This window comes from Borostomias antarcticus (assembly GCF_949987555.1).
Source record: "Borostomias antarcticus genome assembly, chromosome: 21".
Lineage (NCBI taxonomy): Eukaryota > Metazoa > Chordata > Actinopteri > Stomiiformes > Stomiidae > Borostomias > Borostomias antarcticus.
The window spans coordinates 3,030,783-3,158,653 of record NC_140254.1 but is presented as its reverse complement, the minus strand read 5'-3'; the positions used below and the strand labels follow the sequence as shown (position 1 = coordinate 3,158,653).

Genomic DNA, 127,871 nt, shown 5'->3' with positions numbered 1-127,871 from the left:
TCTGTGACCAGGCCATGGGACACCTGAATACCAAAGTTATCAGGAGTAATAATCACAGGTTTTACTTGCACTCCCATTTTGTTGAACGTTAGGTTTGAAGTGCTAGCTTCCATTGCAGAGGAGTGACTTGGGACAAATGTTTTGATTTCTTATAGCTAAATGATTAACAAGAATGTATGGAGAGTGCATTTCCTCATGTCCCCAAGGTCAAGATAGAAAAAGACAAAAAATATGATGTGTAAAAAACAAGTATGTGTAAAAATGTGTATTGTACTGAATGTATTTAGCAGAATTTGTTAGAGAGGACCAAACCCAGATACATTGTAAAGCAATGCCACGATGTCTCCTTGCATACCTGAAATTGAAGTCTTGGTTCTTGTTAATGGTGTCTCTTTTTCATATGAAAAAGATTTCTGTTGCCATCTGTCATTGCCCCTAGATATGAAACGTGTTTATTCCTTCAGGAAACACGATGAGAGGAAGAGCAGGGGTGGGGGGGGGGGGGATTGGGGGCACCTGTATGTGCGCCAGGTGGGAAATTTCGTCTCTCACCCTCGACAGTGCTTGAGGAGATTTTCTACGTCTGCTCTTCACACTTTCAGTGCCATTCCCCTGGATTTCTCTCCGTTCTTTTGTCTTTCTGGGACACAAAGACCTATGAGCGATATGATTGGTGGAGGTCTGGTTGTGGTGGTGGGGGCCCCGGTGAGCTTGTTCCGCGTCTCCGCAGGGGCAGAGTAGAGCGAGGCGTGTGCGCTGTTGCGTGTCAATGGCTGCGAAGGAGCTGGTTGGACGGTGCTAACGATGTGGAGGGAGATGGATGGCCAACTGCACTTCTCTTTATCCCATCAGATCAGCTGTCTGCAGCCGGCAGGTGAAGCCTGTCCTCCCACCCTAAGCCCCAATAGCATTTTTGATCGGACTTCACAGGGTCTGGTGGTCCAGACAGAAAATAAATGCTTGTGGTGTGGGCTATGGTTCTCTCTTTAGAGGGTTGATAGGAAGGAAAGCCAAAGTCTTCATACAGTGCAAACACAGCGCATGGTGTAGGCAGGCACACACACACACACACATGCAAATGCATGAGTGTCCACCAATGTAATGTTTTATCTGGTTTATCTTTTGACCCATCCATGTTGTGTTTCCTTCAATGGCAGCCAGGAGCAGTAGGCAGGGCTATGATCTGAGAGTGATCTGTTCCTCAGCATGTTTTTATATCGGGGGCTCTTGGAAGGAAACCCTTGTGAAGACAGGAAGAACATACAAACTTCGCACAGAAAGGCCCGGGAGATACTCCACCTGACAACCCTGGAGAGAACACTCCCAGTGCCGACAGCGTCCCAAGCGGGAATTGAACCTGGGACCTTCTTGATGTGAGGTGACAGTGCAAAGCACCGTGCCACCGTACAGAGGGTTACAAATGGATGTTGTTTGTAGATATGGCTTCTATCTGGGAAGTGGATGTTAGGTAATACTGTAAATGTACCTGACTAAAGGTGAAATATCAAACATCTTTATTATGATGAGTAAAACTCAAAATCTCTTGCTTTTGACCATAGAACAATTATAGATGGTAAATGGTAAATGGACTGCACTTATATAGAACTTTTATCCAGAGCGCTTTACAATGGCCTCTCATTCACACACGCATTCACATGCCAATGGCGGCCAGCTGCCATGGAAGGTACTAGTTGTGCCCTTCACTGAAAATCTATTAATTTGTTAACTCCCTGTTTGCAGAAGCAGCCACCCACTCATTCTGAAATACTGCCTATGAAGTAATGACAAGACATGGATCATTCATAGAAACCTAAAAGGTCAAACGTGATCATGTCCAGCCAAACCACTGGAACACCTTTTTGGTCACTGAGGCAAATCAGTATGCCCTTTAACTGAGTGGCAGGGGCTCTGCTCGGGCTGTATTGGTGTGTGTATGTGTGTGTGTGTGTGTGTGTATGTGTGTGTGTAGAGGGTGAGGCGGTCGACCTTGGGAGCACTCCTACCGGGCGTCATTGATTTGTTTACCTGTGCTCAGCTGACAGCTTCTCATTAGGTTTCTTTTACACAACACTTCCAGGAGTGGAGACCAAGGTCCTTGCTTCATGGCCAGGGGAGGATGTCTGATCAATGCATCTGATAGATTGACGCTGGCAATATAATTCTATTGAATAGCTATTTAGCGGATGTGTGCTCGCCATTGACTAGCGGCTCCAAAGTGCCCTGATGCTCCATTGTGTTCAGGTAAATACCGAACAAAAAGCCTACTGTGAAGAGTTAATGGAGAATGTAGGAACAGGTTCAGTTCGGTGGAATGATGGACAGGGGGGAGAGATTGAGAGTTAGTTGTTCAAAATGTTAAATTCGCTGCAATCCGAACAGGGTGCCATTTTCAGTGGCTAGTTTCTGATGTTTGGAGTAGTTAGTACCTCCAGTGAATCATATTTTATATGTCATGAGTCTCATCGCTACATAACAGGGCAGATAATTATACTGTATCAAATGACCTCACTCATTTGAAGCACGTTCCTTCCAATACAACCATGGTGATCAGTCAAGCGCCAACACAATAAATTAGATTTTCGGTAAGGGACCTTACCATGAAATTGAATCCTGATACGGTTTCAGTTGATAATATTCCTTACCTTGAATCTGAAGTCAAGCTAGTGTAAATATCAACTGTCTGATTAGGGATATGTGTATCTGAAGTAGTTTAGTTGGGGCTATTATGGTCACTAGGAGGCAGTACAATCACTCAAGACAGCAGTCATTTCCACCATGGTACTGTAGGGTAATGTGTCTATTCAAGCGAAACCACTGCCACATTATGCAACTTGATTTCCAAAGTACTCCGTTGTACCTTTTTATAAGTACAATATGAGATTGAAATAAGATTGAAATACCAAACTGTGAAATCAAACCTGTGCCAAGAGCAAAACCCCCATTTATCTGCCCAAACACATCAGAGTTCAGTAATCACTCCTAAGGTGTCAAGACAAACATTCCATTTCCAATAAGCAATGGAATTTAATTAAGAGATATTGAAAACTGACAAGATCAGAGCACCTGTTTTTTCAGTGGTGCATCAAGTGTGGCATGGATCCTAGATATGTACTTTGCAATGACACGTTTTACTGTCCTCTTTGTTCTAAACTGAAGTCGAATTCTGAGTTAAATCAACCGTTTCTTTATCGTTTAACAAATAAATTCATAGTTGCAAGGCAACAAAGGAAGTTCTGTAGCCTTTTCTCTTTATTTCAATCATGCACACAAACACACACATGCTCTCTCTCTCTCTCCCTCTCTCTCTCTTCTCTCTCTCTCTTTCTTAGAATCTCTCTCTCTCTTTTAGAATACCTCTCACTTGTACTTATGTGGCTCTTCTTTCCCTCTGCAATTACTGTGGCTTGAGGCGTTTGTCAGTCAGGGATATAACTAAGTCCTAGGCAGCTGATACCAGACAGGAATTTGGTTTAAAGTGGGCCTCATCACACTGTGTTCCTCCTATATTTCTTAGCTTTTTGTTTTGACTACAAGAATGTTTCAATCCATCATTTAAATCAATTTCCAGCACCACCAGTTTGGCAGTTCTAATTCTATGAGGAGGAATATGATGCCTCAGGGTGCACGCCATCTTCAGTCACAGGCCTAATCAATGTCATATTTGTGGGGGCCTTTACTGAATGTGAGAGTACTTTGGAGCAGGTGGGTGCAGGTAGATGCTCTCTCTAATGATAAAACCAACACTATGTCAGTGTAATTGCTCCCTGTTTCACACTCCTTACATCCATATGACAGAATATTTCTCATAGCTTTGTTTACATGAATGCTGCTTGCTTGGCAACCCATACATTATGAACACGTTAGTTCTTTTCATAGCTATTGATGTATTACTGGGATCCTGTTTGAAATGCTTTGACATAAAAACCTTGTTAAATGTGTACATACTGGGTTCAGATGTCGGGGGAAATATAGGCTTCGTTTGTGAAGATGATGAGGAGCAACAGATGGCAAGCATGCGTATAAATAAGTTGGCCCTTCTGAAAAGGAGATTACTGTTTAATGGTGTATGAGTGACATTAAACTGTCAGCTGTTTCATAACACATTCTTTTTTTCTTCTTTTTTTTAACAGCAAAACATTTGTAAATAGGTGTCTGGATAGAGTCACTGGACAGGGCTTCTGTAACACTTAAAACATGAGATATGGAATAACAACCAGCTCTGTAAAATTGATTATTGATGATTTAATTTTATTTGTAAAGCATTTGTACCAGTTGATTGACTGTATTTCATTTTCAAACCTTTATTTATACTAGTTAAGCACTGAGGTTTCCCTATTTACAGTGTTGACGAGTTCACACAAATACAAAAATAACAACAGAACAAATTCAATACACAATAATATTAATAATAATTAAAAACAGTTACAAGTTGAAGTACAAATGTCAAGAGCCATGGATTAAACAGACAAACCTTTACTACCAGGCATACTGTGTGATTTCAAAATGTGATTATCAGTTGATTGAATATGATGTCAAATTAGCAAAGAATCATTAGGATCATTGTCAGACTCTGCAGTGACAGTAAACATGGAACTGCAAAAACGTTATATTATTTGTAACCTCAAACAACGGTTTCAGAGCACAACTCAAAGTTCATTGAGGATACATATTGATAAATAAACATGAACCAGTCTTTCTTGTTTCATGTCTCTGGATCAGACCTTTTCCAAGTTATTAAGATGGAAGGAAACCTTCATATATGGGTTATATAACTGCACTGATCAGCCCACGGGTCCCGCCCACTTCAGGCGTATCCTCCACCTATTGACAAGGGCCTTGTGCTGCCCACATCCTCCCACTAAAATAATGATTTTGTTTGTTTTTAGTGGCTGTTCTCCCAACCCTTAAGTAGTTCAAATTGTGCACCACTGTATACTTATTCCTTTCATACTTCTTTAAACTTCAAGCGTGATTTGTTGATGGAGTGATTCGCACCCGGTAAGCTACTTATCAAGGTTGTGTGAGGGTAATACCTGTGAAAGACAGTAAACAACTCCAGTAATGGATGCCATCATTAACAAGTGCCTCTCTTTCAACAGGAGGATAACTTCTAACAGATATAATATTTGGTCTGTGCAATAAAGGGAATAGAAGATCCATGGGCAATTTACCTGTAGAAGGCAAGCATTTCCTTAGAGCTATTGAGTGGTTGTCTTAAAAGCTAAAGGAACGTGAACATTCTTCAATCAGTTTTCTATGGTGAGAGGAGATAAACCTGCACAAAGCAAATCAGCCTTGTGTGTTGGAATGAGGATACTTTGTTTTCACAAGACTATGTAGTTTCTGCACAGTGCATTTACATTTGTCATACAGTAGCACATTAGTTTTCAAGCTTAGGTTATTGTTTGTATTGTTGTGTTGGTGTAATTATTTTTTCATGTATATGGCCTTGTTGGATCTTCTCGTAATTATCATTGTATAATAATAATAATAATGATAATAATAATAATGGTATTATTCTTGTTATGAAATGTAAGATGGGCTCCACTGAAAAAAATTGGAATTGTTCTCACTGCATGAATCAAGTTTAAAAAAACAAACAAAAAACAAACAAACAAATCATCATCATTCTTACAAGATTAGAAAACATGCAGTGGACATACATGTGTTGTATTGTATCTATCGAGGGTTTAACAAATGTCTTTCCATTAATGTCCATTATTGAAGCTTTATTTTCCCCTGCTGATTTACACAAGTTTACACAAAGAGGAGGCGGAGCCTATACTTTACAGCAGTTCAAGAACTGCTGTCCCCTGAGGCAGCACACATCAAGCTGTGGTCAAGCATTAGGGATTATAGCTCATGTTATTTTGACATATAGCCAAGATCACTCCTAAGTAGACCGACTAAGCTGCTGTCAGAAGAAAACTCTGACCCTGCTCAGATCCCTCAGGTGTCTAAATCCTAGAAGACAGACTTTCTCAATCACCCTCACTTTTCATATCATCATTCATCCCTACGAGGTGAAGGCATACACAGCTACAGTTCATACAGTAGCGTAACATAAAGCACGGGATCCTATTGTTGATTAAGGTTAGTTAGTTGGTTAGTTGCATTTAAGCACACATTTGTAACACTGACTAGATCTATCCGAATCTATTTTAATACTGTAGCATAATCTTCTGGCGATGTAGGACGCGAGCCTGACAGTTTGAGCACCCAAAACCCGCGCGGAATCAGGACCACGGACAGCTCCAGCTGTTTTACGCCCGCCCCTTTCCATGATTGACGCTTTGCGTTGCATGAATTTTGTGAGCACAGTGAAAGGCGACCAATAGAAACTGGAATGAGCCTTCGTTGCCAGTGGATACAACAGTGGGAGCTCCAAAGAGGCTGTGTACAGAGAGGAGAGAGATTCAGGTTGGCTTGGCTGTGATGCATGCAAGGGTCTGTAAGACGAACAGCACAACTCCGATGGGATAACGGAATTTCAGCACCCACAGACACATTTTGGTAGCCGTTGCAACGTAAAAAGTAGTTGTATAGCGACCACGAATGACATTGGCTTATCACGTATCGTTGTTGATGGTGTAGTAGGCCTATTTGGGATAGGACGAGTTTTTGAATTGTATCATTAGCCAACGTTTGCCAATTAACGTGGACCAAACGCACAGCACGAAATGGATAGCGAAAAGTATTTGCCGGAGCTAATTGCAGAAAAAGACACACTCGACCCAGCTTTTCTACATTCTTTACGGCTACTGGATCAAGGTAAGCAACAAAGGGGCATCTGTGCGCATTTTGAGTTGTTAAAGCTATGTTAAACTGTAATGTCGATTGGCCTACAAAAGCGTATTCGCAGCAGACGTGTTTGAAATCGAAGTTTGTGATGACGGACTGTCCGACTCCTAACTGTACCTGCCCATTGATTTACGAGTAGGTTATGCTGTTTAACCTATGACAAAATAGTTTTCTGCTCCACTTCACTTTGACTTGATAATATTATCATCCCTCTAGACATTGGAGATGTCTAAGGAACTAATAAGGATATCATAAAGTAGCTCCACCATATGTATAGCATAAACAGACATTGTGTAAACACTTATGTTAACACCGGAATAATAGCATACAGTAGGCTAGTAGGTGGTTTTATTTCCCCTTTGAAGAACTTGACTTAATTCTAATTGAATCTAATTCAATCTGGAAGGGTAGAGTAGCCTAGTAGGGTACGTATTCCACGGTGAGGATAGAGCAGTAGCCTATACGCATTCCACAGTGATTTGAAGACGCTTTAATTAATCCATCGCTTTTACTGCGCCGTGTGCACGGTTGCTTTGAAGCTTTCTGAATTTTAAAATACTTCCAGATGCACCCCCATGGATAGCCTCTTGTGGGAAGTGCACTGAAATAGCATCCAAGCACATCTTTCGAGTACCACTCATAAATGAGGTGTGAGACTGGAGTTGACGACTCGGATCACTGAACATTTTATTTGCTAAACGACTGTGTCTAAGTACACAGACATGGGATGGAAACTAAGGGAGAAATACTGCACTAATATAGTAGAATGATAGGGTTTCAATGTAGGCTACTGCTCTGGCCATTCATTTTTTGTAACTGAATTTTCTAAGCTGAGGCATTACATTTTAGACACTTTATTTCATTTAGGTCATATGTGCTGAGAAATGTGAAGATGGACAGTGCGCTTTACACAGATGGTAACCGATTTGTGTTGAGGCATACAAGTATTGAGTTAGGTAATACAGGAGCGGAGATGTTAAGAATGTGTTACTGTCAGCTCTCTCACTTAAAGTAAAATCACTTTAGTCAGGGTGAGATAAGCCTGTATTTTACTCAGCACTTTTACTTATCAGCTGGTTTCAGTCTTAGAATAAAATTGGGTTAGCCTAGGCTTTTTCTCTGAGTATAGATTTCCCTCATCAAAATAAAGAATTTGGATTTCGAGGAATTTGATTTGGTTTGCTCAGCCTATGTAATTTGACAGAATGACACTTAAACTTCCAAGGAGTCAAAAAGAGCAGAGCAGTGTTGATTTGAATTAGGCCTAAAGCAAATTTAAATTTGGGCATGTTTTGGACCTGGTAATCTAAAAGGCAGATTCACAAAAATTACAACTAAGGTGTGGAATGTGAATTAATGGCATATAACCTAATAAGAAAAATACTTGTTCTTGAAAACAATCTTGCCTAAAGTTTCATGTTCACAGTAATATCTGATACACGCTTTTTCTGGCTCGTGTACAGTTTGTTGAAGAAACCCAGGACTTTGGGATATCCCTGGCAAGGAAATCTTGTAGTTGTACACAATCATATGCAGCGCCATTAATCCATAACATTTTATGAACCGTGCAACAGTATGCCTCGACTCCCCAAACTGTAAATACTGTTATCTGTTATCTCTCTCTTACACAACAGATGGCACATGATGCAGTTTAATGATGGTTTAAAGCCATCTTGCTTATGAGCGCTGGACTTGATTATGCAATTGGCTTGGGAAGCGGTGCCTACAAGATTACTCTATGTCTGGACAGAGTCACATTCTGCCCAAGTGGAGGGACTGTTTTGTTGCACTTAAATCTGGGAGTATTGGTCCAATTGGAGACAAGCTTGCTATTCTAAGCCTGGGCTCCTTGTACCAGTTCCCCCTAGGGAAGCATGTGTCTGCCCTTACCAAGGTCTTTACACCATTACACACCTTTGCTGGCGTCACTGTCTCTCAAGGCATGGCTATATTGGCATTGGAGGCTTCATTTCCATGTTGAAATGAACAGGGACACATTTTAGAGGTAACTTTGAATATAATCAAACCTAGCCTTGTTGGTACTTCAGGTGACATTTGATAGATCCTCATAATTTAAGCAAATTACAATGCATCTATTAAACTTAAATGTGAGATAGCCTCCTGTTAAATAAATAAATATAGCAAGTGCAATCTCCAATACAGTAGCTTCTAGTAACACCAGCATCCACACTTTAAGAATTACCTTAGGTCCAGAGAGCAGAAAGAGCATTGCACTGTATATGTGAAGGCATTACACAATGTTACATTTTGTAGTCATGAGCCAGAGAAGCATGCCGCCCAGCCTGATTGTCTCAGGACCTGTGGTTCAACTCTGTGGATGGAGTTAGCCGCGATACTGCACAGAACTTTCTTTACCCAACTTACTGCATACATATAATTGGACGTTCCACAGCACAAACTCAACACAATGTTCGAATTGCAATCATGGCCTCAGCTTGCACAGGTTAGCACACAAAGGAAAGCGCCCAGAACCACATGATTCACCAGAGCTCCTGAAAATGAAGGTAGGTGTAGAGTAGTCAGCTCATGTCAGACATCCTACTGCTGTTTCGTACGGCTATGTACTCGTCTCATCAACGGACAGATAAGGTTTTTATGTGATTGTATCGGATGGGTTTGAAATGTACTCTAACTCAATGCGAACTGGGCTAGAATGCTCAGCAGTGTGCAGAAATAGACCTTGGCTCAGGATCAAAGCTAGAGTTACTGTTGTATTGGGGAAACAGTGCCTGATAGCGATAACGCCGGCACGCTGAGCTTACAGAGGGAGATAGTGGGTGTGACCTGGCAGCTGAACCTGCCAGAGGCCGTGGATCCCGGACCTCTGAGGTTTGACCTACAGATGTATTAGCGTGTTGAACTCGCAGGTGAACTGCGAGACGGAGAGAGCCCAGAAAAGCCCTCTCTGCGTTCCGACAAGTGCTGCCAGGGTGTTGAGTGGTGCTTTGGCTCAGAGGTGTTTGCAGAGTGGCGTTCCGCTCCTCGCCAGCGGATCCCGCAGGATGCATGAGCAGCACAGACAGGCCCGGCCATAAAAGCTAACGGCACACCGTTTACAGGCGTTATGAGTTAACATGCCCGCATTGATTCCACTGTTAATGTGTAATGAACGCACCTTGCTTTTTTGAAGAGTAATGAGTTGATAATGCGGTAATTTAAGCATGATCTCGCTCTGATCCCACTGCTGTGATATTCAAATTTACTGTAGTTAGAATGCTGAGCCAGGGAATAGTTGTACAGTTAAACTGAAATTCAAATTTGCATTCATACTTTAATGTTCCATCCACTGTGAAAACAAAGTGATATAAAAACACTTCTGTCTCTTCTGCTAGCATGTGGTTGTTGTTGTCTAAAGTAACTCAGAAAGACATTTTAGGAGATCAATTCTCTGTTCTTGTCTTGTCCTACTTAATGTATTTTATTCCAAATATTATTGTAACTCTAATTCTGAACTACAATTCTTTCCATCTGGCTTTTCGTCACAATGTGTGATTTCAATAAAACTCACTGGTTTGTAAAATATGCTTTGCATTTCAGTTCTAGCAGTGAGGAGAGACAGTTTTAGTTAGAGTTTCTCATTGTCAGAAGCTGCTGATGGTGGAGTTTGCTGTGAGTCTAGCGTGGGGCTGTGGTTGTAAGGAAATACACAGTAGGAGTTCAGGTTTACAAAGCAGCTCTTTGAATCCTATCATATTGAATGGAAAAGGAGCAGAAATGAATGCCTGGCAGCAAGGTTGTACAGTAGTCACTCAAACCTGACCTGCCTCATAGCAAGATAGCCCCAGGCATACTGTAACTAGCTGATAGTCATGGGTGGACAAATTACCATATAAAACATAATGGTCCTAAATAGTTTAAAGATATATTCATATTTTAGCTGCGATAAAGATGTGCATGTTCTCTGTTAAAATTGTCCTATACAAGCCTGTCTCCAGCCACTTGCTTGGACTTCTATCCGTCCGACAGGAAGGCTACTGCAGCCTCTCATCTGCACCCTCCAACACTAGCCAATGCCATCTTAAATAATGCAAACACCACTTGTTTAGAGAGGGCAGGAGTATTCAGAGAGCCCACACTCTGGATCTCCTGTAATGAGATCATTTAAACCCAGCGTGGAGCAAGGCCTGCAGCTGAATCTAAGGCCCAGACCCAGTGACTGCATTGTGTAGTCTCAGAGATGAGCAGGGCTCTCAGCCCTCTTCACCACGACCGCCACACCACAGTATGTTAACTGTACGGTACGGTGTTATTCATCCAGGGCAACTGTGTTCTCCCTCTGGCTTCTCTGCTTCAATTACAGCGCTAGACAGCACACCGCATTAGACAGCCCACTGCACAAGACAGCACACCACACTAGACAGCACACCACACTAGACAGTACACTGCACAAGACAGCACACCACACTAGACAGTACACTGCACAAGACAGCACCCCACACTAGACGGCACACCACACTAGACAGCCCACTGCACAAGACAGCACACCACACTAGACAGCTCACTGCACAAGACAGCCCACTGCAAAGACAGCACACCACACTAGACAGCACACCACACTAGACAGTACACTGCACAAGACAGCACACCACACTAGACAGCCCACTGCACAAGACAGCACACCACACTAGACAGCCCACTGCACTAGACAGCCCACTGCACAAGACAGCACACCACACTAGACAGTACACTGCACAAGACAGCACACCACACTAGACAGTACACTGCACAAGACAGCACACCACACTAGACGGCACACCGCACTAGACAGCCCACTGCACAAGACAGCACACCACACTAGACAGCCCACTGCACAAGACAGCACACTGCACAAGACAGCACACCACACTAGGCAGCACACTGCACAAGACAGCACACCACACTAGACAGTACACTGCACAAGACAGCACACTGCTTTAGACAGCAAACCGCACAAGACTGCACACCCCGCTGGAGAGCACACCGCGATATCCAGCACACCGCACTAGACAACACCACACAAGACAGCACATTGCACAAGATAGTATGAGAGGCAGGCCAGAATTATGATGGATTAGCCTGAAAGCATAAGAAAGCCTTGGTCTGTATCCATTTGTTTACTGTACTGAGAGCGAAAGGGAAGGGATCGCTCCCCCAGGGGAAAAGTTATTTGTGAAGGATTGTGCCAGTCATTTAAGAAAAGGAAATTGCAATTTGAGAGAAAAAAGAGGAGTGGAGTAAAATTGGAATAAGAACAGAAAAATTTTAAATGGGAAAATGGGTCTGTTGACATGCTAACGACAACAAAAAAGTCAGGATATAAGGAAATATAATAGAGAAACTCCAGTTAAGGTACACCCCTGCTTTTATACAATGGCTACATTCATACAATCCCATTTGCCAGGACTAAATCACATATTCAGTGGCCGAGGCTGGTTTGTGCTCTCTGGTGGTGAATAGCTGAAAAAATTGATGCATCATAAAGGAGCTGTCTAAGTGTTGTGGGTCTCTGTGTCATTTTTGTTGTGGAGAGAGACAAGCAGGATTTTCCACTCCTTAGAATGTTGTGTCACCGTTCTATTTCAAAGGCAAATATCTTCTGTTGTGTCTCCGTGTCTTCACGCTTGACAGATTCAGTTGTTAACACGAGGAAGTTTGTGAAGTATGTGAATGAAGGTGATATGTTGTGTATCTAGCGGCCTCTTTCCAATTGACAACAGTATTTTACTAGTATGATAGCTCTGGACACAATTTCATAATACTTCTGTGTTGCCTCTCAGTTTCCTTCAAGCAGGCTAATTATGATGATCTGGATTCACTGAGCACAGCCGTTTCTCACATAGTGCGCTTGACTTTGGAATTTGTGGATGTATCTGTTTGAAGGGGCCTTTTCAGTGCCCCTCATCTTCCACTAACACCCTGAGACGCCCCCCCTCCGTCTCCCTGCTCATGCCGTTTTGTGTGGCTGGCACCTCTATTGAGGGGATTGCGCTGGATTAGCTCCTCTGCCTTCCCAACTGATCCAATCCATTTTGTGTAATCCAACTCAATTTAATTATGTTTATCGTTCTACCTCGTTGGCGCCCAGGCCCAGCCGCGCACCTTCACAGATAAGCACTGGAGCCGTGTGCCTTGTTGCTGGCAGAGGATTCACCTCTGCCTGTTGCTCTATAAACAGATGGTGTAGGTCACCTAGACTCTGGGTAAACACCCCCCCCAAAATAACGGAGTGCTTTGAACTACGATATGCCTTTCAGCAAGGCTCCCTGTCCGATTATACATCATATTGGTCAAGCGATGAGGAAATCCAATGTTGAAGATATAAACCTTGATATTTCTGTGGGATGAATTTAAACAGCCTCTGATGTAACACAGGGTCAGACAGAGCTAGGAGAGGAGGAGGAGGAGGTGTAGGAGAAGTGTGCTCGCCTCACACACAATCTCCTTTATTACTTTGGTGGGTCTAATCCCCCAGCATGCAATATCAAAAGCTCACAATAGAAACCTATAAATAGTTAAGTAAGCACTCCAATGACAGCCTATGCTGTCAGTAAACACAATTCAAAGCTTCAGTCCAGTCTTAATCTGAACCAAGTTTCGGATAGAACTTACATAGCCATTGTTCCACAAACAGCATGAAAACATTATGTATTTAGACCCTTATTGCACCCAGATTCCCCCTGCTGGTGCAGGAGGTGCCTCTAATCTTTCACACCCAGCTCCAGTGTTGGCGTAATCATGTGAATTAAACACCAGATGCTACTCCTTTGGTACAGTAGAGCAAAACAGTAGAATTTCAATTGTTCTGTTTCCTGTCTTGAGGGCTCTCCTCATTCTGCTGTTCCCATGAACCTCTGGTTAAACGAAGTAATCCTTCATTTTGGCAATTTCTTTTGTGAGGCTGTATCAAGTAACACTCATGCTCTTTTACCTTCATAGAAGAGGGGAAAAACCCAGTCCTAGTCTTTGTTGGTGGGGGCTATGAATCTGTAATACCAAAAGGCAGCAGCACGGATAACAGTAAATGAAAGTTAAGTGTACTTTCTGGGTTTTTGGAGCAGGGTAAGTTATTTTGTAACAGTACTGGAAGAGGAAGAGATGGATGCTCGTTTACCTCCGCCACCGAGGGGCCTCTTCTCTGTGTCCTGCTGGGCTGCACGCTTCACTTTGTCTCCCCGTCTCTATTTTAAGAGCTGATGTTAAGCCTAATTGTATTCAGATTTTTGGGGGACCTTTCCACGCTTGTTAGCTAAGGGGCTGCTCATGCCTGCGGATCTAAACTCAATGCCCAGACAAAGTGCATTTGTATTTATTTATGAAAGTGGCGCACCTGTCAAGAGTATATGCTTTCAGTCAACTTTTTAAAATATTCATTGTCAACTGTTACAGCTTTACAGCCTATTCAGATTGCTATTGATATTCTTTAATCATTTAAAGGGATTGTGTGTGGTATTTTGGACATTTATCCCTATTTGTAGTATGTCTAACAAGAACCTGACACATATAGGCGATCATTTCACAGACTTTCAAGACACTATCTTTACAATGGAAGTGAACGGGGCATAGGAAAACTGTGTGTAGCTTTTTCTGAGATGGGAAGGTCATGGCACCATTTACCACTGTAAACATCCGCTCTGTTTACTTGAAGTTTACAGTGGTAGTGTGGTCGGCGAAATAGTTCCGTATCAAATGTAGGCTAACTGTACAACATTTATTTGCAAAGCGTGCATTTTACAGGACAGCATACTGAGACCAAGTAGGATTAAACCATTAGCTTCTCCACTCAGAAAAAAGCAACACATTTTCCTGTGCCCCGTCCACTTCCATTGTAAAGAGAGTTGTGGCAGACAAAAATGTCGATCTAGCGCAATACCTGTATTTGAGCTATCAGTGATATTGTAGTCTATGTGTCAGGTTAATGTTAGCCATACTGCAAAAAGGGCTAAATATTCAATATACCATACTATCCCTTTAACACTGACATTAAAGGAGTAGTAAAGGAACTAGAAAGTACATTTCCTGGAGAAAATGTGAGGTGGGCTAGCTGCTGCAGCTGTATCTAACAGCTACTGCTAGAACTACTACGGACCGGGCAATCTCCATGCACCCACTGGCGAAGACCGTGCGTCTCTAGCCCTCTCAGGGGCTGAATTGTGGGGTCCGTGGCCTGGTGATGAGACTCCGCCCCCTCAGGTCAGAGCTGGTCGGGGACAGTGTACCCCTCTCTGGGCCACCTACCTGCCCACACCGGTGAAGACCATGTGTCTCTAGCCCACTCAGGGGCTGAGTTGTGGGGCCTTTTACAAGCTAGCACACCTAAAAATCAAGTTTAGCCCTGTTCTAAGGTTATTTATGATCATATACAATGGTTCAGATCAAAAAGTTGACAAAACTAGCACTTTTGAGAAAGTCTGATAATTGCTCTACCACCGTTTTGGTCATACAATGGATGTGGGTGGGCACCGTGAAAAATCATTCAAAAAACATGTTAAACTCTAAATTTCAAAGACAAGAAACTCACCAAGGTGTTAGTTGGCGTTCTGACATATAATTCACCATAAAGTGAGATTCTATTCCATCTGGAAAGGCTTTTAAAAAAATATTTAGCATAGAACTATTTAGTCACAGCACATACGTGCGTAAACTTCCACTTGAACTTTGCTGTAGTTCCTCCTCACTATATTCAGGCTCGAAACGATAAGCGCTGCTGTCAAAGTCTAATTCCTCACGATCAAATTCATACTCTTCAAGATCAGCCATTTTGATAAGCGTTTTCTGAACTGTAGCCTAGGGCTTCCTCGTCTGTGAGCGAAAGAGTAGCATGAGCAGTGAGCAAACTAGCTAGCCTAGCTAACATAAACAATAACAATAGCTACCGTAAGTAGTTCCGCTTCCTGAATCCCCTCTGCGGATTGATCTACACATTTACAACGGTCGCGTATACTGTACAAGTCAATGGATTTCATAAAATGATCAATAAAACCCTACAGGATTCATACTTTGCGGCGAATTTGATGTCCGAACACCAACGGACACCAATTACCCCCTCGGTGAGCTTCTTGTCTTTGAAATCGAGAGTTTAACATGTTTTTGAATGATTTTTCAAGGTGCCCACCCACAAACATTGTATGTTTGCACTACCTAAACGGTGGTAGAGCAATTATCAGACTTTCTCAAAAGTGCTAGTTTTGTCAACTTTTTGATCTGAACCATTGTATATGATCATAAGTAACTTTAAAACAGGGATACACATGATTTTCCCTCCACTACTCCTTGAAGGGGGGCAACCAGCATGACTTCATGCATCAGTTTATTATTCTGATTGCCTATTAAATACTCATTTATTATTGTAGCGACACCACAATCCATGGGGTCAGCTCACCTCTGTTTTCCATAATGAGACCTCCCTTCCATTGCAGTTGGTGCTGTTCATTTGCTACTGAAACCTATTTGTGCTTTGACCACAGCTATTAGGCTGTGTTGCCTGGGATTGGACCAAAAGGCTTGTTAAACCCTGACCTGGGACTGGATTCGGCTGCTTGTTAAGGCCGGGCAATGCACGACAGAACCTCTCTCTCTCTCTCTCTCTCTCTCTCTCTCTCTCTTTCTCTCTCTCTGTGCCTTGAAGATCTCCAATCATTTGACTGTTGGCGGTGTTGTTGCTTCTGCCAAGCTATGGTTAGACTTTGTGGAGAGTCATAAGAAGCTGTTGTTTTGACCATCATTACAGAGCTCTTACAGCAGCCCCTGGCAGCAGCTCTTGGGATGGTCCATGCCAGAGAGCAGCTCTATACCGGACAGTGAGAATGGGAGGTTATTATTAGGAATAGACGGGAGTCATATTGTATTTCATCTCTAAGCCGTCATGTAATGTCTCCTTGAAGAGGATGACGATAATGATACTCAGCATGCAGTCCACACAATAAGGATCTCCTGTGATGAAGTGTCATCGAGAAGCTGTGTGGGGGGTGGAAGAATAGGAATCAAGCTTTTCGATCGGTGGTCCCGACGTGTTCACACATCCCGGGTTTCGGCCAGGGTTTTAATTGCTATTGGACCGTGGTTTGGCTGGTGAAGACGGGCAGTGTTGTTGGTGGGGGAGGGGGGGGTGGTGGTGGTGGTGGTGGGGGGGTTTGCTTTCTCGGTGGTTGTTGTATTGACAGCTCCTCCTCATTCTGGAGAAGATGATAAGAACACGGGAGCCAGGGAGACACAAAGAGGAGTGGATCACGTTTCAGATCCAGGAATCCGAGCCATTTCTGGGGCTTGCGGGCCATAGCAGGCCTGTCAGATGCCTGTTTCCAGCTCCCGAGGAGAAATGGAGTAATGGCTCGTTGAAATCTGACAGACCCGCGCAGCACCGCTCAGATACCACAGTTGTTGAAGGAAGAAAATTGGCAGATGGCTAACATGAGCATAGACCTGGGGCTACGAGTAACATCTGCATTATGTGAAGGCATCGTTCATGCACGTTCTCATTATTGAAAACCAATGAGCCAAAATACATAGATTTACCGGTCAGTGACTCGTATAAACCAAACATTACAAACTGTTAGTTAATTTTTTTTCCATGTTGTTCAGTCACGGCTCCAGGGACACAATGTCCACATTTTCCAAAACTTAATAACTGTGTTTCACCTGATTATCATTTATCAAATCGTAGTTTTACTTTACTGGTTAAATAATTCTTCTATAGACAGCGTATGGCAATTGTAGATCTGGGGGAGTGTTTAACTCTGTGCACTGGAGGGGACAGTTTGTAGGGGACTTCAGTTGGAGGGATTGCACAGTAGGCTATGTGTCTGCAGGCTCATGTTCAAGAGTGTATGAACATAATTTTTGTATGCCTGATTGACTCACAGGCACACACAGACACACACAAGCGCAGACACACACACACACACACACACACACACACACACACACACACACACACACACACACACACACACACACACACACACACACACACACACAAACAAATACACTCATTCAGACTCCTTCACACATGCACAGACCCCAACACAACACTTATGTGAAACATAAATCAGCATCGCTTCCACTGTGGCATTATTCAAATCCAAGTCTACAGAGACAGCCCGGTACTGCTCCCTCCCCAGAACACAAATAACCCCCCTGGCAATCGGTAGTGTCTGTCTCATTATCATATTTATTTAAAGTATCATATGACCCATTTCATTTCAACACTGGCCCCCTCTCGTCATGATTGAATGAGCCCATATTCAAGGGTAGTCCCAAGGGAGGGCCTACATTAAACACTGCAGTCTTTAATAGGAGGAATTACTGTTCAGCATAGTTCCAGGACTATCATTGTCATTAGTCGCTACGCTCTTAAACTCTCTTTTCAGCTGCGCAGTGGTTTGCTTTACTAACGACAGATGAGCCATAGGCGAATGGTCGAGATGTGCACAATGGCACATTTCAAGGGGATGTTTCAACTTCGGAATGAAGATCCTTAATGTAACATGAAATGACATGCTATCGGATATGATTTTAGCTCTGGGCAAGTGATAGAGTTTATAAAGCCATGCTGGTCGAAGAAAAGGGTCATGGCTTGCCCTTCTTGTAATCTGACCAATGCAATGGTGCACATCTGACAGATGACTTTGCCAATAACGCAGGGAGCATTGCGTCTGATGGGCCAGTTCTAAACACCAGTATAACCTTTCATGGTTAGATCTGTGACTAACTCTTAAACCCCTCTTTACATGGCCTCTGCCCCGGGTGCTTAATGGAATATGAATAACATGCAGCCGGCCTGTCTCTGATCAGAGATATTGAATGAGTTCCCTTGGATAGCTTTCCAGGGCTTGGCTACGTCTAGGTTATTGATCATCTGCTTGCAAATTTATGGTTATGTTTCTATAATTTGCACAAAGGCAAAAACATTGTTGACTTCGTTCTCATCAGTCATTGACCTCCTGCAGACTTGATGGCTGTTAGAGCTCTGTGCACTATCCTTGCCTCCTGTGGGTTTTGGGTCTTCTGTTTTTGTGACAGCCAGAGCATCTTCTGTTTGCTTCATCCATTCGATTGAACATGACATTTCCAGCGCATTTCATTTATGAATCGTTGACCGATCATTTTTAGAGACTTCTTTTTTATTGATAAAATATGATTCAGCCCCAGTTCCATCATCAGCTCCATCATCAGCTCCAGTGTCATCACCAGCTCCATCACCAGCGCCATCATCAGCCCCATCACCAGTACCATCATCAGCCCCATCACCAGCACCATCATCAGCCCCATCACCAGCGCCATCATCAGCCCCATCACCAGCTCCTTCATCAGCTCCAGATCCATCAACAGCTCCATCACCATCAACTCCATCATCAACTTCATCATAAACTCCATCATCAGCTCCATAATCAACTCCATCATGAGCTCCATCATCAACGCTATCATCATCTCCATCATCAACTCCATCATCATCTCCATCATGAGCTCCATCATCAACTCCATCATCAACTCCATCATCAGCTCCATCATCAACTCCATCATCAACTCCATCATCAGCTCCATCATCAACTCCATCATCATCTCCATCATCAACTCCATCATCAGCTCCATCATCAGCCCCTGCTCCATCAACAGCTCAATGCCACTCTAGTCATAGCCCTCTTTTCTAACTCTTGGGTCTCATTACTTTTGCCGGCTGATGCTGTGTTCACACCGGGCGCAGCGAGAAAATTTGCACCGCCCAGTTCGCCCAATCTCGCCGCGGGAACAATGGGTCGCGGCGCGAATCCGCCACAGAAAGTTCAAAAAATGAAACTTTTGCGAATGTCGCCGCGCAGCGAATCCTGGCCGCCGCGCCGCCGATTTCGGTGATTCGCGCCGCCCGTGCCGCCCGCCGCCCAGTTCGTGCGAATTGTATTGACTTTCTATGTAAACTCGCCGCGCCGCAGGAAAAATTTGCGCCCGGTGTGAACACAGCATTAGTCCAATGGCTGGGACTTGTGGCCTGATATTTCAACTGAGACATCATTATGCACCTGCCTGTTTTTCTCTCCTGCGTGCAGGCAGAGAAGGGTGTCTGTGGGGATTTGCTAAAGGAGCTAGGGCCAGGAGAAGGAGGAGCTGTTGGATATTCTGAGCCACAGAGTGGGTGGCAAAATAGAGAAATACAGCAGTGCTTCTGCTTAATACCCAACAACCGCATACAGATACACCACTTGTGTACACCACCAGCCTGCATGAACAATAGTACTATGTATGATCATTTGAAAATGACTTCACCAAAAATCTCTTGAGTCAAATGTCAGACCTGCAAACTCTGGAGAAGTGAAAAAGGTGACGACATACAAAACTAATACCCTCTAGATTCACTGAAACTACCAAGGTTAACATTAAAAATGTGACTGTAGCCAAAAGGTGACAGGTTTGCAGGTCTGAAATATGCAAAATGTCCAAATAATGTTTCTTGTTGCTTCATTATATTAAGATTTTGGTATAGCTACACTTTTAAACAATTCAGTAAGGCAATTCAGTGGGATAACACATTTCTGACTGCAACCGTTAACATTAACAGTGCATGAAGTGTGTCTGCATGCCCTTTAGCTACTAAGCCTATACTGTATGTTCCAAAGCCTCCTTTCACACCCAGCACCCACACCTGGTATTTCCTAACACTTTAGGAAATGAACGCTAATGATTTTCGGAAAACCTTAGTTTATATTTATTACACAGCACGATATCTTGTCTTGTTGTAGGAGCTGCTGCTATGCTAATGATGTGTAGTGGTGATGCGCCGGTGCACTGAGCTGATGTCTCTGCCATGGCTCGATATTCCGGCCTCACTTCTCTCCAACATTAAGGCTAAGCTACCGCGAACGAGCATTACTGAAGAGTGAATGTGCATCTCCCTCAGAGGACCCAGCCATTCTCGCTGTCTTGCGCTGTCACAAGGCCCATGCCAAGGCTCTGACACTGATCATATACTGTCAATTCATACAGTACAGTTAGACGAGTGCGTAGGCAGAGAGCATAAGGCTGGGACAGAGGCAATGGTGTTGCATGGTCTTAACCCTGACTGATGCAAGCCTATCCATAAGCCAGCCTACATACTCCTCTCATGTATATCCTAGCCTTTTGACTTTGCTTTCTCTCCCAATGTTTCCTGTTGACATTTTCCATGCTGTCTTGTTGCTTGACTAAAGTAACATGCCGTTGGATGACAACAGGATGCAAAATATGGTGTACACGTTCCAATGTGACACTTCAATTTTCTCTCTGTCAATCAGTGCACTTCCTCTCTCTCTGTAAGCGATGTTAGACTGGCAGTTAGGGATGGATCTAGTTCTGGTTGAGTTACAGAAATGCAATGACATGTTCACTCACACATGCACCCACATGCTGCACACGTGCTAGACACACACACACACACACACACACACGCACACACACCCACATACACACACCCACACACACATACCCACACACACACACATACACACACTGTACACACAAATATATATATTACTTATTTAACATAACTAAATATATAGTTTTAGCACGTGTGCAGCACCCATATGCTGCACCCGTGCTAGACACACACACACACACACACACACACACACACACACACACACACACACACACACACACACACACACACACACACACACACACAGCTCCCACATGCTGTTCTAACTTGTAACTAAATATATAGTTGCATATAACTTAGAACTAAATATATAGTTGCATATTTGTTCATTCGATATCTGTAAATTCCGCCCAATCCATTCGGGGAGGTGGTGTCTCCCATGCCCTGGTCCACTCGCAGTGCCCTCGGAGAGATTGTCATAGAAATGGCACGTTGAGAAGAGACCGCCAGTGGCGGTGCTGAGTCGACAGGCCTGCTGAGTCCATTAGCTTTACCTGCCCCTTCCCTCCCCAGGATCCCCGCAGCACTAAATGAAGCCAGGCATATTTTCATCTTCCTGACAGCCTTGCTTGGCCTGCAACCATGCGAGATGGAGGGCTGCACCAGGACTGTTCATTCTGGTACACAGGGCTGGAGGAGGGGAGGGGACAGGAGGAGAGGAGGGGAGGAGAAGGGAGGAGAGGAGAGGGGAGGGGAGGAGAAGAGAGGAGAGGGGAGAAGAAGAGACGAGGAGAGAGGAGGAGAAAAGAAGAGAGGGGAGGGAGGGGAGAGGAGAGGGGAAGGCCCAGGTGCCTATGCACAAATCACCATTAGGGCTGCAACAAACGACTATTTTAATTGTCGATTAGACACCGATTATTGAAATGATTAGTCGACTAATCTTTTCCTTTTTTTCTGTTTTAAAAAAATAACCAGGTTAATTGCATGAATATAAAATGGCTCTTATGGTATATTTAGCCATCAGCTTTTAAATCTAGCAAGACAAGAAAGAACAAACTTCATTCAAAATTGTCTCTTTTAATTATTACCCTTCTGCTTATAGTACAAATATAAAACTATAAATAAAATAAAAAAAATTGTCTGTGCAGTGTGTATAAACTATAAATACATCTTTGTCCATTGTTTTGAACAAGGACCAACATAAAGTTCTGTAAACCAAGGCACATTAAATAACATTAAATAAAGGTAAACATAAACATGAGGCCACATGTAGACAATGTCAACTAATCATTGCACCCTTAATCACCATGCCACTTATACAGGTCTCTTAGCTTAAAATGAACCTTGCGTCACCAGGATATCCACCAATGGTACTATGCAACTTATCAGATACAGTGCATAGTGAGATACCACAACTAAGACAAGCAAGTCAAGTTGTCACATCACTGTACACAAGTGTACTTGCGTGAAATTCCTTCAACCATAACATACAGTGGCATGAATTCACTCAACATACAGTATATGATTACATTGCAGTTCACCGAAGTGGAGAGAGAAATGACCTCTTTGACCACCTTCAGGTCTTTTCTTAGGAAGCGTTAAGTTAGAAAGTGAAAATACATGCCGATCAAACAGTCATGCTGGAAACCTGCCGTGCTACATTCAGAGGTGAAAGCATCACCATATACAGTATGCAGAAACTATAGCTGAAAGGATCTAGCCTTGGACTGAAGTGACCCACACACACAATGGATGGTGCTTGTGTCACCAGGGGCGGGGTGGCCATCGGGAGCACCAGGAGTTTTCTGGGTGGACTGGCGTGGTAACTGGCCTGGCCTGCATTATCCGTCAGCACTCATTCCTTTGTCTGTGTGCACACTGTGGATATTTTAAGTAGCGGATAAGTTACCCAGAGCGGATTTTGTGTTGAAAAAGCGATGCGGCTCTCGCGAAGTGTAGGCCTATTTCGTTTCCATAACAGCATTCTTGACTCTACCCAAGTTCGATACATTGTACCTTACGTTTTATCTTGTAACCAACCTTTACATTATTTACTTGCACTTCGCAACTTTTTGGCTTTTACTGTCATGTCAAAAAGTAGAAAGATTGCTCTGGCTATAGCCTATTTAGAGGCTGAAGAGGAGAGAGTTGGTCGGACTCGATTGTGGGTTCATGATATCCTCCGTCATGATACGCTCCACGTCATCCCGGATTTCTCAAAAAGTTGAACTATTTTCAACTTGAATCCTCTCTGGCCAGCACACAGCGCAAATGCGCAGCGCATTTCAATATCACCCCTGATCATTGAATAGCATAAGTTATTATATTGAAGACTGCGGATGTCAGACGATAGGCTAAGTATTAGGTGTATAGGCTCCAAATCCGGAGCTCCCATACAAAAGGAACGCAGCTTAAACAATAGGGATTGCGCAGATGAATGAATGAGGTGACTAATTATTTAAGTCTTTTTATAAATATTTTTATTTCTATCTAATTCTATTATATTTCGTTTAATCAACTATTATTTCTTAAACGACTAGCAAAAGCTGCGCCGTTTAGTCGTTTAAACGACTAGTCGCGCACATCCATACTATCCAGTAGTACTATTCTGTGGCTTCTGAGTGGCACACCATCCCATTCATATGTCATATGATTCAGTTACCTTTTTAATTTGGCCCACTGTGGTGGTGTTTGAGGTAACAGCAGTGGTAGTGTGGCGGTAACCACCAGGTGCTGCGAGTCAAGTGTCATCTCCCTGTCAGCATGGGGTCCATAATGAGATTGGGCCCCAGAACAACTCCATGAATGCTCTTTCATTTCCTTAATCTGTGCTCGTGGCTCCGGTTACACTAAGTCATTCATTTCCCACCTCGTTTTGGCCACAAGATCACATCACCTCCTTCGGGGTAAGATAAACCAAGGGAAAAATTGGTACCTGCCGATGAAATACCCTCTGTAATGCAAGACCCTAAATAAAGACGGAAGAACAAATCTCCTTGTTAGGATCTGTTAAAATGATTAACAGCAAATCCCCCTGTCCCCGAGTCCAGGCAGATACGACTGGTGACCTCAGAATATCTGAGCTGTAGAAGGACAGAGGGCTTGCAGAGACAAGTCTTCCTTCTGGCTGTGGTGTTTGGCCACCAGCACAATAAGCCTCCCTGAGGCAAATTCTTGTTGTTGCTCCTTTTTCTTTAATTTTCTCCCCGTTGATCTTGTCACCCCGCCCAGCGCCCTGACGCGGCTCCCCGCTGTATCCTCTTTCCCCAAAAATCCCAGGTTTGATGTGCTTTCCTGGGGATCCGGTAAGTGCTTGGCAGTGCACGCCGGGGTGACTCAGCCAGCACGGAATCAGCAGACTGACACTATCACTCCGGGAGCAGGGGCTCGGAGTGAATCTAAGCACTCACGATTGATTTAATCACTGTGGATGGGAGGGGTAGTGGAATACAGGAGGCCTCTGTTCAGGTTTTTGCCCTGCCTTTTAAATTTCTCACTGCCTCCCAGTCTGACCACACATGATTGCTGGAGAGTTCACACAGAGTACAACAGGGAAGACCTTAACGCTGTGGCTGTGTGCTTGTTAATGTCGTTGAAGAGTTTGTCATGACGGTGAGGCATTATGTCGCGTTTTTCCAACCTTCTACACGTGAAAATGCACTGAAATGGCAGTCAAACCTGTAACTTCCCACCCGTGAACTCGTACCAGATCGATGTACTCTCAGTTGCGCTCTCTGACGTCACACAGTCCTCTAAACAAGATGGCAGCCCACATGGGTAACTTTAGGGCAACGTAAAGTAAATTTGTACGTTGTAATCAAAATAATACAAACAATTCTGCACTACAATCTGCTATGTGTATGTAATGATGCCCAAATATGTTGACGACAAGAGATAGCTAGTGCTAGCTAGCACTAGCTAGCTAACGTTAAGGTAAACCTGAACTTGACCATGCAAACGGCAAAAAGTCAATAAATACAATTATGTAATGTAGGCATACAATGTTTAGCTTGCCAGCTCTGATAGTGTCAAATCTCAAGCTTTACGGGTTCAAAATCCTATCTGGAACGTGGCATTAGTAGAGCTGCTCGGCATAATATTACAGCAAGGAAAGTAAAAGTCAGAGAGCGCGGGTTCATTTGTACAGCTTTTCCAGCATCTATTTACTGGTAGTATGGCACCCACGCAGAATGACCTTTCAGCACGGAGCTGATCGAAACAGCTTGTGTAGTCATCGTTGTTACCCTCTCATACTCCATTCATGAGCAGAACAGTAGTCTCTCAGTGTTGTGAGTCCCAGTGCCTTCTTCCATATCTCAGCAGCTGTGGCTGGGAAGGTCCCCAATGTCATAACCTGTACAACCGCATGCTAAACCTTGACCAAGGAGTCGCTGCCCTCGCAAGCTCACTGCATATGACAATGAGAAAGGAAATATGTATGAAAACAATATGGGGCTTCTTCCCGGCAATTAGTGTTGACTGAATCGATGGACCACTGGATTGTCTGTTTCTCTGCATCACTCTCTTGGCTTGAGACAAGATTGGTATTGGTAGGCAGGTCATCTTTGCGAAAATGATATCAGATTTGATTAGAAAAGCTCTTTTAGGGTCTCTCAAATCCATGGCTTTTGCGGTGGAAACAGAGCTGCTCAGATTAAGTGGCTCAGCTGCATGTTCACCTCCATCTTTGGAGACATTTCAATGACGATACAGGCTGAGACATTGTTAGAAGGGGAGGGGTGGCGGTGTCCGTTTACCCTGGAGAGAGCCTGTGTAATCCATCAGCCTGGCTGGCCGATCAGCAGTACACTCAGGCCCTAGCTGCCTGACCATCATGCTCTCCTCCTCCCCCTCAATCCCTCTCTCTCTCCCCTCCTCCCATCTCAATCCCTCTCTCTCTCCCCTCCTCCCATCTCAATCCTTCTCTCTCTCCCCTCCTCCCATCTCAATCCTTCTCTCTCTCCCCTCCTCCTATCTCAATCCCTCTCTCTCTCCCCTCCTCCCATCTCAATCCTTCTCTCTCTCCCCTCCTCCCATCTCAATCCTTCTCTCTCTCCCCTCCTCCCATCTCAATCCCTCTCTCTCTCCCCTCCTCCCATCTCAATCCTTCTCTCTCTTCCCTCCTCCCATCTCTGTCCCTCTCTCTCTCCCCTTCTCCCATATCTATTCCTCTCTCTCCTCCCTCCCATCTCTAACTCTATTTCTTTCTATCTCCCATGCTTTCACAAAGCGTAAGTCAAGCTCAAAGGTTTTATCTGAAAAGAAGAATATATCACAACACTATTTTATTATTGATTAAATAACTGAAACATTCTTGAGATGGACTTAGTTTTTGTGTTAGTAGTACAGTTGTAGTAGTAGTTGTAGTAGTAGTAGTAGTAGTAGTAGTAGTAGTAGTAGTAGTAGTAGTAGTAGTAGTATCCACGTGGACTTGTTTAAAATAATCCCAATGTTTTAAAATAGAACAATCTTGAACATTTATGAAGAAATCTAAATTAGAGTATTCTCCCGGATTGCGCAAAATGTCCTTGGAAGTGAACACACAGCCAGAACATCTGATACACACAGGATTGTCCATAACAAATGGTCGATGGTCAGATGTTTATCATTCTGTTGTACATTAATGTAACAAATCCTTGTTTTCCTGAACACTGATGCAATCTCTTTGGTTTCCTTCCCCTGTGATAGCCCCCATGCTACCCGAGCTAAAATTAGACAGCTTGTCCCATCCTCCGACCCCCTCCCACTCGTTTCAAAGTGAAAGAGGTGTTCGGAAAAAAGTAAAAGTGAGTCATTGCCTTCGTTGGGCTCAAGCTGGAAATGAGAGAGCGAGGGTATCAGTTTCTCGCCCATTCAGGGGTATCATTTACTGGAACTCTATAGGCTGTCACAGGCCACTGAGTGGCACGTTGAAGGGCTTTTGCAGTACGGCCCAAATCATATCCAAATCTGTGTGCAGATTGGATACTGTGCATGGCATAAATGCTACATGTGATCTCAGATATTTCCATTGATATTTTTAGGCATGTAGCTGAATGCTGTGGTATGCTTCAATGGCATTCATGAGAAAGGAAGCTCTCTGTTCACATATATTGAAGAAAATGCTAATCGTATGGCTATTATCAGATAATTAATCTGCTATCTGTAATTAAATTACCTTTGTTTTTCCACTAAATTTTGTTTCTTAAAGCAAGCATTCGCTTTTTGAAAACTGGGCATGTACTGTATTAAATGTTGCACTTGGTCTTGGCTGAGGATATGACCATAGTTTTTATATGAGGTCAAGTTTCGCAGAGGACACTAGAGATGAATCTACTACATGTCTGAACCTCCTGTGTTATTAAGAAATATGAGGGGCAAGGGGAATGATCACCCTCTCCCTGTATTAATATTTTATCATTATGAAATAATTTATCTCTTTTTTAATTAAATTTGTGACAGTCTGTTAATGATGAATCTGTAAAAGAAATAAAAAAGGAAGAAGTATTTAATTGGTTCCAAGGAGTAATTAAAGAGCGTTTATATTTTAAATCAAATGATTCCTATGCTAGAATTTATGGATCATACAATAGTACTAATTTAAGATTCGAAAGGGAAATTGAGCACTAACTTTGTACTGTACAGTATGTGTTACAACTCGTTCCACACTCTCAAAAGAAGACTCTTTTTTAACCACATTAAAAGCAAAGTACACATAAATAAATGATTACTCATATGCATCAATATAAAGAGGAGCTGAGAGCAACATGCATATGCAACAGCTAGATTAATGATCTCCTTGCTACTCAGTCTTTTGCTGCTCTCCGTTGGGAACAAGCCATCAGAGGGAGAGAGAGAGACAGGTAGAGAGAGAGAGAGAAAGAGAAAGAAAGGGAGAGAGAGACAGACAGACAGACAGGCTGAGACAGAGACAGACATAGTGGCCAGGAGATGGCTTGGAACCAACATGTTTGCTATCCATGACTTTTAGATTCCAGCCAAGTTACACCACTTACACTGTAATTTATTGTGATTACTGTACCACAGCCGTCCCACCCTGCAGCCAAACTGTCTTCTTAAACTCTCCATCCAGACAGGGGGTGTCCCTCCTTTTCTAACCCAGCTGACTCCCTAGGACCTCCCTTATAAACTCCCCAAGCAGGAAGCCTGGAATCCTTTTAGTGCTCTGGCTACATTTCAAACCATCTGACCTGTGCTTAATCAAGACATCTTCCATAAGCTCTCATGTCTTGTTTTACTTCTCAGCTTACATCCCTGTTCTTCAACAGTTCCAGGTTGTTCTCTCAGCCTGAGCAGAGCTAGCCAGTCAGAGAGAGGCTATTCTGATTAAAGTGTTTGCATGTGGTGCAATAGTTTGTAACATCTAGACCCTGATGCAACCCCGATGTTCTTAGTTTATATGCTGGGAAGTACTGTATGCTAATGATGTACTGTAGACCGCAAGGACATTGAAATGAACAAAGATAATGAGCAGTAGGAAATGACTAATTATGATTATTTAAGGACATTTTCATATTCCTTAATTAACATTTCAACTGGGACAATAAGCCATCTACCATAGTTTTCATGGTCTTTGCAACATGAGAATCAGGATGACCATACTGCACTTTTAATAAGTCATGGGCTGTGTTTAGCGATGTCAGAATTTACAATGATAGAGACATTTACATCACAATGCTTACTACCACTTCATGGCTCTGTGCACACCAAAATTCAATGGGTTCTAAATTGACCCATGCTGAACCCATCCACCAAGTTTCATGAAAAGCAGTCTGGTAGTTTTAGTGTACAGTAAACCTGGTCTAAAAAACGAAAAGAGGTGAATGGCCGGCCGTGTTTGGGCAGCTCGTGGACCTGCCCCATGAGTCAGATTTGCTCCGGTAGTTTTTGTGTAATCCTGCTAAGAAACAAACCAAGAAACAGCTTGTAGACCTGCCCCGAGATTTGGATCTGCTCCAAAATTGGTAATACTTTACAATAAGGTACACAAAAATTAGTAGTTACTGAGTAACTAATGAGGATCCAATTATTAGTTAATGAGTACCGTAAATCCTCTAATAGTGGCCTGTATTCAATTATAGGCTGGGTCTCTTAAAATGGCCAGGGGCACGGTCAACACTAGGGCTGCACAATTAATCATGAATTAATCGAAATCGCGATTATGACCTCCGCGATTAACTAATCGCAAAAGGCCGCAATTAATGTGATTAATAATTTTGCTTTGTGCTAGGACTACATGGACGAATCACAGGCGCTTATGCTGTCTGACCAATCACATGCGTTCCCACTAAGTGGTTACGAAAAAGATGATGTCGCTCAAGCCCAGCAGGTCATATGCAAACTGTGCAGAGCTAAAGCTATTACTTTGAAATATTAATCGCAATTATTAATCGCAATTACCATTTTGAAGCAAATAATCACAATTATTATCTTTTGTCATAATCGTGCAGGCCTAGTCAACACAGGCAAAAAGTGAGGGGAAAAAAGCTCTGGGCTTCACGGTAGTTTTGGTTGCTAGGCACGTTGTTTGAGGTGGTAACAAACGTGGCGCCGACCAGAAGAAAGTTTGATGTGAAATTTAAAGAGAGAGCTTTGCAGTATGCTGCAGGACATTCGGGAGAGCAAGCTGCAAAGCACTTTGGCATCGACCTGAAGAGAATCAGATACTGGAGAAAGCAGAAGGATGAACTGCATTTAGCTGACAAGAAAAGAGCACGGCTAGCTGGTGGTGGGCGGAAGAAAGTTAGCTTGGAGCTAGAAGCTAAACTTTCAGACTGGATCTACTCAATGCGGGACAAACAACTGAGTCTCGAGGAAAATGATAGCATATAAGGTGGTTTTAACGCCCGCACTCGGGAGAGGAGGTCGCAACGCCCAAACGCAGTGACAAGACTGATTTCTGGGCTTGTGCTTGCGACATTTTAAACTGCAACGGAAAAGTAAACGACTCTCCTACAATAACATATCATAGACAGTCTACCTTCATATTTTCTGCTTGTTATGTGCATATTTAGTTATATAAAAACGACCACAAATCATCACTATGAATTCTGTGAAGTGTCACCCTGAAAATATTGCTTGCCGATGCCTTGTCATTGTATGAGAATTCCATATTACTGTACCAACGTTACTGTACATAGGAGTTGGTGGAATCGGAGTTAACGCAGCCCCCCTCCAGGATTCCAAATTAGCAACCCAGTTTAAAACCGACATAACGCCGCTAGATTTGAAAACCGGAATTGTTTAGAGGATACTTTGAGCTACAAAGTAAGCTAAATTGTTATCACAAAACGTCTGGTTTTATACATTTAGAGTTTTTGTGACGTTGTCGCCTCAGAGTGGGTGTTAACGTAGCCCCTTCCACTACAAAACAAAGCTAAGGAGATCTACGCTTCAGTAGTTGATGGAGTGTGTGAATGTGAATGAATGTGCTGTGAATGTGATGATGTTATATTGTTAACTCTGAGATTACTTAAAGGAGAATGCTCGTTTTTGACAACCTAGACCTTATTTACGGCATATTATAAGACGTTTGACTCACCGATGCGCGCTGTGCGCATGCGTGCTGGAGCAAGTGGGGAAGCTATTTCGTCTAAAGACGTTTCTAAAGATCATATTACAGAGGCATGTGAAAAACCACAACAAGCACTCGCTCTATGTAAGCACAACTAGCGATTCGTAAAGACTGATTGATGAAAACAACCGTTTCGTGGCAGAAAATAGATTTTTTAGAAGCTGCATTCTCAGTGCCCCATCCACCGCCATTACTTGGATATACTTGGCTCGCGCTGGATTTTAAATTTCTTCTACAGGCCTCCGAATTACACCAAAGTTATCTTGGTGAGTCAAACATCTTATAATATGCTGTAAATAAGGTCCAGGTTGTCAAAAACGAGCATTCTCCTTTAATGAGTACTTGCTGAGGAATTAGAGAACAGACTGGGGACCACTATAGTAGCTATTGAGAAACCAACGATTAGTTAATGAGTAGTTATTGATTAACTATAAATGCATTACTGTATAGTAGATACTGATGGGTTAGTAGAGAACAGACTGGGGACTACTATAGTTACTGAGGAACCAATGATTAGTAAAGCAATACATCGCGATATTTGGACCTTTACAAACATGTCTGGTGCCAATTCTCCAATTAGATTTACTAAAAGTAAGCTGAATCGTCTAAAAAGTCTACTCAGAAAGATAATACATTGACATTTCTTACCTTTTAAAACTCGCGCCCCGGGACGCAGCATTCAGTCAAATTGTGCATGCGCAACGTTTTGTTTAAACAACACATTAGTAGCTAACTATTCTGGCGTCTATGGATATCATGCGTTTTTTTGCTCAATGATATCATGGCGGAGGTGAGAAAACCGAAGCGAAACATCACGGAGGAAGCCAGAAAAAGAAAAAGACAATCTGATAACTTTACGACAGTACGACAGTGCACTTACTCGCAGAGCCTGTGGGGGCGCAGTTCCGAGAAAACCTGAGAAAACGCTATGTATTGCTTTAATGAGTAGTTACTGTTACTGTTTACAATAAGGTACACAAAATAGCAACTAATGATTAATGATGAGGTAGTGAAGGACTACATGGTAACTCTGTATCATGCATGGATCCAAACTTGTTTACTTGTTAATTATTGGTTAAAGGTGTTGTATTATGCTAATTTTCAACAATTTAATTAAGTCTTTGGGGTCCCCAAAACATGTCTTTGAGTATTGCTGAAAATACCAGTCAGAATAAGCGTTCTATCATGCCTGTATACCCCTCTGTTGACCACAAGATCAGATTGAGCGGATTGAGCTTTTTTTTTCATATGCAAATGAGGTCAGCTAAGAGCAAGTCGCAGGCTAGAGAGCAAGGGCTGTTGACGGCGCTATGCTACCTTAAATATAGCTGGCTAGCCTGGACCATCCACACTCGATGCCACTGTAACAAATTTAATTGTCCTCTCTCCCTGACTAAACATGATAGTGCCCATGTTATTATCTCCACGGTTGCATGCTGTTACCTCTAGCTACATTCGCTAGCTAGACACCACCAGGCTATATGACACCATTCGACTACAAACAATAAAAGCTAGATTCTGTAGGCCGAGGGGAATCCAATGATGTCCACTTCTTAACATTTGATCATTTTTAATGACCGCTCGATGAACTAGAAGTCTGCGCTGGGGCAAATAACAGGGACAACACAAGGGGTAATGGTGCAATAAAGTAAAGTGTATGCAAGCAAACTAGGTAAAGCGTGGCAAGCTAGTCTACCTAACTAACCCCCTCCCCAAACCCCAGTAGCTGCAGGTCCTTGACTAACTAAGCTACACTAACCAAAACTTACAAAGGTAAACCTGGTGTATTTAACAAAGAGTGTGGCTAGGTGTATAGAGGCCTCTGTCTGACCTGCCCCAAGACCTGGACCTTACCATATACCACCAACAGAAGCATGTTCATGGAAAAGTGAAAAGAGAGAGAACATCCCAAAACAGGGAGCTTTTATACTGAACTAAAAACACAGGTGGTGGTGATAAGGGGGCGGAGTCGGTGATCAGTCCCAACCAGCAGCAGGTGCAGAGGCAGGGCGGGTTTTTGTGTTAGTTAGCTAGCGTTAGTACTGTCTGCAAACAAACACACAGCATAATTACTTACAGTTTCTGCATAATTTCCGTTGGTATTGCTTGATCATTCAGAAAGAGTTTATCTGAAAATCCTCCATATACTGATCCAGGTTGGAAAAGCAATCGGGCAAAAAATGGCTAGCACACACTGCCAGTGTTTTGCCAATTTCAGCTGGAACGTTGCCATCAAAAATAAAATGTATCCACTCAGCTCTTCTGTCCTTTGAGCTTGGGAGACGATCTGTGCTGCTTAGTACATCCAAGAACAGGACATTTTCTGTGCGAAGACATTAGGCTAGCTAACGGGACCTGCAAATAATGTCAGCCTTTATAACCCTGTACTTTAAACAAATGCAGGTGATTGGATGTATTCAGATGGGGGCGGGATTATTATAATAGGTCCCCGACTGTGACATGACTGTAATTTGACACGGGAGATTTGAATGGCTTGCTGGGACTGACTTTTTTTTCTAATGTTTTCATTTAGTCTGACCACAACAAAATGACTGGGTTGTTTCACTTCATACTTTGTGTGTTAGTAAGCCCATCAGAGACTCAAATGTACATGCAAAAACAATGAAAAAGTTTGTTTTGCAAATGTGCACCCCTTTAATCTTTAGGATTAATCAGAGTTAATCAGTAACTACTTATTAACTAATCCTTGGTTTCTCAGTAGCTACTATAGTAGTCCCCAGTCTGTTCCCTAGTTCCCCAGTAACTACTATAGTAGTCCCCATCAGTAATTACTCATTAACTAACCTCAGAGTTATTCAATAACAACTCATTAACTAATCATTGGTTACTCATTAGTTACTCAGTAACTACTCATTTTTTGTGTACCTTATTGTAAAGTGTAACCCCCAAATTTAATGGGTTCTAAGATGGCCCATGCTACACCCCTCCACTGAAAATCGGTCTTGTAGTTTTTATCTAATCCTGGTCCAAAAAATGAATGACGGTGAATGGTTGCCCGTGTTTGGGCAACACGTGGACCTGCCCTGTGATTCGGATCCTCTCCAAAATGAAATGGGTTCTAAGTGGGACCGTGCTACACCCTTCCACCCCCTTTTCAATTAGTCCAGTAGTCTTTGCGTAATCCTGCTAACAAACAAATAAACAAACAAACCTCCGCCCCAGCGTCATAAACTGGACATCATCCTGTTCTCACAGGTACATGAGGTTAGTCTTTGATTGAGAGGTAGTGGAAGTATTTTGCCACTATTGGATAGGAGAGGTTGAGAAGCCAGCTGTTGTCTTCCAGAAGTGGAAGTAGCTCTTCGGCTTTCTACCAGGAAAAGATAAGGCAACAGCATACACCTTCTATGAACCACCAATTGATAATGTACTATGCCTGGATTTGATAACAGGCTACAATAATGGCCATGTAATTCACAAGATTTTCTTTTAATTCCACATATAGAACTGTTAGATAATCTTTTTGACGGTAATACAACAACAAAGATCCATGTTTTGTAAGCCTGATCTAGCGTGTCATCTCCTGATGCCAAATATGGGGATATCTTTGACTTTGAGTATAAATTAGTGTATCATCACAGGGAGAGCATTAAGTGGTTCATTTCAATTACGATATTGATTCCGTTTGTTCTTTGACGCTTACAGCCATAAAATACCCACTGTCGTCTAAAAGATAGCATCCAGGAGCATGGAGCAGAGGATGGCTGCAAGGCCTGTGGCCTAGAGGACAAACATTATTCTGTTTCAGTCTATTAGCACGGCTAATCATTCATCAAATGTGGAGAAGAAGCCTCTTATGTGTGTATGTATAATGAATGATTTCTAGATGTACTGTACTCACACTCACATTCCACTGAGGCTTTTTCTGTGTTTGAGTCATGCAGCATCTGCCTGTGTAGTTTCAAAGACCCAGGGCAAAGTCATTTTACATACACTCTGGCATTTGTCTGCGGGTTTAATTGACATCTGATGACTAATTGAAATAAAAAAAAGGCGCTCTGGTCATTTTAATTCATGATGATTCAGTGCATTTTGATATTGCAACCTGAGATGGGTTCCAGATAATGGCATATGCTGCAGTTTTAATTTTCACCCCCCACCCCCTTTTTTCATAGCCTAATGACAATTTTATGTGCAACTTCATTAGGCTAAGTGATGTTGAACCGATAAACATCAGCTTAAGTTAATTATACTGTATATCAAGGGTTCAAATAGTGTTTGCTGTGGTCCTTCTCTATAGAAATGACTTATCATGGAGGTCGGGGCGAGGTCAGAGCAATGAATTATAGTTAAAAAGACACATATTGGGATGACTTATTTGGGGTGCTGCGTGGCTCACAGCCTTGCTGTTAACTCTATGTGAGCTTCCTTTCTGTTAAATCCATTCAGCTACTTTATATCCACAGCACATCGACTGTCTTCTTCTACCGGCGAATCGGCGCTCTCCGCTTTGTTTAGCCTACTCACTGCTGCCGCCCATGTCGGGGATGATGCATTACATCTTCAATGGTGTTGAGAGAGAGCGGAGAGCGCCGATTCGCCGGTAGAAGAAGACAGTCGATGCGCTGTGGATATAAAACATTTAAGTGTACAAATTTGCCCTTTATTTGAAAGGTGGGGGACTACAAACTGTAGCGCCTTAGGAGAAAAGACTTTCATCTTTCCAACGATGTGTTTACTTTGGTGAGTAATGTAATGGATTTTAACTGATCTAGTCAAAAAAGGATTTACCAAGATTCGCTCAAAAGGTTAAGTCTGGTTTATTGAGGAAACATACGAGCGCAGGGACTTTCTGGACAACGCAACAAGAGTGGTTTATCCAGAGAAGTGAAGCCTCCTGATCTTGGGCTGACTTTTATTCAAGCAAAACACAGGTATGGCGCTTCCAGGGTGTGATTGGCTAATCCATTGTACGTCATATGAAAATGGCAGGTGTGGCCAAGAGTACAGACATGTGACATGAGAAAAAGGCGGCAATTTCTTGGGGACAAAGGGGACAAAGGATGGTTATTCTGGTGTAGACAGATTCTAGGTGTGTGGACCTCCTGGAGGCCACCCTGTCTATGTGAACGGTTGAGGGAGGTGGTGAATTACAAAAGGAGAGAGAGAACAAAAGGTTTAAGGTGTTTGGATGTAAATTCTATAACAGTAACGAAACGGTTTTGTCTGTAGACTCGGACGACCGGGCCGATGAAGCTTTTTCATAGGCAAATTGCATTGAGAGTAACAGGGCGTTATATGTAGGATATCGCCCTGGACCAGGTCTAGGAGTGGAGCTACTCGGAAGGTGCTTAGTGGGCGTGCTCCGCATATCGCAATACCCCTGCGCGGGCACACATGCCTGGAGGCGTGCGGGCGCGCAGGGGAATTGCTCAATGCCTGCTGCCCGAGCGCCTCCACGCATATACGTTGTTTTCATCATTTGTATGATGCCGTCTATGACTTTTGGAGTTGTATGATGCCGTCTAGAATTGACGTTTGGAGGCGATGGACAAATGTCGAATTCTGAAGTCTGCCGAGTGAGACCAGGTTGCAGTCACTTCAGCAGGCCTCCAAACTGCATCTTTAACCAGATACCTTTAGACTGCAGGTACCGTAGGTCCAGGGTTCTGACAGGCATCAGGCTGGCAAGACAGGTATGAGGGGTGGGAGACGTGCTCCAGCGTGTCCCAGGGGACTGGGGGACCACACCAGCCTTCTCTGCGGGAGATTTGTCCTTCACACAGACTATATGTTTAACTCTGCTACATTATCTGATCTGATAGTCATTTCAATATGGGGCTGTGTTTTATCCCAGTGGTTTGTTGACTCTCTGTTCCCAGCAACCTCTTTCTGCTGATATATTGCTTTGTGGGAAACACGAATATTTAATGAAGAGAATATATCTGAATAATGTATGGAGAATACTATTAACCCATATAACCGTCTCACTGCATTGTCAGAGAACCTTTGTATTTTCTTATGAAATTTAGCATTCATGTACAGTTGCCGCTAGAACAGTACTTTATGGTGACACCCTTAGGAGATTACACATTAATTACACATGAAAAGTGTCCTGTTTGGAATATTTTGAACGTGTCAGGTATTTCTGAAAATAGTCTGTTGTACATGTATATGTAAGATAAATATAAATATCTTGGGAAATATCTTTACAGCTGCTGTATTTTCATTTATTTTTGGTTTGTTTTTATAGCTTTGTTGAGTGAGTTGATTCTTTATTTTAGTAAAATGAGAGGAGTGTGACAGCTATGCACTGGCAAGGTCACATGTGTTGTAATTTTTAAGTTGTTTTAAAAATGCTGTTTGGCCTAGCAAGCTGTGAAGCCAAGTGTCCTTGAACAATACAGTACGTTATTACAGTTAATACAGGATCAGTGGGTTGTTATTTGACTTATAAAATAAGATGACATGTTAGCCTGGGGGACTAGGGATAGAAATGGCACAATTTTTTTTAGTTACCAAGCAACCAAAGAGAATATTCTTGCTTGTGCATTTGTGCAAATGCTTGTGTTTTTTTATTGTCAAGTATTGGATAATTTTCAAGACTAAGAACACATTGAAACCAACTTGGATTCATATGACTATAGGTTACTTTTCTGTCTTATTTATACAGTAGTTAACTTGTGTCAACTGAGGAGTTGAAGATGAGAATATCAACCTTCAGTTTGGTTTCAGAAGCGAAACAATGTCCACACAAGCCTATTCATATCCTCGGATGTTCCTGACTCTCCTCTGAACCTCAGCTTAGTAACAGTCTCTGTGGATCGTTGTATGGGAATGCAAGATATGCAAATGCTGCTCAAAACAAAACAAACTACTCTCTGTATTGTTGGAATATCAATGACACGACTTAAAGCAATGTGCACGTTCAGACTTGACTGCTGTGCAGCCATTCTAAGCCAGAACAATACACTCAATCAAGTGTTCATAACTGATTCATGATCTATCCATGAACTAATGATTACTAACATCAATCCTTTATGAACACTGTATTGCAAAGTGTTATCATCATGAAGCCTTCCATATTATACTGAGGGCTGAGGGCAAGCTGGGACCAGATAACACCATCTCTAGTCATCCCTCCCTGTGAGAACAGATAGAGAGTCAGAAGTCAGAGTACAGAGGCCCTCCTCAGTAGCTGGGCGTATCTATGATGCTGCTGGGCCGGATGCTGAAATGGAAGAGGCCCCACTCGAGGGGCTCTCAGTCTTAATCCTGGACATTATCTCCACGCTGTAAGTGGGTCTTGGCTCGTTACCTCACAGTAGAGAGCATGGCTGCCTGGAGAGGGAGAGAGAGAGAGAAAGAGAGGGGGAGGGAATACTAGGAAGAGAGAGAGAGAGAGAGAGAGGGGGGGGGGGAGTACTGGAAAGAGAGAAAGAGAGGGGGAGGGAGTACTGGGAAGAGAGAGAGAGAGAGAGAGAAAGAGAGGGGGAGGGAGTACTGGAAAGAGAGAGAGAGAAAGAGAGGGGAGGGAGTACTGGAAAGAGAGAGAGAGAGAAAGGGAGAGGGGAATGGAGAGTGAAAAAAAGAGAGAAAGGGAGAGGGATGAGGGGGAGGGAGGTAGAAGCAGAGGGATAAAGGGAGAGGGGGAGAGAGAGGGAGGGCCTTGGCCGGGCGCGGAGAATGTAATCTCCAGATTAAAGGGCGAGACCGATTCCTGCCGCCAGGCTGACCTTGTCAAGGCGATGGAGGAGCCAGAGTGAAATTGAGATTTCAAGATGGACACAAAGGTTTGGAGCGCTAGCATTTCTGTTTCGAGGGTCACAGTCTAACCATGAGTCACACTAAATGTGTGCATGGCAGCAGGCATGAACCATGCCTGGGCCAAACTCTGGTTGACACCATGTCCAGTGTTTCCCCTAGGACTTTTTCAACTACTAGTGTTGTCGTGGGGTGGGCATGTCACTGATACATAATGTCGACAGTGTCGTCATTGAAGTGCGCAGTAAGGCATTTATTTATGTCTGTTAATTTCTCTACACTGAGCTGAAATGAAACGAGTGCACACAACTTAGCTAAATAAATATTAGCAATATATTTACACATAAAACACATAAAAACACTTCTAGAATGGGAAAATTGTGAACCAACTTGCAACACCATTTAGTCCACAACACATAGCCTAGCTAATGTTAGCTAATGTAGGGGAAACACTGATGTCTGAGGGTGTGTGTCCACTGGCAAGCTGTATGAACAGCGCCAACTTTACAGCTGCTTAGAGCGCACTAGAGCTGGAGTTTAGAGCTGGCTAGGCTACTGATGTTTTACACCTACATTATCAACGTGTGTCGTGTTTTTGCAGACTGCAGATTAAGTAGCCAAGTTACGATAGATAGCTAATGCTAACATTCGCTGTCTCTGCAGTTTTGCCCAAAACCGACGGTCCTAGTCATCAGAACAGCCTTTAAGCCCAAAAAGTTCAACTTTTTTCAACTGCAAAAAAAGCCTAGAGCTCATGGCGCTATAGCGCTAAAAAGCGTTTGGGACACATTTCTCGTCTCTAGAGCGCTTTACAGCTCATTACCCATAGTAAACAACGAGAAAATAGCGCCAGCTCTAAAAAAGCTTGTCGGTGGACACGCACCCATAGCCCTCCCATGACCCCCCCCTTCCCATAGTTTGTCAACAGGATGCAAGATTGTAATCAGAACTAGAAAGGGTGCTCACAGGGTTCCACCCATTAATGCATTTTGTTGGTGTAATCGAGTTGAAATTGTTAAACTCACTCTTCAGTATAAATATATCAATCAATCAATCAATCAAAGCTTTATTTGTATAGTGCATTTCATACCCAGAGGCAACACAATGCGCTTTACAGAGAACAAGGGAGGTGGGCATACGACCCACCTCTACATAGTCCAGAGGGAAGCAAAAAAACTGTAATCACCCGGGGGCCAGATAAGTGAGCTGTAAAAATTCTTCCCTGACCCCTCTCAACAAGGCGATCGAGCAAGCTCCTGGAGTATGTTTGTCTACCGGCTAAGAACATTTATAAAGCAATACATTACATTAAATTACATTTCAGAGTAAGAGAGGCTAAAAAAGCATCATAGGAGAGATATGGCAAATAATGGTGTGTGTTTGCTATGGCCCAGGCCTAAAGCCGGAAGTGGGCTGGTGTATGTCTGTGTGTACGTGTGTGTGTGTGAACTAAATGCTACGACAAATATATACTTACTATCATTGAAGAGTAAGCTTTTTGATTGTGGTGTTTATGAGAGGTGGTCATGTATGAACACAACTGAACATACTTGTGTACTTGTGTAATTTTTTCAATCAGCCATTATAGACAATAGCAGAAGACATAAGTTACAAAACTATATACAGAAATTAAGTCCAGTGTTCATTCCTCTGGGGGGTAAAAAGGACGCGCACTCGCCCAGTGTCCATGCCTCTGGGAGGGATAGAGAGGCAGTGTCCATCCTCAGATATTATTTTGTTTTGCATGCATAGAAACATAAGATAATATTGGTTGCTTAAACAGCAAATAAATAAAGTTGATATCGAAGATATCTAAAGCTGACTTGATTACTCATTGTAACAAAAAGCCAAGGTTCTCTAAAGAAAAAAAATCAACACCTCGAACCCGCGACGAATATCATTAGACTAACGCCTTAACCGCTCAGCCACCAGGAACTGCGCAAGCCTAGCAGAAGAAGTAAAGACTATAAAGGGTTCTCAGAGCACACAGGTTTCCGCGCATGAATGTCTAAGTTGATGAAAATGTATAGATAAGAAAGCAGCACGGTTTGACTGGCCCTGTCTTTTTTCATATGATATCAGAGTACATTTAGTAGAAAATAGTTCCAATGTCCAATGATGTTCCAATCGCTCTGGTAGTTTTTGTATAATGCTGCTATGTGAAGGATAATATTGTTTTTTTCCGTTTGTCTCAACACTTAAATTAAAAATAACAAACGAGTGAAAAACATTTTCACATATGGGGAATATGACACAGAGATTGTATATTAAATAGAAGCATTGGTGTATATTAGTCAAGCATTATCAATATCACAAACCAATGGAGATGGTGGAGGTGGAAGGAGGAGTGACGTTTCAAATGCAAATTTCAAGAATCAATCGCATTTCATTTAGCTAATAAACTCAGAAGAGGAGCTATAGCACCCCCCTGTTGTTTTTGATTGCAACGCGGAATGATGCAGTTCATTAGGGCTCTGTATTTGAATTCTGAATACAATGTGATTTTCCTGTTCTAGCATTTCTCTCATTTGCCCTGTAATTGCACTAAAAAGTCTAACTATAGGCTGTATATTAGTCTGTATAGTCTCCAGAAAAGGGAATGTCACACCAAAGGAAACTTTTACTGTAAGTGGATGACAAACACCTGGCATTCACCAAAGAACATTGTCAGAACATTTGCACGCCAATCCATACAGTCTGTCATGAGAGTGATTCATTTATCCCCCAGTGTCTATGTGAAATGGTCGCTGGTGCACAATGTCGCCTCAAGGTAGCAAATGAAACCCAGCACAACATTTAGTCATCAATGTCAGTCAGTTCTGGGGTAATTTGAGGGAAAATACAGTCTAAATCAAACCTACTGTAGGCATGGTGACATTAAAGTGACAGCGGGTCGCCCCTGCTGCTATTGATGAGTTGTGTTAGATTTGGCTATGCTTTCAGAGCACCTGATGCTACTCCATGGCAACCTTGCTGTTTCTTGTGTTTGACGAATAGGTTAAAGACGGCATCATTAAATGTTGTAACATAAAACGATTCTCATGCATAGTTAAGTCCAAAGCTCCTGGCTGTTCCAGTCAATTGAATTAAGATATGAAGGGTTCTACAACATTACTTACAGTATTCTTCTTAAACTGTGTGTTTGGAAAAGCATATGGGGATATAATGTTGCAGCATCAGAAACGCCTTAATACCCTTATAATACTTGAATCTAGTCCTCTTGCTTATGCATTTTAGAAAATATCTAGTGCATGTGTGGGCATGTGTAATTTGTCTGTCAGTCTCTTCAACATGAAATAGGAGGACTTAATTGCTTACCTGTTCCCCCCAACTGTCCACATGTCAAAGTGTCCTTGGGAAAGACACTGGACCCTGCATTGCTCCCAATGAGCAGGCTAGCATCTTGCATGGCAGCTGCCGCCATTGGTGTGTGAATGTGAATAAGAGGCCATTGTAAAGTGCTTTGGATAAAAGTGCTATATAAGTGCAGTCCATTTAACATGTACTCTCCAACACTGGCTGGCACGGAGGTCATGCATAATCCCAACTAAATCCGCCCAGTTTATGAATTTTAATGATGGGGCCTACAAATCACGGGCCACTCTTAAGTGATTCCATTTCTGATAGAGAAGGAGACAGCTGGGATGACCCCCAGTGAAGCACTGCCTTCAGGGTAAACCAAGATTTCATGTGTATCAGCCATGTGGGGAAGACATACTGTAACTTCTCGCTGTAAAAAGAACTCCAACCCTCAAACAAGATCTCCATTCAGATCAAGAGTTTTCTAGGGCCTGTTGAAATCCATCCACCACTTGAGTCAAGGCGAGTGGGGGTTGCTTTTGTTGTACACACTGTAATCTCTGTACGTTCTGCTAAGCCCTGGGAATGTATTCCGGATGGCAGATGATCTGCAATGTGGAGAGGAGATTTTTCTCAAGTCTGTAAGCCTAATGGCAATGACGCCGCGGGTGTTTCTGTTGTCATGAACTGTTGTACCAACACTGAGGTGCTCAGTGAACTGTTGAATGCTGAGTACAACCCAGAGGACAGCCGAAGAGTGGAGGAAGGAAGTGGCTCCTTCTCGGCATGTTAGGCCACGCATTAATATTAATCTGGGGCTTTTCTCCGAAAATGAGACAGAAGCCCTGCCGGAGTTTCAGCTTAAAGACATCCCCAGCTGACAGATACATCTGTTATCCTCGTTAAGAGCAATATCAAAGCTTTTTTTTCCCATTACATTCCTGGAATCTAATGCAGTGTAGCTGCACAGAGCTCAAACAGCTAGTGTTTTATTATCTAGATAGTTTCAGCAAGTCTTATCCCATGTAATTGAAGAACTAAGGACTCAAGATACAACGATAATGATCTTTTTTAATCAGACGATTGAACAAAGAGGCAGCTTTATGTTTTTACAGACTGAATACAATGCTTGTCTTAACCAGCCGCGATCAGCATGGCTACCTTACTGTATCCTGACACTAGCCCTGTGCCCTGACATTTTCATTGTGACTAAAATGTAAATAAACTCTGTTAATGTTGAATGTTTTAGGATATTGATATTTTATAGCCTTATTCTGATGGCTATTATCCTGTTTGACAGCATTAAAAACTCATATTTCAGCTGTCCTTGTTTCCCATCATTCTTTCATCAACTGGAAATGGCAGATCTGCATCCGTAACCTCACAACATAACCGAGGACGTAAAAGTGCATTCGATATTTCTTGGCTTCCTCTGGGAATGGCGTTCAGTCGTGTAAGAATTAGTATAGAACGGGAGGAGATGCAGACAAAGCATTAATGATAAAACAACACTGTCTAACTGTGAGCCATCTTTTAACTTCAGCCATCAATACCTGAATTTGTTACGAATAAGTGCATGTCTGCTGAAGTTGTATTCTTCACCTAATGTCTAAGTTTCCCGTAGGCGGTTTGAGCCTTAAGGTTTGGGTTGTGGCCTTCTACACTTCCCTCCTGGTACTGAAACACAGATGTTCTCCATCTCACTGAACCTTCAATGTGACATCTCAAAATACATCAAACACTACCTTTTAAAGCAGAGGAACTATGACGGACAATATTTTCTCTCCCCTCGAGCTGTACAGTTCTGAGCATTCCAGTGTCCTCATTATAATTTATCTTCATAGAGCACATGAAAGCTATTCGACAAAGCTATTGGCAAAAGTAAATTGGGATCTACTCTAAAAACTGTAAAATATCACATCTAGAAAGAATCATGCGTTGGGTTCAGTGAATGGCCCTGATATAAATATAACCCTATCCAATTAAATTACAGCATTGCCAAAAGACGCTATTTCACGGATGGCTGAGCAGACAAAGGTGTGAGCATGAGTGACAACCAGCAAACTTAAATGGCATTATTTCAGTTCATCAGACACTTATGAAAGAGGAAAAACACCTTTGATCCTTTGATCACTTGAGTGTTTTCCTGATTGCTTCTAGACATTGACTCTTTCTTTTTTCTCTCTTCCTCTCTAGAGATCGATAAAATTCAGAAAGATGAAGGGAAAGAAGACGACAAGTTCATTGACGTAGTCATCAACAAAAACATGAAACTGGGACAGAAGGTGTTAATACCCGTCAAACAGTTTCCCAAAGTAAGTACTAAAGATATGGAGCTGAGCTTTCTCTGATGACAGTTGCATACAGATACTTGTGTGTGTGTGTGTGTGTGTGAGTGCGTGCATTTGTGTGTGTGTGTGTGTGTGTGCCTGCATTTGTGTGTGTGTGTGTGTGTGTGTGTGTGTGCGCACGTGCATTTGTGTGTGTTGGAATTCCTGAAAGCAAATGTGACAGTTTGTGTTAGTTGTTTCATAATGAAAAGTAGTATGAGTGTAACACAGTAAAGGTCAGATAAACCTGACACATATAAACGGGTTGACAGAACTGTGACATGAGAACATGTGAATTAAAAATCTTACTTGGTTTAGTTTAGATTTCAAAGAACATGCTGAGTGGTCGGTCAAGCTGGTTTCAAACAAAGACAATAAGTTTATTCTATGTTACGATTTGCAAGTCGGACTCAATGCACAGGAAGTGAATCCAGGCAAGAGTGAGTGACTGGGGAACGAAAGCGATAGTTTATAACGTGAAAAAGGAAGTGACACAGTTTCAGGATGAAGAGGACAGGGAAGTGATGTCACACAGGAACAATTTGTAGTTTTAACAGACTGATTCTAGAGGAACGAACTACAAAGTTAGAACAACAGTCAAGTAGGAAAACAAAACACAGTGGTGAGACTTGAATTTCATTCACAAACATCAGAAGCCTTTTTGCGAACATCCAGTTAAGGCTTTTAGCTTTTTTGAGAGCTTTTTAAAATACAGTATATATATATTATACTATTATCAGTTCTATTCTGCATTCACAAAGCAATTAAACATCAACATACATTAGTGATACCAGGCTGGTATTCAATTAATTTGTGAAATGTTGTGCATTTATGGTTTTGTAAATTTGGGACTAAAAGGGTACCTTTTTTTTTTTTGATTTGCGCTATAGGCAAATCATGAGTAAATAGTGACAGTACAGCCATACAAAAAGAATACACCTAGATAGACAGACACCTACCAGGTAAAATTCTCTGCAGTGACACAAAACTAGAACAGCCAAATGAGCCATGTGCACACAGAGAGCAGGGACACACACAGGTTCACCATGACCTCCAGGAGAGAATGAAAAGCCACATGCTGCGTGAGTGATAATGCTGTTGCCTTGTGATGAGAGTACTTGAGCCCCGCTGAGACACAGAGCCTCCTAAGAAGCGGCGGCGTTTAATGGCGCCTCGTGCTCGGCGCATGGCGTGGGCCGTCCCGTGGGGTGCACGGCGTGGAGGCCAGTGTAAAAGCGAGAGGCCTTTATCTCAGATGGTGACATCACTCAAGTTTTCACCTTAGTCCTCTGGAGAGGGTCTGTCAGTCTATGGAAGTCCTGGCTTGGAGGGCAGCAGCTGCAGGAGACATGCACCGTCCTCTTTGCGCTTTGTTACATTTTTATTACGATCTTTGTCTGAGGAGCTGTTGCTACTGTACGTATTTATTGATAAAGCATATCAGAATCATGTTTTACTGGTTCTTTTCCTTCACAGTGGTCTAATGGTGTTACCAGCATGTGATTTGCTAATTATTTTAGTCCCACAATACAGCCTGCCCAAATAGGGGTTCATACAATATTAAGATCTTGTTAAGCCCAATTATACACAAGAGCCTCTCCTCACACGTAAGAGTGTAAAACAATGACTGTCATTTTGTAGTGTGGAGCATGTAATGTCATCTGGAGACCTGTGTGTGTCTCCTAGGATCGCAGCTAAACAGATTTGCTTTGACAGCTCTGATAAGTGGAGCCTCTAATACGCTGTTTAGAGCTTCAACAGGCCACTGAAGGAAGACAAATTGAATTTGTTCTGTCTGACAGGTGGCAACGTTGAGAGTGATCGGTCTGACTTGAAAGGTTTTTCCCCTGAACCGCAAACATCACCTTTTTGGCTTTCGGCACAGCCATTTTCCAAATGGCCACATAGGCTCAATGTTCAGAGGAGTTCAATCCATCGTAAACGCTTCGGCTTATATTGACGAGAAGAGAACCGGCAAGGACACTTATGGGTCAGTTTTCAGACACGTCTATTTCTAGAACGGATTACCGCTGCTTTTAAAAGTTAAGCACCTTCCAATGGGGACACATTTGGAAAACACCCCCAAATTAGAGATGTGACATTTTGATATGCTCTTGGTATCGGCAGACCTACAGTAATCTTAACTAACCTAATTTTAATCCTAAAAGAAGTTGAACATTATTTGAATTTTGCTCACTTCCTTCATCCTTGTATTTTTATTGCACAGTGGATTTGATCCTGGGTATCCCGCAGTGCAAACACTGTTCTAACTAGCTACACCACCGAAAACAGTGACGATAATAGTGGAATGAGTTTACACAATACAACTGGGTTACACAATACCTGAAGTATCATTCTAATGCGAATTACTGTAGAAACTCTGGGTACACTTGTCCCATCTACAATATCTATCTATGGAATGGTGACTTTTCATGACCATGCTCTCTTTCCAAGTCTTAATACTGTACCTGTTCTTCCCTCACAAACACAGTGCCCTTGTCCCTGAGCGGTATGGAATAGTGGTGCGTGAAACAGGAATCCCTGGTTTCAATCACAGCTGGCCATTCACCGACATTCATTCTTTGGACTTAGGCTCAGGAGCAAAAAATTCCCGCCATTGTCAGTATTAATAAGTTTTTATAAAACATCTCACTAACCATTAGTGTATGACTAAATCATTATAGATAGATGCATTGATATAGTTTGTCAATCATTAACTTACACTTTCTGAATGGTTTCTAATGAACCATTAACAACTGCAGTACTGCATTAACAACCCAAATAACTCTTTTGTAATTGATATAATGATTAATTTACAAATGGTGAATCCATTATTTATAAAGTCATTAGATACATAAATGTTCTTTTCAACGAAGAATACATGTATAACTGTTTATGAATTGCTTACTAATGTGTATTGATGTATGAACAATGCTTTATAAATGATGAATTAAGTGATAATACAACTTTGTGTATATTAGCATTTAGTAATACTTAAATAATGCTTCATAGCATGCACTTATTATAACGTGTTACCCAACATTTTAATGCCTTAATGTTTGTGCTCTCAAAAAACCCTTGCTTTCTTTGTGAAAGGCTCCACAGGCCACTTTATTTCATTTCATTTCAAACCTTTATTTATACTCGTAAAGCACTGAGGTTTCCCTCATTTACAGTGTTGACAAGTTCACACAAATACATAAATAACAAGAAAAAATGCAATACACAATAATAAACACCTTCGGAGATGTAAGGAGTCCTACTGGTTCAGTTCCAGTATAGACTACTTCCCCTCTCGCTGGTTGCGATAGTGATTTATCCCCCGACTGTCGGCTATGTCCTGCTGTCCTCAGCAGAATAGCTGCGTGCTGGCTTTTCTCTGAACACACCTCTTGCCAGGCTCGCCGTAATGCATTCAGGAAATGATGAAAAGATGTTAGATGTGCATCCCCAACCCCCTTCGGTTAAGCGTGATTAATCATAGATCCCTTTCCTTTCTTGTGCCGGCTGACTTTTTAATCATCTCAAAACCCCTATCCTATCTTCTCCTCAACTGCCTGATAGAGCTATGGTGGGAAAGGCAGTTTTTAGCTGTAGATGTTCTATTGGCTCCTGTGGTCTGTGGCTCCTCAACTATGGCTGAGACTGCAGGGGAACTACAACTAAAACAAAGAGGAAGGAGAACGTCTATGATTAAACATTAGGTGTTCGTCGATTCATGCTCTGAAGCCAGGGACAAGCGTTCAAATTATTCGTATTCTGGATATGTGTTTTGTACTAAATACTGAAAGACAAAGGTGCATGAGTTCACATATCAGTGCAGTGAGATGAGGATTAGGGATGAAAAGCTTTGCATCAGGAAACATATCGACATGGCTATATTTAATGTCCAGATTAAGATCATAACTGCCATTTAGAAGCATCACGCTGGTCAGATCTGAGGAAAAAAAGTAATCTCTCTGTAAATAATGATACCTTAGCACTAAAACTAATACCACTCACACTGCACCAATACAGGGATATAGTATGCTCTCATCCTTTGGCACAAACACAAATTGGACCCTATTCTAACAACTCCAGTTCCAGGGCTTTTCTGGGGTAAGGCAACCGGGAGTGCATTTGAATTGATTAAATGGCAACTGCTTTGTTTTGGTTCAAATGGCAGAGTAATCAAATCCTCCACATTTCCAGACATTAAACATTTTCCCAGGTGCAGTCAAAATGAATGGGAGGAATTGCGATCTGTCAGTGTAGCCAACATTACCTGAGTATCTAGTATCTGGATACCGGAAAGAAAAGGACTACAGAGGCACAACAGCTAAAGTTCACCTGAGTTCACTGACCAAGGCTGCAGTTACCCAGTTGCTGTGTCGTGAACGATCACTGTAAAACTTGGCACTGTGATCCATAGCACAGGAATTGGCAGGAGGCTACTAATAAGCACTTGGTGAGAGAACAAAAGGCAGGACAGGAGACATAGGTGAGGTGTAGAACAAAAATGGGGGTGTTTTTTTCCCCTCCTCTCTGCTAATTAATGACCCAGAGAGTTGTGGGAGACAGCTGTATAACTCACTGTTAAAGGGATAGGGACTGTGAGCAGGAGAGAGCAGCCTCTCTCTCTCTCCTTCTCTCTCTCTCCATCTCTGTCTCTCTCTCTCTCTCCATCTCTCTCTCTCTCTCTCCATCTCTCTCTCTCTCATCTCTCTCTCCATCTCTCTCTCTCTCTCTCCATCTCTCTCTCTCTCCATCTCTCTCTCTCTCTCCATCTCTCTCTCTCTCTCCATCTCTAGCTGCAGTATTGTTCTCCCTATTCTCTTTTGGACTTGCATGACCTTAATAGTGGTCTCCCAACGCCAGTCATTTGCCAAATGAAAATAGCACAGAGTGTCTGTTGCAACTCATCAACGCAATTTAACAGTGGTGACAGGGGTAACGTCAGGAAGTGTAGTATGACCTGTAGAGGTAGATTATTAGAATTCAGACAAGATAATGGTAAATATCAAATTTGTAAGGAGTTGTGACAAACGTATGTGTGGTGGATAGACTCCTGTATGGCATCCTAAAACATTGCTTTCATCAGTCCATTGACAGGGTTTGTCAAAATAGTTTTTCCCTCACATGCAAAGAACCTATGGTATCCATCCCCTGTTTAATTTAAATCAGGAGCACAGTTTCAGCCATATCTAGCTGACAGAAGAAGGGTTTTTCCTCTTTATCTCAAAGACACAGATTTTCATTGAGCCATGCTTGTTCTTTTTTCTAGTTTAACTTTGTCGGCAAACTCCTGGGGCCACGTGGGAACTCGTTAAAGAGACTACAGGAGGACACTCTCACAAAGATGTCAATTCTTGGAAAAGGATCCATGAGAGACAAAGAAAAGGTAAATTTCTAGTCCATTCTCTTGCTCTTTCTCTGTTTCGATCTCCTGTCTCTCTCTCTCTCTCTCTCTCTCTCTCTCTCCCCCCGTCTATCTCTCTTCATCATTCTTGTCAAAGTACGTTCTGGACAACTCTGTTGGTGGAAAGGTATCAATAATAAACCAACAAGTCAAGGTGTGCTGTAGATATGGCTGGTCTCTCGCTCTACTCTCCCCCTGGTTGTCATTCTGTGATGTGTGGCATTAGGGATTCTCTGTATCATCGTGCACCACATCCCCTTTGATTGCTGTGATCAATACTCTCTGATGGCTGGTTCCTCTTGGACCCTCTTGGTGAAAGGACCTGTCATAGAAGACATGCTGACCAAAGTGGTCTTTCACATCAATGCAAAGCCACTGGAGGTTTTTTGATGGACAGTTTTTTTTCAGGGAAGAGCACACCAGGTTTGTTGTTTTGGAAAAGTACTATTTCCATTACATTTTCTATTCCATTAAATTGACTATTTCCATTAACTTTCCTATCATTTTCTCTCTCCAATACATGCCATGTGAAAGTGTGGAGCTTTAGACAGTATCCCATTGTGTTTTTATCAATGCCTAGAGCTACCACACACACAGGTCACATGGCAGTGTCACTGGAAGAGAGGGAGAGAGGTCTCTTTCTCTTATTTTTGCCTTTTTTCTTTTGTGTGCGGACTAAACCAGGAGAGAGGTTCTCTAGTGCCCAGAGGGCCCTTCAGAATGAGCTGAGGCACAGACACCGCCGCCCAGACTCCGGAAGAACGCAGGGGTTATGAAGGACTGGCTGCTTTATATACCTGCAAGACTCCTCTGAGTGTGTAATTGCTTCATGTGCAGCGGAGGGTGGGGGTGGGGGGTGTACTTCAGAGACCACGCAGAGAACATTCAGCCATTCAGGGGGGGTAAGGGAAGTTGGATGATGACATTTGTGTATAGCTCTACAAACCCAATTTGCTCCATTGTTCGGTAAATCTTCTACACGACGGCTCAGTAGACGTAGAACTCCCATGTTCCCTCAAATATTTGCATCTCAGGACTCTCATCTTGTGTTGACAAGATGGCACAGAGGAAAGCTCCGTCGCTGACTGAGTCTGTCTCCCTCTCTTCTCTGGTTTCTAAGATGTGGAGATGGCTCCCTGGTTGTCCTGACACTGTCATCATAACATAGCAGAGACCCTCAGAGTTCTCACTTCTCTACGTAGTGGCATAATTAACTCATCTGTTCTCAACTGTGGGAGTTAATTCCCCTGGTAGACCAAACAAATGTGGTGTGCTTTGTCTCAGTTACTTACTAATACATTGATTTAATCACTGAGCTGTCAGATAGAAATACCTCCAGTTCTTAGAAAAAAAGTGATTGATTCTTTTGACATAATGGGCACAAATGGTTCTATTAACATGGTATTTGGTAATCGATTGTTTTCCGTTGTATATTTCCTGTACTGTGGGCTGGGTTAAGCTTAAAGAAATGTAATACTTGTTCTTTCAGGGCTGCTGTTATGAAAACAAATACTAGTGGATGAAAGAACGTCTTGGTTACCCATGTCATCTGTGACTCACAACAACTGTTTATGCTTCCTCGTTAGCTATAGATCAGTGGCGTGCATATTCTGTTGCTCTCCTACACACAAAATAAGATCTGCAAAAGTTACTCGTTTTCACATATTTGCATGGCTGTATACTGTATGCTGCGAGCTGAATGTCATATTTTTTTTTATTCCTCTCTGTCTGTTATTTTGTGCTTCTCAGTGTCCGGGGCTGAGTGCCGTTTGATACACAGACTGGCTGAGAGAAATATAAATCCGGGGAAGATTCTGACAATAGATAAAGGGAACAGACAGATGTTTTCTCTTGCCGTGGGTTGCTTAGTCTCTATAGGACGACTGCGTATTGTTGATGCTTATCAGTGCTGCACAAGAGGCCATAAGTGCAGATCAGCGTCACACACACACACACACACACACACACACACACACACACACACACACGGCTCACACACTGCTCCTGATGGTGGCGGCAGCTCTAACAACGGCGGTGCTATACACAGAGGAGCCCTCTTCTCGTAAAGCACAGATTTATGGGGGAAATTACCATATCATTAACATACCACGGGCACTCTTAAAAGAAGGTTATTTATAATTACGTGACATCAGAGTCACCGCCTCGCAATGGTGCTGGAGAGGGGCGAGAAGTAGCGAGCTGCCACCGGAATGCCCTGGAGAGAACTGGGCTTTTTTGTTAAAAAGAGGAAACTGGGGCGCTGAACCTCCTGTTGTTTCCTGGATGGTAGTAGTTGACATAAGGTTCCTAGCTGTCCTATTTCCACCCATCAATAACATAAGCTACTGGCCTGATTCTGTCCAGACATGATGGCCCATTATGGCTTTCACTGGCCCAAGATCACCAACAGTTTCCACACTATAACACCGGCCATGTAAATAAGTTTTTGGTGTGAGCGGTCGTGTGGTAGGACACGCAGTTTGTTTGAGGAATTGTGTCAATGTTGTTTTGAGTAAAGCATGATGTTTCTTGGTGAATAATAATAATAATATTATTATTATAATATATTATAATAATAATATTATAATACCTGCTGTAAATTGTCTTCCCTGTTTCGAGGTGACCATGTGCTGATTCCAGCTGGCTCCTTACTGTTTTTTTTTTTCCAGCTGGTTTCTTCTGTGGATTTGTAATGAAGACAGCTGCAGGGAGATCCTCGTGATTGATTAGTTGGGTCTAACAACAGAGCAGATACATCGGGAGCTCCGAGCTGATGGATTGGTGATGGGGGGAGGGTGCGTCGTTTACAGAAATGACTGAATATACTTCAGGAGAGATAGATGGCGTTTTTTGTGTGCTGTGGATAGCTGTCAAATGGCAGATTCAAATTTCATTTGTCAAGTCGAACACTCCCACCAGTACACTGAGTAGAACAGGACGGTTGAAGAGTGAACTTTCTCGGTTATCAAAACTACTGACCCCACACCCACTCTCACTCGTCATAGTGGCCTCCCGCCCACTCTCCACACGGGAAGAAGCCTGATTCAACGGCCTTTTTATACCAACAGGAGGAAGAACTCCGTAAGAGCGGCGAGGCCAAATACCATCACCTGAACGAAGACCTGCACGTCCTCATCGAGGTGTTCGCGCCTCCCGCCGAGGCCTACGCCAGGATGGGCCACGCTCTTGAGGAGATCAAGAAGTTCCTCATACCGGTATGTTCCTCTCCCTCTCTCTCTCTCTTGCTCTCTCTGCAGACTTCCGTCAGCTTCTGCTCCTCAGAGAGCACTGGCGTGTACAGAAATAGCAATGCACGTAGTCAGACTCAGCACCTCTGCTGTAGACAGATAACTAGTCGGCAGATAAGGGAGGGTGGGGGGGTGTCTGGATCAGTAATACAAGAACAAAAAATCACTGTGCGTGAGACAGATCTCTCCCGGACAACCATACCATATCGAGAGTTTATTTACTCTTAGCCCATCTATTATGTAGGACCTCATCCATGGCTCCTAGCCATGATGATTTATATCCCATCATTAATTATGCCTGGTAATTCCCTCCACAAATATAAGTATTGATATGGAGAAGACACATGACAATCAGCTCCATGATTAAAAGACTTATTTGCATATTAATTGCTGCGTTGCATTCAGCTGGGCGAAAACAACTGTGTGTGTGAGAGGATAAAGCCAAGCGGAGTCTGGGGGCTTATCAGCGGGAGGATCGGGAGTGTCTCACTGCCTCGTGAGCAGCGGTCACGGCAGTCCTGTAATGTACATTCATTAGATATTCCCCGGGCTGCAACCCTGAAGATAAAGGACATCATTTAATATGGTGTAATTGAAAGGGTGTCTATGTGGGTGTGCGGGTGTATGTGCTGTTCCTCTGTCTGCAGGACTACAATGATGAGATCAGACAGGCCCAGCTACAGGAGCTCACGTACCTGAATGGCGGCTCGGAGGACGCCAAGGTGCCAGCAGTGCGTGGAAAGCCAGCCGCCCGTGGGAGAGGGACACCTGCTCCCGGGCCGCCTAGGTACCCTACTGCTAAGGAGTGTGTGTGTGTGAGTGTGAGTGTGTGTGTGTGTGTGTGTGTGTGTGTGTGTGTGTGTGTGTGTATGCACGCGCCAGTGCGTGCATGTATGTGTGTGCGCATTTGTGTGTGCCTTTGTCTGTGACTGTGTGTCTGTACTGTATGTGCTTTTGTTGGTGTGTGTGTTGGTGTGTGACCTTGTGTGTTTGTGGTGAGGGGATGGGGATTGGCTGAGAGGACGTATTGTGATTTGGTGGACACATGCCTGATCGTTCTTATGTTATATAAAATGGACATGCCAGAGATCATAGTTTACGTACCAAATGTCACATTACTGTAGCAAGATTATGTTAAAAAAGATTATGTTGAAATGCTTTCTGAACATACAGTACACACAATTATGTTGATGTTGTAGTCAGGCAATCATGGTTTTATGATTACCATATCTAGGAAGGAAATACATTTTTCAAGAGAATATCTGAAAAAATATCTGGTTTGATGCAACGATTGAACAACACAACTCCAAAGTGCATAAGAACTTTGATATTCAAATTATTTTTTACTTTTACTGTCTACTGCATTCACTCTAGCTGTTGTACCATAGAGAGCTCAAAAGAGAAAAACAAAAAACTCTCTTTGCCTTTACAATTTTTGTCACCATAAGCATGTTTTTCTTAAGTCCTCCACAGCATCAATATCATTAAAGAAAAATGCTTAAACATATATTTCCATCAGTTTTGAAGATAAACAAGGTCTTAGAGAAGGAGTGTTTTATTGCTGCTGAGATAGAATATATAATTGTCTCTGTTTTGAATTGCACTGTAATTAGCATTTAGCATGGCTAATTTGGTGCGATACGCGAGGCCTCCCACAGGCAGGTTAACAGTTATGTATACCGCTCTGCACAGACACATGTGAGTGCTGTTTATAGAACACACAACAATTGGAATTCAGACTAATGGAAAATAAATGTCTTTGTTTTACAAATTATTACTTGCTTTACAAATTATTTATACTGTATATATGACACAGAAACACATCTCAGAGAGGAGTTTACCTACTACGGTTGCTTTTTACAGTATGTCAATTTGATTAAATTGATACATAATCAGATTGCTTGCATTCATCGATCACGCTGTCTGAACCCCGGTGGCCCTGTTTGTCCGGTGCTGTAGGAGTCGAGGAGGAGTGCCCCCTCCACATGCAGCAGTGCCCCGGGGAGCAGCGCCCAGAGGGGCGCCCCCCAGCCGGGCACCGTCCACCAGAGGGAGAGGGGTGCCTGCACAGAGAGCCCGAGGGGCGCTGCCTCCAGCAGGCTACAGGCCACCACCCCCTGTAGTTCAGGACTCATATGGGGAATATGTAAGTGTTCTTGCTGAGAGCTCTCACACATGCTCACACGGCCACATGCAAGTTCAGCAGCCTACCGCGCACGCACACACACAAGCACACACACTTGAACATTTGAATATGAATTACGTGCATCACTCAAACCACTGAACTCTATTAAGCACAGATATGAAGGGTGTGAATATCATAAAAACGCATCAGTGCCTTACCTGACCTGTCTTAAGGGAGCCATGCTAAAATATTAATGGCTGCTAAATAAGTTATATATTAGTCTGAGAGTCTTTGTGCATTTGCCAAGAAGGACTCCTGCTGCTCTGTCAAGGCAGGCTCCCCAAAGGCTTTGGCATCGGCGTGGCATATTTAGCAGAAAGAGACTGAGAGGAGGTGGCCTCACTTGGAAGATTGCCCCGCTGGTCCGTACCTAACAACATCTGACAGGTTTATTCAGAGGTTGCAATTCAAATGTGTGGAGGTCATAGAGAACGACTCCTGGACCAGCTGTTTCCCATCATTGTCACTGTTGTAAACCACATCCCCTGGCTCCAGCACCTGTGTGTCTGCTAGGGGGGAAAAAACCAGCAACATCTGGCCGATGATAAATCTCACCACATCGCTGCAAATTAGAGTGTGAATGAGCTCTCCTCCGTCCGAGTATGTGGGCTTCCAGGGCTGCTGTTATTTCAGTGCTACCAAATAGCTAGGCCCATACGGTATATCCATCTATGCAATGAGAGAGAATGATATTTTCCGGTCATGCATGCCTAAATTTGTAGTGTTGCTGTGTTGCTCTCTGATTTGGCCTGAGGCCAAACAATTACTTTAGTTCATACAGTAGTTTGCTTAAAGGCATCATGTTTTAGAGAAGACATCCATATCACCTGCAGACAACTTTGTTATACTCTTTATTTCGGTGATCCAGTTTGCATGATTCACTTTCATCAGAGAGATTTGATTTGTACAGTGAGTAGTGGTATCAACTGATTTGTAATCCAATTGTTACCAAACAAAATCATGGAAATGTGATTATTTGGTGGATCTGGGAGTCTCAATCTGATTGCATGGCACAGTAATCACATCTAAATCTCATTTCATGTATTTCACCAGGCACTAAGGGACCCCTTCTTTACCTGCCACTCATCCTATTCGGAAGGAATTAGACATAATGTAATCCCCATTATTCTGCATTGTATCCATGTCTTACCATTCACAACAAAGCAAGAGCTCTCGTCACTTGAATTTGGACCGATAATTAGAAGATTCAGAAATGTGTTCATGCTGAACTTGGAGAGACAGAAGAGGGCTCTCTTGTTTAAACATTCACATTCTACACAGTCATGGCAGTTGACATAACTGGACGACAGTATCTACAATATATTTCATTGACGTAAACATGAACTGTCTCACAAGCTTCTGTAAACAAACAACCATTGGCAGACAATTTTCTAGCAGATGCTGTTAGCCCGCTTCTGTATATAAACATAGTATGATGCTGCCAACCCATGTTCTGAAAATATATCTATATAAAAATGTCTCATCTGGAGTAGTTGAAGGGTGTCGTGTGGTGGTGAGGCCAGAGCTGTGGCGGCTCTTTACCGTAAATCATCTGTTTCAGTTCATAGCAGATGAGAACCATTATCCCTTTTGGTTTAGGGGGGCAGAGCACTGTGTGATCCAAGTGGGTCAGCTTTGTTTGCGCTACTGTAAGTCCCCCAGAGTGCTCTCGTCGGGGCGTTAGGAGCAACACTGGCCCTTCTCGCTGACCCTGTCAGGACTAGAGGAGTGTTAATTCTCGCTGGCAACATTGTAATGCTCCTGAACGCACCCTGATGAATGTCTCCATGTGGAGTATCACAGGCAGCTGTGCTGTATGTAAAACAGGATTGTTGCTTTAGATAAGCATAACAAGTGTATAAACTGATTAGGTACAGTATTATTGTGTTGAATATCTCGTACTGTAGGTCTGGCAGCTGGGGCTTCACATATTTTTGTATTTTTGGCTCTGTACGATATGTCAATAATTTACTGAGATGTGTAGTAGATGAAGTGTGAGGAGATAATTCTGTGGACAAGCCGTGTTCAGTGTCAATCCCCTTCACGCGTCTATTGTAGAGCACAGTGTAGCGGCTGTGATACTGCTTTTCAAACATGCGGTTCCAGGCCCTCTGTAAGTCTTCACTGGCCTCAGAGGGCAGCTCTTATCTTTTAACAACATGCCTCTCAGCCATCCACTGGCATACAAATGAAAAACTCACTTAGGGGCTGCTGCTGTCTTCTCCCTCCCCCCTCCCTCCCTCCCTGCCTATCTCCCTCCTGCTCTCTCTCTCTCTCTCCCTCCCTCCCTCTCTCTCTCCCCCTATATCTCCCTTGCTCTCCCTCCTCTCTCTCTTTCTCTCTTCCCTGTCCCTCTCTCCCTGACATGCTAATCCTATTCAAATCTGGAAATGGAGCTAGCTAGATTGTATTAGCTCTGCGCGTGCCCTCATTTCTCACCAGCATGTTTCATTGAAACAACTGGTTACTGACATCGCTGCAGTTGGTGGGATTCGCCAGAGACTAAACAGAGATATGGATAATTCTTTAGAATAACCCTTGTTAATAAACAATGTATTAAAGCATCGGGTCATAGTCTGTTCAACATTTAACATTTTAAAATTCTTAGAACATTTATAAACATTAAGCTATTTATAAATTAGTAGTTATGTATTTATAAACATGTTTCAAATGATTTTCTAATGGTAAGATAATTTATAATGTACAGTATGTGATAGTGGTCTGCTCAAATGTAGTAAATCATTTTTAAATGACTAATCAACCAGTTTTAGATGATGTGTTGAGGATTTATATAAAATATGTGATAATGGTCTACTCACCATTCATGGGTCATGAATAACCTCAATGCATTGTGAATTCATAAATCTTACCAGCACATGTAGTAATACCCCAATTTATGCTTAAAACAGAACTTTAGAAACCACTTATCAATCATTAGTAAAGTGTTGATGATCTAAAGGACTGATCTAAAACAGACACTACACTGTACTGTACTTTATAGACATTTATAAATGAGCAGTAACTCAGGGACATACTATAGAAACCATTTACTAATCATTAATAGCATTTTTCAAGTGCTTGATCCAAAGCAGGTGTGACCGGTTTGAACTTGTTTGCATTGTGTATTGTTTTTGCCAAGGGGTAAATTTGAACCCTAGTCTCCTGCGTGACAGACCTTGTTCTAACCAGCTACGCCACTGGAAAGCAAGCTAATTAGTGACCCGCTTTAGATCAAGCACTGGCAACTGGCAATTCCCAATGCATTAAGGTTATTCAAAATGGCCCATAAATGGTGAGCAGACCATTCTCACATATGTTATACAAATCTTTAGTAAATCATTTAAAACTGGTTGATTAGTTATTTATAAATGATTAATAAAATGTGAGAAGACCAATATCACATACCTTATAAAGGATCTTATAAACCGTTAGAAAATCATTTGACTATGAACAGATGCTTTATAAATGGTTTGTTAACAAGGGTTATTCTAAAGCGTTACCATGATATGTTTAGCCTGACAGTCTGTCTCTGTTCTAAAAACCTTTTGGATTTGTCAACAGCTCAGTGTGCACTAAATTAAAGTATAAAGTAAAAAGAAAAAAAGAAGATATATATATATATATCACTGAAAGCTATTGCAAATGTGAAAGCATGGTTAGCAAAACTTATTTTTTCTTCTTGATTTCCACTTAACTCATTTAGAGTGTGTCTGGTCAAATAATTGGCAATAGCATGGTATCGTTAAGCTTAAATGTGACACTTAACCCCATGCAACACTGTCCAATGGGACTGATCAGGAACTAGATTTACTTAACAAGACTGAGAGGCAGGGGAACACACACTTGGAACAATGGAACAATTGCCCTGTAATTACTGTATGCTACATATGATGAGCGAGTGATTATGGAGAGGAAAATGGAGAGGTTAGCTTTGAGGTCTTCTATGCAGCCATACTCATTACATTAGTATTTACAGATCACCTCCAAGGCTATGGTCAGTAGCATTTTTTCCCATGGAAGAAAGATGATATTTAGGCATCCTCAGCAAAGTCGCTAGTCTGACACTCAGACTGAATTCCCATTTCGTTTCACTTCAATATTCAATCTGAACAGGCTTCCATTGCAGCCGTTTTCCGCGATGTCCTGAGTGATTAGTTCATCCCCTAACCAATTACATCCCCTAACCCAGGGGTGTCAAACTCAAATACACAGTGGGCCAAAATTTAAAACTTGAACAAAGTCGCGGGCCAACATTGAACAAATGAAAATTTTAATATGGACCCAAACAAGTTTTGCTTTAACATTGAATATGCACATCACTTTCGCTTTTGGTGCGCATCTAACATATGTCACATAGGTGTGCACTAACATATGTGAATACGCCCTCAGACACAAGTGTTGGTGCTCCATCTGCTCAGTAGAGAAGCTTGTAAAACCCTGACTGTCCTACAGCCAGGCAGACAAACAGACAGCCGGCATGCAGACAGACAGCCAGGCAGACAGGCCGGCAGGATTGAATGAACAGGAACAGAGCAAACACAGCGGCTGGCTAGGTCAACACAGGTGTCTCTATCACAGTGAGACGTTACATAACGTAAAGCTTCTGTTTTCTGCCTTTCTTTTCGGCATTTTTAAGAAGGGGTAACACGGTTACAGTTGTAGTATGAGATTGCTATGACTACTGTCACAGAAGAGAGGGCGTTTCTGTGTCCTGTCTTGATTGACAAAACAACAGCAGAGCATTATGGGATTTGTAGTATTAGCGGTGAATGCGCTGTATAATACTGGCGGGCCAGCTCTAGTAGTCATTTGGTATTGCCTCGCGGGCCAAATATAATTACACTGCGGGCCAAATTTGGCCCGCGGGCCAGAGTTTGACACCCCTGCCCTAACCAATCACAAAGGACGCATTCAAAGGATACTGATTGGCCTGGCTGGAATTCCAACTAAAAGATCACTCTGGAGGACAGCCTTTCCAGACTCTGAATTTTTCGAAAATTCTGATTCAGGGGCTGGAGCCAGGCTACAAAGTTGCTTCATGCATCACATTCTTCCTTGCGGCACCTGTCTAAGAAAAATGTTTCTTTATAGTGTTATTCATTCATTCTTATCTGCCTCTATGTGCAAGTTTCAGAGTGCTGGTAATCTGGATCATACCAAAGAGACACAATAGAAATGAGAAAAAAGCGTAGACAAATAATTTTTTCATGTCATTTTCATGTACTGTAGACGTTTCTCGTCTCAGACACTCAAATTGAACAGAGAGAGAAGATTTTCAGCATCTCCTACTTCACTATGGACAAATTGTACATTGGTCACTGAAAATCAGTGACTGTCTCTCTCAGTACTGTAGCATTACAATACATTTCAACTTCCACTGTACGGCACAGTATGTATTCTTCTATGCTTTCAGACTCAAGGAGACTATTACAGTATGTGTGATAAGTGCAGCCCTATGCATACTGAACTGCCACAGGGTTTTACTTTTTATATAATTTTGCTGGGATTTTCTGTCATTCAATATTCATATAGACTATCCCTTTTATTTTTAATTGAGCTTTGTACACTTTAGGTCTAAGAATCAGGTGTTAACTGCCGTTTATCCTAAAAAAAAACAGCGTCACTAGTCAGGAATCGGTAACTTTATTATAAATGTCGGTTTATTCATTTGATGTTGATATTGTGGTCTACTACTGTATGAATTCTAAACAGAGAACCAATGAGAAGTATCCATAATCCTCGTTATTTTAATGAACTTCACACTTCTTCATACAGGCCTAGTTTTTCTTGTGATTTAAAGATAAAAGACCAAATTCAAATTGTGTCATTTGGAAAAGCATGTTGCTAATCAGGCATTAGGGCCCCTTAATAATAATATGGGTATGATTTTTCTCTGTCGCTAAATCTCACAGCCATTAATTTCATGCGTGCAAATTAAGAGCAGATGGAATTACCGTGGAAGTGGGTGCGGGGATGAGAGCAAGGGGTCGATGTCTTTTGTGGAACATAAGTCCCATTTATCCTGAATTAGGATGGGTGTGCCACTGCTTCCCTTTGATGTTCTAGCTGCTTGACGGCAGTGATGAGGTGGGGGTGGGTTATCGCTGGAGCACAAACAGATGTTCAAGGCTCATGTTCAGAGATGTGGATGAGCCAGAGTCTGTGCTTGCGTTGATACATCTTGCTGTCACACAGTCAAAATTGAGATGAGGACAGAGCTGAGGTTGTCACGTTGATACATCAGCCAATAGAGTCTTACTAGTTCTCCTGCGACAATACAATAACACAGGACCACTGGTGGTTAGTACAGTAGCATCCATATCAGATGGACATGCAATTGGTACGAAGCTTTGACACACGTTTTAGGTTTTGGTCTTAATTGGGCCAACAAAGAAAATTGTTCATTTCAATATGAATACAGATTGTTGTCCAGCAATAAGGTCTGCTCAGTTTTGATTCAAATGACACACATGTATGCATCAAGCACATACCCTTGGAATGGTTAGATTTGAACGATTATGCTCAATCACAATCATGTGAAGTGATGTGTTATCTCTTTCCAGGACTACGACGATGGATTTGGAACTGCTTACGATGACCAGGGATATGAATCCTATGAAAACAACTACAGCAATCAAGGACAAAAGTAAGCAGCCATCTCCTGTTTCTCAGAGCTCTGAAACATTTTCTCCAGAACTCCCCTACATTTCAGTCAGAGAATTACAATATCTACTGTGTTGGCCAGTAGAGAATTGCTAAAAGGTAGAAGCTAAGTAGGAAGACCAAAACAAAGCAATTGTTACAGACAACAACTAACAAAGCATTTGGGCATGTTTCACATGGACCTTTACATGACTTTTCTAAAGAGAGCTGTTATCTATTGCGGATAATGTTTTCAAGGTTTGATGAAGGCTTTAAGCTGGATTTGCAGGTGTGGCCAGTCAAATTGCTGCAGGCAAACCGCAAAACAGGTTGATACAGCAATTAGCTACAGTAGCCTACCCACAGGGGTGTAATCTTGTCACCTTTTGCCGAAATTCGCCGTTTTGAATCCATAATAGGTTTTTGAAATGGGGGGTGGGAGGGGGTTGGGTGAGAACAGAGTCACGCGGAATAAAATAAGAAGACCTGTTGACTGACTGACTGACTGAGTTGTCAAAAGAAAGGCTTCTGTGCTTGGAGCCTGTACTCTCATCTAGCTATGCTTGCCATAGCTGTTTTGCAACAGTAGCCAGCACTTGTAGCTAGCTAGCCTACGACGCTAGCTAGTGGCCCGTTAAGCTAGACATGGCATGGTTAATGTTAACTCCATCGTAAAAAGACAGCAGGTTTTTATAAGGTAGGCTAGTGCAGTTTAGCTTGTGTACGGTTTGTAGGGGGCTGTAACAATGCAACTCAAACTTACTTTCACTTTCAAATATGTGCTCTACATCCATGTATTTTGTAACACGATTAACTATAGGGCTGATAGTAGCCTACCAAAATCAACCCAACTCAAAATGGCTTAAAAAAAACTATTTTGGCTGTTACCAAATAGCCTACAGTAGTACACAATATGTGAGAATCAGAGTTTGTTTATTTCTATTGTGGTTTTTCAACATTCTAGGAATTTAGCCTTTAAAGGAGTAGTAAAGGGAAAATGCATGTTTAGTCCTATTTTAAGGTTACTTATGATCATATACAATGATTCAGATCAAAATGTTGACAATAGTATTTTCGAGAAAGTTGATAATTGCTCTACCACCGTTTTGGTCATACAATGGATGTGGATGGGCATCTTGAAAAATCATTCAAAAACATGTTAAACTCTGCCTAGACCTCTGCCCCGAATGCATTCCGTGGCCCTATGCACGCCATAGGTTCTTAATTGGCCCATGCTACATCCCTCCACCGAGTTTCCTGAAAAGCAGTCTGGTTTTCAGTTTTTGTGTAATTCTTGTCCAAAAAATGAATGGAGGTGAATGGCCGTCCGGGCTGTGTCTGGGGGGCTCGTGATTCACTGGGGCGGAGGTAAAAATGACTGGAGGTGAATGGGTGGCTGCCCCCCTCAGACACGCACTCCACCGAGTCGCTGTCGCTGGGGCAGAGGTAACTAAACCAATTCAGTCTGCTTGAATTGTGAGTCTAGCTATTAGTGTGCTACAGGTTTCAGTAAGTGAAACCAACAGCAGGAGGAAAAGAAACACCAGGACCTGAAAAGATGCAGAGAAAATAAAAATGCCAGTGCTTCCCATTGACTGTGACAAATTGCTATATCCTCATGCTAACATCCACTGTATGAAAATCCTTTCATTTTAAACCTGATATTTAAAAAATAATCCTGGTGGGGCATGCCCCCGGGTGCACATCTTTGTCACCTTTTTCACCCCTGATGATTCTGCACCTTTGCACCCAATTACAGCAACTTTCTTTCCCCTTTTCTAAAATGTTTATTTTCCCTTTTATAACACCTAACGTTTACATTAACCCTTCGGTTCACCTGCCTAAACCTAACCTAACATGCCTAAAGTAAAGCATTTTGCCTCTGCATTTTTCTTGACAACCAAGCGTGAACACAAAGCTTATTTGAACCAGCCAGATATAAAATAGAACTGTTTAAAAATTCAGATCGGTGTGACTGTGTCTCCATTAACAGGGGCTGATGTGTAGGCGAGTTCTACAGTACTGGCGGATGGTGTGAAATGGTAGTAAATAACGAGAATTAAATAACAATGTGCACTCAAAGGAGATCATTAGAGTCATTTACAAAAGAGCATTACAAAAGAACATTTCAAAAGGCAGTGAGTCAAGCAAGTACAATGTATGTCTTACGACCAGAGGATTCATAATAAGATAGAGAGAAAAAAAGATCTATGAAAAAACATGCCACACTGAATTCCAAATAATGACTAATTGTAATTTAGGCTTTGTTTATAATTAAGTCAGGCTGAACAATTATCTTTGTCTTAAACCCAATTGTTATCAACAAGACACACTTGCAAATATTATTTTGTTGTTCAAAAGTATACTGTTTTTTTTTCCATTACTCTTTTCATAAACCATCTCCTCTGTGAGATTTAATCATTTAATCCCAAATTAACATACATCTGCCCATTGTGCCTTTTGTCAATGGAGCACACAATCTCTTGTTGGTATAATTGCTATGTCACAGAGGAGCCAGCACGCTTAATGCATTAGTATTGATTTTCCCAATATCAAGGGGACCTCAACCTCGCCATGTCACATAAGGTCAAAGGCTCTGCTTTGGGTTGCTGGCGCGTTTGCTCGTCTCTTTGTTTTTCTCAATCATGCATCTGTGTGACATGATGTTCCGCCTTCATTTTTTGCCCAGTGGAGCAGTTTCAAAAAGGGCGTGATTGTTACTGCACTTAAGATGTCAAAAAATTGCATTAGATACTCGCTGTAAACGGAAAAAAAAGAGAGAGAGAAAAACATATTAGCCTGTCCGCTGCTTTTGTAGGCTGGATGTTTGATGTTTTCTTTTGTGCTGGTGTCAGGATGTATGGCGACCAAGCCTCTTCCATCTCTCCCACTGTCTCTTTCTGCTGGGCTGTGCTCACAGACTGAGCGGCCGTTAGATCTGCACATCCTCACTGGGGTGAAGCCAGCCAGCCCAGAGTATCCACAGCTATTTGTTTTAAGAGCAGCCTTGTGAATAATTGCAGAGGCTTAGGGGCAGAAGAAAAATGGAGGCCATCATGTAAAAGCCAGCGCCCAGAGGCCTCGTAGACTCAAAGAGATTCTCAGATCTGTTGGCATGCTATGATTTCAAATATAATTTTGATGTGTGCTTTGACAGTTCTGTAATAGCTATGAGTTTGGTCCCGATTCTGAGGATGTCAATACATAAATATAGTATTTACTCTAGACTCTTTATTGTGTACCAGGATTTTTAGCTGCGACCAGCACCTCTATAGCTCACTCTGTCGGTTGGTTGGTTAGTCGGTCGGTCAGTTGGTTGGTTGGTCGGTCCACAAAGCTTTTTCTGGATAACTCAAAAAGTATTTGACCAAAAATGCTCTAAATGTGCATGATGCCACTACAGATCATGAGTAACTATGCCAGAGAGAATTACCATGATTCATCCATAGGTGGCACCAATAGTAATCGATTCAAAGTGCAAATTTCAAAATGCTGGCATTTCCACAGCGTTTGAGGAAAATGTACTGTATGAAACTCAGTATACTTATGTCTTTCTGTGTGGGGAACAAATTTGCCTCAAGAATCCACAAGGTCCGCCATGATGCATTTTTCTGCCGGTCACATTTGGCAAAACCAATCAAAAGTAACTCCTCATAAACCGAATTGTCCGATTGGTCATGTACATGTATGGTGGAGGTATCCCTATAAGGTGTTAACAGCTAAGAGATCAAATACAAGATGGCAGATCAATTGGCATAAAAAAAAACTGTTGGAAATTTTTACAACAATAATCTAGGGACTTGAAATTGACTGGGCATGGGTAGGCTACTACCATGTTGTATCGTGTCAAAGCATTTGCAGGCATTTAAAATTAGACCATTTTGGCCATAAACTCTCTCTCACTCTTGTTTTTAGCTGTGACTAGCAGCTCTATAGCTCGCTCTGTCAGTTGATTGGCTAGTTGGTCGATTGGTCCACAAAAAATGGGTCTGGCTGCGGATGCGCACTGCACATGCACATACTGTATGTGATCGCAGCGATTTGCAAATTTGCGCTTGTTTTTTTACATTTTATTTGCTTGTTTATCTTCGTTTGGATAATTTAGCATTATAAGACAGTCAATTAGTTTATCACAGCAGGATTGCAGTTTTTTTTAGATATATATTTTCATTTGCCATACTAGACAGAATGATTTCCCCTCCCACTGGTGCATGCATGCAACCTAATGATACTGCAGCTAAATCTACTGTATTCACTATATCTTACTTCTGTTTGATATGGCTGGGAACTATAATGTAAAGCACAGCTGCGGTGCTTGCAAACATACTGTATGAAACCAAAATTATGTTTGCAAACTGATCTCAAATGGGAATCGCAGATACACAGTCCTGCATGGCCCCCTTCTTAAGGCTAATCTAATGTAGTCATCAGATGGTCGAAGGTGCATCCTTTTCTGCCCAGAGCCTAGAGAAAGCCTTAGCATGTCACAGCTGGAGCAGGACCTTGAGGAGTGTGAGGCCGGTACCATGGACAAGGCAGGCCATCTACTAACGATGCCTCTCACCGCCTCAGGAGCTCCCAGTCGCTGGATCTGAGCTCTGGCCACGTGGCAGGACTTCAGTAGCTGGAGGATGACAAGAAGAGCAATTTACTGCTCTCCTAGTGATATGATATCACCCCCCTGTCTGTGGGGAACAGAAGGCGATTTAGTTCTGGAAATTATACTGTAGGATGTGGATGTACTTTCAACTCGCTCCTCCATGCTGTTGATACAGTGCTGAGCATGTCTTTATGTGGAATTTGGAGTCATAGTATGATGGAATGGAATGCACACTTAAAGCATCTACTGGAATATGAGATAGAAATATCGTCCACATTACATACTCAGAAAAAAACGGTCTGTTTCTTCACAAGCTGTTTTCATAAGTGTTTAATTGTATAATCTCTGATATCTTTAATTCTAGTGTTGTTTGCATGATGGATGGATGATGTTGAGTTTCTACCTACGCAGGGTTACCTAGTCACAGTGTAAAGACACCTGCCGTGGTTACTTGAACCATCTTAATAGGCCCACAGAAGACACACCACACTAATCAGCGTCACTCTGAGAATAAATGAATTATGAAAACAAAGTAGGCTGTTGTAATTTTACACATCACTGTGACAAGAGGAAACTGGTGTGTGTGACAAAAATCAAATTCTCAACATGTGACTTTGCTACAGTAGTTTGCAGATGATGAAGTTGATTCATAGTGTATACGAAGTTCAAAGGAGAAAAGGAGACAGCCTTCAACACATTAGACTTTCGCTCAGTGAAACTTTTCAGATGCCAGGAGACGCTTGGCAACATTAACATGCTTTAGAAGAGAGGAGCAGCCTAGGAGAGCATAACAGCCATGGCAGTTTGAGCAAGAGTCAAGAAGAGCAGTCGATCTACCCAAGCGCTGTCAAACGCCGGCTTCTCATGCAAGTGTTAATACAGTACAGCGCTGCGGCACACAATTTCCATCCACTTATTAAAAGGAGCAGAGAGCTCAATCTCTGGAGAGCGAAGTGAGGGTGCAGTGGGGGGGGGGGTGGGGGGGTATTAATCAGGTGTAAGGTCGCGAGAGATGGAAGGAGGTGGTGTGCAGAGTCTCTTTAATCTTATTAGTGTAGCTGTGGTCTCACCTCCCCGTGGTGAGCGAGGAGGGTGACGGGTGTGGCTGGACAGCGGGAGAGACCGTCTCCGGGTTGGCCCACTCACAGCTCTGTTTTGATCAGAGTATTATTTCATTCCTGTCACCTGTGAGATTGAGACAGGAGTGTGCATGGGGAGAGGGGGGCTGCTGACGCCTCGCGCCTCTCTCCCGTCCCCTCAGCCCCGGTTCTCCAGCGTCACCTCGTCGTCTGGCTGGCTCCCATAGGGCCACAGTTACCGGGCCGGCTGTGACAATGCTGCAAAGGGCAGACGCGTCCCACTGGAGCAGCTGTAAAACTCAATATGGGAGGCCAGGTGAGGAGGAGTATTAGAGGAGAGAACAGCTCTGCGTGTGTGTATGGCAAACGGTAGTCTTAGCCTGGACCATCAGTGCTATTGCTCTCTGTTGTGGAAAGTACCGTACCTCAGCTGTAATGGCACTTGGCAGAATGAGGTTCATACTAGAGGATAGAGACTGGGCAATGAAGGAGCTCTGCTTTGAGGTGTTGAGAAAAGATGTTCTTCACAGTGATGCTTCATAAGATCTGTTGTACAAACTGCTACAGAATGAATACTCTATCCAGAATAATTGGTTGACAGGTATGTGTTGAATAGACAACATTCTCATGCGATTCTCACTAACCCTGTTGATATTTTAAGCTGGCTAAACATGCACATTTGTGATAATTGGCTCAAGATGATACAGAACATTTAACTTTACATAACAAGAATTCGAAGGCTCCTTAGTCTCCTCAAAAATCTTGCTACAATTACTGCTATGTCGCCTCTTTTTAATTAAGTTTAAGCTTTCTGTGATGTTTTCCATAAACATGTGGCCTTTGTCCTAGTTTGTGGAAGTTCTCAGAACCAGAAACATTTCATATTTGGTAAATGAGTGAGAGTGCTTCTATGTTGTAGTCTCTCTCAGTCTATCTAACTAACTAGACATTGCAGGTACTGTACTGTCAGGAGCAGGCCAATTACACTTTATTGTGCACCAAAAGGATCTTCATAAAAAATCTCCATCCTTTGATTGATATGCCGCTTTGCATCGGTCTTCACCAGACACAGGTCATTCATTTGGAACATTCACTTTCCCCTCTGATTACACTTCTTTTTTTTTTTAGGAAAAAGTAATTGGAAAGGGACCATATTCAGACAAAGAAGAAGATTTGACTCTTTTGTACATCTATTGTACGATGCTTACCATTGATCAGTCATTGTAACATTTCAGCGGTGGTCTAACAGTGGAGATTGCCTTGCAATCAGTCCCTGCGCCCAGAAATCAACAGTGTCCTGAGGAAGCTTGCGAATCAATCAGTTTTGTGAGCGTCATTTCGGACAATAAGCAGGCATTATTCTTTTTTTCATCATTTTGTAAATTCAGTCTATTGTATACACTAATCAGTCCTCCGTGACACATCATTTTTCCTCCATCACGGTCTCTTTGTTCACCACCTGGTCTGAAAATGCTAGGGTACGTCCTAACCTCGTGACAAACAGACATCACTATCTCTGAGACTAGTCAATATCAAGATGATTTTGACATTTGTCTATATCAAAATACTCCCTCTACCAGTATTAGATATATGAGAAAAGCTGTTGAACATCCTTAACGTATGAAATATGAAGAGTGTCCCGTCTCTGCATGGTGACTGAGTGTGGAGGGCCTGTCCTACCGTCCTACTAGATTTCCTCAGATTTATCACAGAAGAACAGAAGAGTAATGGTGGTGTAGCAAAACAAAATCCACCAGGGACGTGTACTACATCATTCAGATTTAACACCACCATCTGTCTAATGGCGTCAGGGAACAGCACCATCAGTGCCTGAGATCGCCCATTCATGGAGATGACTGATGCCTTTGAGAGGCAGGAGTATACCTGTGGAAAACTAGGTCTGGAATCAGATTCCTGATCACCCGACAGGGTTACCTAATGGGCGCCGTGTTTATTTCTCAAGGTCCAGGCTAGCGGTGGAGACAGATTGCTGTTCTCCGTGTCCCAGTCGTCTCAGAGGCGGGGAGAGCGCAGAGCGCTGGACTCATCCCTACTAATGAATGTCAAATCAAAGGCTGACCTATTTAGAGAGCTTTCACACCTATATGACAGGGCAATTTCTCCACTGAGGTCTTAAATGACCCGGACATCTAATCTGATGCTTGACCACACGTTGCCCGCTGTGCTATGTGCACTACACCTAGCTGTAAAGCTGTAATGTACTGGGCAGTGCGTCGTACAGCACAGCCAGTCGTTTCATCAGAACATTTCTGCAAGTTATTATATTACGTTTCAGTATCACCTGCCGAAACCATTCTCATAAACCCGCTTTCTTTGCCTTTGTTTGGGTGAACCAGCAGGAACCTAAAAAGCATGACAACTCTATCCTTTCAAGTGGTGTTTATAAATACACAGCGCATTGGTCTCGGAGCTCCATCGTTAGCGCTTAAGGAATGGAGTTTCCCTGTGATTTAAAAAACAAAATGAATTAACTGTGTACCTAGGGGTTGTTTCAGTCCCAGGTGCATACAGAACATAATGTTGACTCCATTAGTTTAGTTTTAGATATCCTGAAGTTTACTGATGAATCCACCCTCACTGGGATCATCTCTGATGGGGGATGAGAGTGCCTACAGGTAGGAGATTGACCATCTGTTGTGGTGCGGCCAAAACAACCTGGAGCTTAACACTCTGAAGACAGTGGAGATGGTTGTGTGTGTGACTTCAGAAAGAACCCAGCCTTACCCCATCCCATCACCCTGGGTGACTCCCCAATCAACTCTGTGGAGTCTTTCCCCTTCCTGGGCACCATCATCTCCCAGGACCTTAAGTGGGAGCTGAACATTATTATTATTATTATTATTATTATTATTATTATTATTATTATTATTATTATTATTATTATTATTATCATTATTATGTAGTGTCTTGCACCCACAGAACAAGGCAAATTAATTGTAGGTGCAAGCCTACTTGGCTAAATAAGAATCTGACAAAAATGTTTGAATGTGCTATGGTGCATTTGACGGCCTTAGACTTAAAGTCGCACTGAAATGAAAAAAGGATTCTGTCCCATTTTGGTTCACATACTTGGTCATAGTGTTCACCTATTCAACGTTGTATGCCAAAAAAATTACAAAATTCTACTTTTGTTGTAATCTTATATCAAAGTATATAATTTCTTACTTCCTGAAAAACGGTAGGTCACTTGCAATGACGACAACAGGTAACTTAGATTTTAGGCCAATAATCTCACGACATCCACCCGTCAATCAACGCTATCCTTCTATCAAATCTGTCTAAAGTTCTTAAAACCCGTCCACTTGTCAATGTTCCAATCAAATTTCTCTAAACATATGTCCCACCCTCATAGCTTGTTTGCGTCGGAAATACGTCAAACTACGGAAGTTAGATGATCTCAAACGTCCGTTTCAGTGTGACTTTAAGGATATGCAATATGTGTTAGTTATTTCCTGCAGTGTTTTGACCTTCAGGATGTTCCTGAGGACTTACCGTTCAGGGTAGTTGAGTATAAGGACATTGGTGGAGAGAGGCAGCGTGGGGATATTGACAAAATGTCACCCCAGGAAGTTCCTAACAGCTTTTGGAGTTCTCTCTTTACCTGTCAAAGGGAAAGGGGTTTGACTTGGCAGCTTTCTGACGGCCCTTCTAACTATTGGTCCTAGTAGCCTTTAGCAGGGCATGAAACGCTTATCAACCCAACAACAAGAGAAAGCATGCATTATCTCTCTCTCTCTCTCTCTCTCTTTCTTCTCTCTCTCTCCCTCTCTCTCTCTCTCTCTCTCTCGATGCAAGCTTCAGGGATATTAGTGACCGGTGGCAGACACACAGTGACACCTCTGCTGGGAGGTTTGATTGGAAGCCTCACCTCTCTCTGAAAAACAACATCTGCTCTCTTCTTGTCAGGACATACCGTACATCAGAACCATTCATCCTATAGCACCCGCAGGTTAGATACCAGGACATGAGACGCAGCCACACCACAGACCTTTTCCTATCCTGTCCTAACGTAGCTTTCAGTTGCCTAGGTTATTTGATATCATGTCGCTTCATAAACCAAGCAATTTCATTGTCAAATCAAGGACTGAACGGCAGCATCATCAAAGTCGACCTCAGAAGTCCCTATGTGTTGAGCCTGCTGCGTCCCGAGCCCTATGGTGGCACCTGCAGCCCCCGCCCACGTGATCCAGAGAGGAGAGAGGTGCTGCTGTCACCGACCAGACTGACAAGCGTGGGGGAGGGGGGGGATCAGCTGTGACAGCTGAATGGCAGCCTTATGATGAATTACCTCTCTGGGCCTGAACGATAGCACTGATACTGAATGATGCCAGAGCAGGATTGTACTGTCAGCAACTCATCAGGGAGCACAGATAAATAAGGAAGGAGAGAAAGCAAGCAATGAAGCCCGATGCAAGATGGCCTCCTTTTATTTTTCATTAAAGTTGCCATCTCTCATAGATCTCCATATGCGCTGATATGGAACTGTAAGGTTATGGGAAAATATGGGTCAGGAAATTGCCATGTGAAGGCACAGATGTAGCAAACCCTTTGAGTGATTGTTGTCTGTCTGTTCCTCTTTTTGTCAAGGAGAGAGTGTACAGTATGAAATATACCTTCCGTGAGCTCCTTTGGGGAGCGTCTGTTCCTAAAACGTATTATACTGCATCCTTAATCTTTTTTTCACTACGTTCTGCAGATTCTATATGTTCAAAAGGTGATTTGATAAACAAAATAAGTAACATTTAATAAATAAAATTGGAATTATGTATACAGTACCATACAGCACTTCAGTGTTATTTTCATTCACAATGTACTATAAAGCATTAATGGCATTCATGTATTACAAGTTATCATTTGGTTAGGGTCTAATAAGTATAATATAGTCCATGTTATCCTTTCTGTTTCCTTTGCATTTCATAAGGAAGTAGAGGTCATATGTTCCCGTTTTCTTTTTGATAATGGATTCTGTCTGATAGAAGTCCTCTTTTTCTCACTTCACAGCTCAGATGACTATTATGAATATGGACACGGTGTAGGCGAGGAATCCTATGAGTCGTATGGTGAGTTACAGCTTAATGAAACAGTGAAAAGTGTTCAGATGAAATCCTCTCCAGATTCAAGCTCTGGGTGGATCTGTTATTCAGAATGGCGACAGTTGGAAACATTTTGAACACTGTGTGAGCCCTATTTCAGGAGCAGATTGTTTAATGGGATATCATTAAGGAAGTCTCCTTGTGCTTCTGCAGATGTCATTTCTTAGAATGTTTTATTGGTATGCGCCTCGCTGTAAATGATGGCAAACTGAGGCACAATCTGTAGATATTGTTGTGGTGGATAATATATGCATTTTGAGTCAATGATTATGCTCTTAATTGACAGAAATGAAGAGAGAATCTGATTAATATTCATTTACCGATACTGATTAACATATAGACACAAACAATGTTCCTAGACCCTCTGGCTGATGGATGCTAAACAAAGCTGAAAACAAAACACTGTTTACCTAAGAGCATTCATGCACGCAACACACACCTGAGTGAAGTACAGGTCAAAAGAAAAGGAACACCTGACAGTTCAAAGGAATCCTCCACATAAACAGACTTGATGTACAGGCGTTTTCTCAAAACGCAGGTTACCTTGGTCACTTTCTCCAAATTGACTGTCAGTTAAAGGTTGACAGGTTTAATTAAAGAGTATTGGTTATGGGCTTCTAACAGAGAGCCTGTCACCGGGAGAAAAAAAAACAGTCCTTTGTGAGACTCAGCTCCGGGGAAGAATCTTGGCTGGCTGGAGATCAGACAAAGGCTGCCATCGACGCAGGCACTTGCACATTGACAGCGATGGGGGTGAATGAGGGCTGATTTGGGATAATGGTAATTGTGACCTTTTGCCAGAAGACACTAAACAGTCTCTTTTCAAGTAGCCATTTGATCTTCTGATTCAATTATTGAGAATGGATCCTTCCAGGTGTAAGACAAAGCCACTTGCTTCAGCTTCTGTTTGAACTTGGAGCCGATGATGATGCTTTGGTTGTTTGACTAGCCACGTCAACGCCACAACACCTAAAATACTCTGGAACATACTTGCTTATGAACTTGCTTTTTCAATTTGATTAGGCAGACCGATGCTATATGATACAGTACAGTAGATTCCTTTCAGACTATTTTCAGATAAAAGTTTTTTTTTCCACACAGGTAACAATACAAAACCATCCAGAGTTACACAAACACATCTCAGGTTAATATTTCACCCTATTAGCCTTTGTTTGTCCCTTACCACTCCCTGTTGTTTTCTTCTGAATCAGGTCAGGAGGAATGGAGTAATAATCGCAACAAGGCACCGGCGGCACGGACGACTAAAGGAGTGTACAGAGAGCAGCCATACTCCAGATATTGAACTGTTTATACAACCTGCAGTCCCCCATGGCTGTGTCATCCCAAGTAATGGATTTTTTATGGACGCTCCCTCATTTTTAGAATATATAACACACAAAAACAACCAGTAAACAGGAGACAGTAAGACCTTGAATCAATGGGAAAAGTTGTTTTTCAAATTGAAGACCCGTAGTAACATGACAAAACAAGCCTGAAGGGAAAAAGTTCATAATATAGGTGATCTCCTCAGCCCCGTTTGTTTATACCTAAGTTTCTCTTTTGGCTGTATAGTAATGTTAAGGTTACTCTACAAAGATGTTGTAGTAACATGTTGTACACACTTCTTGTAATTACTGAATGACCATGTATGTAGTGTACAACAACATGTTAATACAATACAGAGTAACACAAGTTGCTACACAGACATAAGAGAAACTTGATTGGTAGTGTGGCCCGTTCTCGGAGCCTGCTGTGATCGATCACTTTAGGATGTTGGTTCTTTAGCTCTAGAAAGGTGAAGTACTGTAGATATTTTTTTTTCTGAGGGGTACTTGGTTGTTTCCCTTGTAAAATATACCTTTACAATAAGAACCCAGACATATCGATACTGTATACATTGTTGTTTTTTCCCCTTTGTAATAATTGTAGTTATTTAGTGTTAAAGGGCTTATAGAAGCATGGTGTGGAATCATTGTGGATAGGTGTCAACTGTGTTTTATTCTAATCTTAAAACATGTAGGTGTGTTAATTTGCATTTCATTTCCACCTCTAATCAATCTTAAATCATAGGTAATATTTTATGTAAGATATCCTCAGTCCACAAATGTTCATGAGCTTTAGAATTTTTGAGTGACACTCTTCGTGATCTTAAAAACTATCAATCTATCTTTTCATCCGAAACTTGATATGATTTCAATGTAATTATCAGGTTATATTCAAACATTAAACCATTGCAAACTTGGTAAAGGTTCCCATCTGGTAACAGAAGTAGTGACTAAGTACAGTATTGTATATTAACCTTTTGAGCTTATGTAAGCCCTTTAATATTTTCTTCTTGGTTGATGCTAAATAAACATTTTGAAAGAAAGACATTTGTGTTCCAGAGAATAATTCTGTATTTACAAAATGATAATAACAATAATCTAAACTAATAAAATAACAATAATTTTGAAATGAAGTATTTTTTAGAACATGATTTTAAAGGAACTTGATTGAAGAGTTTAAATAATAAGATGTATAACAGCACAAAACGGAACATTATGCAACAGTCGCATCATTCCACATACTTAAATGTGAGAAATCAAGTTGAAAACTGAATGCAAACTTCAAATCAACACAGTTTATGACAGTTTTACAAAGACTGTGTTGTCTGATATATTTGTACAATACATGTGATGCATTTTGTAATCCAAGCTTTTGATATAATGTCAACCTTACCTCTAAGGATTTAATATTGTGTATTTCTCTGATATCTCAAAATAAAACTGACAACAATGTGTCAAGTTTACAGTGTAACAAAATCAACACCATCACATCTGTATCTTCCTGCTTGTCCATACGACCGTGACGTGAGCATCATATGAAAGTCAGTATTATATTTTCAATGCATATTATTGGTTTGAATCATGAAAGCGAGCTGAGTGATACCTTCAGAAACTCACAGGAGTGGTCTAACTGTTTGTAAACAATGGCTATTCTATTTTATAGAAGTTGTACAGGGGATTTCTTTTTCTGTTGTTGTTCTGCTCTTCCTGCTCTCCTCTGGTCGTGTGGCCCTCTCCCAGTCTATTAAAGAACCTGCCCTTGCCCTGTCCGTTAAAGAGACTTAATCACCCCCAGCTGACCTCCGCAGAGAGAGGATGGCAGTAGCTGGTTAAAAAGACCTCCATTCCACAAGGTAATCAAACTGAACCAATTTAACCTCACCCCTAATGTAGCTAGACATAAACAATTTCTAAAACTAAAAGGAACATTAATATGTTTTTCCTGTCTTTCTGTAATATTGAGGGGGTTTACAGACAAAGCTGGGGATAATTAGTTTTCGTTAAAATTGCACCAAAAAAGTATCATAAATAGCAGTAATACTTTATCAACTTCTATAAATAATTGTATCATAAGACTTTGATAAAATGTCCAATTATGAGTAAAATGAATTAACCGCACAACATTGTTTATTAGACAGTATCAGATTCTGGCATCATTGCAGGTGATTAATTTGTGTAGGTCTGTAGCGTTATCTGTTTCAGATTGACTCATTCTCCTGTCTTTATTCTAGGTTGATGTCAGTACATGCCCCCGACAATCCTTCTCCTGGTTATCTCAGCACTGAGGGAACGTGAGTATCTTTGTTCTATTGATGGCTTTGATATACATATATATATATACAGGTTATATTATTTATTATATGTGTGATATATATATATATCTATACACACACACACACACACACACACACATATATATATATATATATTAAATATATCATTAATATAACCAATGATAAGTATAAGAGATTCTATGGGATTCTATGGTTACTTGTCATGAGCACACGGCCATTGCTGAATTGGTTGTTTCTTGCATGGGGCTTAACGTGGAACATCCACCTCGAGGGCTGGGTTAAGCCTTGGGGATCCTCTGGCCGTCTCCATAGAGCGCAACCCTAATCCTTCCTGTTTTACCAACCTACAATCCCTCTGGTGCCTGCTGCCAGCAGCAGCCCCTGCCATCCCGTGTGCCTTTGCGTGATTAGGGCATCAGAACACTTTGTGGAGATATGCCATCTCTGTGTTGTGGCTCTGTGCCATCTGAGCCCCAAAGGGGGCACTTCCAGCTGGAGTCATAAGAAAATTATACCATGACTTCTGTCTCTAACAGAGAAATATAATGACTTATTGATTGTTTACTTCAAAGAGCATCTGACAAAATATTTGCCACAGGAATATACCCATTTGCGATTGAGGGACATTGGTGTCATAGTGTTGTTGTTTTTCTTTCTTTTCTTCAGACTTCTCAGTCTTGTCTTGTATTGTTTCAGGGTGGAACCAAACGTAGCTGGTATCGTTATCCTTCATTAGTTTCCAGAAAACTCCAAAGAAATGTCCCCTACAGCATGAAGAAGCAGACAGAATACAGTATATCCACCAGCAAAAATAAATCTCTCCCCGACAAAATGGTGGACATTCAATTTCCCTGACGGAGCTGATGTGAATTCTGCTGGGGTCATTGGAAATGGAGCCACCTGAGGAGGATCACCACGGGGAAGATGCTAACATGTGTATCACACTCCCGCCAGTCTCCAAAAAGAGAGAGAGAGGAGACCAAATGGGCAAGAGTTCCTCCTCCTCTGGGATACTCTTGTCTGTGAACATTTCTTTCACAGAGGCACAAACTGCATATACATTTTACATACAGTACATTCTAAAGTAGGGTGAACTGACTGTGAACCCGCACTCAGAGTTTGTGTTGACTCAGATAGTCAGTGAGGGAAATGTGTCTCCCCCTCACATTAAGCCGTTTACTGTACTCCACCAGGGAAGAGGAGTGAATGAATAATGCAATATGCCAGGAGGCTGACATCATATTGCTAGAAATGACAGTCCCATAATTACATTTTGTTTTGTTCATTGCTCTATATCTAATCCATTGAAATGAATAAATAATACCCTTGCAGTGCCTTATTGTATGTCAAGAAAGGATTAGTAATTATGACCTGTTCTGAGAATGAGAATGCACAACAATGCAAAACTCGTGTATAACCTTGTTACTGTTTATGCGTTTATGCTTCACCTCATTTATGAACTGCGTGATGCAATATAAGGATACTTCTGAATTGATCCATTGCTGAGCAGATCAAGAGGGAAAAAACAACAACTTTCAAACCCTAAAGTAGCTTTTGTCTGGTGAGAAACTTCCTTGTGCATAAGCTTGGACGGACCGATCTGTATTCCTTGCAGCTCTTATGACCTCCGCAGCCGACAATAGTTTTTCATCAGGGGAAGTGATTCTCTCTCTGAGCGCTCAGGCCAAGCCCCCGGACAATAACACTGAGGCATAAGCTTGCATCTCTGGATCCCAGAGTCAACTCCCCGTCACCTCCGGTGGCTGGCTCCACACACTGAAGTGGCTTAAAATGCCAGGCTTATCTTGACTAAGCCTGTCTGAGTTAATCAAGTAAGAACAGCTTATTTGATTATGAGAGCGCACACTGTAGAATGCCCTGATCCCGTCATACGGGAAGACCACGGCACTGCTCGCGGCCTCACTTGCAGGGTCCGCACATGCTCACGCCCCACAATGGGTTTATTTCACAGTGCCGTTGAGAACATAGACATGATCAAATGTGACCGTTGACACTGAATACTGACAAGCTGAACTAATAATGTCCAGGTGTAGCCAACATTACCAACGTGAAACGTGACCAACGTGAAAGCTCTCCGATTCCCCTGAAGTTTATTGTGTATTGTAAATGTATTGTTTTAATCAGGCTCACAAGCTCGTTAGCATCTGCTCCTGTCTTTCATTCCAAAGTGAACGCAAGGCCTCGCACTCCTTCCTTGATTAAAACACTGATCAGTCCTGAAGCACTTCAGAGGTCATGTGGTGGAAGCACCAGTCTGGCTAAAGGTGAAGAGGGAGTGGTCGGAGCGCATCTGAAGAATATAAGTGTCTAGTTTTGCACACATTCTGCAGTACTAAACTCTGTGAAGTTATCTGAGGGCATGCTGTGACTGTGAAGTCACAGCATGTACATAAATGTATCATTTTCAGACTTGGAATGAAATATGGGAAATTATTTCAATTACTTATCTGTGCTTTTTTGTTTTTGTCTGGAATAATGGAACCAATATTGCCTGTTCTCACCCACGACACTCCAGGAAGTAATTGAAAGGATGACACAGGTTCGATCATTTCCATGTTTTGTTCTGTGTGTAAAGCTATTATATGTTCCAACATGATCTAATTGTTCAATTGTTGACTAATGAATGGTCTGTATACTAATGAATGGGCTGTATACACATTCCATTCTAAAGCACCATTTATACTTATTTTCATTTTCCATTTAATCAGTTTCTCATCTCTTAACCATGGTAGGAATATTGAATCTGAACATATACTGCATTTGTTCAGCTATGTATACAGTGATAATGTTTGATGTCAAGAACAATTAGGGTTGAGTACATTTTGAGTCACATTACACTCAAGCATTTTTGGTTTTGCGCTGACTGGCTACGGGAAATGCTGTATGAGATGTGTGAACCTCCATATAACTCTGCACAGTCAAATAGGGCTCCGATGAGAAAGCAGCATGCAACTTCTAGTAAGTAAATTACCAATAAATTGCCAGGACCATAACTGTGGTTGATTGGCATTTCTTAAAGGAGTAGTAAAGGGAAAATGCATGTTTAGCACTGTTTTAAGGTTACTTATAATCATATACAATGGTTCAGATCAAAACGTTGACAAAGCTAGCATTTTCGAGAAAGTTGATAATTGTTCTACCACCGTTTTGGTCATACAATGGATGTGGATGGGCATCTTGAAAAATCATTCAAAAACATGTTAAACTCTCGATTTCAAAGACAAGAAACTCACCTAGGTGTAAGTTGGTGTTCTGACATATAATTCGCCATAGTACAAGTAAGATTCTAGTTCATCTGGAAAGGCTTTTTAAAATATTTAGCATAGAACTATTTAGTCGCAGCACATACGTGTGTAAACTTCCGCAAACTAGGTAGCCTAGCAACATAAACAATAACAATAGCTACCGTAAGTAGTTCTGCTTCCTGAATCCCCTCTGCGGATTGATCTACACATCTACAACGGTCGTTTCAATACAAGTCAATGGATTTCATAAAATGATCACTAAAACCCTACAGGATTCATACTTTGCGGCGAACTTGATGTCAGAACACCAACGGACACCAATTACGTCCTCGGTGAGCTTCTTGTCTTTGAAATCGAGAGTTTAACATGTTTTTGAATGATTTTTCAAGGTGACCATCCACATCCATTGTATGACCAAAACGGTGCTAGAGCAATTATCAACTTTCTCGAAAATGCTAGCTTTGTCAACGTTTTGATCTGAACCATTATATATGATCATAAGTAACCTTAAAACAGGGCTAAACTTGCATTTTCTCTTTACTACTCCTTTAACATAAATAACATTAGTAAATGGTTTATAGAGACATTAGTTAACTGTTACTTAATGCTTAATAATGCATTAACTAATGCTTATTAATGTACCCTTATTGTAAAGTGTTACCAAATAGTAGCAGAAATCAGAGTTTTTGATTGGTTGTTCTCAGAGTTTGGTTGTTCACATTGGAGTGATATATATTTGTGTGCATGTTTAAGGGATGGGTGGGTCAAACAACCTTGGTGAGACAGCACCGGGTGCAAAACTAGCTAGCGAAACTAGCAAACAACAATGTTTTACAAGCAACTAGCAAACAACACTACTAGCTAGCCAACTAGCTCACATTCTTACTGTCATTATTATTAGCTAGCGTTAGCTAGCTCGTATTCTAATGCTAGCTAACGTTACTAATGCTAGCTAACGTAATGTAGCTAGCTAACGCTAGCGTTAGAATAAGAACTAGCTAGCTATTCACAGTTTACACAAGCACCATCCAAATCAACACAGGGGATAGACGTGGACACAGGGATCAGGCTAATTTACAAAACGACCCAGGAGTGGAGCTACTCGGACTGCGCTTAGTGGGCACGATCCGCATATCGCAATACCCCTCCTGAATTGCTCAATGCTCGCTGCCGAGCACCTCCACGCACATAGAAATGCATTGTTTTGTTTTTTAAACTGGCCTATTCTACACTCGAGCATGGGTGTATTCTACCCTTGTTCAAGGCTCAAACGTAGCATAGACACGTTTAACAAGGTGGACCAACTTGTCTATTCTATGTTTAGCCGTGATATCGGCATATCCGGCTATAACTGCACAACTTAGCCTCCAGAAGAGGGCGCTAATGAACTGCAAATACTATAGAACAGCCCAGCTAAACAATACTAGGATCAATATACTACACTCCTCCCCCTTAAACCATGAAGTCCCACTAAATAAACAATATCAACAACACAATACACCTGCTGATAAGACAATTAACTTTCCCAAAAGTTTCCAAAGTTAACTAAATAATTACTGGTTAAAATAAACCCACTAGTCCCATTTGCCCCTGACATAACAATCTCAGGAACTCTTTTTCACATTTTTCTTTTCACAGGAACTCTTGTTTTCATGTACTGTCCAATCAATTAAAAGTTCAGTTGTTTTGGAGGTGCACACTCTCTCTCTCTACCTGCGCACAACCACCTCAGTTGGAGTGGATACTCTGTTAGCAGGTGACCCTGCCTTGTTGCATTCCACTGGACCCAGTACGGGTGTTACAGGTTTCTCCTTAACCTGCATCCCTGGCAACGGTGCAGCTTCAGGGAAGTACTGGCCAGCACCTACCGCTCCAGGTGTGCCTTTCCCCCCCAAGTCCACATGATCTACTTCAGGGTGGGTGACCTCCAGCTGGTCATCCTAACCCTCCAATGTCTCTGGACTGGGCGGCCGACCGGGTCGAGTGTACAACAGATGATCACTGTTCCACACAAGGTAGGTGACGGGTCCTAGTCTCTTTTCCACCATTCCCTTTATCCACCTCTCCTTTCCTCCACGGAGGTTCCGGATCAGGACTGAGTCACCCTCTGACAGATGTCTCAGTTTGGAGGCGGCTTGATCATGGTTGTGCTTTTGCTTTTGTTCTTTGGCTTCTACAACTCCAGCTAGATTTGGGATCAACAGGCTGAACCTGGTTCTGATCTGACGTTTGAGGAACAGTTCAGCTGGGGTGCATTCTGTAACGCTGTGTGGTGTACTCCTGTATGACAACAGGAAGTTGGCGAGCCTGTGCTGCACTGTTACAGTGATATTTTGGTTCTTCTCGTCCAGCACCTGTTTTCACCATTTGGACCGCTCTCTCTGTGGCGCCATTAGAAGCGGGGTGGTAGGCCGGCACCAAGGTCCAACTCTGCGCTAAGGACTTCATCTTGCACCCTCCGGGGTGCCCTTGGTGTAGGTCGTGCAGCAGTCTTTCTCGGTGTGCTGGTGGGATGATAACAGAATCCATCCTTGTTCCACAGACAGTTCATTCCGTCGGCTGAAGTAAGGTTTCAGTGTTTCGTCTTTCATATAACGGCCATCCGGTCCGGGTCAACTCCAGCACTTTGCATAGCACTGGGTCTTTGAGAGTCTGTGCAATACAAGATGCTGTTCTTCTCAGCAGTATTATCCTTCTCTTTCCCTGGCAGTCTAGATAAAGCATCTGCATTTTCTGCTGATGTTCTGTAGTCATATGCCATCAGCCTTAGGGCCCATCGCTGCACCCGTAAGGCGGCTAATGTGGGGATTTCTGACTTTGGACCCAGGATGGCAAGGAGGGGTTTGTGGTCAGTTATTAAACCGAACTTGCGGCTATAAAGGTACTTATGAAACTTGGTCACACCAAATATTATAGCCAAAGCCTCCTTCTCTATCTGACTATATTTACTCTCTGCCTCTGTTAACGTGCATGACGCAAAGGCTACTGATTTCTCGTCCCCATTCTCCATTATGTGTGACATGACAGCACCTATCCCTTAAGGGTTGCGTCACACACCAGTCTCAGGGGTTTCTGAGTGTCATAGTGTACTACTACTGAGCTCTTCCCTCGCTGCTCTTTTGCAGCCTGGAATGCTGCTGTGCACTCTGGTGTCCATTTCCAGTTGACTTCTTTCTTCAAAAGTTGGTGTAGCGGCTGCAGTAAGGTCGACAGGTCTTTCATGAAACGGCCATAATAGTTTAAGAGTCCTAGAAATGACTGTAGCTCTGTGATGTTTGCCTGGGCCTGGGTGCATTTACGATGCCTGCAACCTTTGTCTCAGTGGGGTGGAGTCCCTCTCTATCTATCAGATGTCCCAGGTACTCTACTTTCTCTTGCATGAAGTCACATTTGGCTAATTTGATTCTCACCCCGTATCTCTCCAGTCGACTCAGAACCTCCTCTAGGTTCCTTAAGTGCTCGTCTCTCGTCCTGCCAATTCAAGCTGTTGGTAGGCATGTGAGAGATCTAACTTGCTAAAAAGCGTGCCACCGGCCAGTGTGGCAAGGAGATCTTCGGTGTTCGCTAGGGGATAGCTCTCCTCCTCCACACACTGGTTAACCGTTACCTTATAATCTCCACAGATGCGAATTGACTTGTCTGCTTTGGGTACTACAATGATCGGGGCAGCCCACTGACTATGGTCTATCTTAGAGATGATGCCTGCATTTTCTAGCCTATCTAGCTCTTTATCAACTGCTTCTTTTATGGCATATGGCACCGGTCTTGCCTTCCTGAAGACAGGTTTGGCATCTGGGCATAACTGAGAATATACTTGCCCAATCTAGTTTGAACTTTGTCAGCCAGTTTCCCAAGCAGGGCTGGTCTGTCACCTTTTACTATCACAAGAGGTAAATTTGCACTCTGTTTTCCATATTTGGCATTGACAGTCACTTGGCCCATCAAGGGAATGTTCTCACCGAAAAAAGTTGAGAGCCGCACTTTGCTTTCCTTCAGTGGCAGATGAGAGAGACTTTCCTTGTACACCATCTCAGACACAAGGTTTTCCATCTAGGTTAACATTGACAGTCATGTCCCTTTTTCCATTTCCAACTGTGTTTATGGTATACACAGACAGAGCCAAGTCACATGCCTTTGTAAACGTAAGCTCTCGTTCAGCAAGCAGTTTTCTCTGAATAGCTTCCACCCTCAAACCAAAGAAATCGGTCCCTCAGTGCTTCATTTAAGTGGGTACCGAATTCACAATGTGTGGAAAGGTGCTTTAAAGCAACCATGTAATCAAACACTGACTCGTTCTCTAACAGATTTATTTTCTGGAATCTAAACCGTTCCGCTATGACGAGTGGCTTGGGCCATACCTGTCAACATTGAGATTTGAAAATAAGGGACATTTTCTGGCACCCCGCCGCGGGCCATCCCACACCCCAAACAAGCTCCAGTACCCCTTACATTTTAAGACAAGTGTACAAGAAACCTAAAATCACCACTAGTCAACCACCTACAAACTACAATTAGGTGTTCAGAAGTGCTCAGAGTGTCAGTTGGGATTTGAATTTGGGGACACAAGCAGGATCTCTTAAAGGTACATGCACACTTTTATGACTACAGTGGTAGCATCACACCACAGACCACACACCTCCCCTGAGTGTGGTAGAGACATACGGCCTACACTGATGAACGCAGGTGGATGGCCCAGAGAGGGCTACACTGTCCGTGACCTGCTATGACATGAGGGGGCGGAGTCTCGTCATCACGCCACTAACCACACCACGGACCCGTCAACTCAGCCTTTGAGTGAGCTAGAGACACACGGTCTTCGCCGGTGGGCTCATGGAGATTATCCGGAGGTCACTGCACTTCCCTCGACCCGCTGTGATCCGAGGGGGCGGAGTCTCGCCACCACGCCACTATCCACGCCATGGGCCCCACAACTCAGCCCCTGAGTGGGCTAGAGACACACAGTCTTCACCGGTGGGGGAAAGTGGGTGGCCCAAAGAGGGGTACACTGTCCATGACCAGCTCTGACCTGAAGGGGCGGAGTCTCGCCACCACGCCACTATCCACGCCACGGAACCCACAACTCAGCCCGAGTGGGCTAAAGACACACGGTCTTCACCGGTGTGGGCAGGTGGTTGGCCCGGAGAGGGGTACACTGTCCATGACCGGATCTGACCTGAGGGGGCGGAGTCTCCCAACCATGCCACAATCCACACCACGGAACCCACAACTAAGTCCCTGAGTGGGCTAGAGACACAAGGTCTTCGCCGGTGGGCGCATGGAGATTGCCTGGAGGTCATTGCACTGTTCCCGACCAGCTCTGACCTGAGGGGGCGGAGTCTCGCCACCACACCACTGTCAGTCCCTGATTGGGCTAGAGACGCACGGTCTTCGCCGGTGGGTGCATGGAGATTGCCCGGTCCTTAGTAGTACTAGCAGTAGCTGTTACATACAGCTGCAGCAGCTAGCCCACCTCACATTTTCTCCAGGAAATGTACTTTCTAGTTAGTGTGGTTGCCCCGAAGGGCAACACACTCTAGTACTTGGTGGACTTTATTTGTTTGTTTGTTTGGTTTGTATCTAGAGCAACTCCAAGAGTTTGCCACGCTACTCCTCCCACAGTTCTAACAGCACACACGAGTCATATGTCAAATCGACCTTGGGAATCGTGTGCTTCCTCATTGCTAAGCAATATCTTTGATAGTTTAATTTATATTCATTGACTTGAATGGGAAAAGGGAAAATCTCCAGTTCAAATATTTTTTATCTCGGATACCTTAAGGCCTACAGTTACCGAAGAACTACAAGTGCATGCACACAACATCCAACACACACATGCACACACTCAAGCAGGGCTGAAAATTAACACCCGCCACCCGCCAATGGTGGGTAAAATCTCCATTTGGCGACTACATTTCGGAGGCTATCCGCCACACTGGCGGGTAAATGTTTGTACCAATAGAGTCATGTAATAAATTACGCGTGCGATGTTGCCACATTCATGCAATAGGCCGCGGGCGTTCTGTTTGTTGTGTGTTGCACTTAAATAGCTCCCCCGCTGCACCAAATAGTTTTCAGTCACTGAAGGCTACTCGTGCACAGAAAATCGTTCCCATTTACCTCAGAGGACGCGCGCTACTACAGTCGACACCTACAGTAGATGTGTACCATCCTGTCTCTGGGCTTCCATAGCATACCAAGCCACTGTTTCTCAGAAGGGATCACTTTGATCGCTTGTCATGTAGCTTATAAGCTCTGAAGACAGTACTGGTTCCTCCTTGACTGACTTCACTGGTCATCCAGCTCAGGTTTAACTTTACATGATGACAGGCTGTGAATATATTACAGTATATGTATTTTGTTCATAAACACATAAAGACCATGAGATTAAGGCTTGGATCATTTATATCTCATATTTGTGTAGGGTAAGTTGTTATGGATAATTCTACACCGTGGAAGTGAATGGAAATTAATAATTGAATTTCTATGAATTGCAATGTTTCTAGGAATCAAATTAAACTAATTTATTTGAAATTTTACTTTGGCCTCTTCCTTAAGCATGTATTCAACATAATACTATTATCTGAATGAAAAGTACTTAAACAGATGTATAATGTGACAAAAAAGGCAATTTATTATTTTGGCCGGTAAAAAATATACTTGGCCGGTGGATTTTTTCATCTACCAGTCCCCTTGGCAGGTGAACCAAAAAGTTAATTTTCAGCCCTGCACTCAAGACTTTTCACTTCACATTGCTTTTCTTTAACTTAGTTTTTCTTTTCATTTCACATTGCTTTTCTTTCACTTAACATATTTACATATTTTATTTTCATTTCACATTGCTGTATGCATGTCCATATGCATTAGCATACTTGAATAAGATCACTTGCACATTTATTTTTTCATTACATAACTATTTAAAGAGGATAGTGGGGGAGGGGGATAGATTTACTCATCATGCAGGTCTCTGGCATTCACAAGCGACTTGTAGGCTACACATACATCACAGACTTTGCATTCTTTAAGACTTTCTGGGAAGGAGTGTATTTCTTGACCGCGCTTATGCTTGAGAGATTTCTCATACTGGCTCACGTCATTTCTTCCTCCGTGTGATACATGGATACGTTACGTCTTACAAAAAGCATGAGTGAGTCCGAACCTGCTCTTTTTTAGGTAAGGATAATCAGTCTCCCATTTGTCAAGATATTTACACAAGGTTTTGTTTTTTTTGGCAGGGATGCCTTCTCCATCTTCGCGTCCATCCATCTCTCTCGCGCTGTCGATTTGAATGAATCTCGTGACATGTGATTACGTTCGTGCGTAAGGGCCCTTACATGGTCGCCGTAAGCTATTGACCGCGTCTGAGAACGCTCGGGACTACGTGGCTCTACGCCATGGATGTATTATATAAACTGGATACAGCCACTCCATTCACTGGCCGCTATCAACAATGAAGCCCTATTGAACCGCGCCATCTTGGCAAAATTTGTAGTCATTTGACTATTTCCGGTTACTTTTGACTTGCGCAGTTGTGCTTTTCTGGCCTTCCGGTTACTTTTGACTTGCGCAGTTGAGCTTCTCTGGCCGACGCGCGTCCACGAAAAAGTTCACATTTCTCTGAAATGTAGACGCGCGTTCCCGGCTCTCCCCGCTTTGATTTAGCAATGAAAACCGGCTTGCATATTAACCTGTTTTTGTCAAATATATCAATTGGAGAAATTATTTTTTGATCCTGGCATCTTAGTTTTAACAGGTTAAATATAATTGAACATGTTTTGTTTGCTAGTAGATGGTATTCATTCCGTTCGCGATAACGTTATTGCAGCCAGGCTAAATTCCTCCAGGGAGTCAGTGACAGGCGAGTTGAAGAGCTTCACTCCCCGCCAGCAGGAGCTCTGGCCGCGGCTACCGCATCTCGGAAAACCCGCTGAGTTCATGGCTGCTATTTCACACTCGCCCTTGATCAATCCCAATACCGATCCATGGTAACAATGAATCAATCGTTCAGATCAGATCGGAAGTGCTGCATGCATGTTACAACATCATTGTTAGCTTTATTAACATAACCATAGCCTACATTTATCTCTCTAACGTTAGGCTATCCATCTTACACCAGTCGGCCATTCGATAAATGGAAGCGGTGAACGCCAACGTTGACTGAAAACACCCAAACTCAGTGTATCGTTTCATCTTCATGCTACACATCAACTCCTTTACATTGTATGTGAATAAATTTGGTTATTTGGCAATTTGGTTTGGAAATGCTCCCTATTTCTGAGGTCCCAAGGTTGGTGAGTATGGCAAGCTATAAGCTATTAATACAAGCATACCGCTCAAAAAGGGCTTAATACATACAACAAACTGATCAGGCTAATCATTTTTTAATGAAAATGACCACAAGACAACCTCCTGTGCATAGTTGAAATGGTAGTGGGATACGGTGATAAACTGGAGTGATCATTTGACAGCAATTATTAGCCTTTTCCAGGAATGGACAGAAATGGGATATTTTTAGAATAACAGGAATTTATTCACATACAATGTAAAGGAGTTGATGTGTAGCATGAAGATGAAACGATACACTGAGTTTGGGTGTTTTCAGTCAACGTTGGCGTTGACCGCTTCCAGCTATCGAATGGCCGACTGGTGTAAGATGGATAGCCTAACGTTAGAGAGATAAATGTAGGCTATGGTTATGTTAATAAAGCTAACAATGATGTTGTAACATGCATGCAGCACTGCCGATCTGATCTGAACGATTGATTCATTATTACCATGGATCGGTATTGGGATTGATCAAGGGCGAGTGTGAAATAGCAGCCATGAACTCAGCGGGTTTTCCGAGATGCGGTAGCCGCGGCCAGAGCTCCTGCTGGCGGGGAGTGAAGCTCTTCAACTCGCCTGTCACTGACTCCCTGGAGGAATTTAGCCTGGCTGCAATAACGTTATCGCGAACGGAATGAATACCATCTACTAGCAAACAAAACATGTTCAATTATATTTAACCTGTTAAAACTAAGATGCCAGGATCAAAAAATAATTTCTCCAATTGATATATTTGACAAAAACAGGTTAATATGCAAGCCGGTTTTCATTGCTAAATCAAAGCGGGGAGAGCCGGGAACGTGCGTGGACGCGCGTCGGCCAGAGAAGCTCAACTGCGCAAGTCAAAAGTAACCGGAAATAGCCAAGTGACTACAAATCTAGCCAAGATGGCGCGGTTCAATAGGCCTTCACTTTAGATTTCGATTCCTGGGGGCTTGCTCTACGCAAGCATTTTGGTACACTCCGCGCGCTGGACCGTGTCTTGTCAGGTGCACTACACCGCCCCACCAGCAGGGGGAAATCAGTGGTTATAGTCCGGTGACCTATGAACTCTCCAGACCGAACAGAAGACGAAGAACTCTCCAGACCGCATTCTCCACAGCCCACCGATCTGAATACAGGCGATCCGCCGTATTATAAATACAGTATGTCTGAGCTGCTCCTCCTTCTCCGCTGTCAATTGCAGTGTATACTTTGCCGCCATTATTCAAAACTAGCTCTGTTTACAATTGTCTTTTCGCTGTTTCAATCAGAATCCCCCTCTAGCGCCCCATCGGTACGCGTGGAATTGCACTCGCGGCTTGCGGTGCGTTTTGATTTTGAGCATGTCACACGGAGCTCCGCGAGGCCCCTTCAACGTCACCTTGCGGCCTCGCGTACGGCCTTGCGCACGGAGCTTACGGCGACTATGTAAGGGCCCTAACCGGGCTTCTGTACTGCCTGCCACTAGCCTCGCGTCACCATTGCCACCTACAGTAGGCTACTGGAGAGGAATGTTTTTTTTTTGTTTTTTTTATTTTTTAAATGAGGGTTAAAATACGGGAGATTTACGGGAAACTACTTAAACAGGAGGACGGCGGGAAAGAAGGGTAAAATAAGGTAGTTTCCCGGGGAAAATGGGAGACTTGACAGCTATAATGGCTTGGGCTTATAATGGATGGACAGTTTCCCGCTCAGTAGCCTACCTCATATGTAAGGCTACTCGGCTTCTCTGGCATGGTGAGGTTCTTTAAAAGTCCATATGCTTCTGCGCCTATGATAGACAGGAAAACGTCTATTTCATTACAGACCATCCATTGCTCAAATCTCTCGAGGTACGACTCAAAGTCTTCCTGACCTTCCTTGTACTAGGAGATGTTTCCAATGCAGTTCGGTTAGCTGTGCAGTCCCGCGTTAGCTTGGTTCGTCTTGATTGCTAGCAGCTAGCTTGTAGTGTCACTTCTATTCGGTCTAAACACTTTTATTCAATAGCTCTGCAGCAGGGATTCCTTCTAACAAAAAAGGAATCCCATCCTTGTCGCCACTGTGATATATTGGGATGGCCTTAAGCTGTAAATTAATTAACGAGACGGAGACCGTTCTCCATACGTCTGGCTCTCTTTAATGCAACTCAGACTGACAAAGTAAAATCATATCCGGCTATAACTGCACAACTTAGCCTCCAGTAGAGTGCGCTAATGAACTGCATATTGTACTATAGAACAGCCCAGCTAAACAATACTAGGATCAATAAACTACAATCGGGTTTGGCTCCAAAGGGATTTTCAGTGTCGGATCTAGTCAGTTTGGCAGATCGATAACTTCCAAAAGGATTATACCTTGATATTATTTACCTTTCGATGCCCTCAAACAGTACTTGCAGATCAAACAGGTTTGTTCAGGGAGTCTTACTCTCAAACCTGATAAATATTGTATGTTCCCTGCTGCTCCGGCCTTGGATACATCTCTCTCCTGATGTAAATGCTGCCATTCTTTATTCTTTTATCTTTATTCTGCCTCCATCTCCCAATACTTTCCCCCCTCCATTAGAATAAATTTCAGATTCAAGTCCATCTGTTCCTGCCCTCATCAAAAGATATCCAACCCAAATTATTGTTTTCAATGGCGGGTTCAAAGTGTTGGCCTTGCTTTTTGCCAAATAGAGGCTCGTTCAAAAATGGTGCAGTTATATCAAGGAGGCCCGTAGAGTGTCTGCTTTCAGCTCCACTGGATCGATTACAGCTGACGCAGCTCAAAGCGGACGATGGATCTATGGCCTCATTGCTGCCTATTCATAAGAGCAGACGCACTGAGGGTCAGGTTCACTTTGAATCTTTCCGATGTTCTGTTCTGAGAGAATGTCATGTTGCGGAGCTGCATTAGCACACATTGTAGTGCGTGCACTACAAGTTATCTTATAGTTTTTTTTTTAATTACAGGTGAGAATAACAGTAGTATGGTTCAACAATCTCGAGAGGGCTACCCAAGCTCATTTGTGCTGGGCTGAGGCTGCAGCAGTTTAGATAGCCTTTTCAGCTTTTTGACAGCAGGCCTAGTTATATTGATATCCAATCTGAACTTTATGAGGCTCTTTGCTGCTTTTTATTCCAAGGACAGTGGACTGGGAAGACAGCCCAGAGGCTAAATACACATACCCAGAGACAGCACCAAAGAACAGAATAAGCATTCATGGAAAAGAGAGAATACAGTGTTAGAGCACAGTATACTTGTGTTACTGTTATTCATTTGAGGCAGTATGTTAATTTCTCATTCATAACCAAATGCTCACTTGAAATACAGTTTCAATTTGAAATGCAAATATCTGTAAAAAATGTTGGATGTTGGCCAAAAAAAACACCTCTATGATTAATTGTTCACTCCTCTTCCTCTCATGAAACACTGATCTTCCCACTCACATTCTGCTCCATCTCAAACTGTGTTAGTTTGACATTTTAAAGCTTTCACTCAAACCTACCTTACACTCCTCCCAAGACTCAGGCACTGGTGGGGCTGCAGGCTGCTTCTCCTATCAGTATTAGGAACATATACATTTATTTCTCTCAAAGGTTCTTGGGCAAAGCTTAACTGTGCGGATGCTTATGTATTCATGACGGCGGATATTGGAATGGACGGAAGACCAATCCAAATTCTTTAAGGTCATTGGAGCTGGCTTCTGCTAATGCTCCCATGGGTCACAGTGGGGGAGGCGGAACAGTAACAGCCTCCTGCTCCCACTTAAGCACATCATTAAAGTTACAGCGCCGACTGACAGAGAAGGGCCTGCAGCGGCTGCATATGCAGTGGTCTTGATTGAAAATGTTAATTTACCTCATGCTATATGTAAGTGAGTATACATTGCAATGATTGACGTGTGTTTGGTATTCTTCTGTCGGTGTGGGGGGTTGAGGATGGGGTTGTAATGCTACAGTACATGGATTCTGTCCTGCCAGGTTCTGTATTGTGTATTGTATTGTTTCATATTGAACAAATAAACATTCTTAAATGTATGTCTTTGTCAAAGGTTAAACCTTAGTTTGAAGAACTGCCTGATGGCAATTCATGCTAGGTTATTACTAATGTTCACATTATTCACATTACAGTGAAATAATTGCATCTCAAGAAGCCCGCCCCCCCCACACACACACACACCTTAATGATCATCTCTCTCCACCTGAAGCCAATAAAAACCCACCCTGGTTGCATGTAGGCAGTAGAAAATCATTGGTTATTCCCATGGGTCGCATTTAAGGTCAATCGAGTGAGGTAATAAAGTTCTTGATTTAATTAAATTGCTTCACTTTATATGAATGAGGGGCCGTCCAATTGGTCAGGGAAGTGATCAGACTGCAGTCTCTGACAGTGGTGAGATGCCATAAATCAGTTGTGGGTAGGTTTCTCTGCACTGCTGGGAAATACAGGCCCTTTCTGATGTTAATTTGTCACATAGCTGTGTGCACACATCCCTAGGGGAGATGATACTGCCCCTCCCCTCCCCGCTCTTCGGCCTCTCTCAGCCGTTCACAGCTATGCTGCCAGCTCAGTTTAATAAATCACTTGGGGGAAAATAGAACATCTCTGGGGCTACCACAGGCTAGAAATTATCCCACAGATTTTCAACAGGGGTCATTGTCTTACAGAGGCTGTTAATTTTTTTTTTTAAAGAATTTTTAACTTCATCCAAGTGATTTGTCACATGGAAAGGAACAGAATTGCAGATCCTAAATGGGTTCATTTTTCATGCTTAGCTATCTTGGAAGTTATTAAATTACTTATGATGCCCGTTCTGTTCCAGGTTCTGTTGCATCTGAGCTTGTACAATGTTTGATGATCCAAATGGCATGTGCTCATATTGAATAGTGTTCATATAATGCTATAGGTTCATTGTTTTTGTTGATTATTTTGAATAATAAATTCAATAATTTGAGATACTGGCATAAGGCCAAAGTTGACCCGTCCATCAGAGTCCCTGTTTTCTCCACATAAAGATGATTTTACAGTATGTGCCATTTGAGGCACACAATATTGCACAAAAACTTGGCAAATTGGATTCACAGAATATGCAATAATTTTTAAACAGAAACAATTATCGTTTTTTCAGATATAATTAAATGTAACAAAAAGACCAAAATTGCAGATGAATAAAGTATGCTGAGTTTGTTGGCAACAATTGGACCTATTGAGAGTCCTTCTGAAGAGTTTTGTGTTCCAGCTGAATAGCTTCAGTTGGTATGGTGGAATTTGATAGCACTACCACTATGACCAGATTCACAATCCAATGAAAGCATTGTCCCAGTCATATGAGCATGCAAATAATGTGCAGTATAGAGAAGACGAAGTGCAGCACTAGTTAATTAACCCCCCACCCCCTATGAATCTTCTCAATTATCTTCTACATTAGTGAAAGTCTCAATTCACACATTTAATCAAATGGAATTTTGATTCTGAACCAACTGTTAATCTTTAATAGCTCTGCCTCGACTTGCTGAATCTCACCCAGGATAACAGCTAGCTACAGACTGGGAATTAATTCTAAAATGATAGATGGACAGAGCTAGTCTGCAGTGACAGAGAATATAGAGTATTTGAGATGGGAGACCGTCAAGACGACCAGCTGGCCCTGGCATTCTGGTACATATCACAATTGGCTATTTGACAGCATATATTCTCACTCCTTCACATTGCAAGGCAGTTGGCCAGTTAGTTGCAATGGGAGACACTCATCAATTAACATAAGTTAAAGAAATACAGGCAAAGTTTGTATGCAATGAATAAGCTGTTAGTGGCTATAAACAAAACTTTTAAGGGAGGAGTAAAACAAAAAACAGAACAGAACAGAACAAAACAGAACAGTACTGAACAAAAACAGAACAGAACAAAAACAGCACAGAACAGTTCAATACGCTCCTACAGAACAGAGATGTAGGAAGTGATGTAAGGTACTGTAGAGAGGTAATAAAGCAGAAAGGCAGAAAAACCAATGCACTGCCGCCTCAGAACATGCCATGAGCATTGGGTTGCACCATGAAAAACGGAATGTTTGACAAGGGTGGCGTTCATTTTGAAAGCACTTATTGGCATTGCCTCAAAAGTTGCTCTCCCGCTGCCCTCCCCTTCAGCTACTGTATGCCCACATCAGTGTCACGCCTCTGAGAGCTGGCGGAGTGAACCGGCTTGGCCGCCAAAGCCTAATTGAGGCCCGAGGACGCCTGCATCTCCCGAGCTACAGCTGTGGCGCCGTGGGGTGACGGGAGGACCAAACCCCCATGACCGACCGGAGGTCAGAGGTCGTTGTGCTGACCAGTCTGATGGGCTGCTGCTGCTCGGCAGGTCCGGCCTCCTGACTTGACTTTGACGGTTGTCCTGCAGTCCACATACCCCAGGATGTCCGGCAATCTAGACGCCCCCCCAACACTCCCCGCAACCCCTAGCTGCTCTGTGGTCTCTGCTCACTCTCAATCTCTAAAGAGACTCTTTCTCTAATGCTCGATAAGTAGATGCAAAGTAAGATGCTGGCAGCTGTACCTATTCCACTTTTTTCTTCACAATTTAGCTTAATTGTAATACTGTACACTACTGCAGTTTTGGTGCAACCCGCTTGAGTGACACAGGTGCATTTGCAGATGAGACTAATTTAACTTAGTGTTACAGGTACTTGTATTTAGATTATGTGTAGTCTCCTCCACTTATGATTGAATGACACAAGTCTCTTGAGCTTTAGAGCAGAAGACAAAGGGAGGGCTACTTAAGCAATGACACAGAACAGTACCGTAGTTTAGTTTATTTCTGTCATGCAGCCATGAAGGAATTTTCAGAGACAAAAGGACATTTCCAGAGATACACAAACACATTTCCAGAGCTACAATACATACAATGTGTTTGCAACATGTTTAGGGGCATGCTACTACGCATTGATCGAAAGAGAACTGGAACAGACGGAAATCATAAGAAAAATGTCTATGTGAAACTGTATATTATGCCAACCAGGGCACATTAATAGGCAACGGGAATGTTCTCTGCATATGCAAATGTGACAGCCTTGCACCAACTGGTCATGAGGAGCAGTGGGAGACTGGTTGATCATGTCATCCCGGCAGACTCAACTTCAGTGACAGACCCACTAATTAATGTTTTAAAAAAAGATTCAAGAATGACTTCCATCAGCTCTCCTCCACCTAATCAGTGCTTAATAGCATTTCTGTCCTCTGGGATGATAATGATGCGCCTTAAATATAGTTTTGCTCGCCCATTAAGTGCTCGCCTGGGTGAGATGTTTTGTGTTGTAATCGTTTCCCATGCAGTTATTTGTACCCTTGTAAAGACACTGGTAAATACAATGCACTTTCAAGGAGTTATGTAAATATCAACTAAAGACAGTTTTGAGTCTATTTACTCTCTAAGATGACTTGAGCGGATCATTGGTTCTAAACTTGACTTCTGGAGGGGAGCTCTGTCCCTTTTGTTGAATGCAGGTCCCCCCAGGTCATAGTTACAGTATTTCTGTCACGTCGCTGTTGGGCGGAAACCTTCTACTGTATCTCCATTTGGTATTCTGATCAGCTCATCATATGCAATTTTATGTTTAAAACTCATCATATGCAATTTTATGTTTAAAACTCATCATATGCAATTTTATGTTTAAAGCTCATCATATGCAATTTTATGTTTAAAACTCATCATATGCAATTTTATGTTTAAAACTCATCATATGCAATTTTATGTTTAAAACTCATCATATGTAATTTTATGTTTTAAAAAACCCAACAGAAATTGGAATATTCTTCAACATTCTGAAAACGCCATTTTGGAGAAATAAGGTTTCCGCCTGACAGCGAAGTATTAAAGCCCCTTTTTGTTGATAAAGTAGCCTACACTAAACATCAAGAGTCAGTGACACAACACTTATAATATTCATAATGAATAGGCTAATATGATAATTATATCACATTAATGCATTAATACTTATCTTGAAATTGATGATCCACACCAGCATAGTTTAAGCCACTTGTTATTATTTGAGTAAGCAATTTAAATGGAAAATGTGCTTGTCTGAATGATCAAATATGTACTTTTTCCCCAACAATTTGATTGCAATTGGGATTTATTTTTTGTGATAAGCAGGCTATCAACCCTGCAGGAATGAGAATATGAATCTTGTTTCACAGCTGACACTAAACCCAGGAAAGATTCAGCAAACATCCCAAATCATCCTAGAGCAATATTCATGTTTTAGTATCCTATTTAATCCTTAAATTTTTCTGGCTGATCATGAGTACAGTATGCTTTAAAATATAAAAGATTAAAGGACACATAAAATGCAAAACGCCCTTTTCCAGTGTTTTTGCATATACATTTGAGTCTCTGATGGCCCTACTAATACACAAACGATCAAGTAAGACAACCCATTCATTTTGTTGTGGGTGGCGAAATGCAGAAAACCCAGCTCCCAGCGGGCGACTCAATTCGGTCTATGCTTCTAACGTCAGAAGCTTAGACTCATTATAATAATCCCGCCCTCGTTTGAATATCTCCGCCTACCTGCCTCACCTGGCTATAAAGGTTCGCAGTGTTGCTGGCCTCGCATGCTAGCATAATGTCTGCACACCTTAAATGCTCTGTTCTTGGGTGTAATAACCAGCATAAATCGCTACATCGTCTCCCAACCTCAGTGGACAGAAGAGCTGAGTGGATGAGGTTTATTTTTGATGGCGATGTACGAGCTCCTAAAAGGCTGTTGGTCTGTGCTCACCATTTTCTGCCAGATTGCTTTGACAACCTGGGTCAGTACAACTTAGGATTTTCAAGTCATCTCAACCTGGATGATAAAGCTATAACTACTGTCTGCGGAAATCATGCAGGAAGTGTAAGTAATTGTGCTGTTTCTCTTTGTCTAGGCTATAGCCTAGTACTAACGCTAGCTAGCTAACAACTACACGTTAGCCTCACCCCAGATGCATGTAACGTTAGTGAAGGACATGGGTAGGCTTATCGTTGATCTAGCGGTTAGTAAAATTGATCAAATGTTTAGATGTGGACATCATTGGATTCCCCTCGGCCAACAGAATTTAGCATTCATTGTTGTTTGGTGTAACGTTAGCCTGGTATCGAGCTAGCCAGGCTAACTGTGTGCAGATCATGGGAGCACACGATCATGTCAAGTCGGGGAGAGAGGACAATGGAATTTGAGTGGAGATTTCAAGGCTAGCCAGCTAATGTTATGTTTTTGTTAGATATTAGGGATGTGCACGGTTAACCGATTTCTCGAGTACCCGAGTAGGCAATCTGCTAGTCGGAAAATAAACACTACTCGGTTAATCTAAAGGCTATATAATATGGCATGTTTGGCCGCATTTCTGAGCGCCTGTGCCCTTCTTCAATTGTTACCAAAGAGGATAGAGCGTTGGCGGCTGCCTGGAGAAAAGCGCTGTACTGGATATGGAGTCTTTTTAAGAGCGCTCCGGCACAGGCCCATGCGCGTATAGCCTACTCGTTTTCCAGCCTATAAAGAAATATTGAATGAATAGGCCTGTTGTTCAATAAATCTATTTAGTTTTGCATGGACATTTCTCTAATGAAGGCTTGACGCCGAAACATCCATTATTGTCCAATAAATTGGAAATAGGCAGTGAGTGCCGCGGTGCTTTTTAGATAGCGCTAAAAATTAATTCACTTGTTATCCGGCATCGGCAGTAAAGGCTTGGTTTAATACTTAATTTATATTAGTAAATTGGTTGCATATTGTAGGCTTAGAGTTTTCAGAGTAGCCTAACGATAGGCTTAATAAGCTATGAGCTGGGCAGTGCATCCACATTAAAAGGCTGCGTTTTTCGATTCCGATAGCTTCATGAAAACCTATGGGTTATTCAATCTGATGATAAGTAATGCATCCAACCACACATCAGCTTTTAAATATGTTTATTTGCAAGGGCATGGACGAGACATGAAAGCACCGCCACGGTAATAACGGCGGAAAAAAATGTATTCCCCTCCGAGGGGGCCGGGGTTCAATGCGCTCTGTCTGGACGGTATCTTTTTTTGAGTAATCTTTTTTTTTGAGTAATCGGTTACTCGAGTAGGATCAGGTTAGGTTACTCGGTTTTAAAATTAGTCGAAATTCCCATCCCTATTAGATATTGATCATTTTAGTAGCATAGCGTCGTCAACAGTCCTCATTCTTTAGCCTGTCGACTGCAGTTGCCTGAGGTCCGATGGCTAGCTGCAATTGTTGGACTGCTGTTAGACAGCAAATGTGAAAGTAAATGTAAAGATTCGATGTTGAATGATATTGTGTTTGTGTAACCCTAGTGTAACATTCGCCATGCTCTGGCAAACTATGATTGCACCGCAAAACTGTTTCAGTATCGTAGCTACACTCTCTCAATGGATTTACATCACGGAGTGGGCATGGAGGAGGGGCATAGAAAAAAACAACAACTAAATCCTGGTGGTTTGGAGCGCAGCTCAAAATAGGCATATTGGGCTTGGTATAACACTAAATCCGAGTGGTATTTTCTGGTAAAATACTCAAAGACATATATTGGGGACCCCAAAGACGTATTTTAAATTGATGAAAATTTGCATTTGATGTGTCCTTTAAAGACATGGACAAGATTTATTCTGTTAAAGTTATTTTTGCCATAGGTCAGGAGAAGTGTAAACATTAACTCCTTGCACCCTGTCTATTGTGGTTTATTTTTCTATTATGCACCAACATAACAAGGGTATTGCGCCGTAATTACAAGGTTAGTCCCATACTTACTAACAAAGCCATAATTATCAGTTGGATTTCTTCGATAAAGTTGATCAACCCCTCCCCCGCTCACCGGCAGCTACACCATCTCACTTTTGATACTCTCCTAAGACCTGGTCGGCCCTGCCAACGCTCATCTGCCAGTTGAACCGTCCTGGTTTGTGTCCTCCCTTCAGACCTGGTCGGGTGGAGGCGGAACAAACAAGTATTGTCCTCCGGGATGTTTCAAGTCAACTATGTGGACTTGCCTGGGCGATAGGCTGGTTGAACTCCATAAGCGCTAGGGTCAAAGCTGTCATTGCAAGGATCCATAACCTTGTGAAGCTGGCATAGATTCAAATTATGACTGTTGGGCAGGCCTTCCAAGTCACAGGCCTAAATAAAAAATCTAACCTTGTAAATATGGCTTCAAGACTCAAACATTTTGATGTTTTTGGGTCACTTCCTGTGGTTCTACAATGACAACAATCATGTAATTTATTCAGCTAGACACCAGGGCCTGTATTTATCAAGTTTGTTAAACTGCCATTTTAGTCTTAGGGCCCATTCATAGTCAACGCAAGCTACGCTAGCGCGAGCTACGCAAGGTGACATGCGTAGCAATGTGTCGTGCAGAAATGTGTAACTTTACGCGAGCGCAAGTGCTATTTCACACAAACCGATAGGGGCGCTGATGCAAGGCAGCGACCCCCGCACGAGTGAACCACTTGCGTAGGAAGTCATTGGAGCAAGAAAAGAGTTCCAGTGATGTCAGAGGGTTACCAAGTACAGGCAAGGTTAGCCATAGTGCAAGACTGTGATGAGAGAGTATCTTATTTTGTGCAGTTATCATATAGATGATAATACAAATGTATTCATTACCAATATTAATATTATGTTTTTTATGAGAAAATAACTCAACTAGAATTTATGCTTGGAGAGCACAGACCTCCACCCATGAATGCATTTCATGGCTGTGTGTGCACGCATGTGCATGTGAGTAGGACATGCTTGATATTGCTGCATTCGTTAGGTCGAGAGCTTTATGCCAGTCCAAACCCAGTGTCTCTGTAACCTTCACACATCGAGTCGAATGGGGGGAATTTTTCTCTACTGAACCCTTAGTCCAAAAAATGAATGGAGGTGAATGGTCGGCCATGTTTGGGTGGCCTGTGGACCCGCGCTGCCGTTTGGGCGGAGGTAACAATCACAAGCATATGCCTTGCAGGCAATTACTAAGTAATATTGTACAATACATTTTCACTTCATGTTGGCTTTTGACATATTTGTTTACAATACAGTTATCACTGAGTTCAGATAAACCTTTGCTTTAAGAACAAAGCTGCTAAAGCCCTTGACGTCTTCCCCGATTAATTTGGAAGAAGCTTAAAAAGTCACCTGTTTATCACAATTGCGTTTGCTGCAGACTGCTGCACTCAACTTTTATTTGAATTCAGCACAAAATACTTACAATAATCATGTGCAGTCAGTAAAAGGTTTTGTTGAGTCCACAAAAAGCCAATGATTGTTGAGCATGGCAATGAATTCATGTTAGTGTGGTAAAAATGTCTCTTTTGCTGTTCATTGATTGTTTTTCATACCTCCTCCTCCTGCTTCTCATCCTATAGTGGCTCCTTGCTGGGCTTACTATGACAAATGCTGCCTGAAACTGGCCTGACCGCCCCGAGAAAAACCTGTTCATTTCTGAGAGGTGCACTGGATGATATACAGTGTGTGATCACCAGCTTTAACTTAATGTGATGCATTTATTTTCTCTGAATCAATGGCACATTCACCAAAGGATGAACTTGGCGTTCAGACGTCTTTTCTTTTTCTGTTTCTCCATTACTGTGCGAGTCTCATCAGATTTGATGTTGTCTGTGTTTAGATGTTTTGTTAGTGGGGAATCTTCATATTCATTACTGACACAGTCACAGCAGCCCAGGGATCTACAGTAGCCATGGCAATAGAGTGAGTCAAACAGCTCTGCTCATCTAGCCATTAGTAAATAAAGCAATTGTAAATTAATTCTTCATCCCAAAATATAATTCTAATAAAGGCCAGTTGAATGAGTCAATCTCTCTACTTTCGGTAGGAGTGAATATTCCAGGCTGAAGCCAGTCTTCAGTATGGGTTTCATCATGACCTATCCAGACTAGACCTTGAGAGACAAAACATTACTGCATCTTCTGGCGGCCTTGAATTTCTGGATGGAGGAACATGTAGCCTGTGGCCCTCAACCCATATTCACATCAGAGGTCATAGGGTCACCAGCCCACCCTCCCGGGGACCGGGTTATGACTATCTGTGGAGCTGTTTGAAGAAGAGCATGCAGGATACACATCACAGAGCATCTTGCTGGCTAAGACATTCTTGACAACAAAACAAATGGGAGATATCGCCCCCTGGATAGCCCGAATCCTTTTGACACACACACACGTGCGCAAACACACAAGCACACGCGCGCGCGCACACACACACCCAGGCACATACTGTCACCCAGTCCCGATGACACCTAGTTTAATATGGAAGGCATACACTGTAATACATCTTTGATGCTAAGGTGGTAAAACGAGATTTATGAGACACAACAAGCTATTAAGGACCCTGTATGTGGTGGGGTAATCAGGAGGAGAAATGGGGTGGAAATTCTCCTCTTCATGCCACATTGATTCATCCTTCAGTGAAAGAAGCCTCCCTATTATGCACACCTCATCTAAAAGAGCCCCTAGATGATCGCCGCAGGCCCCGATCCACCCTGGTCCCGGGTCTGCAGAGGTCAACAATAGAGACCTTCCCCTCCGGCATTCATGGAATGTTCCGAGGGAGGTCACAACCGCTCGATCGTTAGGAAGGAGATCAACATGCCGTTCTGCTGAAGTCTTTGTGGGAGAAGATATGTAAAAAAAAAAAAAAAGAAAAAAAAAAAAAAAAGTCTTTGTATGTGTATAGGTGAAATATACAGTACGAAGAGGTGTCCACTCAGGGAAGATCTTAGAGGGCAGGTTACCATTCTATGTCCATTTGTGAAGGCCCAATTTAATGCTACGTTATCGTGTGAACGGCTAATTTAATTATATGTTATTGTGGACAATGAAATCAAGCATTATGAGAGCATTCCTGCTGAATTTCCAGCATAAATAAAAGCACTTTTCCCCATATGGAATAACACAATTCCAATACAAGCCTTGCGTTTCACGTGAGAGTTTTGCCAGTGGGCCCTCAGAGCTGTGATGGTGAAACGCTGGCTCAAAGTGGCCCCTGAGTGCAACAGAGCAGAGGTTCCACTCAGGTCAAGGTTACAGCATGCTGCTGTTCAAGCCATTTCCCTCCATTTTTCTCGGCTTGGAGGTAGTCTGAGGCAGTGTGTTCCTTTTGTCCATAGCTCCCACTATGCCATTCTGGCAGGAAGGACATTTAGTTCTGTTTGAATAATTTGAAATTAGATTGTAAAAGTACTGTTGGAAAGAGGAAGTAAAGAAAAAAAAAGTGGAGAATACACAAGTACGCAGCATTTTGCGTGACCGCTATTTTTTGGGGCATATGCCAAATGGATGCTCAATAGAAATTGTACTTTTTGATTAGTAAAGGCTAGTTATTTGTTCAATGTTGCCTTTGTCTTTGTCTAGGGACAGGGTAGAAAATGGGCTCTTCTCCTCTGTGTCCTACACCACTCACCAAGGTTCTAATTAACTGCTGAAGTAAAAGCAGTTTTCAAAGCAGATATCTTTAATTAACACTGCATCTTGAAAGAGGCAAAGACAGCCAGGTTTATTGAACTTATGCTTGTGTCTTAATTACTTAAGTGAGTTTCTTGGTTGCTGTGGGACATCATTCAATCAACTCGTGTCCCACATGCTATTTTAAAGCCAATTTTTACCCACTCATCAAACTCAAAAATATTGTTATTCACATCCTGTTCCATTCTCTCTTTTTTACTGCTTGCTGCTTTCTTCCTCTTGCAGTGTGTCTCCAATCCAGTCCTTTAGAGTTGAAGAGCATTTGTTCAGGCCCAGGCAAAGCACAGACAACTGATGATGACAATGATAGTGAGCTGAGTTAGTGCTGGTGTAACCCATACGTTGTCGGCATGCCCAGGGTGGGATTCAAACCCTGGTCTCCCACGGGACATACACTTTAAACAGCTACGCTTCATCAACGCAGGTGGACAGTATTTGTACTGGGGGAGTTTAACCAACAACTCACTACCTACTCGGGACTCACGAGGATTCACTCATTCATGTTTCACTCGGTTACACTGGGTTAGAAATGGAGTACAGTATGTTTCCAAACTGAGTAGAATGAAGGTCGTCGACAGTCTTGGATTAGAGGGGGTCAGAATGTGTTGCATTAAAGGGAATAATATGAAGTGTTCAGGTAAACCTGGGTATGGGCTGAGCTCAGATTCTGCAGTGTCTACTGAGACCCGACTGCGAAATGGTCAAAACATCAAAACCACAGTGGTCTCTTCCCATGGTCCTCACTGTATTTTAGACCAAGGACTCGGGACTTGGGACAAATGTTCCAGAAATGTTGAAACATTATGCACAATGTAACATGTTACACACACTGTACACCACTACCAGGTTTTGTTCTACATTCTCCAACCTGCCGCTTCATCACATTGAATGGTTTGCCAAGGTGGTTCTATTGACAAGGATGGAGGCACATGTGAGCGTGACCTTCAGACTGAGCTAGGCATGCTTGATTGACACACCCCGTGTCCGCCTCGCACCACTCACTCCTGCCGTCTAATCTATTGACGGGGGCGGAGGGGGAATTCAATTGAATTCTGTTTGTTTACAAAGTTCAATTTAGATATGATGAGGAACTGCATATTGCGGAATGATTTTGTGACACGCAGGGTAAACAGCAATCAGGTGATGGAGAGTGGCTCAGCTTATCCTGTGATCAGAGGCAGTGTGGCGACATAATAGCGAGGGTTGTATTTACCATGAGAGGGTGTACTCTTCCCCACCCCCCACTGCTGCAAAGTGACATGATCAGTTCCCGACAGCCAGCGCTCCCAGAAATCGCGGTGCAAATTCACCTGTCTGTGACTAATGTATTGTACAGTATATATAGCTACTGTAGGTGTGAATGATACTCTCACTGTGACACTGATTAACATAGATATTAATGGTTAAAACATGAGTTATGCGTGAACTGCAAGTAATTCAATCATTTTACACAGAACTCTCATAGAATGCACAATGGTTCTGATTTGCTCAGTCGTGTTATTAAAGCCAACCAAATAGGACATCCATTCAAGTGAAAGTTTCTGAGTGTATGAAACCACATCTTAAAAAAAAGAACAAAAACATTCAATTAGCAGATAGAAAACCTCTTCAGCCCAGTGGCTCTCAGGTATCTTTAAGAAGCAGTGGCTTTCCTCCTTACAGTGACATATCACCCCAGGTCTGTGGTCATATTGATGCACTCTCCTCTGAAAACTATCCTAGAGCCACTGCTCCACCCTCTCCTCTAAAAGACGTCCCAAAGCTGTCCCCCCACAACTAGAGGCCCTGCATTACATGGCTCTCGCTATATGATAACCTCTCCATGCTGAACCTCAACCTCTTTTCTCCCAAGATTGGTTATTGATTTTGTTTTCTTTAAGTATATTGCCAGATGCACACGGCCCCCCCCAGCCCCACCCTCTCTGGACAGTCTTTTATTTCCAGCCCATGTCTGACCTTATGGTGCTATAGTATTTCATGTTGCTTGAAAAACGCTCCAAATAATCTGCCTTGTCATCTGTCGACTTGTCTTCTCCAATGATCATTTTAGAAGGCTATCCAATTGAGCTCTGTCGAGTAATATTTTCAAAAGCGTTTATTTTTTCAATTCAATAGATCCGCATATTTCATTACCTGAAGCAGCAATTTCTCCCCTCTCAAGAGCGACTGTAAGCAGTCATGGCTGTAGGCTATGGCATAATGCTAAGGGGACATGATTAATTATGTTTTTCTGTGACACCAACTGATCAAAACACAAGACTAACACATAAATACATTGATATACGGCCCCTTTGTGTTTGTGTGCTTGCATTTGACATGTCTGTGCTTTCATTATGAAATTAAACAACCAATAATTGTCCTATTAAAGTCTGCTGCTTTTTTTTGTATTATTGTTTGTTCTGTAATAGTCTCCAGGCAAAGCTCAGCTCTCAAGATGAAGTGAGAGATTTGTGTGTGGGAGTATACTTGCATCTCAATGTCACCATGCACCACTGTAGCCATGGCATTCATTAGAACAAGTGAAGGAACAGATGGGGATCCTTAACGAGTGACAGTATATTCTGTTACCCGCTGAATGCAAGACACTTATCACTATGGGTCTTTGTGAAGGCAAGTGATTGCCAGTTTTGCCTAATTCAACCATGCCAGCTGAATTAGATAGATAGATAGATAGATAGATAGATAGATAGATAGATAGATAGATAGATAGATAGATAGATAGATAGATAGATAGATAGATAGATCTAGGTAGGTAGGTAGGTAGGTAGATAGGTACTTTATTAATTCCTGAGGGGAAATTGCCATGTTACACCAGCCACATTCAAGGGAGATCAACACAAAGTACAGCATGTATAATTACACAATTATAAACACATTCAGTCAAGATCACTTTAGTCAAAATTGACCCATTTATTAGCATGCAACAATGTACAGCATATTAATTTTGGCGGTGTGCTCTGTTCGGGGGACCCCTGCCTTCCACGCATGTGGAAAGCGCGTTAGTAGGGGGAGGCAATCTAGATGTTCCCCCCCTCTGGGCCACTTGGCCCGGAGTGCCGGAAAAGGGAACGGCATCTGGCCCCCTGCCTCTATGACGATCAGAGTGGGCCGCGATCGGGAAGACGCTCGGAGGTAACTCAGCCCACTAAGACCATCAAAGAGAGCCACAGGGGGACTGCTGTACATTATAGTCCCTGGCCTCCACGGGCCAGCGCTTCGTGGAGTTCCGAAGGAGATACGGCCTAGTGTCTCTGCCTCCATGGTGACCGGAGGGACCGCTGGATGGCACTTCAGAGATGTTTCGGCCCACGATCACCACGGAGAGCCACAGAGACTAGCTAGTGAAATTCCCTGGCTTCCACTAGCCGACGCATAGTGGAATACCAGAAGAATGTAGCAATACCCCCGGAACAGAGAGCAACGATGACAACAGAGATGACATCGACAGAACACGGCGGAGCAGGGGAGGAGGTGGGGCGAGCAAGCAGATACGAGCGATCAGCAGTAATGGCAAGAGCGAACGAGAGACTTCATTTATACACTATACAAAAAGACTACATGATACAATATACAGACATGTAAATATACCAATATGCTGTACAATAGTGCTAAGCAGTGCTGTATATAATATACAAGAAATGCAAATATATACTGTAGATGAACTGTACAATCATGCTACAGAATAACAAGTGTTCAACAAGGGGAGAGATTCTTAGGGATGCTTAGGTTATGCAAACAAAAATGTGCAAGATTCAAGATACAATATTCTAGTGTCAAGTATCGCTCCACTTGTCCAGGCAAGTTGGCTAGTCCAGACAGACAGAGGGATGAGTTAAAAAGTCTGATGGCGGCTTGCACAAAGGACCTCCGGAAGAGCTCTGTTCAACACTGTAGCAAAATCAACCTCTGGCTGAAGGTGCTCCTCTGCTTGACCAGGAAGTCACGTAGGGGGTGAGCGATGTTGTCCATGATGGCCAACAGTTTGGCCACCATTCGTCTGTCTGCAACCACAGTCACAGAGTCGAGGCTGACCGCCAGGACAGAGCCCACCCTCCTAATCATCTGATTGGCATCCGCTGCTTCGATGCGGCTGCCCCAGTGCATGACTACATAGTTCTAAGTTAGGGGTTTCTCAAAATGCTTTACATCAAACGCATGGATGAGACATGTTGTGTGATGAGAGTACAGTATCATTGAACCTGCAGTACAGTGGGTGGGAGGCACTGTATCACATCGCATCTGTAGGCGTTTTCGCTGGTTTTGAGTGATGATACCGATACATCATCCGGCCATCAGTTGTGACAAGCGGCCAGCTGTGTTCACGTCAGTGCTCTGTCAGAACCAAAGTCCTCCTCAATCAATCATCTGATTACTATTCTCACATTTAGAAGATGAGAACGATGCGGTGAATTAGATAGGAATTGGTTATTGCAGCTGAATTAGCCTCTGCCAAGTGTCCCTAGGGGATTCTGAGAAAAGCTGTGCCTTATTATAAAAACATAATACGGCTGCCATGACAGTTCACAGTGGCCTGTGTTGTTGCCGGAACGCCAAGAATGCTGGGATTTTAAGCAGACAAGGCATTACCTGTGTCTTGTGCTCTTGTACAACAAAATCAATGATTCCTAAAAAGCGTTCAGTGACCCAAAACACGGCCCCAACCGTGGCTGTCAAAGCCTCCACTCAATACATCTCTACACAGTCAAACGGACAATCAACTTGATCATTAACATGCTGTTACAACCATTTTGAGGCAGGCTGAACATGCCCACACCACACGCATTCATGCATGCACACATAGACAAACACACGCACGTGCACACATGCACGCACACACATGCGTACACACACACACACTGGAGGAGCAGGGGTCTGACACATGCTGCACAATGTAGAAAGGGATTGAGATTCCTTTCATTTTTGCCAAGGTTCTGTAGATAGAGGGGTACAATTGGACTCCTTAAAATGATGACGCCAGTTGTATTGTTGGTTTCCTTTTCACAGCCATCCTGCTGAATCTAACGTGTGGCAAAGTGCTGGCTTTCTGGGCCTGATCAGATCATTCTTCCGATGCCATAGTTACTCTTGGCTTTATCTCAGTGCCCTGTGTCAGTTAAAGGTTTTCTCTTGTACATATTTTGTTTTATTTGGTCGATTAGTAATGAGTTTCATCTACAGAGCAGCGTTGGGCAGTAATCCTAGTTTTACTGTAATCTTGGCACAGTAATTAGCTTTTTTGTTTACTTCTGTGTAGAATGTTGCTCAGGTTTCTTGTATTGTTCATTGTATTCATTGCTTATTGATTGCTCAGAGTTTTTCTTGTTTCCAGACAAAATATTTTTTTTGCTGTAAAAATATATTAATACGTATGTTACCCCAACCTGAAAGCGCCATCGTCCATCATTCATCAGATCATTTGTCTTGACTAATACTGCCTGACCTGCATCTAGAGGCTGTGATGACTGTACATGTGTACCCAGAAAACCCATTTGTTTCCCCTCGCGCTAATGGCCCCCACCGATGACTCTTTCCAACCCCGTGATCACAAACCTTCAGTTTCATCCATGGCTCTGTCGAGTCGGCACAGAGGTTGTATGAATAACATGGTTCAGGCACATCCCATTCAGCCTTTTATTATTCATTGTTTCCATGAGAGATTCATTTCTTTCAGGAAGTCATCTAGAAAGCCCCATTCCCTGCTGGCCAGTGAGTGAGGGGCCTGGTTGTGCTGGGATGGGATGTATGGGGAAAAAAAGTTCTGCTCCCCCTCAAAAAAGGTTCTGTTATTGTTGACCATGGCTATATTTATACATGCAGAAGATGTACCTACTGAGCTCTAATATCTGGGTGATACAGTATGAGTTCGTTTTTTATTATAATCTCCCTTTAAATCATCTCATTTTCACATGTATGTGAAAATGTATGGGGGTGATAATAATACAATGTGTTTGGCATACTCTTACTGGGATTGCATGGCACAATGCTGGAGGCTGAATAATGACAACACATTCCACTAAATGGTATCTGTGACAATCCCCTACTGTACTGTACAGGATGTGATTCAAAGTATCAGTCAGTCTGGGAAAAATAAGTGAAATTAATGTGATAATTTACAGTCAAGCTGGAAAGTCTGCACCTTTTCCACGTTTTATTATGTTACAGACTTATTCTACAATTGAGTTCATTTTTGTCTCAAAATTCTACACAGAATAGTCCATAATGATAAAGTGAAAAGAGATTTTTAGACATTTGTGCTAATTTATTAAAAATCAAAATGTAAGGAGAAGGGTACGTAAAAATAATCTGCAGCTTTAAAGGTCCCAAAGAGCACAATGGCCACCATCATTCGTAAATGGAAGAAGTTTGGAGCCATCAAGAATCTTCCTAGACCTGGCCGCCCGGTCAAACTGAGCAATCAGGGAAGACGGGACTTGGCCAGGGAGGTGAGCAGGAACCCGAGGGTCACTCTGACAGAGAGGGTCACTCCAGCGTATCCTTGTGGAGATGGAATATCAACCATCCAGGGATCACTCCACCAATCAGGCCTTTATGGTAGAGTGGCCAGACAGAAGCCACTCCTTAGTAAAAGGTAGATGACAGCCCACTTGGAGTTTGCCAAAAGTCACCTTGAGGACTCTCAAACCATGAGAATCAAGATTATCTGGTCTGATGAAGCCAAAATTGAACTTTTTGGCCTGAATACCAAGTATCACATCTGGAGGAAACCAGGCACCACTCATCACTGGGCTAATACCATCCCTACAGTGAAGCATGGCGGTGGCAGCATCATGATGTAGGGATGTTTTTCAGCAGTGGGAATGGGGCGACTAGTCCTGATAGAGGGAAAGATGCTCTAGAGCGCTGTGGACCTCAGACTGGGGCAAAGGTTTACCTTCCAACATAACAACAACCCGAAACACACAGCCAAGAGAACAAAGGAGTGGTTTGGAGAAAGTCTGTGAATGTGCTTGAGTGGCCCAGCCAGAGCCCACACTTGAATCCAATTGAACATCCGTGGAAAGTGTACCGACGCCATTTTCATTTCATTGCCCCCATCCAATCTGACGGAGCTTGCAAGGATATGCCAAGAGAAATGGTCAAAAATCTCTAGAAACAAGTGTACCAAGCTCGTAGCTTCTTTCGCAATACGCCTTAAAGCTGTGTCTGTGGAAACAAAATGCACCTCAACTCACTTTTGAGCGTCATATAAAAGGGTGTGCACATTTGTGCACAAATTATATTTTATTTATTTGATTTTTAATAAATTAGCACAAATGTCTAAAAATCTGTTTTCACTTTGTCATTATGGGCTATTTTGTTTTGTTTTGAGAGAATAAATGAACACAATCTATGTGGCTCAAGAGGTAGAGTGGGTTGTCTAATGACCACAGGGTCAGCGGTTCGAGTCCTAGCTCCTCCTGTCCACATACTGTATCTACCCCCAAAAGTGCTGTCCATGTACCACGCTTTCTTGCAAAACATTTGTGACCTTGGTAACACACATTTCAAATTCTGCAGGTAGTCTCCTCTCTTTCAACACCACAAGTTGACCAAACAACGGACCTTTCCCTAGGCGCGCAGCAGCTCTACTCATCACAGCAGAATGTTTTCTCAAAAGTACTGTATCTACTGTATTTTGAAAGCATTCTGACCTTTGTGGGTCCATTTCTCCATCCGAGGGAACAAGTGAAAAAAGGAGAGACTGCTCCTCTTTCAACTAGCCGTCTGCATGCACCTTCCGATGAAGGATGGAATAACAAGATACAGTGCGGTTTGAGTGGCTCCATTCACCCTACTCTGTCTGAAAACATGACACATCCTATGGATGAGGAGATGATGGGGGTATTACGACACCATTCTGTATGTATCACAATATATCTGCACAGAAGGTAACGTGGTGACTCGCTGGTACAGTAATTGATATCCTGTTTCATCAGGACAAGCAAACTTGGATCGGATTGGATCTGATATCAATCAAAGTCACTTTGGAGACAATTACTTGATATGATATACTGTACCTACCAGACCTGGAGGGAGATGGAAGGAAGAGCATGCAAGCATGCTGCCTTCCGACGAGAAGCAAGTCCATTAGCAAGTCTCCTTCAAGAGATGTCACCTGCTGTTTTTACACATCGCAGGGTATTGATCATTTTGCACCAGATGGAAACAAAACTCAGCCCAAGGTGACGGTAAAGAAGACACAAGAGAAATGAGGCGTTCCCAAGGAATTCATCTTTGTTTCATTTCAAATGAGCTCAGAGTCATTTTTAATTTAATCTTTGTACTAAGCAAATGACTGCTAGGGATGCCTTCTGTATTGCGTCAAGTCCTAATGACTTTACAGCTTCTGCTTACAGTCATCTGAGGATGGGTTATATATGTGTGGTAGCCACCTTGTTTGTTTACATGCAAGCTCTCAAATGTATTGATCCATGACACTATATTGGATAAGCACCCAGCAGTTAGCAATGTACAGTATTTCTATGTTTCGACCTTGAGTCAGTTTGGCCTCTAAGCGGAACAAAAACTGTACAATGTGCAGCTCTGTGTTGCATAGTAGGCCCCATTTTCTGGTCATGTACAGAGATATGATATTCAGAACAGTCAAGAGGTAGCTGGTTAATATAATTGGATATCCATGTACAGTAACACTCTCACCTAACCCCCCACCCCATCCCCCCATCCCCATATCGCGTTGAACCATGATCCACAAATAGACACATTGCACCTCAACCTCTTCAAAATGTCACCATCTGACAACTTTAAGTACGTTTCTGTGCTTTTTTCTAAACGCCGTTGACAGCTGTTCTCTTATGTCTTATATCTAATTAAATGAATAAATAAATACACTTGTCACATTCTAAAAATATGCAGAAAGATTCTAACTGCTCCAAGATCTATAATTAATGTGGTCACATTTACCGTGGAAAGGGGAGATGTGATGTTCGCCCTTCTATCTATGTTCTCTGAGTCTGTTCCTTAACTAGCAACTCAATAGTCCCTGGGAGAGCCAGGAGAGCTGTGAAAGCATAAATATAACCATAGTATCAAAACTTTCAAACCCACGCCATTACTGCTCTGACAGCTGTCTACACTAATTAGCCATCAAAGGGTTCTCCCTGCCACAGTTCAATATCCTTGGCACTTTTCAGGACAGGGCACTTTACATGCACTGCCATGTGTTACAGTATGTGGGCCACAGCTAAAACTACCAAAGGGAAATTGTCAACATATTATTAATTATCCCACTTTTAGATCTGCAGGGTTGACATTGTCATGGATTCACTACAATTCCAGATCGAGTATTTCTCAAGAAAACCCATCTGTTTTGATTTTATTCAGGTGAACCGTCTCACCTTCGTTTGTTATTCCAATGAAGAACGCCTTATTAGAGCTTAGTCCTCCAGAGTGTGAGAGAGAGACAAAAACCCTCCATTTGGTCATTAAAATATTCCTGAGCCCTCAGTGTCATCTTCCCCACGGTCCACGTGAAAGCATTACATTCCCATTGACTGAAACTCTTGTGCCTTGAACCCACCAGGTCTGTGGGTCTGCTGCTCTGCAAATCTACAAAAGTGTGACTGCCGATTGATATTCTCCACAGTCAATGAATACTGTAAATGTCATGTCACTGTCAATATGCTGCAAATGTTAATGTAATGAACTTCAAAATCTCTGAAGTCTCTCTGAAGTACCTTTGGTTGGCAGAGCAGCTCTTTTGTATCCTGAGTAGGACTGTAGTGTATGTATTCAAGTGCTACTGTACTATCAAAAATGTAATGGGAGATTTTACATGTACTGTACAGTAGGCCTCTGGCAGTGTACTGGGAACACAGGAGCCAGTTGGTCGGCGCACTAAACCCCCTACAGTTTAAATACAAACCCAACAGATCCACAGTGGATGCAATAGCCCACATCCTCCACACTACCCTATCCCACCTAGACAAGAGCAAGGGGAATGTATCAGGTTACAGTACTGTATGTGAGACTGCTGTTCATTGACTACAGTTCAGCTTTCAACACTATAACCCCACTCAGATTTGACACCAAGCTCAGGGTCCTGGCACAAAACAACGCCCTCTGCAAGTGGATCCTGGACTGTCAGACAGACCCCAGGTGGTGAAGGTAGGCAACCACACGTCATCCCCTGGGAGCCCCCCAGGGCTGTGTGCTGTCCCCACTACTGTACTCCCTGTACATGCACGACTGTACAGCCACCTTCGACTCCAGAGCCATCGTCAAGTTTGCTGACGATACATTAGTGATAGGCCTGATCACCAACAATGATGAGAGGGCCTACCTGGAGGAGGTGAGGCTCCTGACCCAGTGGTGTCAGGAAAACAACCTCCATCTCGGCATCAGCAAGACAAAGGAGATGGTGGAGGAACTACACCCCTCTAATCATCAATGGGACCTCTGTAGAGAGAGTGGACAGCTTCAAGTACCTTGGTGTCCAGATCACCAAGGACCTGACCTGGTCAACACATATAGACACTGTCGTGAGGAAAGCACGTCAGAGACTGGACCACCTCAGACAACTGAGGAAATTCAAAGCGTCCCACCAGATCCGACGGAGCTTCTACTCATCCACGATCGAGAGCATCCTGACTGGGAATATCACCACCTGGTACGGGAACAGCAGCTCTCAGGATCGCAAGGCCCTAAAGAGAGTGTACGGTCAGCTGAACGTACCCTGCGGGAGCTACTCCCACCTTGAAGACATCTACTCCAAAAGATGCAAGACCAAGGCCAACAGGATCCTGAGAGACCCCAGCCACCCAGGCAACGGACTGTTCTCTCTGCTACGGCTAAGGAAAAGATACCAAACACACAGGGCGTTCACGGAGAGACTCAGGAAGAGCTTCTTCCCGCAAGCCATCCAGCTCCTGAATGACTGAATGAACATACAGTATAGTACCACTATACCCAGAGGAGCCGGATATCTAGTGTACACATAACACAACCACTTATATCATACACACCCCCCCGGGATTACTTATTATAGCTATAGCATGTACATAACTTACACTTGCCCCCCCCACCTCCCCACCCTCCCGGCTGCTTATTTATTATTTATATATAATAGCATGTATATAATCAATTTTATACTGTATAGAATACCTATTGTGTAATTAGTGTCAATTTGTAAACGTATAACTTGTAATGAGTAGTGTAGAATTGAGTATTAAGATTTTATTGTATCAAGCATAATCTTGAAGCCGGCAGCAACATTTCACTGGCTGTACACTGTGATTACATGATGTGACAAATAAAGGAATCTTGGTCTCTCCCTTGTCATTGGCTGGTTGGAGATGACTGCAGTGCAGATTTATCAGAATCAGAATCATCATCACATCAACATGTTTCCTCCTTACCTGAATGGTGGGATATGAAATGGTCCAATGAAGTCTCTCAGCCACTCTGCGTATGTTGGCTCAAGGGGGTATAGCCACCAATGTCAGCTGATGTTGACGTTTTCGTTAGTGGACAGGTCAGCTCATTTTTCCAGGGTGAACACACATTCTCACCCATGTACCCTAGAGCCCCATAGTTTTATATTTGGCCCCAGAAAATGTGTTGACAAATCAACTTATGGGAGGATAATGACGCTCAACAAGACAGACTTTGACACCAAGAGGGAGGTTTAAAGAGAAAATAGACAAGCGTGTCCCAATCTAACTCGACACCATGCTCATTTACTTCTGAGGTGAGAAAGCATCGTTGCTGAGGTGGTGAATGGACTTGGCAGCTGTGACCGCAGGGGGGCATATGAATTAATAGCTGACCTTTACGTCTTATACTGATCTCTTTGTGTTTGACATGAACGCATAAACAAGTTTAATATCTGGCATGCAATCCTCAAAGGCTCAGCATTCTGTGTTATCTTTAGGGGATGTGAGATACGCGTTACATTTTTGTAGTATTGCATACTTTGTTGTATTTTGCGCTGTACTGTTTGTCTTGTTCTTGCACTGTTTATTGCCTACAGTATTTCCATTTTTGTATATTGCATTTTATCTCTTCATAATTGTATTGTGCACTCTCCTGTCTTGTTCTTGCTCTATTTCACCTCTTTGGCAAAATACAAATCTAAATCTGAATCTTAATCTGAATCAATGTGTTCAAATGCGTTGTTCATTTTCAACTATTGACCCTCTCTAAAGAACTGAATGTCTCAGCATTAGGAGCTGGCTTGCCTTTGATATTGTGGTTTCCTAATGGGTGAGTGTCCTGTACCGGCCCTGTCTGAATGATCCATTACATCCTGCTGAGCGCCTGGTCCTCTGGACCATAATGCCTCTGCTCTGTCACTCAGAACGCTGTTGCTGATCCAGTTGAGACTAATTTCCTCACATCAGATTGCCATTGGAATAAAAGGGGACAGTTATACAAGTCTAGTGACAGTATTTCACAATGGCCACCCTGCATTGCCACTTTATGAACAGAAAAAGGCTTTGGGTCAACAATCTTACAGTATGTTGACAGGACGTAGCGTTTATCTCATTCAGTAACTGATGTTAAGTTGTGATTGTTAAACTTTTCATGTTATGTACAGTATATAATGCACTTCTACTGTTTCTGCACCTCCATCACCATATGTGTGCAGTTCCAGTAAGTACTGTATGTACGCAGGCATACAAGAAACAAAAAGGAAACATTATTAAAACTAGTATTGAGAGTGCAAGGTGAAGAACATCTAGGACAATGATTCTCATTAGAGCTCCAGGTCACAAATCTGAGTAATATCATGGCATGTCTAACATTAAAGTTGTACTAAATATTTAACGTGTGGTTTTGCTACAGGATATGGCCGATGTATTATTGATACAGATGGGAAGGTGTGGCACCAAGTTAAACTGGGTCAGTCAGAGGGGTGAAATACTGGTCACCAGAGAAGGCAAGATATGAGGCAGACTTGGAACATAATGTTTAATTTTCGTTGAGAACGGATTTATAATTCATCAAATGTATTCCCTTTACCAATATAATGGCATGTGGGTGCTTTCAAGACAGTTCCACATTAACACATCGGAAAATGATAGTATATGAATGATGAATGCAAAGCTTTGCTCTCACAACATGAAGGAATAGGAAATCATACCGGATGTTCACTATATACAGATATGCATTCAGACCCAGCGGGCCAAAGATGTGTGGAATTACAGATTTATCTCAATAATTGTTTGCCCTTTTAGAGGGTCTGTGAAAGAGTGGGTGTCATCATTAAGGTGTGTAAAAATATGCTCCCCCCTCTTCCCCAGATTCGCAGACAGTGGAGAAATTTGCATAATGTTTATCCAGCCAATCAGGGTGTAAGACGAGTGGCCAGCCCCTACTTCACCAGGTACAGGGGGAAATGAAGTGTAAAATAAAGCAGCGGATGAGAGCGTGTTCTTCCGCACAGGACATAGATAAAGGGAGATGGCGATTTCTCCAAAGAGGAGAAGCCTTTATGAGACACTGATTATCATTATGCCGTGATTGCCCAGGCCATAGCCACTAACGCCAGGGAGCAAAAGTTCTATAAAGCCTTAAATCACACAGCCTAACAGTTCTGTCACCCTCTCAAGAATATACAGAATGCTTAATAAGGACTGATCAGAGCTCAGTTGGTTTATAACTATTATAAGTATTCGTCATCCAGTATATTTTGCACCATATTGAATGTCATTATACAATGATGATAAATACAGTATAAGATGCGAGATGTATGCATATAGCAAACTAGATATAGCTTCATTAATTACATTTACATATCATGTAGTCACTCCTCGGCTGGAATTCATTTATAGTACTCTGGGTCCATGTCTGAGAGCTACATACTGTACATCACACAATGGACTGTAATAATTAACTTGTGGACCCCAGGAATACTAGCTGGCTGCCATGGCACTAGCTAATGGGGATCCTTAATCAAATCAAATCAGAATCTAATTTAATCTAACTTCAAAATGAGTGAACAACAGAGAGCTGGCATTATGAACACAGATGTCCGTGCCCGAAGGAGCCTGTTTCTGCTTAGAATTGTGAACCTTTCTCTAACTTTATGGCCTCTATCACTCAGATGCAGATATACTGTTAGTTGTGCAACAACATTCAGCCCTTACATAGGCTAGAAGCAGAATAATTGCAGAGCAAAGCTTCCTCTAACCATGCCCCCCCCCCCCACACACACACACACACCACCACCACCCATGCCCCACTCAATTCACATTTCATGTTCTAAGATCTATCACAACACTGCGGCGACCAGGAATCTTGCTCTGACTCAAGGGTCATTAAAAAAGATTGAGTCCCCATCAGTATAAGGTGGGCAAAAATCATGATCTAATCATTTGTACTTACAGTCCAGAGGTTCAGACTTTCCTTCCAGTGAAAGGGGACCTTTGAGAGCTCCACACTGTAATTAGGGAGTCACTGGTATCAATCTTAGCTAACTAATTTTTTATCATCAATTACCTTGAACATTTTGGATGCCGATCTGACAAGACCCGTCGTAAACCCACGGCTGGGCTGTCATTGACACTAATGGAATTTTAAATCTTCCCTCACAGTTGAGTTCTACTTAAGTGCAAGTCCCAATTTAGGAAAGGGTAATTTAGCTAATCTCCAAGGAGGCAACGATAGGCTACAATCAATATCAAAATAGCCTATGTGCCCTGCTTAGCAGAAAAGCAATTTTCTCCCTTTCAGGGAATTCAGAACATAAAGAAAACAGGCAGGTTTCTAGGATAAAGACCAAAACCAGGTTTTATAGCAGATCATCAATTCCATCTATTGAAGAATTAATGTTTCTATTCAAGATCGGTTCCTGCAATATTAGAAGATTGGAAACTAATTTTAAAAAACTTGCTCCACCAACCCACCAAGTTCAATCCACATGTAACAATCTTAATCATTGTGCACAGTTGAAAATAATGGAGTGTATTCTTAGAGACCTATCAATGTATAGGCTAGAAATGGCATCGTACCTTGTTCCTTTAATTCCTCAATATAATGAGTCGGAATTATTTCAATTCTCTATGAATAGACAGTGTTTTATAGCTCTATTTCTGCTCACGTCTTAAATTTTACATTACATCTTATGACTTTCATGTCTGAATAATTTCCCTTCACCCACCACTTCAAAATCAGTTCAATCAATAACTCCAGACAACAAGATGAATTATAAATATGTTCTATTTATCATTGGCCTTTCACTCAGTGACTCACTATTAATAGTATCTCTCTGTGCCATACACATAACCAGCTTTGGATATTTTAAATCCTGTATCTTAAATAGATTAAGCTCTATTAAAACTACTTTAGCGTGACATGCTCTTCAAGGTGCATATGCACTGTCAAGGACGACTATATAATGAGTCTGGACTTTATTTTTCAATTTTAATGCAGCCTCAGCTTTGCGGATAAGCCAGGCCATAGGAATACATTTTCAGCTGAGCGAAATGGCATTCACTGACAGAACAGGATCAGTGTGTCAATTGTGTCATCTAACTGAATGAATCCAATAGGGATGCCTGGCAGGTAGAAATGATTTGTGTTGCAATCTTCCTGTCACTTGCACTGTTCCCGTATGGTTGTATGACATAGAAACTTTCTCCTGACTGCATTTCTGAGGCCATTCACAGTCAACAGAATGTAAACATGTTAGTATAGGTTGCTAATGCGCACACTGACAGGAATATGACATCCACAAACAGGATGTTGTTATAAATGCTGGGCACTACTACTGCATAGAAATAATCGTATATTGCTCAGATTCTTTGCCCAATGTTAGTGTCATTTACTTGAATGAATTGCACCTCAGTAAAGGTCGTCACCATCATCATTTAGTAAAGACTAGTTAATTACTTTTGGAACAAGGAGATCAATCATGGAGTTGAGACAAAAACTTCTCAGCCTCACCTAAAACTTTATTGTCTTTCTCTCTATACAGGGTCTGCATTCAAAGTTTACTAAAGTCATTTTTCAAACACACACTCGTGCGCGCACACACATATACACACACATACACAAACGCACGCGCACACACACACACACACACACACACACACACACACACACACACACACACACACACACACACACACACACACACACACACAAACATACCCCTTAAAGCACCATCCTTATTTTTGTTTTGGACTTGTATAGCATTGAAGACCTGGATTTTTGAAGCAGCGTATCCATCTTGAGGACACGTCTATTCAGACATGTGTCCAAGTGTATAGTTTAGGGAGACGGCCGGCCAAAATGAAATGCCTGGATATTGCTGAAATAACAGTTCCATATGAGGGAAGAATATCTCATACCGTGGCATGCTAGATGGAGAGTCTAGACCTGCAGAACAGTCTCTCGACTGTGAGTATCAGGTTATCAGCAGAACAACGATCAATACATTAATAATTCTCACAGGTGGCCCTGGGGGGATAAAATGACTTGGGTTTAAATTTCACTCCAGATGTCCACAGATACTGTATGTGTGCATGCAATCAACTCACGTCTTCCTTACACAGTGCATTGCTCTGACTTCTGATTAAAATGTCATCACCGCTTTGGCAAGGTTACTGTACAGGCTTTCACGTGTACTGTAAGCAATGATGTACATCTGTGTACTAACTTGCAGCTGGATCAAATCAAATCAAAACAAAATATTCATTTCCATCTGACAGTAAGTTGGCAGATATTCAGCCAGTGACCGGACCACACATTTGGACACACACGCTACGAATCCACCGTTTGTTTGCTGTTAGGTGTTCATGAACAAAAGGCAATTCTAACCTTTGAATTAACTGAGCATGACATGAGTATGTTATGTTATATAACTGGGACAGGAGAAAAGTTAAAATAATCAGTAATATCACTGTAAATGGGGAATGGCTAGGGGGTTATACTGCCTTGCCAGTGCAGACCAAGATGGCCACAGCACTGCGCCGTGGGCATCAACGTATTCATGCTTGTTGTACTGAAGTGCTAGGGTTAGAAAACCTGAACACCTTTTAATTAAGGGCCCCCTAATAATCTACAGACACTCAACAACTATACATTATAAACTGCAACTCTAGGGTTAGTGGATAATTAGTGGAATGTCAGCATAACATACCATCTGCTCAGTAAGAGTCCCTTAAAACATTGTGTTAACACAGCTTAAAATGACCATAGAAAATGATAAACGCTGTTCACCAAGCTAACTTTTACCACAACACCTGCATGTAACAATGCTCCTCTCCCCTCAGCTCATGCAACAGTGGATCGCACTGTAGTGTAAAATGCATCAATTCATCCATTTGTGATAGAACCACTACACCGGCGTGTTTTTGTGCTGACTGTGCTCACCCTTTGGAAAGTCACTCTGCTAGTGTAACACAAAGCTGTATCTTTCTGCTCTTCCGGTCACAAGAATTTCTCATTTTCTGATTTGATTTGAGAATGACACACTCAGCCATTGTGTTGCTACAGGTTGCATCTGTGGGGTCACAGCAAGTGGAGCTTCAGTGTTGGATGAACGCTATTTCATACCAGATACCGGCCCTCTGTTGATCACCAGTCCTGCTCTCTCTCTCTCTCTCTCTCTCTCTCTCTCTCTCTCTCTCTATGTGTATGTGTGTGCAACGCAGTATGCCTATACCCAACAGTGCTAAATAACTTTGTTCACTCATCTCTTCAGTCTCTGCTTAATCACATAGAAGTGTGTTGAGAGGAATATGGATTTCCCCAGACAGTCAATCTTTGAACATTTAGGCAGCTGCAGACATCGCTGTAGACACAAATGTCTCCTTGTGTATTGATTCCCTTTTAGACACCAACTGAAATATTTGTTTAAAACAGGGAGAGACAGAGAGAGGCAGAGAGAGTGAGAAAGAAAGAAAGAAAGAAAGAAAGAAAGAAAGAAAGAAAGAAAGAAAGAAAGAAAGAAAGAAAGAAAGAAAGAAAGAAAGAAAGAAAGAAAGAAAGAGAGAGAGAGAGAGAGAGAGAGAGAGAGAGAGAGAGAGAGAAATAGACTGTTTCTTACCAATCTGCTTGACAGTGCCTCAATATGAATCAACCCGAAGGCTCAGATACCTGTTCAAACATTGCATTATGTCTGACCACCACCATCCGCTATAGTGTTCAGTACACCCATAAGATGGTGCCACAGGTGGCAAGCACAGGGACAATGTTATTCCCCATCTCCTGTTCAACTTCTGTTTAAATATGAAAAGTGAAAGGGAGACGAATAAAAGGCTTTCTTACAAGGAGCAGATCATTTGATTAAGCGCCAAAGGTTGAACTGTTGGCATTTGTTGCAGGCTACAGAGGGAGAGGGCACTGAGGGTACAAGCAATCGGATCACTAAACAGAGCTGTGACAAATAGCTCTGACAGTCCTGTCAGGAGTGCAGGCGTCGGGCCGCAGCGTCTGGATCTGAATGGAGACATGCCAGGCTCTCCATGACAAATCGCCTCCGAATGACAATCTGTCTCTGTGCAGAAAACATTTAGCTGTCAGAGAATCCAGGGCCAATGCAATAAGAGGACGGCAACCCGCTCCCCTCTTATATAGCAATAGCAGATAGTAATAGTCTTGTTTCTTAAAAGCATATAACTTAGTTTTTTAATCAACTTCAAAAGTGGGAACATTGGCACACCCCTAAGCATTAATAATAGTAAACATGGAAATCATAGAACACAAAGTAAGGAAGAAGAGGACTTCCTCCAACATGCTTACTGCCAGGGAATTAGTCTACTAAAGAAATAGAAGGTAGAGTGAGAGAGTCATCTGATTTACTGTTCATCCCTCACACCTACAGTAACCATCCTGACCGGCCACTTGACACTTCAAACATGTAGAGTGAGTGTCTTTCTCACGCCTTAGCTATTCCTGTGGACGTAAATAGTTATTTTGTTCTGTAGAGCTCTTTAATTAGGCTTGAGAGGCTCCACCATACTACATAGTAATATCTGTAGTAATACATGTAATTACATGGTATTATAGTGTAGAGGCATAGGTTAATACACCCCAAACATCGGCCCTATATCCACCCCCATACCTTATGGTAGAGGCAAGTTCCCATCAACACAGACCAGTCAAACCCAAACCCCTGCCTTGCCAGTGCAGACCAAGATGGCCACAGCACTGCGCCGTGGGCGTCAACGTATTCATGCTTGTTGTACTGAAGTGCTAGGGTTAGAAAACCTGAACACCTTTTAATTAAGGGCCCGCTAATAATCTAACATATGCGAGCATAACAGACCATCTACTCAATAAGAGTAGACTGGTCTCATCAACACAGAGACCAGTCAAACACAAACCCCAAACGTAACCCTAACCTTAAAGGTATAATTACTAGGATTTGTCAGTTGTGTTTTGTAAACACAACATTCAAACATCTCCCCTCCTCCCTGCTCCTCCCCCGCTCCGCTCCTCCCCCTGACCGCGGATGTCAAGTCAGCCAGATTTTTCCATCAGCAGCGTAACATCTGCAAGTAAGCGAGAAATTAACCACATCCCACACACTAATAACACCAACAAGCTCAATTGATCCACAAACACACATAGGCTTTTTAGTCCACTTTAGTTAGAATGATCTTCGCCAGGAAAACACATTAGAAGTCATTCAAAGTAGACTACAATAAAGTTCACTCCATACCGGCAGCATTTTGACTTGACAAACACTTTCGACGTTACCTACAAGCCAGAAATAACTAATGCTAGCTTGGTTGTAACTTTAGCTTAGCTTTCCAACCAGGCAGCTTGATGTTTTAGCAAAGAGGAATGGCTAGCCATCTACTAGCTTGCCAAAACCAAAACAAGGCTGCAGAACAAGCAACAAGCTTTCTATCTAGCTATCCAATCACACTTTAGCGACACTATGTGATGGAGTCGGCGACATTAGAAAAATGTTGTGTGTGACAGCCCTCTGCACTTTTTTGTGAAAAAAAGTTTTTTCAAAAGTATGAAGTTTCCCTGTACATGTTAAAAGGAAAATGATCATGAATGACATTTGAATTCAACTTGGGCACTGCAATGATGGACATAAGCCTGGCTCTTCTATTTTTTAAAGGGCAAGTTATTTACAGTACATGTTGTTGAAAAGGGCAAGTATATTAACTTCACATGGCCATGTGAATAGAACAGTCAGTGAAATTAGTTCACACAGCATTTTACCAGCATTTCTTCTCAAGTTTATGTGTTATTTTTTAGTGGCTCCAACCCCCAAAGTCCAATATATATTACCATCATATGCAATAGACATGCAATGAAAATATTATGTCAGAAAGAACTTTGGGGAAGTTGAAAAAAAAAATCTTAGTCAGTGGTCTAATGTCTTAAAAAAATCTAAATGTTCTGCTCCATGAAGACTTAATTCATTTTTTCAGTAATCCAGGTATAATGTCATATTGCTTTGGACAAGGAAAGATCATCTTTTCTCTGGCGTAGCATAATGGCCTTTTCCTGTCAGCGTCACATAATGCTCAAGCTTAGCCAGATGAGACACCAGGGCTTACAGGATCTTAGTTCTGTCTCAGATCAGGCGGCTGTTAATGGCTCAGTCTCTCTCAACCACCAACTGCAGATTCTAACCACTCTCTCCAACACTAATGCTGGCCGCCACTGAGCAGAGATCACTTAGGACTGGAATCCATTTCTGATGACGACACAACAGGACTTTAAAAGGATGGAATATTCCAGATTGGGGAAAATATATAGTAGTGCTTTTGTTTGGGTTTATAAAACATGAATATATGGGGCTAACATTCTTATTTAGAGGGTTTGGTTGTTGATATTCCCACTAATTAGATTTCATTTTCCCCTGATGAAGAGATTACAGTATGTTGAATTATTCATCTCTCTGTGAAGATATAGAAGTGTGCTAGTCTATTTCCATGAAACTGTAAAATGCTGGGTTTTTTGAGTTACTTATATCCTGACCATCCTCAAGTACGGTGAGAGAGGGAACTTCACTGAAGGTCACATTTGCATACTAATTCTCATTGACTTCTAACCTCAGAAATAGCTCTGAGATGTTGATATTCACACAGTGGTAGTATCCCTCTTGAGCACTGGCATGAATGCATTTGGCTGTTGAGTGACTCTTAATCAAGTTTTTGTCACTTGGACTGTAGCTCATGCTTCCTCAAGCTTTTTCTACTCAGGTATTGAGGTGAAGGAATGGACATGGACAATGTGCAGCACAATAGTCTATATTAACTACACAGATTTTAATGATATAATCTAAAACTTTGATTCTTTGCTTAATCTTTATAATTCCACAAAATCTCTCCCTCTCTGTGTGCACCTCTCTCAAACCTGCTCTGTCCACTCTCTCTATCTGTAATGTCCTGTGCCACTATCTTGATTTGCTCAACAACAAAATTGAACTTTGGTGCCATTGGTGTATTGCTCACATGGAAGTGCACTGTGTATTTTTGTGTATTTTTGGTGTTTCCATCAGTAGCGTCGCGTGGGTAAAAATAGATATTGAAGCATATGCTACGATTTTTGGGGGCACTCGCAAAGCACGTCCTGCAGATTCTACTTGGCCAATAATTGATGTACTGTATGTGTGCGTGTGTGTGTGTTACATTACCACTATCACAAGCCTAAATTAAGAATGCAATACTTAATCCGACAACCAAGCTCAGAACAAATCAGCCTACAGGGCCACAAGCGAACAGCAAAGAGTTCAACACCACTGAAGGCCACGATGTGCACTGACAACTTTTTATGGATACAGATCCATTCTATGACAACAACATTATGACAACAACCTTAATAGATAAGAATGGACAGACTGACACCCGACACCATCTATATCAATCGATCCAGTAGGCTACAACAATATGGCCAATGCATGGACCAGCAACACAAAGGCAGGATGGTAAAATTTCCTTTCATTCACCCAAGCTGAGGGCTCACTTGAAGGGAAAGGTGGCATGGTGGTTCTCTGGGCCAACTTCACGATGACTTTGGGGATGAAGTCATAGCTTTTGATGGACAGCAGTTTAAATAAAACCTAGCCTTACCAAGGGAACTGACCCAGTTTGAGCCAGGTCTCTTTCTGGAACGGGTTTGAGTTGCCTGTTTTTCTCGAGTTTAAGTAACCTCTCTTTCTGGAACCGAAAACCAAGAGTTGGCAAACTCAGAGTTTTCATTGAACCCTCTTTCTGGAATACCCCTCAGGTCACTTGCGTCCCAGTAGCTGATGGAAAAGAAGTCTACACAACTCACAGGAAGATGGTGCTCTGCTCTCCTGCCTCAATCTCACTCCATGTTCTCTCAAGGAAGCAGACACACACTTGCTTCTGCATGTGTCAGATGCTGTTGTTCATAAGGTACTGTTGACACTAACGTTGTTGTCCTGGCTGTGGCCTTGTTGACATTGTTGTCCTGGCCGTGGCCATGCTGACGTTGTTGTCCTGGCTGTGGCCATGTTTAGGACGATCGAGCCAGAGGAAATGTGAATTGCTCTTGGTAAAGGCACCAGTACTGTGGGTCATGAACTGGCCAACAAGCTGGATCCAAGTACCTGTGCCACTCCCCCATTGTTCTACCATTGCTGGGCTCACACTACAAGATATTTAAAATCCTAACCGATTTCGAAATTGGGTTGCATCACACACAAATCTTAACAGACGTTCTTCTCACAAATCTCAAATATGCGCACACATGGGCGTAGAATTTAGCACGCTGGGCACATGTTCCCATCAATATCAGATGTCAGGTATCAGTTGTCAGAGGTCATATAGTTGTCTGATGTCAGGTATCAGATGTCAGATTGTCAGATGTCAAGTATCAGTTGTAAGAGGTCAGATATCAGCTGGCTCTGACCTGAAGGGACGGAGTCTTGCCATTACGCGACTGTCCGCGCCACGAACCCCACAACTCGTGACCTCCGGGCAATTTCTATGCACCCACCGGTGAAGACCGTGTGTCTCTAGCCCTCTCAGAGGCGGAGTTGTGGGGTTTGTGGCGTGGAACTGACATCTGATAACTGATACCTGACATCTGATACTTAACCTCTGACAACTGATACCTGACATCTGACAACTGATACCTGACATCTGACAACTGATATCTGACAAATATCTACAGTAGGTGATATCTGACACATTAAGGTGATATCTGACAATATCTAGGTGATATCTGACACATATCTAGGTGACATCTGTCAATATCTAGGTGATATCTGACATCTGACTCTAAAGCAGGCATTCCCAAACTTGGGGGCCCCAAAGAAATTCAGGGGAGGCGCGGAGGGATGGTTAGAAAAAAAGAAGGAATAACATGTTTTTTATTTTTTTAAATGTCTGGTTTTTATGAATGAAACGTGATTTTAAAGGCCAGAAGATCGAAATAAATAATGGGAGAGATGTATACTAATTTTGTGGATAGTGCAGAGAGAGTCTCCCCCCGCAGGCATGAATGTATTGCGCGAAAACGTCATAACGTTAACTAGCAACAGGTGCTACCGAGCTAACTTAGCTGTGTAACGTTATGGGCTAGCTAAAGCTGCCTTGCAAAATGGACAAATTTGGGGGGTTGGGGGTGTCACTGTTTTCAGAGGGGAGGCCCACATTGATGGAGTTTGGGAACCCATGCTCTAGAGCAGGGGCCTCAAACTCAAACTGGCTTGGGGCCACTGCTGGTATCGTCAACTCATAGGAGGGCCACGTCAACTTCAACTACTACTAACTATAAGAAAGTGCAATATTTCGGAAAATGTCATTTTTCATTTCCATAACTAGACTCACAACTCAGTCACTAAATGTTGCAAGACTATTCCATAACTAACATTTTCATCATACAAATTCAAACCGGTTTCCATTCATTTTAATATATTTTAACAGTTAGTACTGCAAATATTTTTTCCTTACTTTTATTTGATCTTGAATAGCTTACATTTGTACTTTATTCTGTTTTAGCTGCAAGATGCATCACTACTGTAAGCCTGCCCTAGACCTGTAGCTAGCTTCTTGCATTTATTAAAGTTCAAGTTTGTTTCCATTTCTTACCAGACACTTGAATACATGTGTAGGCTACTACTCTATTTCTGGCTAGACACTTATCTTGAAAGACTGAGACGTCAGCCCTTGACATTATATTCCTTCAGAACGGCGACTTTGTTCTTGCATATCAGGCAGGTAGCATTTCCATTGAACTCTACAAAAAATACTGCAATGTCCATCTTTCTTGAAACTGTCTGTGTTCCTAACGTTAGTTAACCATGAAAACAGCCTCTCGGTGGCGAGCTGCATTCCGTTCATAGTTGCATGCCGATTGATTGCACCTGTGACTGCATCGTTCACCTCGCGCGCTGCGCACAATAACAGAATTTCGCCCCACGTTTGAGCGACTTGAATTTTGCATTGTAGGCCTGCCTGCCGGCGCCGTTTACAAGAAATTATTTTGCGGGCCGGATTACATTATATTTCTGACATCATGTCGCGGGCCGGATGGAGGGGTGTGGCGGGCCGCAGATGGCCCGCGGGCCGCGAGTTTGAGACCCCTGCTCTAGAGGATGTCCTAAAAGTGACCGAGGCCTTCAATGAGCTCATGCAGAGATGTAAGGTGGTGAGTGTGCCAACTGTGCAAGTTACTGTTGGAGTGATTTGTGGTGCTGATGTATGATAGGATGAGCAACACCATAGAGGTGAATGTAGCTAGAAAACAGCTCTTTACTCAAAAATCCACAGCTCTGTAGAAGATGCACCCACAAAGGCTACGCTAGATCAACACTTTAAGCGGGCCACCTATCAGGCCAATGTCTGGAGCAAAACTTTAGTACTGACCCTGAGCTGCCAAGCCCTTCTGATTGGGAAGTGAAGGAAGGAACGTGGTGGTAGCCACTGTGGACCACTGTGACAGTCAGCTTGCTGTCTTGTGTTCTTCTGTGTTTTGTCTCCCTGTGCAGGACAGTGGCATGCAAGCAGATTGTTAGACTTAACGCATGCACCTGGGCTAATCAGGAGCAAATTGCCTACACCTGGCCGGGTGACTACAAGAGCAGCTCCCCATTATTCTGGGAGATCTTTCTCCCCACTGTATTTTTGTTTAGTTGTGGCATTTTGACATTTTGCGGCAGTTTTGTTTTGCATCTTTCAACACACATTCTTCACATGCACCCACTCACTTAGGTCATCTTTATTTTCTGTAAGCCTTTTGACTTTAAGTAATAAATATATTTTGTTACTCTTGCAACCTTTTTGTAAACTGCATATTTCCACCCACTACAGGAATCACAATTAAAATGGTTTCAATAAACTTGACTGCACAAGCCCCTACCATCATTTTTTACTCACACTGGTTCCCCAGCCTCCTCAGCACACACATCACAGGAATGGTCCATATTTGTCATGTTTTGTGATTGAAATGTGAAAATTATGACCCCAAACAAATGTAATCAAGTGTCCACTGTCCATAATTTATTCTTTTAACATGGTACCTCCATATTTACACTACATACAGAAAAGAAAATCATCAGATAACATGACATTCAGCCAGTTTATAAACAACAATACTGTGCAGCTGAATGTCTTACAGTACACCAGACAGCAGTTTAGCCCCAGTTAATTGAAAAAAGGTCAAAGAGTGCCGAAATGCAGTTTTATTTACAAAACGTACATTGCTCCATGCCACTTCCTGTAGGTTCTACATATCGTGATGTGCACAGCCTGCAAGTGAAGAGTCACCATTGCCAGCACTGTTGTCGTTAACGTTAGGCTTACCATTGTCTTCGGGACCATTGGAACCAGATTTTGCAGAACCTGGCGCTGCTGCAGAACAAGCCCGAATGACAATATAAACCAATATGCACCAATCTCCATCCAAAAGCAAATGTTAAAATGAAACTGTTCATTGTCTGAAATTAAACTAACCACAATCTCATTATCTTATT

General features: G+C 42.5%; 1 protein-coding gene across 1 annotated transcript; it reads left to right on the top strand.

Moving 5' to 3' along the window:
• Positions 1-6,680: 6,680 nt before the first annotated feature.
• khdrbs3 (KH domain containing, RNA binding, signal transduction associated 3) lies at positions 6,681-73,643 on the top strand (the record flags this gene model as incomplete). The annotated part of the gene is made up of 9 exons (XM_084455128.1): positions 6,681-6,771; positions 43,941-44,059; positions 49,338-49,454; positions 52,541-52,687; positions 53,368-53,507; positions 54,680-54,866; positions 61,469-61,551; positions 72,249-72,307; positions 73,552-73,643. 9 exons carry the CDS (start codon positions 6,681-6,683, stop codon positions 73,641-73,643), a joined length of 1,035 nt encoding a protein of 344 aa, XP_084311254.1.
• Between the last annotated feature and the right edge of the window lie 54,228 nt (positions 73,644-127,871).